The sequence below is a fragment of the Phalangium opilio genome, unplaced genomic scaffold (genome assembly GCF_054372755.1).
Source record: "Phalangium opilio isolate 3A_F unplaced genomic scaffold, DU_Popi_V2 ptg000352l_1, whole genome shotgun sequence".
NCBI lineage: Eukaryota > Metazoa > Arthropoda > Arachnida > Opiliones > Phalangiidae > Phalangium > Phalangium opilio.
The window spans coordinates 6,382,370-6,496,296 of NW_028324228.1; the positions used below are offsets into that span (position 1 = coordinate 6,382,370).

The 113,927-nt window shown below is 41.1% G+C and overlaps 135 non-coding genes across 135 annotated transcripts; all 135 read right to left on the minus strand.

The window, feature by feature from the left end:
- Nucleotides 1-20,489: 20,489 nt before the first annotated feature.
- TRNAW-CCA (transfer RNA tryptophan (anticodon CCA)) lies at nt 20,490-20,561 on the minus strand. The gene has a single exon. It is a non-coding gene; the product is annotated as a tRNA-Trp (tRNA).
- A 63-nt stretch (nt 20,562-20,624) lies between these two features.
- On the minus strand, nt 20,625-20,696 carry TRNAW-CCA (transfer RNA tryptophan (anticodon CCA)). Its single transcript has one exon. It is a non-coding gene; the product is annotated as a tRNA-Trp (tRNA).
- A 483-nt stretch (nt 20,697-21,179) lies between these two features.
- TRNAW-CCA (transfer RNA tryptophan (anticodon CCA)) lies at nt 21,180-21,251 on the minus strand. Its single transcript has one exon. It is a non-coding gene; the product is annotated as a tRNA-Trp (tRNA).
- Nucleotides 21,252-21,594: 343 nt separating this feature from the next.
- On the minus strand, nt 21,595-21,666 carry TRNAW-CCA (transfer RNA tryptophan (anticodon CCA)). The gene has a single exon. It is a non-coding gene; the product is annotated as a tRNA-Trp (tRNA).
- Nucleotides 21,667-21,729: 63 nt separating this feature from the next.
- On the minus strand, nt 21,730-21,801 carry TRNAW-CCA (transfer RNA tryptophan (anticodon CCA)). Its single transcript has one exon. It is a non-coding gene; the product is annotated as a tRNA-Trp (tRNA).
- Nucleotides 21,802-22,007: 206 nt separating this feature from the next.
- Nucleotides 22,008-22,079, minus strand: TRNAW-CCA (transfer RNA tryptophan (anticodon CCA)). Its single transcript has one exon. It is a non-coding gene; the product is annotated as a tRNA-Trp (tRNA).
- A 489-nt stretch (nt 22,080-22,568) lies between these two features.
- On the minus strand, nt 22,569-22,640 carry TRNAW-CCA (transfer RNA tryptophan (anticodon CCA)). The gene has a single exon. It is a non-coding gene; the product is annotated as a tRNA-Trp (tRNA).
- A 482-nt stretch (nt 22,641-23,122) lies between these two features.
- TRNAW-CCA (transfer RNA tryptophan (anticodon CCA)) lies at nt 23,123-23,194 on the minus strand. The gene has a single exon. It is a non-coding gene; the product is annotated as a tRNA-Trp (tRNA).
- A 477-nt stretch (nt 23,195-23,671) lies between these two features.
- TRNAW-CCA (transfer RNA tryptophan (anticodon CCA)) lies at nt 23,672-23,743 on the minus strand. The gene has a single exon. It is a non-coding gene; the product is annotated as a tRNA-Trp (tRNA).
- Nucleotides 23,744-23,810: 67 nt separating this feature from the next.
- Nucleotides 23,811-23,882, minus strand: TRNAW-CCA (transfer RNA tryptophan (anticodon CCA)). Its single transcript has one exon. It is a non-coding gene; the product is annotated as a tRNA-Trp (tRNA).
- A 67-nt stretch (nt 23,883-23,949) lies between these two features.
- Nucleotides 23,950-24,021, minus strand: TRNAW-CCA (transfer RNA tryptophan (anticodon CCA)). The gene has a single exon. It is a non-coding gene; the product is annotated as a tRNA-Trp (tRNA).
- Nucleotides 24,022-24,364: 343 nt separating this feature from the next.
- Nucleotides 24,365-24,436, minus strand: TRNAW-CCA (transfer RNA tryptophan (anticodon CCA)). Its single transcript has one exon. It is a non-coding gene; the product is annotated as a tRNA-Trp (tRNA).
- Nucleotides 24,437-24,778: 342 nt separating this feature from the next.
- Nucleotides 24,779-24,850, minus strand: TRNAW-CCA (transfer RNA tryptophan (anticodon CCA)). Its single transcript has one exon. It is a non-coding gene; the product is annotated as a tRNA-Trp (tRNA).
- Nucleotides 24,851-24,913: 63 nt separating this feature from the next.
- TRNAW-CCA (transfer RNA tryptophan (anticodon CCA)) lies at nt 24,914-24,985 on the minus strand. The gene has a single exon. It is a non-coding gene; the product is annotated as a tRNA-Trp (tRNA).
- Nucleotides 24,986-25,051: 66 nt separating this feature from the next.
- TRNAW-CCA (transfer RNA tryptophan (anticodon CCA)) lies at nt 25,052-25,123 on the minus strand. The gene has a single exon. It is a non-coding gene; the product is annotated as a tRNA-Trp (tRNA).
- A 343-nt stretch (nt 25,124-25,466) lies between these two features.
- TRNAL-CAA (transfer RNA leucine (anticodon CAA)) lies at nt 25,467-25,538 on the minus strand. The gene has a single exon. It is a non-coding gene; the product is annotated as a tRNA-Leu (tRNA).
- A 67-nt stretch (nt 25,539-25,605) lies between these two features.
- On the minus strand, nt 25,606-25,677 carry TRNAW-CCA (transfer RNA tryptophan (anticodon CCA)). The gene has a single exon. It is a non-coding gene; the product is annotated as a tRNA-Trp (tRNA).
- A 67-nt stretch (nt 25,678-25,744) lies between these two features.
- Nucleotides 25,745-25,816, minus strand: TRNAW-CCA (transfer RNA tryptophan (anticodon CCA)). Its single transcript has one exon. It is a non-coding gene; the product is annotated as a tRNA-Trp (tRNA).
- Nucleotides 25,817-26,159: 343 nt separating this feature from the next.
- Nucleotides 26,160-26,231, minus strand: TRNAW-CCA (transfer RNA tryptophan (anticodon CCA)). The gene has a single exon. It is a non-coding gene; the product is annotated as a tRNA-Trp (tRNA).
- A 67-nt stretch (nt 26,232-26,298) lies between these two features.
- Nucleotides 26,299-26,370, minus strand: TRNAW-CCA (transfer RNA tryptophan (anticodon CCA)). Its single transcript has one exon. It is a non-coding gene; the product is annotated as a tRNA-Trp (tRNA).
- Nucleotides 26,371-26,847: 477 nt separating this feature from the next.
- Nucleotides 26,848-26,919, minus strand: TRNAW-CCA (transfer RNA tryptophan (anticodon CCA)). Its single transcript has one exon. It is a non-coding gene; the product is annotated as a tRNA-Trp (tRNA).
- A 67-nt stretch (nt 26,920-26,986) lies between these two features.
- Nucleotides 26,987-27,058, minus strand: TRNAW-CCA (transfer RNA tryptophan (anticodon CCA)). The gene has a single exon. It is a non-coding gene; the product is annotated as a tRNA-Trp (tRNA).
- Nucleotides 27,059-27,125: 67 nt separating this feature from the next.
- On the minus strand, nt 27,126-27,197 carry TRNAW-CCA (transfer RNA tryptophan (anticodon CCA)). Its single transcript has one exon. It is a non-coding gene; the product is annotated as a tRNA-Trp (tRNA).
- Nucleotides 27,198-27,540: 343 nt separating this feature from the next.
- On the minus strand, nt 27,541-27,612 carry TRNAW-CCA (transfer RNA tryptophan (anticodon CCA)). The gene has a single exon. It is a non-coding gene; the product is annotated as a tRNA-Trp (tRNA).
- A 342-nt stretch (nt 27,613-27,954) lies between these two features.
- Nucleotides 27,955-28,026, minus strand: TRNAW-CCA (transfer RNA tryptophan (anticodon CCA)). The gene has a single exon. It is a non-coding gene; the product is annotated as a tRNA-Trp (tRNA).
- A 63-nt stretch (nt 28,027-28,089) lies between these two features.
- Nucleotides 28,090-28,161, minus strand: TRNAW-CCA (transfer RNA tryptophan (anticodon CCA)). Its single transcript has one exon. It is a non-coding gene; the product is annotated as a tRNA-Trp (tRNA).
- A 66-nt stretch (nt 28,162-28,227) lies between these two features.
- Nucleotides 28,228-28,299, minus strand: TRNAW-CCA (transfer RNA tryptophan (anticodon CCA)). Its single transcript has one exon. It is a non-coding gene; the product is annotated as a tRNA-Trp (tRNA).
- A 204-nt stretch (nt 28,300-28,503) lies between these two features.
- On the minus strand, nt 28,504-28,575 carry TRNAW-CCA (transfer RNA tryptophan (anticodon CCA)). Its single transcript has one exon. It is a non-coding gene; the product is annotated as a tRNA-Trp (tRNA).
- Nucleotides 28,576-28,780: 205 nt separating this feature from the next.
- Nucleotides 28,781-28,852, minus strand: TRNAW-CCA (transfer RNA tryptophan (anticodon CCA)). The gene has a single exon. It is a non-coding gene; the product is annotated as a tRNA-Trp (tRNA).
- Nucleotides 28,853-29,329: 477 nt separating this feature from the next.
- Nucleotides 29,330-29,401, minus strand: TRNAW-CCA (transfer RNA tryptophan (anticodon CCA)). The gene has a single exon. It is a non-coding gene; the product is annotated as a tRNA-Trp (tRNA).
- A 67-nt stretch (nt 29,402-29,468) lies between these two features.
- On the minus strand, nt 29,469-29,540 carry TRNAW-CCA (transfer RNA tryptophan (anticodon CCA)). The gene has a single exon. It is a non-coding gene; the product is annotated as a tRNA-Trp (tRNA).
- Nucleotides 29,541-29,607: 67 nt separating this feature from the next.
- Nucleotides 29,608-29,679, minus strand: TRNAW-CCA (transfer RNA tryptophan (anticodon CCA)). Its single transcript has one exon. It is a non-coding gene; the product is annotated as a tRNA-Trp (tRNA).
- Nucleotides 29,680-30,022: 343 nt separating this feature from the next.
- On the minus strand, nt 30,023-30,094 carry TRNAW-CCA (transfer RNA tryptophan (anticodon CCA)). The gene has a single exon. It is a non-coding gene; the product is annotated as a tRNA-Trp (tRNA).
- A 342-nt stretch (nt 30,095-30,436) lies between these two features.
- On the minus strand, nt 30,437-30,508 carry TRNAW-CCA (transfer RNA tryptophan (anticodon CCA)). The gene has a single exon. It is a non-coding gene; the product is annotated as a tRNA-Trp (tRNA).
- Nucleotides 30,509-30,575: 67 nt separating this feature from the next.
- TRNAW-CCA (transfer RNA tryptophan (anticodon CCA)) lies at nt 30,576-30,647 on the minus strand. The gene has a single exon. It is a non-coding gene; the product is annotated as a tRNA-Trp (tRNA).
- A 67-nt stretch (nt 30,648-30,714) lies between these two features.
- On the minus strand, nt 30,715-30,786 carry TRNAW-CCA (transfer RNA tryptophan (anticodon CCA)). The gene has a single exon. It is a non-coding gene; the product is annotated as a tRNA-Trp (tRNA).
- Nucleotides 30,787-31,129: 343 nt separating this feature from the next.
- On the minus strand, nt 31,130-31,201 carry TRNAL-CAA (transfer RNA leucine (anticodon CAA)). The gene has a single exon. It is a non-coding gene; the product is annotated as a tRNA-Leu (tRNA).
- Nucleotides 31,202-31,268: 67 nt separating this feature from the next.
- TRNAW-CCA (transfer RNA tryptophan (anticodon CCA)) lies at nt 31,269-31,340 on the minus strand. The gene has a single exon. It is a non-coding gene; the product is annotated as a tRNA-Trp (tRNA).
- A 67-nt stretch (nt 31,341-31,407) lies between these two features.
- Nucleotides 31,408-31,479, minus strand: TRNAW-CCA (transfer RNA tryptophan (anticodon CCA)). Its single transcript has one exon. It is a non-coding gene; the product is annotated as a tRNA-Trp (tRNA).
- Nucleotides 31,480-31,822: 343 nt separating this feature from the next.
- On the minus strand, nt 31,823-31,894 carry TRNAW-CCA (transfer RNA tryptophan (anticodon CCA)). The gene has a single exon. It is a non-coding gene; the product is annotated as a tRNA-Trp (tRNA).
- Nucleotides 31,895-31,961: 67 nt separating this feature from the next.
- Nucleotides 31,962-32,033, minus strand: TRNAW-CCA (transfer RNA tryptophan (anticodon CCA)). The gene has a single exon. It is a non-coding gene; the product is annotated as a tRNA-Trp (tRNA).
- Nucleotides 32,034-32,375: 342 nt separating this feature from the next.
- TRNAW-CCA (transfer RNA tryptophan (anticodon CCA)) lies at nt 32,376-32,447 on the minus strand. Its single transcript has one exon. It is a non-coding gene; the product is annotated as a tRNA-Trp (tRNA).
- A 63-nt stretch (nt 32,448-32,510) lies between these two features.
- TRNAW-CCA (transfer RNA tryptophan (anticodon CCA)) lies at nt 32,511-32,582 on the minus strand. The gene has a single exon. It is a non-coding gene; the product is annotated as a tRNA-Trp (tRNA).
- Nucleotides 32,583-32,649: 67 nt separating this feature from the next.
- On the minus strand, nt 32,650-32,721 carry TRNAW-CCA (transfer RNA tryptophan (anticodon CCA)). The gene has a single exon. It is a non-coding gene; the product is annotated as a tRNA-Trp (tRNA).
- Nucleotides 32,722-33,064: 343 nt separating this feature from the next.
- Nucleotides 33,065-33,136, minus strand: TRNAL-CAA (transfer RNA leucine (anticodon CAA)). The gene has a single exon. It is a non-coding gene; the product is annotated as a tRNA-Leu (tRNA).
- A 477-nt stretch (nt 33,137-33,613) lies between these two features.
- TRNAW-CCA (transfer RNA tryptophan (anticodon CCA)) lies at nt 33,614-33,685 on the minus strand. The gene has a single exon. It is a non-coding gene; the product is annotated as a tRNA-Trp (tRNA).
- Nucleotides 33,686-33,748: 63 nt separating this feature from the next.
- On the minus strand, nt 33,749-33,820 carry TRNAW-CCA (transfer RNA tryptophan (anticodon CCA)). Its single transcript has one exon. It is a non-coding gene; the product is annotated as a tRNA-Trp (tRNA).
- A 67-nt stretch (nt 33,821-33,887) lies between these two features.
- TRNAW-CCA (transfer RNA tryptophan (anticodon CCA)) lies at nt 33,888-33,959 on the minus strand. Its single transcript has one exon. It is a non-coding gene; the product is annotated as a tRNA-Trp (tRNA).
- A 67-nt stretch (nt 33,960-34,026) lies between these two features.
- TRNAW-CCA (transfer RNA tryptophan (anticodon CCA)) lies at nt 34,027-34,098 on the minus strand. The gene has a single exon. It is a non-coding gene; the product is annotated as a tRNA-Trp (tRNA).
- A 343-nt stretch (nt 34,099-34,441) lies between these two features.
- On the minus strand, nt 34,442-34,513 carry TRNAL-CAA (transfer RNA leucine (anticodon CAA)). Its single transcript has one exon. It is a non-coding gene; the product is annotated as a tRNA-Leu (tRNA).
- A 477-nt stretch (nt 34,514-34,990) lies between these two features.
- TRNAW-CCA (transfer RNA tryptophan (anticodon CCA)) lies at nt 34,991-35,062 on the minus strand. The gene has a single exon. It is a non-coding gene; the product is annotated as a tRNA-Trp (tRNA).
- A 63-nt stretch (nt 35,063-35,125) lies between these two features.
- Nucleotides 35,126-35,197, minus strand: TRNAW-CCA (transfer RNA tryptophan (anticodon CCA)). The gene has a single exon. It is a non-coding gene; the product is annotated as a tRNA-Trp (tRNA).
- A 67-nt stretch (nt 35,198-35,264) lies between these two features.
- On the minus strand, nt 35,265-35,336 carry TRNAW-CCA (transfer RNA tryptophan (anticodon CCA)). The gene has a single exon. It is a non-coding gene; the product is annotated as a tRNA-Trp (tRNA).
- A 67-nt stretch (nt 35,337-35,403) lies between these two features.
- On the minus strand, nt 35,404-35,475 carry TRNAW-CCA (transfer RNA tryptophan (anticodon CCA)). Its single transcript has one exon. It is a non-coding gene; the product is annotated as a tRNA-Trp (tRNA).
- Nucleotides 35,476-35,818: 343 nt separating this feature from the next.
- Nucleotides 35,819-35,890, minus strand: TRNAL-CAA (transfer RNA leucine (anticodon CAA)). Its single transcript has one exon. It is a non-coding gene; the product is annotated as a tRNA-Leu (tRNA).
- Nucleotides 35,891-36,511: 621 nt separating this feature from the next.
- TRNAW-CCA (transfer RNA tryptophan (anticodon CCA)) lies at nt 36,512-36,583 on the minus strand. The gene has a single exon. It is a non-coding gene; the product is annotated as a tRNA-Trp (tRNA).
- A 343-nt stretch (nt 36,584-36,926) lies between these two features.
- On the minus strand, nt 36,927-36,998 carry TRNAC-ACA (transfer RNA cysteine (anticodon ACA)). Its single transcript has one exon. It is a non-coding gene; the product is annotated as a tRNA-Cys (tRNA).
- A 67-nt stretch (nt 36,999-37,065) lies between these two features.
- On the minus strand, nt 37,066-37,137 carry TRNAW-CCA (transfer RNA tryptophan (anticodon CCA)). The gene has a single exon. It is a non-coding gene; the product is annotated as a tRNA-Trp (tRNA).
- A 343-nt stretch (nt 37,138-37,480) lies between these two features.
- On the minus strand, nt 37,481-37,552 carry TRNAL-CAA (transfer RNA leucine (anticodon CAA)). Its single transcript has one exon. It is a non-coding gene; the product is annotated as a tRNA-Leu (tRNA).
- A 63-nt stretch (nt 37,553-37,615) lies between these two features.
- Nucleotides 37,616-37,687, minus strand: TRNAW-CCA (transfer RNA tryptophan (anticodon CCA)). The gene has a single exon. It is a non-coding gene; the product is annotated as a tRNA-Trp (tRNA).
- A 1,031-nt stretch (nt 37,688-38,718) lies between these two features.
- On the minus strand, nt 38,719-38,790 carry TRNAW-CCA (transfer RNA tryptophan (anticodon CCA)). Its single transcript has one exon. It is a non-coding gene; the product is annotated as a tRNA-Trp (tRNA).
- Nucleotides 38,791-39,133: 343 nt separating this feature from the next.
- TRNAC-ACA (transfer RNA cysteine (anticodon ACA)) lies at nt 39,134-39,205 on the minus strand. The gene has a single exon. It is a non-coding gene; the product is annotated as a tRNA-Cys (tRNA).
- A 67-nt stretch (nt 39,206-39,272) lies between these two features.
- TRNAW-CCA (transfer RNA tryptophan (anticodon CCA)) lies at nt 39,273-39,344 on the minus strand. Its single transcript has one exon. It is a non-coding gene; the product is annotated as a tRNA-Trp (tRNA).
- Nucleotides 39,345-39,410: 66 nt separating this feature from the next.
- TRNAR-CCU (transfer RNA arginine (anticodon CCU)) lies at nt 39,411-39,482 on the minus strand. The gene has a single exon. It is a non-coding gene; the product is annotated as a tRNA-Arg (tRNA).
- Nucleotides 39,483-39,687: 205 nt separating this feature from the next.
- On the minus strand, nt 39,688-39,759 carry TRNAL-CAA (transfer RNA leucine (anticodon CAA)). Its single transcript has one exon. It is a non-coding gene; the product is annotated as a tRNA-Leu (tRNA).
- A 63-nt stretch (nt 39,760-39,822) lies between these two features.
- On the minus strand, nt 39,823-39,894 carry TRNAW-CCA (transfer RNA tryptophan (anticodon CCA)). The gene has a single exon. It is a non-coding gene; the product is annotated as a tRNA-Trp (tRNA).
- Nucleotides 39,895-40,236: 342 nt separating this feature from the next.
- On the minus strand, nt 40,237-40,308 carry TRNAW-CCA (transfer RNA tryptophan (anticodon CCA)). Its single transcript has one exon. It is a non-coding gene; the product is annotated as a tRNA-Trp (tRNA).
- A 1,718-nt stretch (nt 40,309-42,026) lies between these two features.
- On the minus strand, nt 42,027-42,098 carry TRNAL-CAA (transfer RNA leucine (anticodon CAA)). The gene has a single exon. It is a non-coding gene; the product is annotated as a tRNA-Leu (tRNA).
- Nucleotides 42,099-42,156: 58 nt separating this feature from the next.
- Nucleotides 42,157-42,228, minus strand: TRNAW-CCA (transfer RNA tryptophan (anticodon CCA)). The gene has a single exon. It is a non-coding gene; the product is annotated as a tRNA-Trp (tRNA).
- A 205-nt stretch (nt 42,229-42,433) lies between these two features.
- On the minus strand, nt 42,434-42,505 carry TRNAW-CCA (transfer RNA tryptophan (anticodon CCA)). The gene has a single exon. It is a non-coding gene; the product is annotated as a tRNA-Trp (tRNA).
- A 342-nt stretch (nt 42,506-42,847) lies between these two features.
- On the minus strand, nt 42,848-42,919 carry TRNAW-CCA (transfer RNA tryptophan (anticodon CCA)). Its single transcript has one exon. It is a non-coding gene; the product is annotated as a tRNA-Trp (tRNA).
- A 342-nt stretch (nt 42,920-43,261) lies between these two features.
- On the minus strand, nt 43,262-43,333 carry TRNAW-CCA (transfer RNA tryptophan (anticodon CCA)). Its single transcript has one exon. It is a non-coding gene; the product is annotated as a tRNA-Trp (tRNA).
- A 67-nt stretch (nt 43,334-43,400) lies between these two features.
- TRNAW-CCA (transfer RNA tryptophan (anticodon CCA)) lies at nt 43,401-43,472 on the minus strand. The gene has a single exon. It is a non-coding gene; the product is annotated as a tRNA-Trp (tRNA).
- A 63-nt stretch (nt 43,473-43,535) lies between these two features.
- On the minus strand, nt 43,536-43,607 carry TRNAW-CCA (transfer RNA tryptophan (anticodon CCA)). Its single transcript has one exon. It is a non-coding gene; the product is annotated as a tRNA-Trp (tRNA).
- Nucleotides 43,608-43,811: 204 nt separating this feature from the next.
- Nucleotides 43,812-43,883, minus strand: TRNAW-CCA (transfer RNA tryptophan (anticodon CCA)). The gene has a single exon. It is a non-coding gene; the product is annotated as a tRNA-Trp (tRNA).
- A 63-nt stretch (nt 43,884-43,946) lies between these two features.
- Nucleotides 43,947-44,018, minus strand: TRNAW-CCA (transfer RNA tryptophan (anticodon CCA)). The gene has a single exon. It is a non-coding gene; the product is annotated as a tRNA-Trp (tRNA).
- Nucleotides 44,019-44,224: 206 nt separating this feature from the next.
- TRNAW-CCA (transfer RNA tryptophan (anticodon CCA)) lies at nt 44,225-44,296 on the minus strand. The gene has a single exon. It is a non-coding gene; the product is annotated as a tRNA-Trp (tRNA).
- Nucleotides 44,297-44,635: 339 nt separating this feature from the next.
- Nucleotides 44,636-44,707, minus strand: TRNAW-CCA (transfer RNA tryptophan (anticodon CCA)). Its single transcript has one exon. It is a non-coding gene; the product is annotated as a tRNA-Trp (tRNA).
- Nucleotides 44,708-44,770: 63 nt separating this feature from the next.
- TRNAW-CCA (transfer RNA tryptophan (anticodon CCA)) lies at nt 44,771-44,842 on the minus strand. The gene has a single exon. It is a non-coding gene; the product is annotated as a tRNA-Trp (tRNA).
- Nucleotides 44,843-44,909: 67 nt separating this feature from the next.
- TRNAW-CCA (transfer RNA tryptophan (anticodon CCA)) lies at nt 44,910-44,981 on the minus strand. Its single transcript has one exon. It is a non-coding gene; the product is annotated as a tRNA-Trp (tRNA).
- A 480-nt stretch (nt 44,982-45,461) lies between these two features.
- TRNAW-CCA (transfer RNA tryptophan (anticodon CCA)) lies at nt 45,462-45,533 on the minus strand. Its single transcript has one exon. It is a non-coding gene; the product is annotated as a tRNA-Trp (tRNA).
- A 204-nt stretch (nt 45,534-45,737) lies between these two features.
- TRNAW-CCA (transfer RNA tryptophan (anticodon CCA)) lies at nt 45,738-45,809 on the minus strand. The gene has a single exon. It is a non-coding gene; the product is annotated as a tRNA-Trp (tRNA).
- A 203-nt stretch (nt 45,810-46,012) lies between these two features.
- Nucleotides 46,013-46,084, minus strand: TRNAW-CCA (transfer RNA tryptophan (anticodon CCA)). The gene has a single exon. It is a non-coding gene; the product is annotated as a tRNA-Trp (tRNA).
- A 63-nt stretch (nt 46,085-46,147) lies between these two features.
- TRNAW-CCA (transfer RNA tryptophan (anticodon CCA)) lies at nt 46,148-46,220 on the minus strand. Its single transcript has one exon. It is a non-coding gene; the product is annotated as a tRNA-Trp (tRNA).
- Nucleotides 46,221-46,425: 205 nt separating this feature from the next.
- TRNAW-CCA (transfer RNA tryptophan (anticodon CCA)) lies at nt 46,426-46,497 on the minus strand. Its single transcript has one exon. It is a non-coding gene; the product is annotated as a tRNA-Trp (tRNA).
- A 63-nt stretch (nt 46,498-46,560) lies between these two features.
- Nucleotides 46,561-46,632, minus strand: TRNAW-CCA (transfer RNA tryptophan (anticodon CCA)). The gene has a single exon. It is a non-coding gene; the product is annotated as a tRNA-Trp (tRNA).
- Nucleotides 46,633-46,836: 204 nt separating this feature from the next.
- On the minus strand, nt 46,837-46,908 carry TRNAW-CCA (transfer RNA tryptophan (anticodon CCA)). The gene has a single exon. It is a non-coding gene; the product is annotated as a tRNA-Trp (tRNA).
- Nucleotides 46,909-46,971: 63 nt separating this feature from the next.
- Nucleotides 46,972-47,043, minus strand: TRNAW-CCA (transfer RNA tryptophan (anticodon CCA)). Its single transcript has one exon. It is a non-coding gene; the product is annotated as a tRNA-Trp (tRNA).
- A 67-nt stretch (nt 47,044-47,110) lies between these two features.
- TRNAW-CCA (transfer RNA tryptophan (anticodon CCA)) lies at nt 47,111-47,182 on the minus strand. The gene has a single exon. It is a non-coding gene; the product is annotated as a tRNA-Trp (tRNA).
- Nucleotides 47,183-47,249: 67 nt separating this feature from the next.
- On the minus strand, nt 47,250-47,321 carry TRNAW-CCA (transfer RNA tryptophan (anticodon CCA)). Its single transcript has one exon. It is a non-coding gene; the product is annotated as a tRNA-Trp (tRNA).
- Nucleotides 47,322-47,384: 63 nt separating this feature from the next.
- On the minus strand, nt 47,385-47,456 carry TRNAW-CCA (transfer RNA tryptophan (anticodon CCA)). The gene has a single exon. It is a non-coding gene; the product is annotated as a tRNA-Trp (tRNA).
- Nucleotides 47,457-47,659: 203 nt separating this feature from the next.
- TRNAW-CCA (transfer RNA tryptophan (anticodon CCA)) lies at nt 47,660-47,731 on the minus strand. The gene has a single exon. It is a non-coding gene; the product is annotated as a tRNA-Trp (tRNA).
- Nucleotides 47,732-47,794: 63 nt separating this feature from the next.
- On the minus strand, nt 47,795-47,866 carry TRNAW-CCA (transfer RNA tryptophan (anticodon CCA)). Its single transcript has one exon. It is a non-coding gene; the product is annotated as a tRNA-Trp (tRNA).
- Nucleotides 47,867-47,933: 67 nt separating this feature from the next.
- On the minus strand, nt 47,934-48,005 carry TRNAW-CCA (transfer RNA tryptophan (anticodon CCA)). The gene has a single exon. It is a non-coding gene; the product is annotated as a tRNA-Trp (tRNA).
- A 67-nt stretch (nt 48,006-48,072) lies between these two features.
- On the minus strand, nt 48,073-48,144 carry TRNAW-CCA (transfer RNA tryptophan (anticodon CCA)). The gene has a single exon. It is a non-coding gene; the product is annotated as a tRNA-Trp (tRNA).
- Nucleotides 48,145-48,207: 63 nt separating this feature from the next.
- TRNAW-CCA (transfer RNA tryptophan (anticodon CCA)) lies at nt 48,208-48,279 on the minus strand. The gene has a single exon. It is a non-coding gene; the product is annotated as a tRNA-Trp (tRNA).
- Nucleotides 48,280-48,483: 204 nt separating this feature from the next.
- Nucleotides 48,484-48,555, minus strand: TRNAW-CCA (transfer RNA tryptophan (anticodon CCA)). Its single transcript has one exon. It is a non-coding gene; the product is annotated as a tRNA-Trp (tRNA).
- Nucleotides 48,556-48,618: 63 nt separating this feature from the next.
- On the minus strand, nt 48,619-48,690 carry TRNAC-GCA (transfer RNA cysteine (anticodon GCA)). The gene has a single exon. It is a non-coding gene; the product is annotated as a tRNA-Cys (tRNA).
- A 67-nt stretch (nt 48,691-48,757) lies between these two features.
- TRNAW-CCA (transfer RNA tryptophan (anticodon CCA)) lies at nt 48,758-48,829 on the minus strand. Its single transcript has one exon. It is a non-coding gene; the product is annotated as a tRNA-Trp (tRNA).
- Nucleotides 48,830-49,172: 343 nt separating this feature from the next.
- TRNAW-CCA (transfer RNA tryptophan (anticodon CCA)) lies at nt 49,173-49,244 on the minus strand. The gene has a single exon. It is a non-coding gene; the product is annotated as a tRNA-Trp (tRNA).
- Nucleotides 49,245-49,721: 477 nt separating this feature from the next.
- Nucleotides 49,722-49,793, minus strand: TRNAW-CCA (transfer RNA tryptophan (anticodon CCA)). Its single transcript has one exon. It is a non-coding gene; the product is annotated as a tRNA-Trp (tRNA).
- Nucleotides 49,794-49,999: 206 nt separating this feature from the next.
- TRNAW-CCA (transfer RNA tryptophan (anticodon CCA)) lies at nt 50,000-50,071 on the minus strand. The gene has a single exon. It is a non-coding gene; the product is annotated as a tRNA-Trp (tRNA).
- Nucleotides 50,072-50,134: 63 nt separating this feature from the next.
- On the minus strand, nt 50,135-50,206 carry TRNAW-CCA (transfer RNA tryptophan (anticodon CCA)). The gene has a single exon. It is a non-coding gene; the product is annotated as a tRNA-Trp (tRNA).
- A 67-nt stretch (nt 50,207-50,273) lies between these two features.
- On the minus strand, nt 50,274-50,345 carry TRNAW-CCA (transfer RNA tryptophan (anticodon CCA)). The gene has a single exon. It is a non-coding gene; the product is annotated as a tRNA-Trp (tRNA).
- A 204-nt stretch (nt 50,346-50,549) lies between these two features.
- Nucleotides 50,550-50,621, minus strand: TRNAW-CCA (transfer RNA tryptophan (anticodon CCA)). Its single transcript has one exon. It is a non-coding gene; the product is annotated as a tRNA-Trp (tRNA).
- A 63-nt stretch (nt 50,622-50,684) lies between these two features.
- TRNAW-CCA (transfer RNA tryptophan (anticodon CCA)) lies at nt 50,685-50,756 on the minus strand. Its single transcript has one exon. It is a non-coding gene; the product is annotated as a tRNA-Trp (tRNA).
- Nucleotides 50,757-50,823: 67 nt separating this feature from the next.
- Nucleotides 50,824-50,895, minus strand: TRNAW-CCA (transfer RNA tryptophan (anticodon CCA)). The gene has a single exon. It is a non-coding gene; the product is annotated as a tRNA-Trp (tRNA).
- Nucleotides 50,896-51,238: 343 nt separating this feature from the next.
- TRNAW-CCA (transfer RNA tryptophan (anticodon CCA)) lies at nt 51,239-51,310 on the minus strand. The gene has a single exon. It is a non-coding gene; the product is annotated as a tRNA-Trp (tRNA).
- A 342-nt stretch (nt 51,311-51,652) lies between these two features.
- Nucleotides 51,653-51,724, minus strand: TRNAW-CCA (transfer RNA tryptophan (anticodon CCA)). The gene has a single exon. It is a non-coding gene; the product is annotated as a tRNA-Trp (tRNA).
- A 63-nt stretch (nt 51,725-51,787) lies between these two features.
- Nucleotides 51,788-51,859, minus strand: TRNAW-CCA (transfer RNA tryptophan (anticodon CCA)). Its single transcript has one exon. It is a non-coding gene; the product is annotated as a tRNA-Trp (tRNA).
- Nucleotides 51,860-52,062: 203 nt separating this feature from the next.
- TRNAW-CCA (transfer RNA tryptophan (anticodon CCA)) lies at nt 52,063-52,134 on the minus strand. Its single transcript has one exon. It is a non-coding gene; the product is annotated as a tRNA-Trp (tRNA).
- Nucleotides 52,135-52,197: 63 nt separating this feature from the next.
- TRNAW-CCA (transfer RNA tryptophan (anticodon CCA)) lies at nt 52,198-52,269 on the minus strand. The gene has a single exon. It is a non-coding gene; the product is annotated as a tRNA-Trp (tRNA).
- Nucleotides 52,270-52,475: 206 nt separating this feature from the next.
- Nucleotides 52,476-52,547, minus strand: TRNAW-CCA (transfer RNA tryptophan (anticodon CCA)). Its single transcript has one exon. It is a non-coding gene; the product is annotated as a tRNA-Trp (tRNA).
- Nucleotides 52,548-52,610: 63 nt separating this feature from the next.
- On the minus strand, nt 52,611-52,682 carry TRNAW-CCA (transfer RNA tryptophan (anticodon CCA)). Its single transcript has one exon. It is a non-coding gene; the product is annotated as a tRNA-Trp (tRNA).
- Nucleotides 52,683-52,749: 67 nt separating this feature from the next.
- TRNAW-CCA (transfer RNA tryptophan (anticodon CCA)) lies at nt 52,750-52,821 on the minus strand. The gene has a single exon. It is a non-coding gene; the product is annotated as a tRNA-Trp (tRNA).
- Nucleotides 52,822-53,160: 339 nt separating this feature from the next.
- On the minus strand, nt 53,161-53,232 carry TRNAW-CCA (transfer RNA tryptophan (anticodon CCA)). The gene has a single exon. It is a non-coding gene; the product is annotated as a tRNA-Trp (tRNA).
- Nucleotides 53,233-53,298: 66 nt separating this feature from the next.
- TRNAW-CCA (transfer RNA tryptophan (anticodon CCA)) lies at nt 53,299-53,370 on the minus strand. Its single transcript has one exon. It is a non-coding gene; the product is annotated as a tRNA-Trp (tRNA).
- A 63-nt stretch (nt 53,371-53,433) lies between these two features.
- TRNAW-CCA (transfer RNA tryptophan (anticodon CCA)) lies at nt 53,434-53,505 on the minus strand. The gene has a single exon. It is a non-coding gene; the product is annotated as a tRNA-Trp (tRNA).
- Nucleotides 53,506-53,844: 339 nt separating this feature from the next.
- Nucleotides 53,845-53,916, minus strand: TRNAW-CCA (transfer RNA tryptophan (anticodon CCA)). The gene has a single exon. It is a non-coding gene; the product is annotated as a tRNA-Trp (tRNA).
- Nucleotides 53,917-54,120: 204 nt separating this feature from the next.
- On the minus strand, nt 54,121-54,192 carry TRNAW-CCA (transfer RNA tryptophan (anticodon CCA)). Its single transcript has one exon. It is a non-coding gene; the product is annotated as a tRNA-Trp (tRNA).
- Nucleotides 54,193-54,255: 63 nt separating this feature from the next.
- On the minus strand, nt 54,256-54,327 carry TRNAW-CCA (transfer RNA tryptophan (anticodon CCA)). The gene has a single exon. It is a non-coding gene; the product is annotated as a tRNA-Trp (tRNA).
- Nucleotides 54,328-55,217: 890 nt separating this feature from the next.
- TRNAW-CCA (transfer RNA tryptophan (anticodon CCA)) lies at nt 55,218-55,289 on the minus strand. Its single transcript has one exon. It is a non-coding gene; the product is annotated as a tRNA-Trp (tRNA).
- Nucleotides 55,290-55,482: 193 nt separating this feature from the next.
- TRNAW-CCA (transfer RNA tryptophan (anticodon CCA)) lies at nt 55,483-55,554 on the minus strand. The gene has a single exon. It is a non-coding gene; the product is annotated as a tRNA-Trp (tRNA).
- A 202-nt stretch (nt 55,555-55,756) lies between these two features.
- On the minus strand, nt 55,757-55,828 carry TRNAW-CCA (transfer RNA tryptophan (anticodon CCA)). Its single transcript has one exon. It is a non-coding gene; the product is annotated as a tRNA-Trp (tRNA).
- A 344-nt stretch (nt 55,829-56,172) lies between these two features.
- TRNAW-CCA (transfer RNA tryptophan (anticodon CCA)) lies at nt 56,173-56,244 on the minus strand. The gene has a single exon. It is a non-coding gene; the product is annotated as a tRNA-Trp (tRNA).
- A 66-nt stretch (nt 56,245-56,310) lies between these two features.
- TRNAW-CCA (transfer RNA tryptophan (anticodon CCA)) lies at nt 56,311-56,382 on the minus strand. Its single transcript has one exon. It is a non-coding gene; the product is annotated as a tRNA-Trp (tRNA).
- Nucleotides 56,383-86,720: 30,338 nt separating this feature from the next.
- TRNAN-GUU (transfer RNA asparagine (anticodon GUU)) lies at nt 86,721-86,793 on the minus strand. Its single transcript has one exon. It is a non-coding gene; the product is annotated as a tRNA-Asn (tRNA).
- Nucleotides 86,794-87,160: 367 nt separating this feature from the next.
- Nucleotides 87,161-87,233, minus strand: TRNAN-GUU (transfer RNA asparagine (anticodon GUU)). The gene has a single exon. It is a non-coding gene; the product is annotated as a tRNA-Asn (tRNA).
- Nucleotides 87,234-88,922: 1,689 nt separating this feature from the next.
- On the minus strand, nt 88,923-88,995 carry TRNAN-GUU (transfer RNA asparagine (anticodon GUU)). The gene has a single exon. It is a non-coding gene; the product is annotated as a tRNA-Asn (tRNA).
- A 74-nt stretch (nt 88,996-89,069) lies between these two features.
- Nucleotides 89,070-89,142, minus strand: TRNAN-GUU (transfer RNA asparagine (anticodon GUU)). The gene has a single exon. It is a non-coding gene; the product is annotated as a tRNA-Asn (tRNA).
- A 953-nt stretch (nt 89,143-90,095) lies between these two features.
- TRNAN-GUU (transfer RNA asparagine (anticodon GUU)) lies at nt 90,096-90,168 on the minus strand. The gene has a single exon. It is a non-coding gene; the product is annotated as a tRNA-Asn (tRNA).
- An 811-nt stretch (nt 90,169-90,979) lies between these two features.
- Nucleotides 90,980-91,052, minus strand: TRNAN-GUU (transfer RNA asparagine (anticodon GUU)). Its single transcript has one exon. It is a non-coding gene; the product is annotated as a tRNA-Asn (tRNA).
- Nucleotides 91,053-91,869: 817 nt separating this feature from the next.
- On the minus strand, nt 91,870-91,942 carry TRNAN-GUU (transfer RNA asparagine (anticodon GUU)). Its single transcript has one exon. It is a non-coding gene; the product is annotated as a tRNA-Asn (tRNA).
- A 5,240-nt stretch (nt 91,943-97,182) lies between these two features.
- Nucleotides 97,183-97,255, minus strand: TRNAN-GUU (transfer RNA asparagine (anticodon GUU)). The gene has a single exon. It is a non-coding gene; the product is annotated as a tRNA-Asn (tRNA).
- Nucleotides 97,256-98,072: 817 nt separating this feature from the next.
- On the minus strand, nt 98,073-98,145 carry TRNAN-GUU (transfer RNA asparagine (anticodon GUU)). The gene has a single exon. It is a non-coding gene; the product is annotated as a tRNA-Asn (tRNA).
- Nucleotides 98,146-113,927: the final 15,782 nt, after the last annotated feature.

Below are 113,927 nucleotides of genomic sequence, written 5' to 3' on the forward strand. Positions count from 1 at the left end.
GTATCCTGAAGAAAAAAAACATGAGATTTTTTCGGTACACTTTTTAATGCATTATTTTCTGGACATATTTATGACCCAATTCAGCTTATTTACCTATAAAATACTCATTAAAAGTGATTTCATCTCGATTGATCAATAAATAAAAATGTACCTCGATTTTTAATAACATTTTCAAAATCGACGTTTCTCGACCAGAAAAGCACATTTTGAGAATTTTTTTCACTATTTTCAAATATAACCAATGAAACCATTATTTTTGTACTTTTTGCTTTAATTCAAGCAAATGTAACGATATTCATTCAAAAAACTGTTCAAATTCAATTTTCAATAAGAAATCGTTGTCACGGATTTTGTATCCTGAAGAAAAAAAACATGCGATTTTTTCGGTACACTTTTTAATGCATTTTTTTCTGGACAAAGTTTTGACCGAATTCAGCTTAATTACCTTTAAAATACTCATTAAAAGTGATTTCATCTCTATTGATCACTAAATAAAAATGTACCTCGATTTTTAATAACATTTTCAAAATCGACGTTTCTCGACCAGAGAAGCACATTTTGAGAATTTTTTCACTATTTTCAAATATAATCACTGAAACCATTATTTTTGTACTTTTTGCTTTAATCCAAGCAAATATAACGACATTCATTCAAAAAACTGTTCAAATTCAATTTTCAATAAGAAATCGTTGTCACGGATTTTGTATCCTGAAGAAAAAAAACATGCGATTTTTTCGGTACACTTTTTAATGCATTATTTTCTGGACATATTTATGACCCAATTCAGCTTATTTACCTATAAAATACTCATTAAAAGTGATTTCATCTCGATTGATCAATAAATAAAAATGTACCTCGATTTTTAATAACATTTTCAAAATCGACGTTTCTCGACCAGAAAAGCACATTTTGAGAATTTTTTTCACTATTTTCAAATATAACCAATGAAACCATTATTTTTGTACTTTTTGCTTTAATTCAAGCAAATGTAACGATATTCATTCAAAAAACTGTTCAAATTCAATTTTCAATAAGAAATCGTTGTCACGGATTTTGTATCCTGAAGAAAAAAAACATGCGATTTTTTCGGTACACTTTTTAATGCATTATTTTCTGGACATATTTATGACCCAATTCTGCTTAATTACCTATAAAATACTCATTAAAAGTGATTTCATCTCGATTGATCAATAAATAAAAATGTACCTCGATTTTTAATAACATTTTCAAAATCGACGTTTCTCGACCAGAGAAGCACATTTTGAGAATTTTTTCACTATTTTCAAATATAATCACTGAAACCATTATTTTTGTACTTTTTGCTTTAATCCAAGCAAATATAACGACATTCATTCAAAAAACTGTTCAAATTCAATTTTCAATAAGAAATCGATGTCACGGATTTTGTATCCTGAAGAAAAAAAACATGCGATTTTTTCGGTACACTTTTTAATGCATTTTTTTCTGGACAAAGTTTTTCCCGAATTCAACTTAATTACGTATAAAATACTCATTAAAAGTGATTTCATCTCGATTGATCAATAAATAAAAATGTACCTCGATTTTTAATAACATTTTCAAAATCGACGTTTCTCGACCAGAAAAGCACATTTTGAGAATTTTTTTCACTATTTTCAAATATAACCAATGAAACCATTATTTTTGTACTTTTTGCTTTAATTCAAGCAAATGTAACGATATTCATTCAAAAAACTGTTCAAATTCAATTTTCAATAAGAAATCGTTGTCACGGATTTTGTATCCTGAAGAAAAAAAAACATGCGATTTTTTCGGTACACTTTTTAATGCATTATTTTCTGGACATATTTATGACCCAATTCTGCTTAATTACCTATAAAATACTCATTAAAAGTGATTTCATCTCGATTGATCAATAAATAAAAATGTACCTCGATTTTTAATAACATTTTCAAAATCGACGTTTCTCGACCAGAGAAGCACATTTTGAGAATTTTTTCACTATTTTCAAATATAATCACTGAAACCATTATTTTTGTACTTTTTGCTTTAATCCAAGCAAATATAACGACATTCATTCAAAAAACTGTTCAAATTCAATTTTCAATAAGAAATCGATGTCACGGATTTTGTATCCTGAAGAAAAAAAACATGCGATTTTTTCGGTACACTTTTTAATGCATTTTTTTCTGGACAAAGTTTTTCCCGAATTCAACTTAATTACGTATAAAATACTCATTAAAAGTGATTTCATCTCTATTGATCACTAAATAAAAATTTACCTCGATTTTTAATAACATTTTCAAAATCGACGTTTCTTGACCAGAGAAGCACATTTTGAGAATTTTTTCACTATTTTCAAATATAATCACTGAAACCATTATTTTTGTACTTTTTGCTTTAATCCAAGCAAATATAACGACATTCATTCAAAAAACTGTTCAAATTCAATTTTCAATAAGAAATCGTTGTCACGGATTTTGTATCTTGAAGAAAAAAAACATGCGATTTTTTAAGTACACTTTTTAATGCATTTTCTTCTGGACAAATTTTTGACCGAATTCAGCTTAATTTCCTATAAAATACTCATTAAAAGTGATTTCATCTCGATTGAACACTAAATAAAAATGTACCTCGATTTTTAATAACATTTTCAAAATCGACGTTTCTCGACCAGAGAAGCACATTTTGAGAATGTTTTCACTATTTTCAAATATAACCAATGAAACCATTATTTTTGTACTTTTTGCTTTAATTCAAGCAAATGTAACGATATTCATTCAAAAAACTGTTAAAATTCAATTTTCACTTAGAAATCGTGTTCACGGATTTTGTATCTTGAAGAAAAAAAACATGCGATTTTTTCGATACACTTTTGAATGCATTTTTTTCTGGACAAATTTTTGACCGAATTTAGCTTAAATACTTATAAAATACTCATTAAAAGTGATTTCATCTCGATTGATCAATAAATAAAAATGTACCTCGATTTTTAATAACATTTTCAAAATCGACGTTTCTCGACCAGAGAAGCACATTTTGAGAATTTTTTCACTATTTTCAAATATAACCAATGAAACCATTATTTTTGTACTTTTTGCTTTAATTCAAGCAAATGTAACGATATTCATTCAAAAAACTGTTCAAATTCAATTTTCAATAAGAAATCGTTGTCACGGATTTTGTATCCTGAAGAAAAAAAACATGCGATTTTTTCGGTACACTTTTTAATGCATTATTTTCTGGACATCTTTATGACCGAATTCGGCTTAATTACCTATAAAATACTCATTAAAAGTGATTTCATCTCGATTGATCAATAAATAAAAATTTACCTCGATTTTTAATAACATTTTCAAAATCGACGTTTCTCGACCAGAGAAGCACATTTTGAGAATTTTTTCACTATTTTCAAATATAATCACTGAAACCATTATTTTTGTACTTTTTGCTTTAATTCAAGCAAATGTAACGATATTCATTCAAAAAACTGTTCAAATTCAATTTTCAATAAGAAATCGTTGTCACGGATTTTGTATCCTGAAGAAAAAAAACATGCGATTTTTTCGGTACACTTTTTAATGCATTATGTTCTGGACATATTTATGACCCAATTCTGCTTAATTACCTATAAAATACTCATTAAAAGTGATTTCATCTCGATTGATCAATAAATAAAAATGTACCTCGATTTTTAATAACATTTTCAAAATCGACGTTTCTCGACCAGAGAAGCACATTTTGAGAATTTTTTCACTATTTTCAAATATAATCACTGAAACCATTATTTTTGTACTTTTTGCTTTAATCCAAGCAAATATAACGACATTCATTCAAAAAACTGTTCAAATTCAATTTTCAATAAGAAATCGATGTCACGGATTTTGTATCTTGAAGAAAAAAAACATGCGATTTTTTAAGTACACTTTTTAATGCATTTTCTTCTGGACAAATTTTTGACCGAATTCAGCTTAATTTCCTATAAAATACTCATTAAAAGTGATTTCATCTCGATTGAACACTAAATAAAAATGTACCTCGATTTTTAATAACATTTTCAAAATCGACGTTTCTCGACCAGAGAAGCACATTTTGAGAATGTTTTCACTATTTTCAAACATAACCAATGAAACCATTATTTTTGTACTTTTTGCTTTAATTCAAGCAAATGTAACGATATTCATTCAAAAAACTGTTCAAATTCAATTTTCAATAAGAAATCGTTGTCACGGATTTTGTATCCTGAAGAAAAAAAACATGCGATTTTTTCGGTACACTTTTTAATGCATTATTTTCTGGACATATTTATGACCCAATTCTGCTTAATTACCTATAAAATACTCATTAAAAGTGATTTCATCTCGATTGATCAATAAATAAAAATGTACCTCGATTTTTAATAACATTTTCAAAATCGACGTTTCTCGACCAGAGAAGCACATTTTGAGAATTTTTTCACTATTTTCAAATATAATCACTGAAACCATTATTTTTGTACTTTTTGCTTTAATCCAAGCAAATATAACGACATTCATTCAAAAAACTGTTCAAATTCAATTTTCAATAAGAAATCGATGTCACGGATTTTGTATCCTGAAGAAAAAAAACATGCGATTTTTTCGGTACACTTTTTAATGCATTTTTTTCTGGACAAAGTTTTGACCGAATTCAGCTTAGTTACGTATAAAATACTCATTAAAAGTGATTTCATCTCTATTGATCACTAAATAAAAATTTACCTCGATTTTTAATAACATTTTCAAAATCGACGTTTCTTGACCAGAGAAGCACATTTTGAGAATTTTTTCACTATTTTCAAATATAATCACTGAAACCATTATTTTTGTACTTTTTGCTTTAATCCAAGCAAATATAACGACATTCATTCAAAAAACTGTTCAAATTCAATTTTCAATAAGAAATCGTTGTCACGGATTTTGTATCTTGAAGAAAAAAAACATGCGATTTTTTAAGTACACTTTTTAATGCATTTTTTTCTGGACAAAGTTTTGACCGAATTCAGCTTAATTACGTATAAAATACTCATTAAAAGTGATTTCATCTCTATTGATCACTAAATAAAAATTTACCTCGATTTTTAATAACATTTTCAAAATCGACGTTTCTCGACCAGAGAAGCACATTTTGAGAATTTTTCACTATTTTCAAATATAATCACTGAAACCATTATTTTTGTACTTTTTGCTTTAATCCAAGCAAATATAACGACATTCATTCAAAAAACTGTTCAAATTCAATTTTCAATAAGAAATCGATGTCACGGATTTTGTATCCTGAAGAAAAAAAACAAGCGATTTTTTCGGTACACTTTTTAATGCATTTTTTTCTGGACAAAGTTTTTCCCGAATTCAGCTTAATTACGTATAAAATACTCATTAAAAGTGATTTCATCTCTATTGATCACTAAATAAAAATTTACCTCGATTTTTAATAACATTTTCAAAATCGACGTTTCTTGACCAGAGAAGCACATTTTGAGAATTTTTTCACTATTTTCAAATATAATCACTGAAACCATTATTTTTGTACTTTTTGCTTTAATCCAAGCAAATATAACGACATTCATTCAAAAAACTGTTCAAATTCAATTTTCAATAAGAAATCGTTGTCACGGATTTTGTATCTTGAAGAAAAAAAAACATGCGATTTTTTAAGTACACTTTTTAATGCATTTTCTTCTGGACAAATTTTTGACCGAATTCAGCTTAATTTCCTATAAAATACTCATTAAAAGTGATTTCATGTCGATTGAACACTAAATAAAAATGTACCTCGATTTTTAATAACATTTTCAAAATCGACGTTTCTCGACCAGAGAAGCACATTTTGAGAATGTTTTCACTATTTTCAAATATAAGCAATGAAACCATTATTTTTGTACTTTTTGCTTTAATTCAAGCAAATGTAACGATATTCATTCAAAAAACTGTTAAAATTCAATTTTCACTTAGAAATCGTGTTCACGGATTTTGTATCTTGAAGAAAAAAAACATGCGATTTTTTCGATACACTTTTGAATGCATTTTTTTCTGGACAAATTTTTGACCGAATTTAGCTTAAATACTTATAAAATACTCATTAAAAGTGATTTCATCTCGATTGATCAATAAATAAAAATGTACCTCGATTTTTAATAACATTTTCAAAATCGACGTTTCTCGACCAGAGAAGCACATTTTGAGAATGTTTTCACTATTTTCAAATATAACCAATGAAACCATTATTTTTGTACTTTTTGCTTTAATTCAAGCAAATGTAACGATATTCATTCAAAAAACTGTGGAAATTCAATTTTCAATAAGAAATCGTTGTCACGGATTTTGTATCCTGAAGAAAAAAAACATGCGATTTTTTCGGTACACTTTTTAATGCATTATTTTCTGGACATCTTTATGACCGAATTCAGCTTAATTACCTATAAAATACTCATTAAAAGTGATTTCATCTCGATTGATCAATAAATAAAAATGTACCTCGATTTTTAATAACATTTTCAAAATCGACGTTTCTCGACCAGAGAAGCACATTTTGAGAATTTTTTCACTATTTTTCAAATATAATTACTGAAACCATAGTTTTTGTGTTTTTTGCTTTAATTCAAGCAAATGTAACGATATTCATTCAAAAAACTGTTAAAATTCAATTTTCACTTAGAAATCGTGTTCACGGATTTTGTATCTTGAAGAAAAAAAACATGCGATTATTTCGATACACTTTTGAATGCATTTTTTTCTGGACAAATTTTTGACCGAATTTAGCTTAAATACTTATAAAATACTCATTAAAAGTGATTTCATCTCGATTGATCAATAAATAAAAATGTACCTCGATTTTTAATAACATTTTCAAAATCGACGTTTCTCGACCAGAGAAGCACATTTTGAGAATTTTTTCACTATTTTCAAATATAACCAATGAAACCATTATTTTTGTACTTTTTGCTTTAATTCAAGCAAATGTAACGATATTCATTCAAAAAACTGTTCAAATTCAATTTTCAATAAGAAATCGTTGTCACGGATTTTGTATCCTGAAGAAAAAAAACATGCGATTTTTTCGGTACACTTTTTAATGCATTATTTTCTGGACATCTTTATGACCGAATTCAGCTTAATTACCTATAAAATACTCATTAAAAGTGATTTCATCTCGATTGATCAATAAATAAAAATGTACCTCGATTTTTAATAACATTTTCAAAATCGACGTTTCTCGACCAGGGAAGCACATTTTGAGAATTTTTTCACTATTTTCAAATATAACCAATGAAACCATTATTTTTGTACTTTTTGCTTTAATTCAAGCAAATGTAACGATATTCATTCAAAAAACTGTTCAAATTCAATTTTCAATAAGAAATCGTTGTCACGGATTTTGTATCCTGAAGAAAAAAAACATGCGATTTTTTCGGTACACTTTTTAATGCATTATTTTCTGGACATATTTATGACCCAATTCTGCTTAATTACCTATAAAATACTCATTAAAAGTGATTTCATCTCGATTGATCAATAAATAAAAATGTACCTCGATTTTTAATAACATTTTCAAAATCGACGTTTCTCGACCAGAGAAGCACATTTTGAGAATTTTTTCACTATTTTCAAATATAATCACTGAAACCATTATTTTTGTACTTTTTGCTTTAATCCAAGCAAATATAACGACATTCATTCAAAAAACTGTTCAAATTCAATTTTCAATAAGAAATCGTTGTCACGGATTTTGTATCTTGAAGAAAAAAAACATGCGATTTTTTAAGTACACTTTTTAATGCATTTTTTTCTGGACAAAGTTTTGACCGAATTCAGCTTAATTACGTATAAAATACTCATTAAAAGTGATTTCATCTCTATTGATCACTAAATAAAAATTTACCTCGATTTTTAATAACATTTTCAAAATCGACGTTTCTCGACCAGAGAAGCACATTTTGAGAATTTTTTCACTATTTTCAAATATAATCACTGAAACCATTATTTTTGTACTTTTTGCTTTAATTCAAGCAAATGTAACGATATTCATTCAAAAAACTGTTCAAATTCAATTTTCAATAAGAAATCGTTGTCACGGATTTTGTATCTTGAAGAAAAAAAACATGCGATTTTTTAAGTACACTTTTTAATGCATTTTCTTCTGGACAAATTTTTGACCGAATTCAGCTTAATTTCCTATAAAATACTCATTAAAAGTGATTTCATCTCGATTGATCACTAAATAAAAATGTACCTCGATTTTTAATAACATTTTCAAAATCGACGTTTCTCGACCAGAGAAGCACATTTTGAGAATGTTTTCACTATTTTCAAATATAACCAATGAAACCATTATTTTTGTACTTTTTGCTTTAATTCAAGCAAATATAACGATATTCATTCAAAAAACTGTTCAAATTCAATTTTCAATAAGAAATCGTTGTCACGGATTTTGTATCCTGAAGAAAAAAAACATGCGATTTTTTCGGTACACTTTTTAATGCATTATTTTCTGGACATCTTTATGACCCAATTCAGCTTAATTACCTATAAAATACTCATTAAAAGTGATTTCATCTCGATTGATCAATAAATAAAAATGTACCTCGATTTTTAATAACATTTTCAAAATCGACGTTTCTCGACCAGAGAAGCACATTTTGAGAAGTTTTTCACTATTTTCAAATATAATTACTGAAACCATAGTTTTTGTACTTTTTGCTTTAATTCAAGCAAATGTAACGATATTCATTCAAAAAACTGTTCAAATTCAATTTTATATAAGAAATCGTTGTCACGGATTTTGTATCTTGAAGAAAAAAAACATGCGATTTTTTCGGTACACTTTTTAATGCATTTTTTTCTTTACAAAGTTTTGACCGAATTCAGCTTAATTACGTATAAAATACTCATTAAAAGTGATTTCATCTCTATTGATCACTAAATAAAAATTTACCTCGATTTTTAATAACATTTTCAAAATTGACGTTTCTCGACCAGAGAAGCACATTTTGAGAATTTTTTCACTATTTTCAAATATAATCACTGAAACCATTATTTTTGTACTTTTTGCTTTAATTCAAGCAAATGTAACGATATTCATTCAAAAAACTGTTCAAATTCAATTTTCAATAAGATATCGTTGTCACGGATTTTGTATCTTGAAGAAAAAAAACATGCGATTTTTTAAGTACACTTTTTAATGCATTTTCTTCTGGACAAATTTTTGACCGAATTCAGCTTAATTTCCTATAAAATACTCATTAAAAGTGATTTCATCTCGATTGATCAATAAATAAAAATGTACCTCGATTTTTAATAACATTTTCAAAATCGACGTTTCTCGACCAGAGAAGCACATTTTGAGAATGTTTTCACTATTTTCAAATATAACCAAAGAAACCATTATTTTTGTACTTTTTGCTTTAATTCAAGCAAATGTAACGATATTCATTCAAAAAACTGTTCAAATTCAATTTTCAATAAGATATCGTTGTCACGGATTTTGTATCTTGAAGGAAAAAAAACATGCGATTTTTTAAGTACACTTTTTAATGCATTATTTTCTGGACATATTTATGACCCAATTCAGCTTAATTACCTATAAAATACTCATTATAAGTGATTTCATCTCGATTGATCAATAAATAAAAATGTACCTCGATTTTTAATAACATTTTCAAAATCGACGTTTCTCGACCAGAGAAGCACATTTTGAGAATTTTTTCACTATTTTCAAATACAATTACTGAAACCATAGTTTTTGTACTTTTTGCTTTAATTCAAGCAAATGTAACGATATTCATTCAAAAAACTGTTCAAATTCAATTTTCAATAAGAAATCGTTGTCACGGATTTTGTATTTTGAAGAAAAAAAACATGCGATTTTTTCGGTACACTTTTGAATGCATTTTTTTCTGGACAAATTTTTGACCGAATTTAGCTTAAATACTTATAAAATACTCATTAAAAGTGATTTCATCTCGATTGATCAATAAATAAAAATGTACCTCGATTTTTAATAACATTTTCAAAATCGACGTTTCTCGACCAGAGAAGCACATTTTGAGAATGTTTTCACTATTTTCAAATATAACCAATGAAACCATTATTTTTGTACTTTTTGCTTTAATTCAAGCAAATGTAACGATATTCATTCAAAAAACTGTGGAAATTCAATTTTCAATAAGAAATTGTTGTCACGGATTTTGTATCCTGAAGAAAAAAAACATGCGATTTTTTCGGTACACTTTTTAATGCATTATTTTCTGGACATCTTTATGACCGAATTCAGCTTAATTACCTATAAAATACTCATTAAAAGTGATTTCATCTCGATTGATCAATAAATAAAAATGTACCTCGATTTTTAATAACATTTTCAAAATCGACGTTTCTCGACCAGAGAAGCACATTTTGAGAATTTTTTCACTATTTTTCAAATATAATTACTGAAACCATAGTTTTTGTGTTTTTTGCTTTAATTCAAGCAAATGTAACGATATTCATTCAAAAAACTGTTCAAATTCAATTTTCAATAAGAAATCGTTGTCACGGATTTTGTATCTTGAAGAAAAAAAACATGCGATTTTTTAAGTACACTTTTTAATGCATTTTCTTCTGGACAAATTTTTGACCGAATTCAGCTTAATTTCCTATAAAATACTCATTAAAAGTGATTTCATCTCGATTGATCACTAAATAAAAATGTACCTCGATTTTTAATAACATTTTCAAAATCGACGTTTCTCGACCAGAGAAGCACATTTTGAGAATGTTTTCACTATTTTCAAATATAACCAATGAAACCATTATTTTTGTACTTTTTGCTTTAATTCAAGCAAATATAACGATATTCATTCAAAAAACTGTTCAAATTCAATTTTCAATAAGAAATCGTTGTCACGGATTTTGTATCCTGAAGAAAAAAAACATGCGATTTTTTCGGTACACTTTTTAATGCATTATTTTCTGGACATCTTTATGACCCAATTCAGCTTAATTACCTATAAAATACTCATTAAAAGTGATTTCATCTCGATTGATCAATAAATAAAAATGTACCTCGATTTTTAATAACATTTTCAAAATCGACGTTTCTCGACCAGAGAAGCACATTTTGAGAAGTTTTTCACTATTTTCAAATATAATTACTGAAACCATAGTTTTTGTACTTTTTGCTTTAATTCAAGCAAATGTAACGATATTCATTCAAAAAACTGTTCAAATTCAATTTTATATAAGAAATCGTTGTCACGGATTTTGTATCTTGAAGAAAAAAAACATGCGATTTTTTCGGTACACTTTTTAATGCATTTTTTTCTTTACAAAGTTTTGACCGAATTCAGCTTAATTACGTATAAAATACTCATTAAAAGTGATTTCATCTCTATTGATCACTAAATAAAAATTTACCTCGATTTTTAATAACATTTTCAAAATTGACGTTTCTCGACCAGAGAAGCACATTTTGAGAATTTTTTCACTATTTTCAAATATAATCACTGAAACCATTATTTTTGTACTTTTTGCTTTAATTCAAGCAAATGTAACGATATTCATTCAAAAAACTGTTCAAATTCAATTTTCAATAAGATATCGTTGTCACGGATTTTGTATCTTGAAGAAAAAAAACATGCGATTTTTTAAGTACACTTTTTAATGCATTTTCTTCTGGACAAATTTTTGACCGAATTCAGCTTAATTTCCTATAAAATACTCATTAAAAGTGATTTCATCTCGATTGATCAATAAATAAAAATGTACCTCGATTTTTAATAACATTTTCAAAATCGACGTTTCTCGACCAGAGAAGCACATTTTGAGAATGTTTTCACTATTTTCAAATATAACCAAAGAAACCATTATTTTTGTACTTTTTGCTTTAATTCAAGCAAATGTAACGATATTCATTCAAAAAACTGTTCAAATTCAATTTTCAATAAGATATCGTTGTCACGGATTTTGTATCTTGAAGGAAAAAAAACATGCGATTTTTTAAGTACACTTTTTAATGCATTATTTTCTGGACATATTTATGACCCAATTCAGCTTAATTACCTATAAAATACTCATTAAAAGTGATTTCATCTCGATTGATCAATAAATAAAAATGTACCTCGATTTTTAATAACATTTTCAAAATCGACGTTTCTCGACCAGAGAAGCACATTTTGAGAATTTTTTCACTATTTTCAAATACAATTACTGAAACCATAGTTTTTGTACTTTTTGCTTTAATTCAAGCAAATGTAACGATATTCATTCAAAAAACTGTTCAAATTCAATTTTCAATAAGAAATCGTTGTCACGGATTTTGTATTTTGAAGAAAAAAAACATGCGATTTTTTCGGTACACTTTTGAATGCATTTTTTTCTGGACAAATTTTTGACCGAATTTAGCTTAAATACTTATAAAATACTCATTAAAAGTGATTTCATCTCGATTGATCAATAAATAAAAATGTACCTCGATTTTTAATAACATTTTCAAAATCGACGTTTCTCGACCAGAGAAGCACATTTTGAGAATGTTTTCACTATTTTCAAATATAACCAATGAAACCATTATTTTTGTACTTTTTGCTTTAATTCAAGCAAATGTAACGATATTCATTCAAAAAACTGTGGAAATTCAATTTTCAATAAGAAATTGTTGTCACGGATTTTGTATCCTGAAGAAAAAAAACATGCGATTTTTTCGGTACACTTTTTAATGCATTATTTTCTGGACATCTTTATGACCGAATTCAGCTTAATTACCTATAAAATACTCATTAAAAGTGATTTCATCTCGATTGATCAATAAATAAAAATGTACCTCGATTTTTAATAACATTTTCAAAATCGACGTTTCTCGACCAGAGAAGCACATTTTGAGAATTTTTTCACTATTTTTCAAATATAATTACTGAAACCATAGTTTTTGTGTTTTTTGCTTTAATTCAAGCAAATGTAACGATATTCATTCAAAAAACTGTTAAAATTCAATTTTCACTTAGAAATCGTGTTCACGGATTTTGTATCTTGAAGAAAAAAAACATGCGATTATTTCGATACACTTTTGAATGCATTTTTTTCTGGACAAATTTTTGACCGAATTTAGCTTAAATACTTATAAAATACTCATTAAAAGTGATTTCATCTCGATTGATCAATAAATAAAAATGTACCTCGATTTTTAATAACATTTTCAAAATCGACGTTTCTCGACCAGAGAAGCACATTTTGAGAATTTTTTCACTATTTTCAAATATAACCAAAGAAACCATTATTTTTGTACTTTTTGCTTTAATTCAAGCAAATGTAACGATATTCATTCAAAAAACTGTTCAAATTCAATTTTCAATAAGATATCGTTGTCACGGATTTTGTATCTTGAAGGAAAAAAAACATGCGATTTTTTAAGTACACTTTTTAATGCATTATTTTCTGGACATATTTATGACCCAATTCAGCTTAATTACCTATAAAATACTCATTAAAAGTGATTTCATCTCGATTGATCAATAAATAAAAATGTACCTCGATTTTTAATAACATTTTCAAAATCGACGTTTCTCGACCAGAGAAGCACATTTTGAGAATTTTTTCACTATTTTCAAATACAATTACTGAAACCATAGTTTTTGTACTTTTTGCTTTAATTCAAGCAAATGTAACGATATTCATTCAAAAAACTGTTCAAATTCAATTTTCAATAAGAAATCGTTGTCACGGATTTTGTATTTTGAAGAAAAAAACATGCGATTTTTTCGGTACACTTTTGAATGCATTTTTTTCTGGACAAATTTTTGACCGAATTTAGCTTAAATACTTATAAAATACTCATTAAAAGTGATTTCATCTCGATTGATCAATAAATAAAAATGTACCTCGATTTTTAATAACATTTTCAAAATCGACGTTTCTCGACCAGAGAAGCACATTTTGAGAATGTTTTCACTATTTTCAAATATAACCAATGAAACCATTATTTTTGTACTTTTTGCTTTAATTCAAGCAAATGTAACGATATTCATTCAAAAAACTGTGGAAATTCAATTTTCAATAAGAAATTGTTGTCACGGATTTTGTATCCTGAAGAAAAAAAACATGCGATTTTTTCGGTACACTTTTTAATGCATTATTTTCTGGACATCTTTATGACCGAATTCAGCTTAATTACCTATAAAATACTCATTAAAAGTGATTTCATCTCGATTGATCAATAAATAAAAATGTACCTCGATTTTTAATAACATTTTCAAAATCGACGTTTCTCGACCAGAGAAGCACATTTTGAGAATTTTTTCACTATTTTTCAAATATAATTACTGAAACCATAGTTTTTGTGTTTTTTGCTTTAATTCAAGCAAATGTAACGATATTCATTCAAAAAACTGTTCAAATTCAATTTTCAATAAGAAATCGTTGTCACGGATTTTGTATCTTGAAGAAAAAAAACATGCGATTTTTTAAGTACACTTTTTAATGCATTTTCTTCTGGACAAATTTTTGACCGAATTCAGCTTAATTTCCTATAAAATACTCATTAAAAGTGATTTCATCTCGATTGATCACTAAATAAAAATGTACCTCGATTTTTAATAACATTTTCAAAATCGACGTTTCTCGACCAGAGAAGCACATTTTGAGAATGTTTTCACTATTTTCAAATATAACCAATGAAACCATTATTTTTGTACTTTTTGCTTTAATTCAAGCAAATATAACGATATTCATTCAAAAAACTGTTCAAATTCAATTTTCAATAAGAAATCGTTGTCACGGATTTTGTATCCTGAAGAAAAAAAACATGCGATTTTTTCGGTACACTTTTTAATGCATTATTTTCTGGACATCTTTATGACCCAATTCAGCTTAATTACCTATAAAATACTCATTAAAAGTGATTTCATCTCGATTGATCAATAAATAAAAATGTACCTCGATTTTTAATAACATTTTCAAAATCGACGTTTCTCGACCAGAGAAGCACATTTTGAGAAGTTTTTCACTATTTTCAAATATAATTACTGAAACCATAGTTTTTGTACTTTTTGCTTTAATTCAAGCAAATGTAACGATATTCATTCAAAAAACTGTTCAAATTCAATTTTATATAAGAAATCGTTGTCACGGATTTTGTATCTTGAAGAAAAAAAACATGCGATTTTTTCGGTACACTTTTTAATGCATTTTTTTCTTTACAAAGTTTTGACCGAATTCAGCTTAATTACGTATAAAATACTCATTAAAAGTGATTTCATCTCTATTGATCACTAAATAAAAATTTACCTCGATTTTTAATAACATTTTCAAAATTGACGTTTCTCGACCAGAGAAGCACATTTTGAGAATTTTTTCACTATTTTCAAATATAATCACTGAAACCATTATTTTTGTACTTTTTGCTTTAATTCAAGCAAATGTAACGATATTCATTCAAAAAACTGTTCAAATTCAATTTTCAATAAGATATCGTTGTCACGGATTTTGTATCTTGAAGAAAAAAAACATGCGATTTTTTAAGTACACTTTTTAATGCATTTTCTTCTGGACAAATTTTTGACCGAATTCAGCTTAATTTCCTATAAAATACTCATTAAAAGTGATTTCATCTCGATTGATCAATAAATAAAAATGTACCTCGATTTTTAATAACATTTTCAAAATCGACGTTTCTCGACCAGAGAAGCACATTTTGAGAATGTTTTCACTATTTTCAAATATAACCAAAGAAACCATTATTTTTGTACTTTTTGCTTTAATTCAAGCAAATGTAACGATATTCATTCAAAAAACTGTTCAAATTCAATTTTCAATAAGATATCGTTGTCACGGATTTTGTATCTTGAAGGAAAAAAAACATGCGATTTTTTAAGTACACTTTTTAATGCATTATTTTCTGGACATATTTATGACCCAATTCAGCTTAATTACCTATAAAATACTCATTAAAAGTGATTTCATCTCGATTGATCAATAAATAAAAATGTACCTCGATTTTTAATAACATTTTCAAAATCGACGTTTCTCGACCAGAGAAGCACATTTTGAGAATTTTTTCACTATTTTCAAATACAATTACTGAAACCATAGTTTTTGTACTTTTTGCTTTAATTCAAGCAAATGTAACGATATTCATTCAAAAAACTGTTCAAATTCAATTTTCAATAAGAAATCGTTGTCACGGATTTTGTATTTTGAAGAAAAAAAACATGCGATTTTTTCGGTACACTTTTGAATGCATTTTTTTCTGGACAAATTTTTGACCGAATTTAGCTTAAATACTTATAAAATACTCATTAAAAGTGATTTCATCTCGATTGATCAATAAATAAAAATGTACCTCGATTTTTAATAACATTTTCAAAATCGACGTTTCTCGACCAGAGAAGCACATTTTGAGAATGTTTTCACTATTTTCAAATATAACCAATGAAACCATTATTTTTGTACTTTTTGCTTTAATTCAAGCAAATGTAACGATATTCATTCAAAAAACTGTGGAAATTCAATTTTCAATAAGAAATTGTTGTCACGGATTTTGTATCCTGAAGAAAAAAAACATGCGATTTTTTCGGTACACTTTTTAATGCATTATTTTCTGGACATCTTTATGACCGAATTCAGCTTAATTACCTATAAAATACTCATTAAAAGTGATTTCATCTCGATTGATCAATAAATAAAAATGTACCTCGATTTTTAATAACATTTTCAAAATCGACGTTTCTCGACCAGAGAAGCACATTTTGAGAATTTTTTCACTATTTTTCAAATATAATTACTGAAACCATAGTTTTTGTGTTTTTTGCTTTAATTCAAGCAAATGTAACGATATTCATTCAAAAAACTGTTAAAATTCAATTTTCACTTAGAAATCGTGTTCACGGATTTTGTATCTTGAAGAAAAAAAACATGCGATTATTTCGATACACTTTTGAATGCATTTTTTTCTGGACAAATTTTTGACCGAATTTAGCTTAAATACTTATAAAATACTCATTAAAAGTGATTTCATCTCGATTGATCAATAAATAAAAATGTACCTCGATTTTTAATAACATTTTCAAAATCGACGTTTCTCGACCAGAGAAGCACATTTTGAGAATTTTTTCACTATTTTCAAATATAACCAATGAAACCATTATTTTTGTACTTTTTGCTTTAATTCAAGCAAATGTAACGATATTCATTCAGAAAACTGTTCAAATTCAATTTTCAATAAGAAATCGTTGTCACGGATTTTGTATCCTGAAGAAAAAAAACATGCGATTTTTTCGGTACACTTTTTAATGCATTATTTTCTGGACATCTTTATGACCGAATTCAGCTTAATTACCTATAAAATACTCATTTAAAGTGATTTCATCTCGATTGATCAATAAATAAAAATGTACCTCGATTTTTAATAACATTTTCAAAATCGACGTTTCTCGACCAGGGAAGCACATTTTGAGAATTTTTTCACTATTTTCAAATATAACCAATGAAACCATTATTTTTGTACTTTTTGCTTTAATTCAAGCAAATGTAACGATATTCATTCAAAAAACTGTTCAAATTCAATTTTCAATAAGAAATCGTTGTCACGGATTTTGTATCCTGAAGAAAAAAAACATGCGATTTTTTCGGTACACTTTTTAATGCATTTTTTCTGGACAAAGTTTTGACCCAATTCAGCTTAATTACCTATAAAATACTCATTAAAAGTGATTTCATCTCGATTGATCAATAAATAAAAATGTACCTCGATTTTTAATAACATTTTGAAAATCGACGTTTCTCGACCAGAGAAGCACATTTTGAGAATTTTTTCACTATTTTCAAATATAATCACTGAAACCATTATTTTTGTACTTTTTGCTTTAATCCAAGCAAATATAACGACATTCATTCAAAAAACTGTTAAAATTCAATTTTCAATAAGAAATCGTGTTCACGGATTTTGTATCTTGAAGAAAAAAACATGCGATTTTTTCGGTACAATTTTTAATGCATTATTTTCTGGACATATTTATGACCCAATTCAGCTTAATTACGTATAAAATACTCAATAAAAGTGATTTCATCTCGATTGATCAATAAATAAAAATGTACCTCGATTTTTAATAGCATTTTCAAAATCGACGTCTCTCGACCAGAAAAGCATATTTTGAGTTTTTTTTTCACTATTTTCAAATATAACCAATGAAACCATTATTTTTGTAATTTTTGCTTTAATTCAAGCAAATGTAACGATATTCATTCAAAAAACTGTTCAAATTCAATTTTCAATAAGAAATCGTTGTCACGGATTTTGTATCCTGAAGAAAAAAAACATGCGATTTTTTCGGTACACTTTTTAATGCATTATTTTCTGGACATATTTATGACCCAATTCAGCTTAATTACCTATAAAATACTCATTAAAAGTGATTTCATCTCGATTGATCAATAAATAAAAATGTACCTCGATTTTTAATAACATTTTCAAAATCGACGTTTCTCGACCAGAGAAGCACATTTTGAGAATTTTTTCACTATTTTCAAATATAATCACTGAAACCATTATTTTTGTACTTTTTGCTTTAATCCAAGCAAATATAACGACATTCATTCAAAAAACTGTTAAAATTCAATTTTCAATAAGAAATCGTGTTCACGGATTTTGTATCTTGATGAAAAAAAACATGCGATTTTTTCGGTACACTTTTGAATGCATTTTTTTCTGGACAAATTTTTGACCGAATTTAGCTTAAATACTTATAAAATACTCATTAAAAGTGATTTCATCTCGATTGATCATAAATAAAAATGTACCTCGATTATTAGTACCATTTTCAAAATCGACGTTTCTCGACCAGAAAAGCACATTTTGAGTTTTTTTTCACTATTTTCAAATATAACCAATGAAACCATTATTTTTGTACTTTTTGCTTTAATTCAAGCAAATGTAACGATATTCATTCAAAAAACTTCAAATTCAATTTTCAATAAGAAATCGTTGTCACGGATTTTGTATCTTGAAGAAAAAAAACATGCGATTTTTTCGGTACACTTTTTAATGCATTTTTTCTGGACAAAGTTTTGACCCAATTCAGCTTAATTACCTATAAAATACTCATTAAAAGTGATTTCATCTCGATTGATCAATAAATAAAAATGTACCTCGATTTATAATAACATTTTGAAAATCGACGTTTCTCGACCAGAGAAGCACATTTTGAGAATTTTTTCACTATTTTCAAATATAACCAATGAAACCATTATTTTTGTACTTTTTGCTTTAATTCAAGCAAATGTAACGATATTCATTCAAAAAACTGTTCAAATTCAATTTTCAATAAGAAATCGTTGTCACGGATTTTGTATCCTGAAGAAAAAAAACATGCGATTTTTTCGGTACACTTTTTAATGCATTATTTTCTGGACATCTTTATGACCCAATTCAGCTTAATTACCTATAAAATACTCATTAAAAGTGATTTCATCTCGATTGATCAATAAATAAAAATGTACCTCGATTTATAATAACATTTTCAAAATCGACGTTTCTCGACCAGAGAAGCACATTTTGAGAATTTTTTCACTATTTTCAAATATAATTACTGAAACCATAGTTTTTGTACTTTTTGCTTTAATCCAAGCAAATGTAACGATATTCATTCAAAAAACTGTTCAAATTCAATTTTATATAAGAAATCGTTGTCACGGATTTTGTATCTTGAAGAAAAAAAACATGCGATTTTTTCGGTACACTTTTTAATGCATTATTTTCTGGACATATTTATGACCCAATTCAGCTTAATTACCTATAAAATACTCATTAAAAGTGATTTCATCTCGATTGATCAATAAATAAAAATGTACCTCGATTTTTAATAACATTTTCAAAATCGACGTTTCTCGACCAGAGAAGCACATTTTGAGAATTTTTTCACTATTTTCAAATATAATCACTGAAACCATTATTTTTGTACTTTTTGCTTTAATTCAAGCAAATGTAACGATATTCATTCAAAAAACTGTTCAAATTCAATTTTCAATAAGAAATCGTTGTCACGGATTTTGTATTGGTTTAATTGGTAGAATTTTAAAAACAACTTAAAAACTGATTTTTATTATTTCTTTGACCCGGACATGATTCGAACACGCAGCCTTCTGATCTAAAGTCAGACGCGCTACTATTGCGCCACCGAGTCCCCTTTACGAAGGTTTAATTGGTAGAATTTCTATAAACAACGTAAAAACTAAATTTTATTATTTGTTTGACCCGGACGTGATTGGAACACGCAGCCTTCTGTTCTGGAGTCAGACGTGCTACCATTGCGCCACCAAGCCCCCTTTACGAAGGTTTAATTGGTAGAATTTTAAAAACAACTTAAAAACTGATTTTTATTATGTCTTTGACCCGGACATGATTCGAACACGCAGCCTTCTGATCTGGAGTCAGACGCGCTACTATTGCGCCACCGAGCTCCCTTTACGAAGTTTAATTGGTAGAATTCTATAAACAACTTAAAAACTAAGTTTTAATTATTTCTTTGACCCAGACGTGATTCGAACACGCAGCCTTCTGATCTGGTGTCAGACGCGCTACCATTGCGCCACCGAGCCCCCTGACGGTTTAATTGGTAGAATTTCTATAAACAACGTAAAAACTAACCTTTATTATTTGTTTGACCCGGACGTGATTCGAACACGCAGCCTTCTGATCTGGAGTCAGACGCGCTACCATTGCGCCACCGAGTCCCCTTTACGAAGGTTTAATTGGTCGAATTTCTATAAACAACGTAAAAACTAAATTTTATTATTTGTTTGACCCGGACGTGATTCGAACACGCAGCCTTCTGTTCTGGAGTCAGACGTGCTACCATTGCGCCACCAAGCCCCCTTTACGAAGGTTTAATTGGTAGAATTTTAAAAAACACTTAAAAACTGATTTTCATTATTGCTTTGACCCAGACGTGATTCCAACACGCAGCCTTCTGATCTGGAGTCAGACGCGCTACTATTGCGCCACCGAGTCCCCTTTACGAAGGTTTAATTGGTAGAATTCTAAAAACAACTTAAAAAACTGACTTTTATTCTCTCTTTGACCCGGACGTGATTCGAACACGCAGCCTTCTGATCTGGTTTCAGAAGCGCTACCATTGCGCCACCGAGCCCCCTGAACGAAGGTTAAATTGGTAGAATTTCTATAAACAACGGAAAAACTAAATTTTATTATTTGTTTGACCCGGACGTGATTCGAACACGCGGCCTTCTGATCTGGAGTCAGACGTGCTACCATTGCACCACCGAGCCCCCCTTACGAAGGTTTAATTGGTAGAATTTTAAAAACAACTTAAAAACTGACTTTTATTCTTTCTTTGACCCGGACGTGATTCCAACACGCAGCCTTCTGATCTGGAGTCAGAAGCGCTACTATTGCGCCACCGAGCTCCCGTTACGAAGTTTAATTGGTAGAATTCTATAAACAACATAAAAACTAAGTTTTAATTATTTCTTTGACCCAGACCTGATTCGAACACGCAGCCTTCTGAACTGGTGTCAGACGCACTACCATTGCGCCACCGAGCCCCCTTTACGAAGGTTTAATTGGTAGAATTCTAAAAACAACTTAAAAACTAAGTTTTAATTATTTCTTTGACCCAGACGTGATTCGAACACGCAGCCTTCTGATCTGGTGTCAGACGCGCTACCATTGCGCCACCGAGCCCCCTGACGGTTTAATTGGTAGAATTTCTATAAACAACGTAAAAACTAACCTTTATTATTTGTTTGACCCGGACGTGATTCGAACACGCAGCCTTCTGATCTGGAGTCAGACGCGCTACCATTGCGCCACCGAGTCCCCTTTACGAAGGTTTAATTGGTAGAATTTCTATAAACAACGTAAAAACTGATTTTTATTATTTCTTTGACTCGGACGTGATTCCAACACGCAGCCTTCTGATCTGGAGTCAGACGCGCTACTATTGCGCCACCGAGTCCCCTTTACGAAGGTTTAATTGGTAGAATTTCTATAAACAACGTAAAAACTAAATTTTATTATTTGTTTGACCCGGACGTGATTCGAACACGCAGCCTTCTGTTCTGGAGTCAGACGCGCTACCATTGCGCCACCGAGCCCCCATTACGAAGGTTTCATTGGTAGAATTTTAAAAACAACTTAAAAACTGATTTTTATTATTTCTTTGACCCGGACGTGATTCCAACACAAAGCCTTCTGATCTGGAGTCAGACGCGCTACCATTGCGCCACCGAGCCCCCCTTACGAAGGTTTAATTGGTAGAATTTTAAAAACAACTTAAAAACTGATTTTTATTATTTCTTTGACCCGGACGTGATTCCAACACGCAGCCTTCTGATCTGGAGTCAGACGCGCTACTATTGCGCCACCGAGCCCCCTTTACGAAGGTTTAATTGGTAGAATTCTATAAACAACTTAAAAACTAAGTTAAAACTAAGTTTTAATTATTTCTTTGACCCAGACGTGATTCGAACACGCACCCTTCTGATCTGGTGTCAGACGCGCTATCATTGCGCCACCGAGCCCCCTGACGGTTTAAATGGTAGAATTTCTATACACAACGTAAAAACTAACCTTTATTATTTGTTTGACCCGGACGTGACTCGAACACGCAGCCTTCTGATCTGGAGTCAGACGCGCTACCATTGCGCCACCGAGTCCACTTTACGAAGGTTTAATTGTTAGAATTTCTATAAACAACGTAAAAACTAAATTTTATTATTTGTTTGGCCCGGACGTGATTCGAACACGCAGCCTTCTGTTCTGGAGTCAGACGCGCTTTCATTGCGCCACCGAGCCCCCGTTACGAAGGTTTAATTGGTAGAATTTTAAAAACAACTTAAAAACTGATTTTTATTATTTCTTTGACCAGAACGTGATGCCAACACGCAGCCTTCTGATCTGGAGTCAGACGCGCTACTATTGCGCCACCGAGCCCCCTTTACGAAGGTTTAATTGGTAGAATTCTAAAAACAACTTAAAAACTGACTTTTATTCTTTCTTTGACCCGGACGTGATTCGAACACGCAGCCTTCTGATCTGGTTTCAGAAGCACTACCATTGCGCCACCGAGCCCCCTGAACGAAGGTTAAATTGGTAGAATTTCTATAAACAACGGAAAAACTAAATTTTATTATTTGTTTGACCCGGACGTGATTCGAACACGCAGCCTTCTGATCTGGAGTCAGACGCGCTACCATTGCGCCACCGAGCCCCCTTTACGAAGGTTTAATTGGTAGAATTTTAAAAACAACTTAAAAACTGATTTTTATTATTTCTTTGACCCGGACGTGATTCCAACACGCAGCCTACTGATCTGGAGTCAGACGCGCTACCATTGCGCCACCGAGTCCCCTTTACGAAGGTTTAATTGGTAGAATTCTAAAAACAACTTAAAAACTGACTTTTATTCTTTCTTTGACCCGGACGTGATTCCAACACGCAGCCTTCTGATCTGGAGTCAGAAGCGCTACTATTGCGCCACCGAGCTCCCGTTACGAAGTTTTATTGGTAGAATTCTATAAACAACATAAAAACTAAGTTTTAATTATTTCTTTGACCCAGACCTGATTCGAACACGCAGCCTTCTGATCTGGTGTCAGACGCACTACCATTGCGCCACCGAGCCCCCTGACGGTTTAATTGGTAGAATTTCTATAAACAACTTAAAAACTAACCTTTATTATTTGTTTGACCCGGACGTGATTCGAACACGCAGCCTTCTGATCTGGAGTCAGACGCGCTACCATTGCGCCACCGAGTCCCCTTTACGAAGGTTTAATTGGTAGAATTTCTATAAACAACGTAAAAACTAAATTTTATTATTTGTTTGACCCGGACGTGATTCGAACACGCAGCCTTCTGATCTGGAGTCAGACGCGCTACCATTGCGCCACCGAGTCCCCTTTACGAAGGTTTAATTGGTAGAATTTCTATAAACAACGTAAAAACTAAATTTTATTATTTGTTTGACCCGGACGTGATTCGAACACGCAGCCTTCTGTTCTGGAGTCAGACGCGCTACCATTGCGCCACCGAGCCCCCATTACGAAGGTTTCATTGGTAGAATTTTAAAAACAACTTAAAAACTGATTTTTATTATTTCTTTGACCCGGACGTGATTCCAACACAAAGCCTTCTGATCTGGAGTCAGACGCGCTACCATTGCACCACCGAGCCCCCCTTACGAAGGTTTAATTGGTAGAATTTTAAAAACAACTTAAAAACTGATTTTTATTATTTCTTTGACCCGGACGTGATTCCAACACGCAGCCTTCTGATCTGGTTTCAGAAGCGCTACCATTGCGCCACCGAGCCCCCTTAACGAAGGTTAAATTGGTAGAATTTCTATAAACAACGGAAAAACTAAATTTTATTATTTGTTTGACCCGGACGTGATTCGAACACGCAGCCTTCTGATCTGGAGTCAGACGCGCTACCATTGCGCCACCGAGCCCCCTTTACGAAGGTTTAATTGGTAGAATTTTAAAAACAACTTAAAAACTGATTTTTATTATTTCTTTGACCCGGACGTGATTCCAACACGCAGCCTTCTGATCTGGAGTCAGACGCGCTACTATTGCGCCACCGAGCCCCCATTACGAAGGTTTAATTGGTAGAATTCTAAAAACAACTTAAAAACTGACTTTTATTCTTTCTTTGACCCGGACGTGATTCCAACACGCAGCCTTCTGATCTGGAGTCAGAAGCGCTACTATTGCGCCACCGAGCTCTCTTTACGAAGTTTAATTGGTAGAATTCTATAAACAACTTAAAAACTAAGTTTTAATTATTTCTTTGACCCAGACGTGATTCGAACACGCAGCCTTCTGATCTGGTGTCAGACGCGCTACCATTGCGCCACCGAGCCCCCTGACGGTTTAATTGGTAGAATTTCTATAAACAACGTAAAAACTAACCTTTATTATTTGTTTGACCCGGACGTGATTCGAACACGCAGCCTTCTGATCTGGAGTCAGACGCGCTACCATTGCGCCACCGAGTCCCCTTTACGAAGGTTTAATTGGTAGAATTCTAAAAACAACTTAAAAACTGACTTTTATTCTTTCTTTGACCCGGACGTGATTCCAACACGCAGCCTTCTGATCTGGAGTCAGACGCGCTACCATTGCGCCACCGAGCCCCCATTACGAAGGTTTCATTGGTAGAATTTTAAAAACAACTTAAAAACTGATTTTTATTATTTCTTTGACCCGGACGTGATTCCAACACAAAGCCTTCTGATCTGGAGTCAGACGCGCTACCATTGCGCCACCGAGCCCCCCTTACGAAGGTTTAATTGGTAGAATTTTAAAAACAACTTAAAAACTGATTTTTATTATTTCTTTGACCCGGACGTGATTCCAACACGCACCCTTCTGATCTGGAGTCAGACGCGCTACTATTGCGCCACCGAGCCCCCTTTACGAAGATTTAATTGGTAGAATTCTATAAACAACTTAAAAACTAAGTTTTAATTATTTCTTTGACTCAGACGTGATTCGAACACGCAGCCTTCTGATCTTGTGTCAGACGCGCTACCATTGCGCCACCGAGCCCCCTGAACGAAAATTAAATTGGTAGAATTTCTATAAACAACGTAAAAACTAAATTTTATTATTTGTTTGACCCGGACGTGATTCGAACACGCAGCCTTCTGATCTGGAGTCAGACGCGCTGACATTGCGCCACCGAGCCCCCTGAACGAACGTTAAATTGGTAGAATTTCTATAAACAACGTAAAAACTTAATTTTATTATTTGTTTGACCCGGACGTGATTCGAACACGCAGCCTTCTGATCTGGAGTCAGACGCGCTACCATTGCGCCACCGAGCCCCCTGTACGAAAGTTTAATTGGTAGAATTCTAAAAACAACTTAAAAACTGATTTTTATTATTTCTTTGACCCGGAAGTGATTCGAACACGCAGCCTTCTGTTCTGGAGTCAGACGCGCTACCATTGCGCCACCGAGCCCCCCTTACGAAGGTTTAATTGGTAGAATTTTAAAAACAACTTAAAAACTGATTTTTATTATTTCTTTGACCCGGACGTGATTCCAACACGCAGCCTTCTGATCTGGAGTCAGACGCGCTACTATTGCGCCACCGAGCCCCCTTTACGAAGGTTTAATTGGTAGAATTCTATAAACAACTTAAAAACTAAGTTTTAATTATTTCTTTGACCCAGACGTGATTCGAACACGCAGCCTTCTGATCTGGAGTCAGACGCGCTACCATTGCGCCACCGAGTCCCCTTTACGAAGGTTTAATTGGTAGAATTTCTATAAACAACGTAAAAACTAAATTTTATTATTTGTTTGACCCGGACGTGATTCGAACACGCAGCCTTCTGTTCTGGAGTCAGACGCGCTACCATTGCGCCACCGAGCCCCCATTACGAAGGTTTCATTGGTAGAATTTTAAAAACAACTTAAAAACTGATTTTTATTATTTCTTTGACGCGGACGTGATTCCAACACAAAGCCTTCTGATCTGGAGTCAGACGCGCTACCATTGCGCCGCCGAGCCCCCCTTACGAAGGTTTAATTGGTAGAATTTTAAAAACAACTTAAAAACTGATTTTTATTATTTCTTTGACCCGGACGTGATTCCAACACGCAGCCTTCTGATCTGGAGTCAGAAGCGCTACTATTGCGCCACCGAGCTCCCGTTACGAAGTTTTATTGGTAGAATTCTATAAACAACATAAAAACTAAGTTTTAATTATTTCTTTGACCCAGACCTGATTCGAACACGCAGCCTTCTGATCTGGTGTCAGACGCACTACCATTGCGCCACCGAGCCCCCTGACGGTTTAATTGGTAGAATTTCTATAAACAACTTAAAAACTAACCTTTATTATTTGTTTGACCCGGACGTGATTCGAACACGCAGCCTTCTGATCTGGAGTCAGACGCGCTACCATTGCGCCACCGAGTCCCCTTTACGAAGGTTTAATTGGTAGAATTTCTATAAACAACGTAAAAACTAAATTTTATTATTTGTTTGACCCGGACGTGATTCGAACACGCAGCCTTCTGATCTGGAGTCAGACGCGCTACCATTGCGCCACCGAGTCCCCTTTACGAAGGTTTAATTGGTAGAATTTCTATAAACAACGTAAAAACTAAATTTTTTTATTTGTTTGACCCGGACGTGATTCGAACACGCAGCCTTCTGTTCTGGAGTCAGACGCGCTACCATTGCGCCACCGAGCCCCCATTACGAAGGTTTCATTGGTAGAATTTTAAAAACAACTTAAAAACTGATTTTTATTATTTCTTTGACCCGGACGTGATTCCAACACAAAGCCTTCTGATCTGGAGTCAGACGCGCTACCATTGCACCACCGAGCCCCCCTTACGAAGGTTTAATTGGTAGAATTTTAAAAACAACTTAAAAACTGATTTTTATTATTTCTTTGACCCGGACGTGATTCCAACACGCAGCCTTCTGATCTGGTTTCAGAAGCGCTACCATTGCGCCACCGAGCCCCCTTAACGAAGGTTAAATTGGTAGAATTTCTATAAACAACGGAAAAACTAAATTTTATTATTTGTTTGACCCGGACGTGATTCGAACACGCAGCCTTCTGATCTGGAGTCAGACGCGCTACCATTGCGCCACCGAGCCCCCTTTACGAAGGTTTAATTGGTAGAATTTTAAAAACAACTTAAAAACTGATTTTTATTATTTCTTTGACCCGGACGTGATTCCAACACGCAGCCTTCTGATCTGGAGTCAGACGCGCTACTATTGCGCCACCGAGCCCCCATTACGAAGGTTTAATTGGTAGAATTCTAAAAACAACTTAAAAACTGACTTTTATTCTTTCTTTGACCCGGACGTGATTCCAACACGCAGCCTTCTGATCTGGAGTCAGAAGCGCTACTATTGCGCCACCGAGCTCTCTTTACGAAGTTTAATTGGTAGAATTCTATAAACAACTTAAAAACTAAGTTTTAATTATTTCTTTGACCCAGACGTGATTCGAACACGCAGCCTTCTGATCTGGTGTCAGACGCGCTACCATTGCGCCACCGAGCCCCCTGACGGTTTAATTGGTAGAATTTCTATAAACAACGTAAAAACTAACCTTTATTATTTGTTTGACCCGGACGTGATTCGAACACGCAGCCTTCTGATCTGGAGTCAGACGCGCTACCATTGCGCCACCGAGTCCCCTTTACGAAGGTTTAATTGGTAGAATTCTAAAAACAACTTAAAAACTGACTTTTATTCTTTCTTTGACCCGGACGTGATTCCAACACGCAGCCTTCTGATCTGGAGTCAGACGCGCTACCATTGCGCCACCGAGCCCCCATTACGAAGGTTTCATTGGTAGAATTTTAAAAACAACTTAAAAACTGATTTTTATTATTTCTTTGACCCGGACGTGATTCCAACACAAAGCCTTCTGATCTGGAGTCAGACGCGCTACCATTGCGCCACCGAGCCCCCCTTACGAAGGTTTAATTGGTAGAATTTTAAAAACAACTTAAAAACTGATTTTTATTATTTCTTTGACCCAGACGTGATTCGAACACGCAGCCTTCTGATCTGGAGTCAGACGCGCTACTATTGCGCCACCGAGCCCCCTTTACGAAGGTTTAATTGGTAGAATTCTAAAAACAACTTAAAAACTGACTTTTATTCTTTCTTTGACCCGGACGTGATTCGAACACGCAGCCTTCTGATCTGGTTTCAGAAGCACTACCATTGCGCCACCGAGCCCCCTGAACGAAGGTTAAATTGGTAGAATTTCTATAAACAACGGAAAAACTAAATTTTATTATTTGTTTGACCCGGACGTGATTCGAACACGCAGCCTTCTGATCTGGAGTCAGACGCGCTACCATTGCGCCACCGAGCCCCCTTTACGAAGGTTTAATTGGTAGAATTTTAAAAACAACTTAAAAACTGATTTTTATTATTTCTTTGACCCGGACGTGATTCCAACACGCAGCCTACTGATCTGGAGTCAGACGCGCTACCATTGCGCCACCGAGTCCCCTTTACGAAGGTTTAATTGGTAGAATTCTAAAAACAACTTAAAAACTGACTTTTATTCTTTCTTTGACCCGGACGTGATTCCAACACGCAGCCTTCTGATCTGGAGTCAGAAGCGCTACTATTGCGCCACCGAGCTCCCGTTACGAAGTTTTATTGGTAGAATTCTATAAACAACATAAAAACTAAGTTTTAATTATTTCTTTGACCCAGACCTGATTCGAACACGCAGCCTTCTGATCTGGTGTCAGACGCACTACCATTGCGCCACCGAGCCCCCTGACGGTTTAATTGGTAGAATTTCTATAAACAACTTAAAAACTAACCTTTATTATTTGTTTGACCCGGACGTGATTCGAACACGCAGCCTTCTGATCTGGAGTCAGACGCGCTACCATTGCGCCACCGAGTCCCCTTTACGAAGGTTTAATTGGTAGAATTTCTATAAACAACGTAAAAACTAAATTTTATTATTTGTTTGACCCGGACGTGATTCGAACACGCAGCCTTCTGATCTGGAGTCAGACGCGCTACCATTGCGCCACCGAGTCCCCTTTACGAAGGTTTAATTGGTAGAATTTCTATAAACAACGTAAAAACTAAATTTTATTATTTGTTTGACCCGGACGTGATTCGAACACGCAGCCTTCTGTTCTGGAGTCAGACGCGCTACCATTGCGCCACCGAGCCCCCATTACGAAGGTTTCATTGGTAGAATTTTAAAAACAACTTAAAAACTGATTTTTATTATTTCTTTGACCCGGACGTGATTCCAACACAAAGCCTTCTGATCTGGAGTCAGACGCGCTACCATTGCACCACCGAGCCCCCCTTACGAAGGTTTAATTGGTAGAATTTTAAAAACAACTTAAAAACTGATTTTTATTATTTCTTTGACCCGGACGTGATTCCAACACGCAGCCTTCTGATCTGGTTTCAGAAGCGCTACCATTGCGCCACCGAGCCCCCTTAACGAAGGTTAAATTGGTAGAATTTCTATAAACAACGGAAAAACTAAATTTTATTATTTGTTTGACCCGGACGTGATTCGAACACGCAGCCTTCTGATCTGGAGTCAGACGCGCTACCATTGCGCCACCGAGCCCCCTTTACGAAGGTTTAATTGGTAGAATTTTAAAAACAACTTAAAAACTGATTTTTATTATTTCTTTGACCCGGACGTGATTCCAACACGCAGCCTTCTGATCTGGAGTCAGACGCGCTACTATTGCGCCACCGAGCCCCCATTACGAAGGTTTAATTGGTAGAATTCTAAAAACAACTTAAAAACTGACTTTTATTCTTTCTTTGACCCGGACGTGATTCCAACACGCAGCCTTCTGATCTGGAGTCAGAAGCGCTACTATTGCGCCACCGAGCTCTCTTTACGAAGTTTAATTGGTAGAATTCTATAAACAACTTAAAAACTAAGTTTTAATTATTTCTTTGACCCAGACGTGATTCGAACACGCAGCCTTCTGATCTGGTGTCAGACGCGCTACCATTGCGCCACCGAGCCCCCTTTACGAAGGTTTAATTGGTAGAATTCTATAAACAACTTAAAAACTAAGTTTTAATTATTTCTTTGACCCAGACGTGATTCGAACACGCAGCCTTCTGATCTGGAGTCAGACGCGCTACCATTGCGCCACCGAGTCCCCTTTACGAAGGTTTAATTGGTAGAATTTCTATAAACAACGTAAAAACTAAATTTTATTCTTTCTTTGACCCGGACGTGATTCCAACACGCAGCCTTCTGATCTGGAGTCAGACGCGCTACCATTGCGCCACCGAGCCCCCATTACGAAGGTTTCATTGGTAGAATTTTAAAAACAACTTAAAAACTGATTTTTATTATTTCTTTGACCCGGACGTGATTCCAACACAAAGCCTTCTGATCTGGAGTCAGACGCGCTACCATTGCGCCACCGAGCCCCCCTTACGAAGGTTTAATTGGTAGAATTTTAAAAACAACTTAAAAACTGATTTTTATTATTTCTTTGACCCGGACGTGATTCCAACACGCACCCTTCTGATCTGGAGTCAGACGCGCTACTATTGCGCCACCGAGCCCCCTTTACGAAGATTTAATTGGTAGAATTCTATAAACAACTTAAAAACTAAGTTTTAATTATTTCTTTGACTCAGACGTGATTCGAACACGCAGCCTTCTGATCTTGTGTCAGACGCGCTACCATTGCGCCACCGAGCCCCCTGAACGAAAATTAAATTGGTAGAATTTCTATAAACAACGTAAAAACTAAATTTTATTATTTGTTTGACCCGGACGTGATTCGAACACGCAGCCTTCTGATCTGGAGTCAGACGCGCTGACATTGCGCCACCGAGCCCCCTGAACGAACGTTAAATTGGTAGAATTTCTATAAACAACGTAAAAACTTAATTTTATTATTTGTTTGACCCGGACGTGATTCGAACACGCAGCCTTCTGATCTGGAGTCAGACGCGCTACCATTGCGCCACCGAGCCCCCTGTACGAAAGTTTAATTGGTAGAATTCTAAAAACAACTTAAAAACTGATTTTTATTATTTCTTTGACCCGGAAGTGATTCGAACACGCAGCCTTCTGTTCTGGAGTCAGACGCGCTACCATTGCGCCACCGAGCCCCCCTTACGAAGGTTTAATTGGTAGAATTTTAAAAACAACTTAAAAACTGATTTTTATTATTTCTTTGACCCGGACGTGATTCCAACACGCAGCCTTCTGATCTGGAGTCAGACGCGCTACTATTGCGCCACCGAGCCCCCTTTACGAAGGTTTAATTGGTAGAATTCTATAAACAACTTAAAAACTAAGTTTTAATTATTTCTTTGACCCAGACGTGATTCGAACACGCAGCCTTCTGATCTGGAGTCAGACGCGCTACCATTGCGCCACCGAGTCCCCTTTACGAAGGTTTAATTGGTAGAATTTCTATAAACAACGTAAAAACTAAATTTTATTATTTGTTTGACCCGGACGTGATTCGAACACGCAGCCTTCTGTTCTGGAGTCAGACGCGCTACCATTGCGCCACCGAGCCCCCATTACGAAGGTTTCATTGGTAGAATTTTAAAAACAACTTAAAAACTGATTTTTATTATTTCTTTGACGCGGACGTGATTCCAACACAAAGCCTTCTGATCTGGAGTCAGACGCGCTACCATTGCGCCGCCGAGCCCCCCTTACGAAGGTTTAATTGGTAGAATTTTAAAAACAACTTAAAAACTGATTTTTATTATTTCTTTGACCCGGACGTGATTCCAACACGCAGCCTTCTGATCTGGAGTCAGACGCGCTTTTATTGCGCCACCGAGCCCCCTTTACGAAGTTTAATTGGTAGAATTCTATAAACAACTTAAAAACTTAGTTTTAATTATTTCTTTGACCCAGACGTGATTCGAACACGCAGCCTTCTGATCTGGTGTCAGACGCGCTACCATTGCGCCACCGAGCCCCCTGACGGTTTAAATGGTAGAATTTCTATACACAACGTAAAAACTAACCTTTATTATTTGTTTGACCCGGACGTGACTCGAACACGCAGCCTTCTGATCTGGAGTCAGACGCGCTACCATTGCGCCACCGAGTCCCCTTTACGAAGGTTTAATTGGTAGAATTTCTATAAACAACGTAAAAACTAAATTTTATTATTTGTTTGACCCGGACGTGATTCGAACACGCAGCCTTCTGTTCTGGAGTCAGACGCGCTACCATTGCGCCACCGAGCCCCCATTACGAAGGTTTCATTGGTAGAATTTTAAAACCAACTTAAAAACTGATTTTTATTATTTCTTTGACCCGGACGTGATTCCAACACAAAGCCTTCTGATCTGGAGTCAGACGCGCTACCATTGCGCCACCGAGCCCCCCTTACGAATGTTTAATTGGTAGAATTTTAAAAACAACTTAAAAACTGATTTTTATTATTTCTTTGACACGGACGTGATTCCAACACGCAGCCTTCTGATCTGGAGTCAGACGCGCTACTATTGCGCCACCGAGCCCCCTTTACGAAGGTTTAATTGGTAGAATTCTATAAACAACTTAAAAACTAACTTTTAATTATTTCTTTGACCCAGACGTGATTCGAACACGCAGCCTTCTGATCTTGTGTCAGACGCGCTACCATTGCGCCACCGAGCCCCCTGACGGTTTAATTGGTAGAACTTCTATAAACAACGTAAAAACTAAATTTTATTCTTTGTTTGACCCGGACGTGATTCGAACACGCAGCCTTCTTTTCTGGAGTCAGACGCGCTACCATTGCGCCACCGAGCCCCCATTACGAAGGTTTCATTGGTAGAATTTTAAAAACAACTTAAAAACTGATTTTTATTATTCCTTTGACGCGGACGTGATTCCAACACAAAGCCTTCTGATCTGGAGTCAGACGCGCTACCATTGCGCCGCCGAGCCCCCCTTACGAAGGTTTAATTGGTAGAATTTTAAAAACAACTTAAAAACTGATTTTTATTATTTCTTTGACCCGGACGTGATTCCAACACGCAGCCTTCTGATCTGGAGTCAGACGCGCTACTATTGCGCCACCGAGCCCCCTTTACGAAGTTTAATTGGTAGAATTCTATAAACAACTTAAAAACTTAGTTTTAATTATTTCTTTGACCCAGACGTGATTCGAACACGCAGCCTTCTGATCTGGTGTCAGACGCGCTACCATTGCGCCACCGAGCCCCCTGACGGTTTAAATGGTAGAATTTCTATACACAACGTAAAAACTAACCTTTATTATTTGTTTGACCCGGACGTGACTCGAACACGCAGCCTTCTGATCTGGAGTCAGACGCGCTACCATTGCGCCACCGAGTCCCCTTTACGAAGGTTTAATTGGTAGAATTTCTATAAACAACGTAAAAACTAAATTTTATTATTTGTTTGACCCGGACGTGATTCGAACACGCAGCCTTCTGATCTGGAGTCAGACGCGCTACCATTGCGCCACCGAGTCCCCTTTACGAAGGTTTAATTGGTAGAATTTCTATAAACAACGTAAAAACTAAATTTTATTATTTGTTTGACCCGGACGTGATTCGAACACGCAGCCTTCTGTTCTGGAGTCAGACGCGCTACCATTGCGCCACCGAGCCCCCATTACGAAGGTTTCATTGGTATAATTTTAAAACCAACTTAAAAACTGATTTTTATTATTTCTTTGACCCGGACGTGATTCCAACACAAAGCCTTCTGATCTGGAGTCAGACGCGCTACCATTGCGCCACCGAGCCCCCCTTACGAATGTTTAATTGGTAGAATTTTAAAAACAACTTAAAAACTGATTTTTATTATTTCTTTGACACGGACGTGATTCCAACACGCAGCCTTCTGATCTGGAGTCAGACGCGCTACTATTGCGCCACCGAGCCCCCTTTACGAAGGTTTAATTGGTAGAATTCTATAAACAACTTAAAAACTAAGTTTTAATTATTTCTTTGACCCAGACGTGATTCGAACACGCAGCCTTCTGATCTTGTGTCAGACGCGCTACCATTGCGCCACCGAGCCCCCTGACGGTTTAATTGGTAGAACTTCTATAAACAACGTAAAAACTAAATTTTATTCTTTGTTTGACCCGGACGTGATTCGAACACGCAGCCTTCTTTTCTGGAGTCAGACGCGCTACCATTGCGCCACCGAGCCCCCATTACGAAGGTTTCATTGGTAGAATTTTAAAAACAACTTAAAAACTGATTTTTATTATTTCTTTGACGCGGACGTGATTCCAACACAAAGCCTTCTGATCTGGAGTCAGACGCGCTACCATTGCGCCGCCGAACCCCCCTTACGAAGGTTTAATTGGTAGAATTTTAAAAACAACTTAAAAACTGATTTTTATTATTTCTTTGACCCGGACGTGATTCCAACACGCAGCCTTCTGATCTGGAGTCAGACGCGCTACTATTGCGCCACCGAGCCCCCTTTACGAAGTTTAATTGGTAGAATTCTATAAACAACTTAAAAACTTAGTTTTAATTATTTCTTTGACCCAGACGTGATTCGAACACGCAGCCTTCTGATCTGGTGTCAGACGCGCTACCATTGCGCCACCGAGCCCCCTGACGGTTTAAATGGTAGAATTTCTATACACAACGTAAAAACTAACCTTTATTATTTGTTTGACCCGGACGTGACTCGAACACGCAGCCTTCTGATCTGGAGTCAGACGCGCTACCATTGCGCCACCGAGTCCCCTTTACGAAGGTTTAATTGGTTGAATTTCTATAAACAACGTAAAAACTAAATTTTATTATTTGTTTGACCCGGACGTGATTCGAACACGCAGCCTTCTGATCTGGAGTCAGACGCGCTACCATTGCGCCACCGAGTCCCCTTTACGAAGGTTTAATTGGTAGAATTTCTATAAACAACGTAAAAACTAAATTTTATTATTTGTTTGACCCGGACGTGATTCGAACACGCAGCCTTCTGTTCTGGAGTCAGACGCGCTACCATTGCGCCACCGAGCCCCCATTACGAAGGTTTCATTGGTAGAATTTTAAAAACAACTTAAAAACTGATTTTTATTATTTCTTTGACCCGGACGTGATTCCAACACAAAGCCTTCTGATCTGGAGTCAGACGCGCTACCATTGCGCCACCGAGCCCCCCTTACGAAGGTTTAATTGGTAGAATTTTAAAAAAAACTTAAAAACTGATTTTTATTATTTTTTTGACCCGGACGTGATTCCAACACGCACCCTTCTGATCTGGAGTCAGACGCGCTACTATTGCGCCACCGAGCCCCCTTTACGAAGGTTTAATTGGTAGAATTCTATAAACAACTTAAAAACTAAGTTTTAATTATTTCTTTGACCCAGACGTGATTCGAACACGCAGCCTTCTGATCTTGTGTCAGACGCGCTACCATTGCGCCACCGAGCCCCCTGAACGAAAATTAAATTGGTAGAATTTCTATAAACAACGTAAAAACTAAATTTTATTATTTGTTTGACCCGGACGTGATTCGAACACGCAGCCTTCTGTTCTGGAGTCAGACGCGCTACCTTTGCGCCACCGAGCCCCCATTACGAAGGTTTCATTGGTAGAATTTTAAAAACAACTTAAAAACTGATTTTTATTATTTCTTTGACCCGGACGTGATTCCAACACAAAGCCTTCTGATCTGGAGTCAGACGCGCTACCATTGCGCCACCGAGCCCCCCTTACGAAGGTTTAATTGGTAGAATTTTAAAAACAACTTAAAAACTGATATTTATTATTTCTTTGACCCGGACGTGATTCCAACACGCAGCCTTCTGATCTGGAGTCAGACGCGCTACTATTGCGCCACCGAGCCCCCTTTACGAAGGTTTAATTGGTAGAATTCTATAAACAACTTAAAAACTAAGTTTTAATTATTTCTTTGACCGGGACGTGATTCGAACACGCAGCCTTCTGATCTGGAGTCAGACGCGCTGACATTGCGCCACCGAGCCCCCTGAACGAACGTTAAATTGGTAGAATTTCTATAAACAACGTAAAAACTTAATTTTATTATTTGTTTGACCCGGACGTGATTCGAACACGCAGCCTTCTGATCTGGAGTCAGACGCGCTACCATTGCGCCACCGAGCCCCCTGTACGAAAGTTTAATTGGTAGAATTCTAAAAACAACTTAAAAACTGATTTTTATTATTTCTTTGACCCGGAAGTGATTCGAACACGCAGCCTTCTGTTCTGGAGTCAGACGCGCTACCATTGCGCCACCGAGCCCCCCTTACGAAGGTTTAATTGGTAGAATTTTAAAAACAACTTAAAAACTGATTTTTATTATTTCTTTGACCCGGACGTGATTCCAACACGCAGCCTTCTGATCTGGAGTCAGACGCGCTACTATTGCGCCACCGAGCCCCCTTTACGAAGGTTTAATTGGTAGAATTCTATAAACAACTTAAAAACTAAGTTTTAATTATTTCTTTGACCCAGACGTGATTCGAACACGCAGCCTTCTGATCTGTAGTCAGACGCGCTACCATTGCGCCACCGAGTCCCCTTTACGAAGGTTTAATTGGTAGAATTTCTATAAACAACGTAAAAACTAAATTTTATTATTTGTTTGACCCGGACGTGATTCGAACACGCAGCCTTCTGTTCTGGAGTCAGACGCGCTACCATTGCGCCACCGAGCCCCCATTACGAAGGTTTCATTGGTAGAATTTTATAAACAACTTAAAAACTGATTTTTATTATTTCTTTGACACGGACGTGATTCCAACACAAAGCCTTCTGATCTGGAGTGAGACGCGCTACCATTGCGCCACCGAGCCCCCCTTACGAATGTTTAATTGGTAGAATTTTAAAAACAACTTAAAAACTGATTTTTATTATTTCTTTGACCCGGATGTGATTCCAACACGCAGCCTTCTGATCTGGAGTCAGACGCGCTACTATTGCGCCACCGAGCCCCCTTTACGAAGGTTTAATTGGTAGAATTCTATAAACAACTTAAAAACTAAGTTTTAATTATTTCTTTGACCCAGACGTGATTCGAACACGCAGCCTTCTGATCTTGTGTCAGACGCGCTACCATTGCGCCACCGAGCCCCCTGACGGTTTAATTGGTAGAATTTCTATAAACAACTTAAAAACTAAATTTTATTCTTTGTTTGACCCGGACGTGATTCGAACACGCAGCCTTCTGTTCTGGAGTCAGACGCGCTACCATTGCGCCACCGAGCCCCCATTACGAAGGTTTCATTGGTAGAATTTTAAAAACAACTTAAAAACTGATTTTTATTATTTCTTTGACGCGGACGTGATTCCAACACAAAGCCTTCTGATCTGGTTTCAGACGCGCTACCATTGCGCCGCCGAGCCCCCCTTACGAAGGTTTAATTGGTAGAATTTTAAAAACAACTTAAAACCTGATTTTTATTATTTCTTTGACCCGGACGTGATTCCAACACGCAGCCTTCTGATCTGGACTCAGACGCGCTACTATTGCGCCACCGAGCCCCCTTTACGAAGGTTTAATTGGTAGAATTCTATAAACAACTTAAAAACTTAGTTTTAATTATTTCTTTGACCCAGACGTGATTCGAACACGCAGCCTTCTGACCTGGTGTCAGACGCGCTACCATTGCGCCACCGAGCCCCCTGACGGTTTAATTGGTAGAATTTCTATAAACAACGGAAAAACTAAATTTTATTATTTGTTTGACCCGGACGTGATTCCAACACGCAGCCTTCTGATCTGGAGTCAGACGCGCTACTATTGCGCCACCGAGTCCCCTTTACGAAGGTTTAATTGGTAGAATTCTAAAAACAACTTAAAAACTGACTTTTATTCTTTCTTTGACCCGGACGTGATTCGAACACGCAGCCTTCTGTTCTGGAGTCAGACGCGCTATCATTGCGACACCGAGCCCCCGTTACGAAGGTTTAATTGGTAGAATTTATAAACAACTTAAAAACTGATTTTTATTATTCCTTTGACCCGAACGTGATGCCAACACGCAGCCTTCTGATCTGGAGTCAGACGCGCTACTATTGCGCCACCGAGTCCCCTTTACGAAGGTTTAATTGGTAGAATTCTAAAAACAACTTAAAAACTAAGTTTTAATTATTTCTTTGACCCGGACGTGATTCGAACACGCAGCCTTCTGATCTGGAGTCAGACGCGCTGACATTGCGCCACCGAGCCCCCTGAACGAACGTTAAATTGGTAGAATTTCTATAAACAACGTAAAAACTTAATTTTATTATTTGTTTGACCCGGACGTGATTCGAACACGCAGCCTTCTGATCTGGAGTCAGACGCGCTACCATTGCGCCACCGAGCCCCCTGTACGAAAGTTTAATTGGTAGAATTCTAAAAACAACTTAAAAACTGATTTTTATTATTTCTTTGACCCGGAAGTGATTCGAACACGCAGCCTTCTGTTCTGGAGTCAGACGCGCTACCATTGCGCCACCGAGCCCCCCTTACGAAGGTTTAATTGGTAGAATTTTAAAAACAACTTAAAAACTGATTTTTATTATTTCTTTGACCCGGACGTGATTCCAACACGCAGCCTTCTGATCTGGAGTCAGACGCGCTGCTATTGCGCCACCGAGCCCCCTTTACGAAGGTTTAATTGGTAGAATTCTATAAACAACTTAAAAACTAAGTTTTAATTATTTCTTTGACCCAGACGTGATTCGAACACGCAGCCTTCTGATCTGTAGTCAGACGCGCTACCATTGCGCCACCGAGTCCCCTTTACGAAGGTTTAATTGGTAGAATTTCTATAAACAACGTAAAAACTAAATTTTATTATTTGTTTGACCCGGACGTGATTCGAACACGCAGCCTTCTGTTCTGGAGTCAGACGCGCTACCATTGCGCCACCGAGCCCCCATTACGAAGGTTTCATTGGTAGAATTTTAAAAACAACTTAAAAACTGATTTTTATTATTTCTTTGACCCGGACGTGATTCCAACACAAAGCCTTCTGATCAGGAGTCAGACGCGCTACCATTGCGCCACCGAGCCCCCCTTACGAATGTTTAATTGGTAGAATTTTAAAAACAACTTAAAAACTGATTTTTATTATTTCTTTGACCCGGATGTGATTCCAACACGCAGCCTTCTGATCTGGAGTCAGACGCGCTACTATTGCGCCACCGAGCCCCCTTTACGAAGGTTTAATTGGTAGAATTCTATAAACAACTTAAAAACTAAGTTTTAATTATTTCTTTGACCCAGACGTGATTCGAACACGCAGCCTTCTGATCTTGTGTCAGACGCGCTACCATTGCGCCACCGAGCCCCCTGACGGTTTAATTGGTAGAATTTCTATAAACAACGTAAAAACTAAATTTTATTCTTTGTTTGACCCGGACGTGATTCGAACACGCAGCCTTCTGTTCTGGAGTCAGACGCGCTACCATTGCGCCACCGAGCCCCCATTACGAAGGTTTCATTGGTAGAATTTTAAAAACAACTTAAAAACTGATTTTTATTATTTCTTTGACGCGGACGTGATTCCAACACAAAGCCTTCTGATCTGGAGTCAGACGCGCTACCATTGCGCCGCCGAGCCCCCCTTACGAAGGTTTAATTGGTAGAATTTTAAAAACAACTTAAAAACTGATTTTTATTATTTCTTTGACCCGGACGTGATTCCAACACGCAGCCTTCTGATCTGGAGTCAGACGCACTTTTATTGCGCCACCGAGCCCCCTTTACGAAGTTTAATTGGTAGAATTCTATAAACAACTTAAAAACTTAGTTTTAATTATTTCTTTGACCCAGACGTGATTCGAACACGCAGCCTTCTGATCTGGTGTCAGACGCGCTACCATTGCGCCACCGAGCCCCCTGACGGTTTAATTGGTAGAATTTCTATAAACAACGTAAAAACTAAATTTTATTATTTGTTTGACCCGGACGTGATTCGAACACGCAGCCTTCTGTTCTGGAGTCAGACGCGCTACCATTGCGCCACTGAGCCCCCATTACGAAGGTTTCATTGGTAGAATTTTAAAAACAACTTAAAAACTGATTCAAAAAAAAAAATTCAAAATTCAAAAATGTTTATTTTTTACTTTTCATTACATTACAGTTTGCTACGGGGCTAAGTCACATTGTGACTTGTAAGCCCCGTGCCTATCTGCTTAATTTAATTTAACAATTTAATTTAATCAAATAAAAAATAGATTTAACAATGGTGTCTTATAATAATTCGTGTTAAAGATTCATGAAAAAAGATTTAATGAATATATGTTATATCCACTTAAAATTGAACAGTGGCATGGTATATTATAAAATATTTAACAATTGGTTATTGGCTTTATAAAAACAAATTAAATAAAAAAGTAAAGGTTTTATTATTTTTTTCTAATATTAGTGATTTTATAGTCTTTTTAAATCTAGTTAAAGTCGGTTTTGCTTGAATTTCAGGTGATATTGTGTTATATAATTTTATTCCCGTATAAAAGATAGACGTGAATTTTTTTGAGGTGTTACATTTAGGTAAATCTAATAGCTCTAGTGATCTAGTATGTCTATTTTTCTGCTTCTGTTTTAGTAGGCTATTTTCCCGCCTAATGTTTGTGTATATGAAACATAAGCTATTATACTGTATACTCTCTTGTATGTTTAAAATTTTTGCCCTAGTAAAATACTCTTGGGTATGGTCTCTAAATGACAAATTATAAATTGATCTAATTGCCCTTTTTTGTAGGATATGTATCCTATTTTTATTAGCTTTTGTTGTGTTGCCCCAGAATTGTATTCCATAAGAGAACACCGAATTAAATAATGCGTGGTATATTTCAATTAGGATATTTCTGGGTACCATTTTTCTACAATGGTAAAGCAATCCATTCACTCGGGCTAATTTTGAGCTGGTTATATTGACATGACTGTCCCAGGTTAGGTGTTTATCAAAGTATAGGCCTAGATATTTGTATTTATCTACTATTTTAATTTTTTCCTTATTAAGTTCGATACCATTTAGTACCCTACTGACATCTCTACCCCTATTATGGAATATAATGCCTTCCGTCTTTTTTATATTAAGGAGAAGCCCATTATCTGTGATCCACTTAAATATCTTATCTAGGTAGTGGTTTGATTGATCTATTGCATTTATTGGGTTTGCGGATTTATATAAAAGGAGCGCGTCATCTGCGTACATGAACATGTTACCAGACGGTGCCTGTTTAATGAGGTCATTTATGAATAGATTAAATAAGAGTGGTGATATTATAGAGCCCTGCGGGACTCCCGATATTAATTGATTTTTATTATTTCTTTGACCCGGACGTGATTCCAACACAAAGCCTTCTGATCTGGAGTCAGACGCGCTACCATTGCGCCACCGAGCCCCCCTTACGAAGGTTTAATTGGTAGAATTTTAAAAACAACTTAAAAACTGATTTTTATTATTTCTTTGACCCGGACGTGATTCCAACACGCAGCCTTCTGATCTGGAGTCAGACGCGCTACTATTGCGCCACCGAGCCCCCTTTACGAAGGTTTAATTGGTAGAATTCTATAAACAACTTAAAAACTAAGTTTTAATTATTTCTTTGACCCAGACGTGATTCGAACACGCAGCCTTCTGATCTTGTGTCAGACGCGCTACCATTGCGCCACCGAGCCCCCTGACGGTTGGTAGAAATTCTATAAACAACGTAAAAACTAAATTTTATTCTTTGTTTGACCCGGACGTGATTCGAACACGCAGCCTTCTGTTCTGGAGTCAGACGCGCTACCATTGCGCCACCGAGCCCCCTTTACGAAGGTTTAATTGGTAGAATTCTAAAAACAACTTAAAAACTGACTTTTATTCTTTCTTTGACCCGGACGTGATTCGAACACGCAGCCTTCTGATCTGGTTTCAGAAGCGCTACCATTGCGCCACCGAGCCCCCTGAACGAAGGTTAAATTGGTAGAATTTCTATACACAACGTAAAAACTAACCTTTATTATTTGTTTGACCCGGACGTGACTCGAACACGCAGCCTTCTGATCTGGAGTCAGACGCGCTACCAATGCGCCACCGAGTCCCCTTTACGAAGGTTTAATTGGTAGAATTTCTATAAACAACGTAAAAACTAAATTTTATTATTTGTTTGACCCGGACGTGATTCGAACACGCAGCCTTCTGTTCTGGAGTCAGACGCGCTACCATAGCGCCACCGAGCCCCCGTTACGAAGGTTTAATTGGTAGAATTTATAAACAACTTAAAAACTGATTTTTATTATTCCTTTGACCCGAACGTGATGCCAACACGCAGCCTTCTGATCTGGAGTCAGACGCGCTACTATTGCGCCACCGAGACCCCTTTACGAAGGTTTAATTGGTAGAATTCTAAAAACAACTTAAAAACTGATTTTTATTATTTCTTAGACCCGGACGTGATTCGAACACGCAGCCTTCTGATCTGGAGTCGGACGCGCTACCATTGCGCCACCGAGTCCCCTTTACGAAGGTTTAATTGGTAGAATTTCTATAAACAACGTAAAAACTAAATTTTATTATTTGTTTGACCCGGACGTGATTCGAACACGCAGCCTTCTGTTCTGGAGTCAGACGCGCTACCATAGCGCCACCGAGCCCCCGTTACGAAGGTTTAATTGGTAGAATTTATAAACAACTTAAAAACTGATTTTTATTATTCCTTTGACCCGAACGTGATGCCAACACGCAGCCTTCTGATCTGGAGTCAGACGCGCTACTATTGCGCCACCGAGACCCCTTTACGAAGGTTTAATTGGTAGAATTCTAAAAACAACTTAAAAACTGATTTTTATTATTTCTTAGACCCGGACGTGATTCGAACACGCAGCCTTCTGATCTGGAGTCGGACGCGCTACCATTGCGCCACCGAGCCCCCATTACGAAGGTTTTATTGGTAGAATTTTAAAAACAACTTAAAAACTAAGTTTTAATTATTTCTTTGACCCAGACGTGATTCGAACACGCAGCCATCTGATCTGGTGTCAGACGCGCTACCATTGCGCCACCGAGCCCCCTGACGGTTTAATTGGTAGAATTTCTATACACAACGTAAAAACTAACCTTTATTATTTGTTTGACCCGGACGTGATTCGAACACGCAGCCTTCTGTTCTGGAGTCAGACGCGCTACCATTGCGCCACCGAGCCCCCATTACGAAGGTTTTATTAGTAGAATTTTAAAAACAACTTAAAAACTGATTTTTATTATTTCTTTGACCCGGACGTGATTCCAACACGCAGCCTTCTGATCTGGAGTCAGACGCACTACTATTGCGCCACCGAGCCCCCTTTACGAAGTTTAATTGGTAGAATTCTATAAACAACTTAAAAACTAAGTTTTAATTATTTCTTTGACCCAGACGTGATTCGAACACGCAGCCTTCTGATCTGGTGTCAGACGCGCTACCATTGCGCCACCGAGCCCCCTGACGGTTTAATTGGTAGAATTTCTATAAACAACGTAAAAACTAACCTTTATTATTTGTTTGACCCGGACGTGATTCGAACACGCAGCCTTCTGATCTGGAGTCAGACGCGCTACCATTGCGCCACCGAGTCCCCTTTACGAAGGTTTAATTGGTAGAATTTCTATAAACAACGTAAAAACTAAATTTTATTATTTGTTTGACCCGGACGTGATTCGAACACTCAGCCTTCTGTTCTGGAGTCAGACGCGCTACCATTGCGCCACCGAGCCCCCATTACGAAGGTTTTATTGGTAGAATTTTAAAAACAACTTAAAAACTAAGTTTTAATTATTTCTTTGACCCAGACGTGATTCGAACACGCAGCCTTCTGATCTGGTGTCAGACGCGCTACCATTGCGCCACCGAGCCCCCTGACGGTTTAATTGGTAGAATTTCTATACACAACGTAAAAACTAACCTTTATTATTTGTTTGACCCGGACGTGATTCGAACACGCAGTCTTCTGTTCTGGAGTCAGACGCGCTACCATTGCGCCACCGAGCCCCCATTACGAAGGTTTTATTAGTAGAATTTTAAAAACAACTTAAAAACTGATTTTTATTATTTCTTTGACACGGACGTGATTCCAACACGCAGCCTTCTGATCTGGAGTCAGACGCACTACTATTGCGCCACCGAGCCCCCTTTACGAAGTTTAATTGGTAGAATTCTATAAACAACTTAAAAACTAAGTTTTAATTATTTCTTTGACCCAGACGTGATTCGAACACGCAGCCTTCTGATCTGGTGTCAGACGCGCTACCATTGCGCCACCGAGCCCCCTGACGGTTTAATTGGTAGAATTTTTATAAACAACGTAAAAACTAACCTTTATTATTTGTTTGACCCGGACGTGATTCGAACACGCAGCCTTCTGATCTGGAGTCAGACGCGCTACCATTGCGCCACCGAGTCCCCTTTTCGAAGGTTTAATTGGTAGAATTTCTATAAACAACGGAAAAACCAAATTTTATTATTTGTTTGACCCGGACGTGATTCGAACACGCAGCCTTCTGATCTGGAGTCAGACGTGCTACCATTGCGCCACCAAGCCCTCTTTACGAAGGTTTAATTGGTAGAATTTTAAAAACAACTTAAAAACTGATTTTTATTATTTCTTTGACCCGAACGTGATTCCAACACGCAGCCTTCGGTTCTGGAGTCAGACGCGCTACCATTGCGCCACCGAGCCCCCATTACGAAGGTTTTATTGGTAGAATTTTAAAAACAACTTAAAAACTGATTTTCATTATTTCTTTGACCCGGAGGTGATTCCAACACAAAGCCTTCTGATCTGGGGTCAGACGCGCTACCATTGCGCCGCCGAGCCCCCCTTACGAAGGTTTAATTAGTAGAATTTTAAAAACAAATTAAAAACTGATTTTTATTATTTCTTGGACCCGGACGTGATTTTAACACACAGCCTTCTGATCTGGAGTCAGACGCGCTACTATTGTGCCACCGAGCCCCCTTTACGAAGTTTAATTGGTAGAATTCTATAAACAACTTAAAAACTAAGTTTTAATTATTTCTTTGACCCAGACGTGGTTCGAACACGCAGCCTTCTGTTCTGGAGTCAGACGCGCTACCATTGCGCCACCGAGCCCCCATTACGAAGGTTTTATTGGTAGAATTTTAAAAACAACTTAAAAACTGATTTTTATTATTTCTTTGACCCGGACGTGATTCCAACACGCAGCCTTCTGATCTGGAGTCAGACGCGCTACTATTGCGCCACCGAGCCCCCTTTACGAAGTTTAATTGGTAGAATTCTATAAACAACTTAAAAACTAAGTTTTAATTATTTCTTTGACCCAGACGTGGTTCGAACACGCAGCCTTCTGTTCTGGAGTCAGACGCGCTACCATTGCGCCACCGAGCCCCCTTTACGAAGTTTAATTGGTAGAATTTTAAAAACAACTTAAAAACTGATTTTTATTATTTCTTTGACCCGGACGTGATTCCAACACGCAGCCTTCTGATCTGGAGTCAGACGCGCTACTATTGCGCCACCGAGCCCCCTTTACGAAGTTTAATTGGTAGAATTCTATAAACAACTTAAAAACCAAGTTTTAATTATTTCTTTGACCCAGACGTGATTCGAACACGCAGCCTTCTGATCTGGTGTCAGACGCGCTACCATTGCGCCACCGAGCCCCCTGACGGTTTACTTGGTAGAATTTCTATAAACAACGTAAAAACTAACCTTTATTATTTGTTTGAACCGGACGTGATTCGAACACGCAGCCTTCTGATCTGGAGTCAGACGCGCTACCATTGCGCCACCGAGTCCCCTTTACGAAGGTTTAATTGGTAGAATTTCTATAAACAACGTAAAAACTAAATTTTATTATTTGTTTGACCCGGACGTGATTCGAACACGCAGACTTCTGTTCTGGAGTCAGACGCGCTACCATTGCGCCACCGAGCCCCCATTACGAAGGTTTTATTGGTAGAATTTTAAAAACAACTTAAAAACTAAGTTTTAATTATTTCTTTGACCCAGACGTGATTCGAACACGCAGCCTTCTGATCTGGTGTCAGACGCGCTACCATTGCGCCACCGAGCCCCCTGACGGTCTAATTGGTAGAATTTCTATACACAACGTAAAAACTAACCTTTATTATTTGTTTGACCCGGACGTGATTCGAACACGCAGCCTTCTGTTCTGGAGTCAGACGCGCTACCATTGCGCCACCGAGCCCCCATTACGAAGGTTTTATTGGTAGAATTTTAAAAACAACTTAAAAACTGATTTTTATTATTTCTTTGACCCGGACGTGATTCCAACACGCAGCCTTCTGATCTGGAGTCAGACGCACTACTATTGCGCCACCGAGCCCCCTTTACGAAGTTTAATTGGTAGAATTCTATAAACAACTTAAAAACTAAGTTTTAATTATTTCTTTGACCCAGACGTGATTCGAACACGCAGCCTTCTGATCTGGTGTCAGACGCGCTACCATTGCGCCACCGAGCCCCCTGACGGTTTAATTGGTAGAATTTTTATAAACAACGTAAAAACTAACCTTTATTATTTGTTTGACCCGGACGTGATTCGAACACGCAGCCTTCTGATCTGGAGTCAGACGCGCTACCATTGCGCCACCGAGTCCCCTTTTCGAAGGTTTAATTGGTAGAATTTCTATAAACAAAGTAAAAACTAAATTTTATTATTTGTTTGACCCGGACGTGATTCGAACACGCAGCCTTCTGTTCTGGAGTCAGACGCGCTACCATTGCGCCACCGAGCCCCCATTACGAAGGTTTTATTGGTAGAATTTTAAAAACAACTTAAAAACTAAGTTTTAATTATTTCTTTGACCCAGACGTGATTCGAACACGCAGCCTTCTGATCTGGTGTCAGACGCGCTACCATTGCGCCACCGAGCCCCCTGACGGTTTAATTGGTAGAATTTCTATACACAACGTAAAAACTAACCTTTATTATTTGTTTGACCCGGACGTGATTCGAACACGCAGCCTTCTGTTCTGGAGTCAGACGCGCTACCATTGCGCCACCGAGCCCCCATTACGAAGGTTTTATTGGTAGAATTTTAAAAACAACTTAAAAACTGATTTTTATTATTTCTTTGACCCGGACGTGATTCCAACACGCAGCCTTCTGATCTGGAGTCAGACGCACTACTATTGCGCCACCGAGCCCCCTTTACGAAGTTTAATTGGTAGAATTCTAAAAACAACTTAAAAACTAAGTTTAATTATTTCTTTGACCCAGACGTGATTCGAACACGCAGCCTTCTGATCTGGTGTCAGACGCGCTACCATTGCGCCACCGAGCCCCCTGACGGTTTAATTGGTAGAATTTTTATAAACAACGTAAAAACTAACCTTTATTATTTGTTTGACCCGGACGTGATTCGAACACGCAGCCTTCTGATCTGGAGTCAGACGCGCTACCATTGCGCCACCGAGTCCCCTTTTCGAAGGTTTAATTGGTAGAATTTCTATAAACAACGTAAAAACTAAATTTTATTATTTGTTTGACCCGGACGTGATTCGAACACGCAGCCTTCTGTTCTGGAGTCAGACGCGCTACCATTGCGCCACCGAGCCCCCATTACGAAGGTTTTATTGGTAGAATTTTAAAAACAACTTAAAAACTAAGTTTTAATTATTTCTTTGACCCAGACGTGATTCGAACACGCAGCCTTCTGATCTGGTGTCAGACGCGCTACCATTGCGCCACCGAGCCCCCTGACGGTTTAATTGGTAGAATTTCTATACACAACGTAAAAACTAACCTTTATTATTTGTTTGACCCGGACGTGATTCGAACACGCAGCCTTCTGTTCTGGAGTCAGACGCGCTACCATTGCGCCACCGAGCCCCCATTACGAAGGTTTTATTGGTAGAATTTTAAAAACAACTTAAAAACTGATTTTTATTATTTCTTTGACCCGGACGTGATTCCAACACGCAGCCTTCTGATCTGGAGTCAGACGCACTACTATTGCGCCACCGAGCCCCCTTTTCGAAGTTTAATTGGTAGAATTCTATAAACAACTTAAAAACTAAGTTTTAATTATTTCTTTGACCCAGACGTGATTCGAACACGCAGCCTTCTGATCTGGTGTCAGACGCGCTACCATTGCGCCACCGAGCCCCCTGACGGTTTAATTGGTAGAATTTTTATAAACAACGTAAAAACTAACCTTTATTATTTGTTTGACCCGGACGTGATTCGAACACGCAGCCTTCTGATCTGCAGTCAGACGCGCTACCATTGCGCCACCGAGTCCCCTTTTCGAAGGTTTAATTGGTAGAATTTCTATAAACAACGGAAAAACCAAATTTTATTATTTGTTTGACCCGGACGTGATTCGAACACGCAGCCTTCTGATCTGGAGTCAGACGTGCTACCATTGCGCCACCAAGCCCTCTTTACGAAGGTTTAATTGGTAGAATTTTAAAAACAACTTAAAAACTGATTTTTATTATTTCTTTGACCCGAACGTGATTCCAACACGCAGCCTTCTGATCTGGAGTCAGACGCGCTACTATTGCGCCACCGAGTCCCCTTTACGAAGGTTTAATTGGTAGAATTCTAAAAACAACTTAAAAACTGACTTTTATTCTTTCTTTGACCCGGACGTGATTCGAACACGCAGCCTTCTGATCTGGTTTCAGAAGCGCTGCCATTGCGCCACCGAGCCTCCTGAACGAAGGTTAAATTGGTAGAATTTCTATAAACAACGGAAAAACTAAATTTTATTATTTGTTTGACCCGGACGTGATTCGAACACGCAGCCTTCTGTTCTGGAGTCAGACGCGCTACCATTGCGCCACCGAGCCCCCATTACGAAGGTTTTATTGGTAGAATTTTAAAAACAACTTAAAAACTGATTTTCATTATTTCTTTGACCCGGAGGTGATTCCAACACAAAGCCTTCTGATCTGGAGTCAGACGCGCTACCATTGCGCCGCCGAGCCCCCCTTACGAAGGTTTAATTAGTAGAATTTTAAAAACAAATTAAAAACTGATTTTTATTATTTCTTGGACCCGGACGTGATTTTAACACGCAGCCTTCTGATCTGGAGTCAGACGCGCTACTATTGCGCCACCGAGCCCCCTTTACGAAGTTTAATTGGTAGAATTCTATAAACAACTTAAAAACTAAGTTTTAATTATTTCTTTGACCCAGACGTGATTCGAACACGCAGCCTTCTGATCTGGTGTCAGACGCGCTACCATTGCGCCAACGAGCCCCCTGACGGTTTAATTTGTAGAATTTCTATAAACAACGTAAAAACTAACCTTTATTATTTGTTTGACCCGGACGTGATTCGAACACGCAGCCTTCTGATCTGGAGTCAGACGCGCTACCATTGCGCCACCGAGTCCCCTTTACGAAGGTTTAATTGGTAGAATTTCTATAAACAACGTAAAAACTAAATTTTATTATTTGTTTGACCCGGACGTGATTCGAACACGCAGCCTTCCGTTCTGGAGTCAGACGCGCTACCATTAAGCCACCGAGCCCCCATTACGAAGGTTTTATTGGTAGAATTTTAAAAACAACTTAAAAACTAAGTTTTAATTATTTCTTTGACCCAGACGTGATTCGAACACGCAGCCTTCTGATCTGGTGTCAGACGCGCTACCATTGCGCCACCGAGCCCCCTGACGGTTTAATTGGTAGAATTTCTATACACAACGTAAAAACTAACCTTTATTATTTGTTTGACCCGGACGTGATTCGAACACGCAGCCTTCTGTTCTGGAGTCAGACGCGCTACCATTGCGCCACCGAGTCCCCTTTTCGAAGCTTTAATTGGTAGAATTTCTATAAACAACGTAAAAACTAAATTTTATTATTTGTTTGACCCGGACGTGATTCGAACACGCAGCCTTCTGTTCTGGAGTCAGACGCGCTACCATTGCGCCACCGAGCCCCCATCACGAAGGTTTTATTGGTAGAATTTTAAAAACAACTTAAAAACTGATTTTTATTATTTCTTTGACCCGGACGTGATTCCAACACGCAGCCTTCTGATCTGGAGTCAGACGCACTACTATTGCGCCACCGAGCCCCCTTTTCGAAGTTTAATTGGTAGAATTCTATAAACAACTTAAAAACTAAGTTTTAATTATTTCTTTGACCCAGACGTGATTCGAACACGCAGCCTTCTGATCTGGTGTCAGACGCGCTACCATTGCGCCACCGAGCCCCCTGACGGTTTAATTGGTAGAATTTTTATAAACAACGTAAAAACTAACCTTTATTATTTGTTTGACCCGGACGTGATTCGAACACGCAGCCTTCTGATCTGGAGTCAGGCGCGCTACCATTGCGCCACCGAGTCCCCTTTTCGAAGGTTTAATTGGTAGAATTTCTATAAACAACGGAAAAACCAAATTTTATTATTTGTTTGACCCGGACGTGATTCGAACACGCAGCCTTCTGATCTGGAGTCAGACGTGCTACCATTGCGCCACCAAGCCCTCTTTACGAAGGTTTAATTGGTAGAATTTTAAAAACAACTTAAAAACTGATTTTTATTATTTCTTTGACCCGAACGTGATTCCAACACGCAGCCTTCTGATCTGGAGTCAGACGCGCTACTATTGCGCCACCGAGTCCCCTTTACGAAGGTTTAATTGGTAGAATTCTAAAAACAACTTAAAAACTGACTTTTATTCTTTCTTTGACCCGGACGTGATTTGAACACGCAGCCTTCTGATCTGGTTTCAGAAGCGCTGCCATCGCGCCACCGAGCCTCCTGAACGAAGGTTAAATTGGTAGAATTTCTATAAACAACGGAAAAACTAAATTTTATTATTTGTTTGACCCGGACGTGATTCGAACACGCAGCCTTCTGTTCTGGAGTCAGACGCGCTACCATTGCGCCACCGAGCCCCCATTACGAAGGTTTTATTGGTAGAATTTTAAAAACAACTTAAAAACTGATTTTCATTATTTCTTTGACCCGGAGGTGATTCCAACACAAAGCCTTCTGATCTGGAGTCAGACGCGCTACCATTGCGCCGCCGAGCCCCCCTTACGAAGGTTTAATTAGTAGAATTTTAAAAACAAATTAAAAACTGATTTTTATTATTTCTTGGACCCGGACGTGATTTTAACACGCAGCCTTCTGATCTGGAGTCAGACGCGCTACTATTGCGCCACCGAGCCCCCTTTACGAAGTTTAATTGGTAGAATTCTATAAACAACTTAAAAACTAAGTTTTAATTATTTCTTTGACCCAGACGTGATTCGAACACGCAGCCTTCTGATCTGGTGTCAGACGCGCTACCATTGCGCCACCGAGCCCCCTGACGGTTTAATTCGTAGAATTTCTATACACAACGTAAAAACTAACTTTTATTATTTGTTTGACCCGGACGTGATTCGAACACGCAGCCTTCTGTTCTGGAGTCAGACGCGCTACCATTGCGCCACCGAGCCCCCTTTACGAAGTTTAATTGGTAGAATTTTAAAAACAACTTAAAAACGGATTTTTATTATTTCTTTGACCCGGACGTGATTCCAACACGCAGCCTTCTGATCTGGAGTCAGACGCGCTACTATTGCGCCACCGAGCCCCCTTTACGAAGTTTAATTGGTAGAATTCTATAAACAACTTAAAAACTAAGTTTTAATTATTTCTTTGACCCAGACGTGATTCGAACACGCAGCCTTCTGATCTGGTGTCAGACGCGCTACCATTGCGCCACCGAGCCCCCTGACGGTTTAATTTGTAGAATTTCTATAAACAACGTAAAAACTAACCTTTATTATTTGTTTGACCCGGACGTGATTCGAACACGCAGCCTTCTGATCTGGAGTCAGACGCGCTACCATTGCGCCACCGAGTCCCCTTTACGAAGGTTTAATTGGTAGAATTTCTATAAACAACGTAAAAACTAAATTTTATTATTTGTTTGACCCGGACGTGATTCGAACACGCAGCCTTCCGTTCTGGAGTCAGACGCGCTACCATTAAGCCACCGAGCCCTCATTACGAAGGTTTTATTGGTAGAATTTTAAAAACAACTTAAAAACTAAGTTTTAATTATTTCTTTGACCCAGACGTGATTCGAACACGCAGCCTTCTGATCTGGTGTCAGACGCGCTACCATTGCGCCACCGAGCCCCCTGACGGTTTAATTGGTAGAATTTCTATACACAACGTAAAAACTAACCTTTATTATTTGTTTGACCCGGACGTGATTCGAACACGCAGCCTTCTGTTCTGGAGTCAGACGCGCTACCATTGCGCCACCGAGTCCCCTTTTCGAGGCTTTAATTGGTAGAATTTCTATAAACAACGTAAAAACTAAATTTTATTATTTGTTTGACCCGGACGTGATTCGAACACGCAGCCTTCTGTTTTGGAGTCAGACGCGCTACCATTGCGCCACCGAGCCCCCATTACGAAGGTTTTATTGGTAGAATTTTAAAAACAACTTAAAAACTGATTTTTATTATTTCTTTGACCCGGACGTGATTCCAACACAAAGCCTACTGATCTGGAGTCAGACGCGCTACCATTGCGCCGCCGAGCCCCCCTTACGAAGGTTTAACTGGTAGAATTCTATAAACAACTTAAAAACTAAGTTTTAATTATTTCTTTGACCCAGACGTGATTCGAACACGCAGCCTTCTGATCTGATGTCAGACGCGCTACCATTGCGCCACCGACCCCCTGACGGTTTAATTGGTAGAATTTCTATACACAACGTAAAAACTAACCTTTATTATTTGTTTGACCCGGACGTGATTCGAACACGCAGCCTTCTGTTCTGGAGTCAGACGCGCTACCATTGCGCCACCGAGCCCCCATTACGAAGGTTTTATTGGTAGAATTTTAAAAACTACTTAAAAACTGATTTTTATTATTTCTTTGACCCGGACGTGATTCGAACACGCAGCCTTCTGATCTGGTGTCAGACGCGCTACCATTGCGCCACCGAGCCCCCTGACGGTTTAATTGGTAGAATTTCTATACACAACGTAAAAACTAACCTTTATTATTTGTTTGACCCAGACGTGATTCGAACACGCAGCCTTCTGTTCTGGAGTCAGACGCGCTACCATTGCGCCACCGAGCCCCCATTACGAAGGTTTTATTGGTAGAATTTTAAAAACAACTTAAAAACTGATTTTCATTATTTCTTTGACCCGGAGGTGATTCCAACACAAAGCCTTCTGATCTGGAGTCAGACGCGCTACCATTGCGTCGCCGAGCCCCCCTTACGAAGGTTTAACTGGTAGAATTCTATAAACAACTTAAAAACTAAGTTTTAATTATTTCTTTGACCCAGACGTGATTCGAACACGCAGCCTTCTGATCTGGTGTCAGACGCGCTACCATTGCGCCACCGACCCCCTGACGGTTTAATTGGTAGAATTTCTATACACAACGTAAAAACTAACCTTTATTATTTGTTTGACCCGGACGTGATTCGAACACGCAGCCTTCTGTTCTGGAGTCAGACGCGCTACCATTGCGCCACCGAGCCCCCATTACGAAGGTTTTATTGGTAGAATTTTAAAAACAACTTAAAAACTGATTTTTATTATTTCTTTGACCCGGACGTGATTCCAACACGCAGCCTTCTGATCTGGAGTCAGACGCGCTACTATTGCGCCACCGAGCCCCCTTTACGAAGTTTAATTGGTAGAATTCTATAAACAACTTAAAAACTAAGTTTTAATTATTTCTATGACCCAGACGTGATTCGAACACGCAGCCTTCTGATCTGGTGTCAGACGCGCTACCATTGCGCCACCGAGCCCCCTGACGGTTTAATTGGTAGAATTTCTATAAACAACGTAAAAACTAACCTTTATTATTTGTTTGACCCGGACGTGATTCGAACACGCAGCCTTCTGATCTGGAGTCAGACGCGCTACCATTGCGCCACCGAGTCCCCTTTACGAAGGTTTAATTGGTAGAATTTCTATAAACAACGTAAAAACTAAATTTTATTATTTGTTTGACCCGGACGTGATTCGAACACGCTGCCTTCTGTTCTGGAGTCAGACGCGCTACCATTGCGCCACCGAGCCCCCATTACGAAGGTTTTATTGGTAGAATTTTAAAAACAACTTAAAAACTGATTTTTATTATTTCTTTGACCCGGACGTGATTTCAACGCAAAGCCTACTGATCTGGAGTCAGACGCGCTACCATTGCGCCGCCGAGCCCCCCTTACGAAGGTTTAATTGGTAGAATTCTATAAACAACTTAAAAACTAAGTTTTAATTATTTCTTTGACCCAGACGTGATTCGAACACGCAGCCTTCTGATCTGGTGTCAGACGCGCTACCATAGCGCCACCGAGCCCCCTGACTGTTTAATTGGTAGAATTTCTATACACAACGTAAAAACTAACCTTTATTATTTGTTTGACCCGGACGTGATTCGAACACGCAGCCTTCTGTTCTAGAGTCAGACGCGCTACCTTTGCGCCACCGAGCCCCAATTACGAAGGTTTTATTGGTAGAATTTTAAAAACAACTTAAAAACTGATCTTTATTATTTCTTTGACCCGGACGTGATTCCAACACGCAGCCTTCTGATCTGGAGTCAGACGCGCTACTATTGCGCCACCGAGCCCCCTTTACGAAGTTTAATTGGTAGAATTCTATAAACAACTTAAAAACTAAGTTTTAATTATTTCTTTGACCCAGACGTGATTCGAACACGCAGCCTTCTGATATGGTGTCAGACGTGCTACCATTGCGCCACCGAGCCCCCTGACGGTTTAATTGGTAGAATTTCTATACACAACGTAAAAACTAACCTTTATTATTTGTTTGACCCGGACGTGATTCGAACACGCAGTCTTCTGATCTGGAGTCAGACGCGCTACCATTGCGCCACCGAGCCCCCATTACGAAGGTTTTATTGGTAGAATTTTAAAAACTGATTTTTATTATTTCTTTGACCCGGACGTGATTCCAACACGCAGCCTTCTGATCTGGAGTCAGACGCGCTACTATTGCGCCACCGAGCCCCCTTTACGAAGTTTAATTGGTAGAATTCTATAAACAACTTAAAAACTAAGTTTTAACTATTTCTTTGACCCAGACGTGATTCGAACACGCAGCCTTCTGATCTGGTGTCAGACGCGCTACCATTGCGCCACCGAGCCCCCTGACGGTTTAATTGGTAGAATTTCTATAAACAACGTAAAAACTAACCTTTATTATTTGTTTGACCCGGACGTGATTCGAACACGCAGCCTTCTGATCTGGAGTGAGACGGGCTACCATTGCGCCACCGAGTCCCCTTTACGAAGGTTTAATTGGTAGAATTTCTATAAACAACGTAAAAACTAAATTTTATTATTTGTTTGACCCGGACGTGATTCGAACACGCAGCCTTCTGATCTGGAGTCAGACGCGCTACTATTGCGCCACCGAGCCCCCTTTACGAAGTTTAATTGGTAGAATTCTATAAACAACTTAAAAACTAAGTTTTAATTATTTCTTTGACCCAGACGTGATTCGAACACGCAGCCTTCTGATATGGTGTCCGACGCGCTACAATTGAGCCACCGAGTCCCCTTTACGAAGGTTTAATTGGTAGAATTTCTATAAACAACGTAAAAACTAACCTTTATTATTTGTTCGACCCGGACGTGATTCGAACACGCAGCCTTCTGATCTGGAGTCAGACGCGCTACCATTCCGCCACCGATTCCCCTTTACGAAGGTTTAATTGGTAGAATTTCTATAAACAACGTAAAAACCAAATTTAATTATTTGTTTGACCCGAACGTTATTCGAACACGCAGCCTTCTGATCTGGAGTCAGACGCGCTACCATTGCGCCACCGAGTCCCCTTTACGAAGCTTTAATTGGTAGAATTCCAAAAACAACTTAAAAACTTATTTTTATTATTTGTTTGACCCGGACGTGATTCGAACACGCAGCCTTCTGTTCTGGAGTCAGACGCGCTACCATTGCGCCACCGAGCCCCCTTTACGAAGGTTTAATTGGTAGAATTCTAAAAACAACTTAAAAACTGACTTTTATTCTCTCTTTGACCCGGACGTGATTCGAACACGCAGCCTTCTGATTTGGTTTCAGAAGCGCTACCATTGCGCCACCGAGCCCCCTGAACGAAGGTTAAATTGGTAGAATTTTAAAAAACACTTAAAAACTGATTTTTACCTCTCCGAGTGACGTATGTCACGGAGAGGTATTACACCGGCCGTGTCTGTGTGTCTGTGTGTCTGTCTGTCTTTCTGTCTGTCAGACCCCACGTGACCGCGTTCGCAGTTTGCGTATCGGAGCAAACGTGTTCCCAATTTCCGGACTGCATTGACAGTTCACGGAAATTTGGGTTTGTCTCCCCTGGCTATTCTACTTGAGTTCCAACACCACCAGCTTTGGTTTTCGTCCACTCCACATGGACACTAGTCTGTACTTGCTAGCTTCCTAGCACAAACATCTTCTGATCTTCGTCAATTTCACCTTGCACCAGCTTCTATGCACCACCATCTTCTGTTCTTCGTCAATTCCACATTGACACCAGCTTCTATGAACCACCATCTTCAGGTCTTTGTCCATTCCACATGGACGCCAGTCAGTCCATTCCGGCTTCTTTTCCTTCGTCACCGTTTGGTTTCAAGATATACGCCTCGATCGGCTAGGGTTACGAGAAACGTCTAGCCTCCCAATGGCAGGGCTTCCACCATCGTTTCACGCGAATGCGTTTTTATCTATTATTGGTTTCAAGATATACGCGGCGATCGGCTAGGGTTACGAGAAACGTCTAGCCTCCCAATGGCAGGGCTTCCACCATCGGTTCACGCGAATGCGTTTTTATCTATTATTATAATGGAAACGAATCGTATATATATCCCAAAATTTGAAAAAAGCGGGCAAGAGGGGTACCCTTCACTTTAAACGTCAATATTAGCAAAGTTTCGAAAGATAATAGGAACAACTTTATTTTAAACGATTTAACTATTTTTAAAGTTATTTACTGGCGATTAAAATAATTAAAAATAATTATATTTATTTAAATATTAAAGATAAACCTCTCAAGTACCGAAGTCGATAAATCATTGCCTCCTGTATCCATCAAGGCCTGTGCTTTGCGATATATTTTTGAAAACAACAACCAAAATAGGAAGCTCCTCACAGAACCATAATAATTTATTTTCTTTGTAATATGAAATGAAAATATGGATAATATTTTCGGCAATTCGATTTGAATGGCTCTTTCTGATGTATCATTCTCTCAGCACTGTTCATAACGGACAGGAACGTAGAGATTCGAGACACTATGAATTACGATAGTGTTTCAAATCCTCTGTAATGAGGGCTTAACGGCTTGGAGTGAGTCGAAAGATAAATACACATCCTATTTTTTAGTTGTACCATGCGTACCACAATGTTGCCAGACGTTTATTGAAGGATGCTTGGGTACTTGGTACTTGTTACGTCTACCAAGTTTCCTAGCATCCAAGAATAAATAGGATTCATAGAAGCCAGTGTTAAGGGCATGTCATGGGTCAAGTCGTTAAATATATCGACGCAGTTAAATAGCTGATGGCATTATTTTATCCACTTTCTCATTGCGTTTCGAGTGGAAGTTCAACTTTGGCACCCCCAAAATTCGCTGTTGTCTGCTCGTTTTCCCCTTCCGCGTTTTTTCGTTATAAACTTATGATTTAACGAACTGTTAAGATAAAATTTCATATTTCCTAAGACCGATAAGCTTCTACTCCTTTCATCTTATTCCCAGTTAGATTTAACCTTGTTAAAACATAATCAGATGAATTTGAGTTACAATGTCGTAAAATCCTGCGCATACAGTTACCGAGGAGTGATAGAGACATTTTTCCCGATTCCTAGAGATGTTAAGCTTAAGCGAAATTGTTTTACGTTTGAATAAAAATACCGCTTCCAGTAGTGGGTTTATAGTACTCCTTGTTTGTGTAAGATTAGTGTAGCTGTAGAGCGTAATGATAAACGCTTAAAAATATATATTTTCAATAAAAACACCGCTTCCACTTGTGGATTTATACTCCTTGTTAGATAAGTGTAGGTGTAGAGAGTAATCATAAAAAACGCTTAAAAATATATTTTCAAAAATGAAGAATATAGAACATTTATTTTGTATCAAAAAATATTTTGGTGCTAAGATTGCTAGGTATTGTTATTGAGATAATTGTTTTACATGTTTTAAATGAGACTAAAACTTCCACTATTGTGTCTAAAAAGTGTTATTGGCAATGTATATTTTTTAAATATAAACAAATGCTGTTTAGTTTATACGCCCCCTATTTGTGAAAGACCTTTTTTACGCACTTTTATCATTCTTTATTTGAATTTCAAAGGTAGTACTTTATAATTCAATCTTCTGTAATAACTTTCTTCGGAAAATAATATTTCAAACGTTACAGAGTCTTGCAAGGGGATTGCTTTTGCGGATCTTTGTGAGTATTTAACTGAATAATAAAATGGAGGAAGATAATAATTTAAGTAAAGAGGAAATCAGGAAACGTAAAGCGAGGGAAAGAATGAGGGCAAAAAGGTCAGATCCTGAAATTAGGAAACGAGAAAATGAAAGGAGAAGAGTGTTAGCAGCTGAAAAAAGGCTGTTTCGGGAACAGGTTCTAGCAAACCCAATTTTGGTCCTACCGCGAGGCCGTTGGCCATGATTCTGCGAAAGATGATGCATTAAATAAAAGCTCTATTGAAAGTACTGTAAGCGTAGGCATATCTATTAATGAGGAACCCAATAATGTACAAAATGATAATGCTAATATTAGTGAAATAATCGAGGGCGATGAACAAGTACCTTATACGTCCCATGGTAATGTCTATCCCTTAGAAAGATTAAGAATCTTGAGACAAAATGAAGAACTCAATAAGAGAGAGTCGCTAGGTAAGGGGAAAAAGCAAGAGAATGAGTCACATTGTGAAATTGAAAATCAGGGTGGTATATTTACCAAGAAATTAATAAGGGTTGATGAAAGGTATAAAGCAAGCGAACGTGTAAGAAATCAGATAAGTAAGGCTACTGAACGCCAAGATCCAAATTATAGGGAAAGAGAACGTGTCAGAAACCAATTGTATAAGTCGGCTAAACGTCAAGATCCCGAGTATAGAGATGTTGAACGTGATAGAAACCAGGCTTGTAAGGCTGCTAAACGCCAAGATCCCGAGTTTAGAGATGTTGAACGTGCTAGAAACCAGACTTGTAAGGCGGCTAAACGCCAAGATCCCGAGTATAGAGATGTTGAACGTGGTAGAAACCAGACTTGTAAGGCGGCTAAACGCCAAGATCTCGAGTATAGAGATGTTGAACGTGGTAGAAACCAGACGGGTAAGGCGGCTAAACGCCAAGATCCCGAGTATAGAGATGTTGAACGTGATAGAAACCAGGCTTGTAAGGCTGCTAAACGCCAAGATCCCGAGTTTAGAGATGTTGAACGTGCTAGAAACCAGACAGGTATGGCGGCTAAACGCCAAGGTCCCGAGTATAGAGATGTTGAACGTGATAGAAACCAGGCTTGTAAGGCTGCTAAACGCCAAGATCCCGAGTTTAGAGATGTTGAACGTGCTAGAAACCAGACAGGTATGGCGGCTAAACGCCAAGATCCCGAGTATAGGGATGTTGAACGTGCTAGACAAAGATCTTCAGCCGCAGATAGGCGAGCAAACCCCTCGCTTATAGAGCAGACCTATTTTGATAGCATAAAAGATGGCCCAACGTGACCGTGTGAAGGATGTTCAAATCTTTTTTTTAAGTTATCTGGCACCATTGTAAAGTCCATAGATTTTTTGTCAGTCCCTGGTATTGAGCAAAGAGAGTTGAATGATGAAATATTTTTGTGTAGTACTTGTTCTAAAAGCGTTAAGAGAAAGCAAATTCCAAAATTTTCAAGGGAAAATGGATTTGTGTTTCCTGAAATACCTGCGCAATTAAGTAACATAAGTAATTTAGAAGAAAGAATGATATCACCACGAATACCATTCATGCAAATACGAAGGTTAGGGTGTGACCAACAACGTGGTATTAAAGGAAATGTGGTTAACGTCCCTATAAATGTCGAGTCCACCGCCTCGGTTTTACCCAGGTTACCTCGAGACACGGATACTATTCAAATTGAGTTTATGAGAAGAATGCAGTATAACACACCCTATTTGTACGAAACTTAGAGACCCAAAGTCATTTTAGAGGCCCTGAACGTTCTGGTAAGAACGCCTTTGTATGTTAAACATGGAATTACCGTTAAGAGTGAAATATTAGACCCCATTCCTGAAGAACTTGAATTTATTGTTGACGAAAATGACCGTCAGGTAAATCAAGTTGATGTATCAGGAGATAATCCAGTAGCGCCAATAAACGCAGAGAATGATAGCGATGATATGTGGAATGAACCCAACGAAAGTAGTTCGTTAACAGTTGGGAATCAAGACACATTATTAGTTTCCTAACGAGCCAGCCATTACGCCACGGAAGCCTAAAAATTAAATGGTCGTCAGGTATTGTGGAAATGCTTTTATATTTTGCGTTACATTGACACCTCATAACACCGCTCCCGGGTGGGCTCGAACCACCAACCTTTCGGTTAACAGCCGAACGCGCTAACCAATGCGCCACCGAAGCCCAAATGGTCGTCAGGTATTGTGGAAAAACTTTGTCATTTTACGTCACATCCGAGACCTCACAACACCGCTCCCGGATGGGCTCGAACCACCAACCTTTCGGTTAACGGCCGAACGCACTAAGCATTGCGCCACGGAAGCTTAGAATTTAAAATGTTGTCAAGTATGGTGGAAAAACTTTGACTTTTTATGTTACTTAAAACATTTCACACTAACGCTCCAGCGTGGGATCTAACCACCAACCTTTCGGTTAACAGCCGAACGCCCTAACCTAACCATCGCGCCACGGAAGCCTAAAAATTAAATGGCCGTCAGGTATTGTGGAAAAACATTGACTTTTTACTTAACTTATAAAACATTAGAACAACCGTTCCCGGGTGGGCTTGAACCACCAACCTTTCGGTTAACAGCCGAACGCGCTAACCATTGCGCCACCGAAGCCCAAAAATTAAATGGTCGTCAGGTATTGTGGAAAAACTTTGGCTTTTTATGTTACATCTGAGACCTCACTACACCGCTCCCGGATGGGCTCGAACAACCAACCTTTCGGTTAACAGCCGAACGCACTAAGCATTGCGACACAGAAGCTTAGAATTTAAAATGTTGTCAGGTATTGTGGAAAAACTTTGACTTTTTACGTTACTTATAAAACTACACACCTACGCTCCCGGGTGGGCTCGAACCACAAACCTTTTGGTTAACAGCCGAACGCGCTAACCATGGCGCCACAGATGCCCGGAAGTTATTTGGTCGTCAGGTATTGTGGAAAAACTTTGACTTATTACGTCACATCTGAGACCTCACAACACCGCTCCCGGATGGGCTTGAACCACCAACCTTTCGGTTAACGGCCGAACGCACTAAGCATTGCGCCACGGAAGCTTAGAATTTAAAATGTTGTCAAGTATGGTGGAAAAACTTTGACTTTTTATGTTACTTAAAACATTTCACACTAACGCTCCAGCGTGGGATCTAACCACCAACCTTTAGGTTAACAGCCGAACGCCCTAACCTAACCATCGCGCCACGGAAGCCTAAAAATTAAATGGCCGTCAGGTATTGTGGAAAAACATTGACTTTTTACGTTACTTATAAAACATTAGAACAACCGTTCCCGGGTAGGCTTGAACCACCAACCTTTCGGTTAACAGCCGAACGCGCTAACCATTGCGCCACCGAAGCTCAAAAATTAAATGGTCGTCAGGTATTGTGGAAAAACTTTGGCTTTTTACGTTACATCTAAGACCTCACTACACCGCTCCCGGATGGGCTCGAACCACCAACCTTTCGGATTACAGCCTAACGAGCCAGCCATTACGCCACGGAAGCCTAAAAATTAAATGGTCGTCAGGTATTGTGGAAATGCTTTTATATTTTGCGTTACATTGACACCTCATAACACCGCTCCCGGGTGGGCTCGAACCACCAACCTTTCGGTTAACAGCCGAACGCGCTAACCAATGCGCCACCGAAGCCCAAATGGTCGTCAGGTATTGTGGAAAAACTTTGTCATTTTACGTCACATCCGAGACCTCACAACACCGCTCCCGGATGGGCTCGAACCACCAACTTTTCGGTTAACGGCCGAACGCACTAAGCATTGCGCCACGGAAGCTTAGAATTTAAAATGTTGTCAAGTATGGTGGAAAAACTTTGACTTTTTATGTTACTTAAAACATTTCACACTAACGCTCCAGCGTGGGATCTAACCACCAACCTTTCGGTTAACAGCCGAACGCCCTAACCTAACCATCGCGCCACGGAAGCCTAAAAATTAAATGGCCGTCAGGTATTGTGGAAAAACATTGACTTTTTACTTAACTTATAAAACATTAGAACAACCGTTCCCGGGTGGGCTTGAACCACCAACCTTTCGGTTAACAGCCGAACGCGCTAACCATTGCGCCACCGAAGCCCAAAAATTAAATGGTCGTCAGGTATTGTGGAAAAACTTTGGCTTTTTATGTTACATCTGAGACCTCACTACACCGCTCCCGGATGGGCTCGAACAACCAACCTTTCGGTTAACAGCCGAACGCACTAAGCATTGCGACACAGAAGCTTAGAATTTAAAATGTTGTCAGGTATTGTGGAAAAACTTTGACTTTTTACGTTACTTATAAAACTACACACCTACGCTCCCGGGTGGGCTCGAACCACAAACCTTTTGGTTAACAGCCGAACGCGCTAACCATGGCGCCACAGATGCCCGGAAATTATTTGGTCGTCAGGTATTGTGGAAAAACTTTGACTTATTACGTCACATCTGAGACCTCACAACACCGCTCCCGGATGGGCTTGAACCACCAACCTTTCGGTTAACGGCCGAACGCACTAAGCATTGCGCCACGGAAGCTTAGAATTTAAAATGTTGTCAAGTATGGTGGAAAAACTTTGACTTTTTATGTTACTTAAAACATTTCACACTAACGCTCCAGCGTGGGATCTAACCACCAACCTTTTGGTTAACAGCCGAACGCCCTAACCTAACCATCGCGCCACGGAAGCCTAAAAATTAAATGGCCGTCAGGTATTGTGGAAAAACATTGACTTTTTACGTTACTTATAAAACATTAGAACAACCGTTCCCGGGTAGGCTTGAACCACCAACCTTTCGGTTAACAGCCGAACGCGCTAACCATTGCGCCACCGAAGCTCAAAAATTAAATGGTCGTCAGGTATTGTGGAAAAACTTTGGCTTTTTACGTTACATCTAAGACCTCACTACACCGCTCCCGGATGGGCTCGAACCACCAACCTTTCGGATTAAAGCCTAACGAGCCAGCCATTACGCCACGGAAGCCTAAAAATTAAATGGTCGTCAGGTATTGTGGAAATGCTTTTATATTTTGCGTTACATTGACACCTCATAACACCGCTCCCGGGTGGGCTCGAACCACCAACCTTTCGGTTAACAGCCGAACGCGCTAACCAATGCGCCACCGAAGCCCAAATGGTCGTCAGGTATTGTGGAAAAACTTTGTCATTTTACGTCACATCCGAGACCTCACAACACCGCTCCCGGATGGGCTCGAACCACCAACCTTTCGGTTAACGGCCGAACGCACTAAGCATTGCGCCACGGAAGCTTAGAATTTAAAATGTTGTCAAGTATGGTGGAAAAACTTTGACTTTTTATGTTACTTAAAACATTTCACACTAACGCTCCAGCGTGGGATCTAACCACCAACCTTTCGGTTAACAGCCGAACGCCCTAACCTAACCATCGCGCCACGGAAGCCTAAAAATTAAATGGCCGTCAGGTATTGTGGAAAAACATTGACTTTTTACTTAACTTATAAAACATTAGAACAACCGTTCCCGGGTGGGCTTGAACCACCAACCTTTCGGTTAACAGCCGAACGCGCTAACCATTGCGCCACCGAAGCCCAAAAATTAAATGGTCGTCAGGTATTAAGGAAAAACTTTGGCTTTTTACGTTACATCTGAGACCTCACTACACCGCTCCCGGATGGGCTCGAACAACCAACCTTTCGGTTAACAGCCGAACGCACTAAGCATTGCGACACAGAAGCTTAGAATTTAAAATGTTGTCAGGTATTGTGGAAAAACTTTGACTTTTTACGTTACTTATAAAACTACACACCTACGCTCCCGGGTGGGCTCGAACCACAAACCTTTTGGTTAACAGCCGAACGCGCTAACCATGGCGCCACAGATGCCCGGAAATTATGTGGTCGTCAGGTATTGTGGAAAAACTTTGACTTTTTAAGTTACATCTGACACCTCACAACACCGCTCCCGGGTGGGCTCGAACCACCAACCTTTCGGTTAACAGCCGAACGCGCTAACCATTGCGCCACCGAAGCCCAAAAATTAAATGGTCGTCAGGTATTGTGGAAAAACTTTGGCTTTTTACGTTACATCTGAGACCTCACTACACCGCTCCCGGATGGGCTCGAACAACCAACCTTTCGGTTAACAGCCGAACGCACTAAGCATTGCGACACAGAAGCTTAGAATTTAAAATGTTGTCAGGTATTGTGGAAAAACTTTGACTTTTTACGTTACTTATAAAACTACACACCTACGCTCCCGGGTGGGCTCGAACCACAAACCTTTTGGTTAACAGCCGAACGCGCTAACCATGGCGCCACAGATTCCCGGAAATTATTTGGTCGTCAGGTTTTGTGGAAAAACTTTGACTTTTTACGTCACATCTGAGACCTCACAACACCGCTCCTGGATGGGCTCGAACCACCAACCTTTCGGTTAACGGCCGAACGCACTAAGCATTGCGCCACGGAAGCTTAGAATTTAAAATGTTGTCAAGTATGGTGGAAAAACTTTGACTTTTTATGTTACTTAAAACATTTCACACTAACGCTCCAGCGTGGGATCTAACCACCAACCTTTAGGTTAACAGCCGAACGCCCTAACCTAACCATCGCGCCACGGAAGCCTAAAAATTAAATGGCCGTCAGGTATTGCGGAAAAACATTGACTTTTTACGTTACTTATAAAACATTAGAACAACCGTTCCCGGGTAGGCTTGAACCACCAACCTTTCGGTTAACAGCCGAACGCGCTAACCATTGCGCCACCGAAGCTCAAAAATTAAATGGTCGTCAGGTATTGTGGAAAAACTTTGGCTTTTTACGTTACATCTGAGACCTCACTACACCGCTCCCGGATGGGCTCGAACCACCAACCTTTCGGATTACAGCCTAACGAGCCAGCCATTACGCCACGGAAGCCTAAAAATTAAATGGTCGTCAGGTATTGTGGAAATACTTTTATATTTTGCGTTACATTGACACCTCAAAACACCGCTCCCGGGTGGGCTCGAACCACCAACCTTTCTGTTAACAGCCGAACGCGCTAATCATTGCGCCACCGAAGCCCAAAAATTAAATGGTCGTCAGGTATTGTGGAAAAGCTTTGGCTTTTTACGTTACATCTGAGACCTCACTACACCGCTCCCGGATGGGCTCGAACAACCAACCTTTCGGTTAACAGCCGAAAGCACTAAGCATTGCGACACAGAAGCTTAGAATTTAAAATGTTGTCAGGTATTGTGGAAAAACTTTGACTTTTTACGTTACTTATAAAACTACACACCTACGCTCCCGGGTGGGCTCGAACCACAAACCTTTTGGTTAACAGCCGAACGCGCTAACCATGGCGCCACAGATGCCCGGAAATTATTTGGTCGTCAGGTATTGTGGAAAAACTTTGACTTTTTACGTCACATCTGAGACCTCACAACACCGCTCCCGGATGGGCTTGAAACACCAACCTTTCGGTTAACGGCCGAACGCACTAAGCATTGCGCCACGGAAGCTTAGAATTTAAAATGTTGTCAAGTATGGTGGAAAAACTTTGACTTTTTATGTTACTTAAAACATTTCACACTAACGCTCCAGCGTGGGATCTAACCACCAACCTTTCGGTTAACAGCCGAACGCCCTAACCTAACCATCGCGCCACGGAAGCCTAAAAATTAAATGGCCGTGAGGTATTGTGGAAAAACATTGACTTTTTACGTTACTTATAAAACATTAGAACAACCGTTCCCGGGTAGGCTTGAACCACCAACCTTTCGGTTAACAGCCGAACGCGCTAACCATTGCGCCACCGAAGCTCAAAAATTAAATGGTCGTCAGGTATTGTGGAAAAACTTTGGCTTTTTACGTTACATCTGAGACCTCACTACACCGCTCCCGGATGGGCTCGAACCACCAACCTTTCGGATTACAGCCTAACGAGCCAGCCATTACGCCACGGAAGCCTAAAAATTAAATGGTCGTCAGGTATTGTGGAAATACTTTTATATTTTGCGTTACATTGACACCTCATAACACCGCTCCCGGGTGGGCTCGAACCACCAACCTTTCGGTTAACAGCCGAACGCGCTAACCATTGCGCCACCGAAGCCCAAATGGTCGTCAGGTATTGTGGAAAAACTTTGTCATTTTACGTCACATCTGAGACCTCACAACACCGCTCCCGGATGGGCTCGAACCACCAACCTTTCGGTTAACGGCCGAACGCACTAAGCATTGCGCCACGGAAGCTTAGAATTTAAAATGTTGTCAAGTATGGTGGAAAAACTTTGACTTTTTATGTTACTTAAAACATTTCACACTAACGCTCCAGCGTGGGATCTAACCACCAACCTTTCGGTTAACAGCCGAACGCCCTAACCTAACCATCGCGCCACGGAAGCCTAAAAATTAAATGGCCGTCAGGTATTGTGGAAAAATATTGACTTTTTACTTAACTTATAAAACATTAGAACAACTGTTCCCGGGTGGGCTTGAACCACCAACCTTTCGGTTAACAGCCGAACGCGCTAACCATTGCGCCACCGAAGCTCAAAAATTAAATGGTCGTCAGGTATTGTGGAAAAACTTTGGCTTTTTACGTTACATCTGAGACCTCACTACACCGCTCCCGGATGGGCTCGAACCACCAACCTTTCGGATTACAGCCTAACGAGCCAGCCATTACGCCACGGAAGCCTAAAAATTAAATGGTCGTCTGGTATTGTGGAAATACTTTTATATTTTGCGTTACATTGACACCTCATAACACCGCTCCCGGGTGGGCTCGAACCACCAACCTTTCTGTTAACAGCCGAACGCACTAAGCATTGCGACACAGAAGCTTAGAATTTAAAATGTTGTCAGGTATTGTGGAAAAACTTTGACTTTTTACGTTACTTATAAAACTACACACCTACGCTCCCGGGTGGGCTCGAACCACAAACCTTTTGGTTAACAGCCGAACGCGCTAACCATGGCGCCACAGATGCCCGGAAATTATGTGGTCGTCAGGTATTGTGGAAAAACTTTGACTTTTTAAGTTACATCTGACACCTCACAACACCGCTCCCGGGTGGGCTCGAACCACCAACCTTTCGGTTAACAGCCGAACGCGCTAACAATTGCGCCACCGAAGCCCAAAAATTAAATGGTCGTCAGGTATTGTGGAAAAACTTTGGCTTTTTACGTTACATCTGAGACCTCACTACACCGCTCCCGGATGGGCTCGAACAACCAACCTTTCGGTTAACAGCCGAACGCACTAAGCATTGCGACACAGAAGCTTAGAATTTAAAATGTTGTCAGGTATTGTGGAAAAACTTTGACTTTTTACGTTACTTATAAAACTACACACCTACGCTCCCGGGTGGGCTCGAACCACAAACCTTTTGGTTAACAGCCGAACGCGCTAACCATGGCGCCACAGATGCCCGGAAATTATTTGGTCGTCAGGTATTGTGGAAAAACTTTGACTTTTTACGTCACATCTGAGACCTCACAACACCGCTCCCGGATGGGCTCGAACCACCAACCTTTCGGTTAACGGCCGAACGCACTAAGCATTGCGCCACGGAAGCTTAGAATTTAAAATGTTGTCAAGTATGGTGGAAAAACTTTGACTTTTTATGTTACTTAAAACATTTCACACTAACGCTCCAGCGTGGGATCTAACCACCAACCTTTAGGTTAACAGCCGAACGCCCTAACCTAACCATCGCGCCACGGAAGCCTAAAAATTAAATGGCCGTCAGGTATTGTGGAAAAACATTGACTTTTTACGTTACTTATAAAACATTAGAACAACCGTTCCCGGGTAGGCTTGAACCACCAACCTTTCGGTTAACAGCCGAACGCGCTAACCATTGCGCCACCGAAGCTCAAAAATTAAATGGTCGTCAGGTATTGTGGAAAAACTTTGGCTTTTTACGTTACATCTGAGACCTCACTACACCGCTCCCGGATGGGCTCGAACCACCAACCTTTCGGATTACAGCCTAACGAGCCAGCCATTACGCCACGGAAGCCTAAAAATTAAATGGTCGTCAGGTATTGTGGAAATACTTTTATATTTTGCGTTACATTGACACCTCACAACACCGCTCCCGGGTGGGCTCGAACCACAAACCTTTTGGTTAACAGCCGAACGCGCTAACCATGGCGCCACAGATGCCCGGAAATTATTTGGTCGTCAGGTATTGTGGAAAAACTTTGACTTTTTACGTCACATCTGAGACCTCACAACACCGCTCCCGGATGGGCTCGAACCACCAACCTTTCGGTTAACGGCCGAACGCACTAAGCATTGCGCCACGGAAGCTTAGAATTTAAAATGTTGTCAAGTATGGTGGAAAAACTTTGACTTTTTATGTTACTTAAAACATTTCACACTAACGCTCCAGCGTGGGATCTAACCACCAACCTTTAGGTTAACAGCCGAACGCCCTAACCTAACCATCGCGCCACGGAAGCCTAAAAATTAAATGGCCGTCAGGTATTGTGGAAAAACATTGACTTTTTACGTTACTTATAAAACATTAGAACAACCGTTCCCGGGTAGGCTTGAACCACCAACCTTTCGGTTAACAGCCGAACGCGCTAACCATTGCGCCACCGAAGCTCAAAAATTAAATGGTCGTCAGGTATTGTGGAAAAACTTTGGCTTTTTACGTTACATCTGAGACCTCACTACACCGCTCCCGGATGGGCTCGAACCACCAACCTTTCGGATTACAGCCTAACGAGCCAGCCATTACGCCACGGAAGCCTAAAAATTAAATGGTCGTCAGGTATTGTGGAAATACTTTTATATTTTGCGTTACATTGATACCTCACAACACCGCTCCCGGGTGGGCTCGAACCACAAACCTTTTGGTTAACAGCCGAACGCGCTAACCATGGCGCCACAGATGCCCGGAAATTATTTGGTCGTCAGGTATTGTGGAAAAACTTTGACTTTTTACGTCACATCTGAGACCTCACAACACCGCTCCCGGATGGGCTCGAACCACCAACCTTTCGGTTAACGGCCGAACGCACTAAGCATTGCGCCACGGAAGCTTAGAATTTAAAATGTTGTCAAGTATGGTGGAAAAACTTTGACTTTTTATGTTACTTAAAACATTTCACACTAACGCTCCAGCGTGGGATCTAACCACCAACCTTTAGGTTAACAGCCGAACGCCCTAACCTAACCATCGCGCCACGGAAGCCTAAAAATTAAATGGCCGTCAGGTATTGTGGAAAAACATTGACTTTTTACGTTACTTATAAAACATTAGAACAACCGTTCCCGGGTAGGCTTGAACCACCAACCTTTCGGTTAACAGCCGAACGCGCTAACCATTGCGCCACCGAAGCTCAAAAATTAAATGGTCGTCAGGTATTGTGGAAAAACTTTGGCTTTTTACGTTACATCTGAGACCTCACTACACCGCTCCCGGATGGGCTCGAACCACCAACCTTTCGGATTACAGCCTAACGAGCCAGCCATTACGCCACGGAAGCCTAAAAATTAAATGGTCGTCAGGTATTGTGGAAATACTTTTATATTTTGCGTTACATTGACACCTCATAACACCGCTCCCGGGTGGGCTCGAACCACCAACCTTTCGGTTAACAGCCGAACGCGCTAACCATTGCGCCACCGAAGCCCAAATGGTCGTCAGGTATTGTGGAAAAACTTTGGCTTTTTACGTTACATCTGAGACCTCACTACACCGCTCCCGGATGGGCTCGAACAACCAACCTTTCGGTTAACAGCCGAACGCACTAAGCATTGCGACACAGAAGCTTAGAATTTAAAATGTTGTCAGGTATTGTGGAAAAACTTTGACTTTTTACGTTACTTATAAAACTACACACCCACGCTCCCGGGTGGGCTCGAACCACAAACCTTTTGGTTAACAGCCGAACGCGCTAACCATGGCGCCACAGATGCCCGGAAATTATGTGGTCGTCAGGTATTGTGGAAAAACTTTGACTTTTTAAGTTACATCTGACACCTCACAACACCGCTCCCGGGTGGGCTCGAACCACCAACCTTTCGGTTAACAGCCGAACGCGCTAACCATTGCGCCACCGAAGCCCAAAAATTAAATGGTCGTCAGGTATTGTGGAAAAACTTTGGCTTTTTACGTTACATCTGAGACCTCACTACACCGCTCCCGGATGGGCTCGAACAACCAACCTTTCGGTTAACAGCCGAACGCACTAAGCATTGCGACACAGAAGCTTAGAATTTAAAATGTTGTCAGGTATTGTGGAAAAACTTTGACTTTTTACGTTACTTATAAAACTACACACCTACGCTCCCGGGTGGGCTCGAACCACAAACCTTTTGGTTAACAGCCGAACGCGCTAACCATGGCGCCACAGATGCCCGGAAATTATTTGGTCGTCAGGTATTGTGGAAAAACTTTGACTTTTTACGTCACATCTGAGACCTCACAACACCGCTCCCGGATGGGCTCGAACCACCAACCTTTCGGTTAACGGCCGAACGCACTAAGCATTGCGCCACGGAAGCTTAGAATTTAAAATGTTGTCAAGTATGGTGGAAAAACTTTGACTTTTTATGTTACTTAAAACATTTCACACTAACGCTCCAGCGTGGGATCTAACCACCAACCTTTAGGTTAACAGCCGAACGCCCTAACCTAACCATCGCGCCACGGAAGCCTAAAAATTAAATGGCCGTCAGGTATTGTGGAAAAACATTGACTTTTTACGTTACTTATAAAACATTAGAACAACCGTTCCCGGGTAGGCTTGAACCACCAACCTTTCGGTTAACAGCCGAACGCGCTAACCATTGCGCCACCGAAGCTCAAAAATTAAATGGTCGTCAGGTATTGTGGAAAAACTTTGGCTTTTTACGTTACATCTGAGACCTCACTACACCGCTCCCGGATGGGCTCGAACCACCAACCTTTCGGATTACAGCCTAACGAGCCAGCCATTACGCCACGGAAGCCTAAAAATTAAATGGTCGTCAGGTATTGTGGAAATACTTTTATATTTTGCGTTACATTGACACCTCATAACACCGCTCCCGGGTGGGCTCGAACCACCAACCTTTCGGTTAACAGCCGAACGCGCTAACCATTGCGCCACCGAAGCCCAAATGGTCGTCAGGTATTGTGGAAAAACTTTGGCTTTTTACGTTACATCTGAGACCTCACTACACCGCTCCCGGATGGGCTCGAACCACCAACCTTTCGGATTACAGCCTAACGAGCCAGCCATTACGCCACGGAAGCCTAAAAATTAAATGGTCGTCAGGTATTGTGGAAATACTTTTATATTTTGCGTTACATTGACACCTCATAACACCGCTCCCGGGTGGGCTCGAACCACCAACCTTTCTGTTAACAGCCGAACGCGCTAACCATTGCGCCACGGAAGCCCAAGAATTAAATGGTCGTCAGGTATTGTGGAAAAACTTTGGTTTTTACGTTACATCTGAGACCTCACTACACCGCTCCCGGATGGGCTCGAACAACCAACCTTTCGGTTAACAGCCGAACGCACTAAGCATTGCGACACAGAAGCTTAGAATTTAAAATGTTGTCAGGTATTGTGGAAAAACTTTGACTTTTTACGTTACTTATAAAACTACACACCTACGCTCCCGGGTGGGCTCGAACCACCAACCTTTCGGTTAACAGCCGAACGCGCTAACCATTGCGCCACCGAAGCCCAAAAATTAAATGGTCGTCAGGTATTGTGGAAAAACTTTGGCTTTTTACGTTACATCTGAGACCTCACTACACCGCTCCCGGATGGGCTCGAACAACCAACCTTTCGGTTAACAGCCGAACGCACTAAGCATTGCGACACAGAAGCTTAGAATTTAAAATGTTGTCAGGTATTGTGGAAAAACTTTGACTTTTTACGTTACTTATAAAACTACACACCTACGCTCCCGGGTGGGCTCGAACCACAAACCTTTTGGTTAACAGCCGAACGCGCTAACCATGGCGCCACAGATGCCCGGAAATTATTTGGTCGTCAGGTATTGTGGAAAAACTTTGACTTTTTACGTCACATCTGAGACCTCACAACACCGCTCCCGGATGGACTCGAACCACCAACCTTTCGGTTAACGGCCGAACGCACTAAGCATTGCGCCACGGAAGCTTAGAATTTAAAATGTTGTCAAGTATGGTGGAAAAACTTTGACTTTTTATGTTACTTAAAACATTTCACACTAACGCTCCAGCGTGGGATCTAACCACCAACCTTTAGGTTAACAGCCGAACGCCCTAACCTAACCATCGCGCCACGGAAGCCTAAAAATTAAATGGCCGTCAGGTATTGTGGAAAAACATTGACTTTTTACGTTACTTATAAAACATTAGAACAACCGTTCCCGGGTAGGCTTGAACCACCAACCTTTCGGTTAACAGCCGAACGCGCTAACCATTGCGCCACCGAAGCTCAAAAATTAAATGGTCGTCAGGTATTGTGGAAAAACTTTGGCTTTTTACGTTACATCTGAGACCTCACTACACCGCTCCCGGATGGGCTCGAACAACCAACCTTTCGGTTAACAGCCGAACGCACTAAGCATTGCGACACAGAAGCTTAGAATTTAAAATGTTGTCAGGTATTGTGGAAAAACTTTGACTTTTTACGTTACTTATAAAACTACACACCTACGCTCCCGGGTGGGCTCGAACCACAAACCTTTTGGTTAACAGCCGAACGCGCTAACCATGGCGCCACAGATGCCCGGAAATTATTTGGTCGTCAGGTATTGTGGAAAAACTTTGACTTTTTACGTCACATCTGAGACCTCACAACACCGCTCCCGGATGGACTCGAACCACCAACCTTTCGGTTAACGGCCGAACGCACTAAGCATTGCGCCACGGAAGCTTAGAATTTAAAATGTTGTCAAGTATGGTGGAAAAACTTTGACTTTTTATGTTACTTAAAACATTTCACACTAACGCTCCAGCGTGGGATCTAACCACCAACCTTTAGGTTAACAGCCGAACGCCCAAACCTAACCATCGCGCCACGGAAGCCTAAAAATTAAATGGCCGTCAGGTATTGTGGAAAAACATTGACTTTTTACGTTACTTATAAAACATTAGAACAACCGTTCCCGGGTAGGCTTGAACCACCAACCTTTCGGTTAACAGCCGAACGCGCTAACCATTGCGCCACCGAAGCTCAAAAATTAAATGGTCGTCAGGTATTGTGGAAAAACTTTGGCTTTTTACGTTACATCTGAGACCTCACTACACCGCTCCCGGATGGGCTCGAACCACCAACCTTTCGGATTACAGCCTAACGAGCCAGCCATTACGCCACGGAAGCCTAAAAATTAAATGGTCGTCAGGTATTGTGGAAATACTTTTATATTTTGCGTTACATTGACACCTCATAACACCGCTCCCGGGTGGGCTCGAACCACCAACCTTTCGGTTAACAGCCGAACGCGCTAACCATTGCGCCACCGAAGCCCAAATGGTCGTCAGGTATTGTGGAAAAACTTTGGCTTTTTACGTTACATCTGAGACCTCACTACACCGCTCCCGGATGGGCTCGAACAACCAACCTTTCGGTTAACAGCCGAACGCACTAAGCATTGCGACACAGAAGCTTAGAATTTAAAATGTTGTCAGGTATTGTGGAAAAACTTTGACTTTTTACGTTACTTATAAAACTACACACCTACGCTCCCGGGTGGGCTCGAACCACAAACCTTTTGGTTAACAGCCGAACGCGCTAACCATGGCGCCACAGATGCCCGGGAATTATGTGGTCGTCAGGTATTGTGGAAAAACTTTGACTTTTTAAGTTACATCTGACACCTCACAACACCGCTCCCGGGTGGGCTCGAACCACCAACCTTTCGGTTAACAGCCGAACGCGCTAACCATTGCGCCACCGAAGCCCAAAAATTAAATGGTCGTCAGGTATTGTGGAAAAACTTTGGCTTTTTACGTTACATCTGAGACCTCACTACACCGCTCCCGGATGGGCTCGAACAACCAATCTTTCGGTTAACAGCCGAACGCACTAAGCATTGCGACACAGAAGCTTAGAATTTAAAATGTTGTCAGGTATTGTGGAAAAACTTTGACTTTTTACGTTACTTATAAAACTACACACCTACGCTCCCGGGTGGGCTCGAACCACAAACCTTTTGGTTAACAGCCGAACGCGCTAACCATGGCGCCACAGATGCCCGGAAATTATTTGGTCGTCAGGTATTGTGGAAAAACTTTGACTTTTTACGTCACATCTGAGACCTCACAACACCGCTCCCGGATGGGCTCGAACCACCAACCTTTCGGTTAACGGCCGAACGCACTAAGCATTGCGCCACGGAAGCTTAGAATTTAAAATGTTGTCAAGTATGGTGGAAAAACTTTGACTTTTTATGTTACTTAAAACATTTCACACTAACGCTCCAGCGTGGGATATAACCACCAACCTTTAGGTTAACAGCCGAACGCCCTAACCTAACCATCGCGCCACGGAAGCCTAAAAATTAAATGGCCGTCAGGTATTGTGGAAAAACATTGACTTTTTACGTTACTTATAAAACATTAGAACAACCGTTCCCGGGTAGGCTTGAACCACCAACCTTTCGGTTAACAGCCGAACGCGCTAACCATTGCGCCACCGAAGCTCAAAAATTAAATGGTCGTCAGGTATTGTGGAAAAACTTTGGCTTTTTACGTTACATCTGAGACCTCACTACACCGCTCCCGGATGGGCTCGAACCACCAACCTTTCGGATTACAGCCTAACGAGCCAGCCATTACGCCACGGAAGCCTAAAAATTAAATGGTCGTCAGGTATTGTGGAAATACTTTAATATTTTGCGTTACATTGACACCTCATAACACCGCTCCCGGGTGGGCTCGAACCACCAACCTTTCGGTTAACAGCCGAACGCGCTAACCATTGCGCCACCGAAGCCCAAATGGTCGTCAGGTATTGTGGAAAAACTCTGTCATTTTACGTCACATCTGAGACCTCACAACACCGCTCCCGGATGGGCTCGAACCACCAACCTTTCGGTTAACGGCCGAACGCACTAAGCATTGCGCCACGGAAGCTTAGAATTTAAAATGTTGTCAAGTATGGTGGAAAAACTTTGACTTTTTATGTTACTTAAAACATTTCACACTAACGCTCCAGCGTGGGATCTAACCACCAACCTTTCGGTTAACAGCCGAACGCCCTAACCTAACCATCGCGCCACGGAAGCCTAAAAATTAAATGGCCGTCAGGTATTGTGGAAAAACATTGACTTTTTACTTAACTTATAAAACATTAGAACAACCGTTCCCGGGTGGGCTTGAACCACCAACCTTTCGGTTAACAGCCGAACGCGCTAACCATTGCGCCACCGAAGCTCAAAAATTAAATGGTCGTCAGGTATTGTGGAAAAACTTTGGCTTTTTACGTTACATCTGAGACCTCACTACACCGCTCCCGGATGGGCTCGAACAACCAACCTTTCGGTTAACAGCCGAACGCACTAAGCATTGCGACACAGAAGCTTAGAATTTAAAATGTTGTCAGGTATTGTGGAAAAACTTTGACTTATTACGTCACATCTGAGACCTCACAACACCGCTCCCGGATGGGCTCGAACCACCAACCTATCGGTTAACGGCCGAACGCACTAAGCATTGCGCCACGGAAGCTTAGAATTTAAAATGTTGTCAAGTATGATGGAAAAACTTTGACTTTTTACGTTACATCTGAGACCTCACTATACCGCTCCCGGATGGGCTCGAACAACCAACCTTTCGGTTAACAGCCGAACGCACTAAGCATTGCGACACAGAAGCTTAGAATTTAAAATGTTGTCAGGTATTGTGGAAAAACTTTGACTTTTTACGTTACTTATAAAACTACACACATACTCTCCCGGGTGGGCTCGAACCACAAACCTTTCGGTTAACAGCCGAACGCGCTAACCATGGCGCCACAGATGACCGGAAATTATGTGGTCGTCAGGTATAGTGGAAAAACTTTGACTTTTTAAGTTACATCTGACACCTCACTACACCGCTCCCGGGTGGGCTCGAACCACCAACCTTTCGGTTAACAGCCGAACGCGCTAACCATTGCGCTACCGAAGGCCAAAAATTAAATGGTCGTCAGGTATTGTGGAAAAACTTTGTCCTTTTACGTCACATCTGAGACCTCACAACACCGCTCCCGGATGGGCTCGAACCACCAACCTTTCGGTTAACGGCCGAACTTACTAAGCATTGCGCCACGGAAGCTTAGAATTTAAAATGTTGTCAAGTATGGTGGAAAAACTTTGACTTTTTATGTTACTTAAAACATTTCACACTAACGCTCCAGCGTGGGATCTAACCACCAACCTTTCGGTTAACAGCCGAACGCCCTAACCTAACCATCGCGCCACGGAAGCCTAAAAATTAAATGGCCGTCAGGTATTGTGGAAAAACATTGACTTTTTACTTAACTTATAAAACATTAGAACAACCGTTCCCGGGTGGGCTTGAACCACCAACCTTTCGGTTAACAGCCGAACGCGCTAACCATTGCGCCACCGAAGCTCAAAAATTAAATGGTCGTCAGGTATTGTGGAAAAACTTTGGCTTTTTACGTTACATCTGAGACCTCACTACACCGCTCCCGGATGGGCTCGAACCACCAACCTTTCGGATTACAGCCTAACGAGCCAGCCATTACGCCACGGAAGCCTAAAAATTAAATGGTCGTCAGGTATTGTGGAAATACTTTTATATTTTGCGTTACATTGACACCTCATAACGCCGCTCCCGGGTGGGCTTGAACCACCAACCTTTCGGTTAACAGCCGAACGCGCTAACCATTGCGCCACCGAAGCTCAAAAATTAAATGGTCGTCAGGTATTGTGGAAAAACTTTGGCTTTTTACGTTACATCTGAGACCTCACTACACCGCTCCCGGATGGGCTCGAACAACCAACCTTTCGGTTAACAGCCGAACGCACTAAGCATTGCGACACAGAAGCTTAGAATTTAAAATGTTGTCAGGTATTCTGGAAAAACTTTGACTTTTTACGTTACTTATAAAACTACACACCTACGCTCCCGGGTGGGCTCGAACCACAAACCTTTTGGTTAACAGCCGAACGCGCTAACCATGGCGCCACAGATGCCCGGAAATTATGTGGTCGTCAGGTATTGTGGAAAAACTTTGACTTTTTAAGTTACATCTGACACCTCACAACACCGCTCCCGGGTGGGCTCGAACCACCAACCTTTCGGTTAACAGCCGAACGCGCTAACCATTGCGCCACCGAAGCCCGAAAATTAAATGGTCGTCAGGTATTGTGGAAAAACTTTGGCTTTTTACGTTAAATCTGAGACCTCACTACACCGCTCCCGGATGGGCTCGAACAACCAACCTTTCGGTTAACAGCCGAACGCACTAAGCATTGCGACACAGAAGCTTAGAATTTAAAATGTTGTCAGGTATTGTGGAAAAACTTTGACTTTTTACGTTACTTAAAACATTTCACACTAACGCTCCAGCGTGGGATCTAACCACCAACCTTTAGGTTAACAGCCGAACGCCCTAACCTAACCATCGCGCCACGGAAGCCTAAAAATTAAATGGCCGTCAGGTATTGTGGAAAAACATTGACTTTTTACGTTACTTATAAAACATTAGAACAACCGTTCCCGGGTAGGCTTGAACCACCAACCTTTCAGTTAACAGCCGAACGCGCTAACCATTGCGCCACCGAAGCTCAAAAATTAAATGGTCGTCAGGTATTGTGGTAAAATTTTGGCTTTTTACGTTACATCTGAGACCTCACTACACCGCTCCCGGATGGGCTCGAACCACCAACCTTTCGGATTACAGCCTAACGAGCCAGCCATTACGCCACGGAAGCCTAAAAATTAAATGGTCGTCAGGTATTGTGGAAATACTTTTATATTTTGCGTTACATTGACACCTCATAACACCGCTCCCGGGTGGGCTCGAACCACCAACCTTTCGGTTAACAGCCGAACGCGCTAACCATTGCGCCACCGAAGCCCAAATGGTCGTCAGGTATTGTGGAAAAACTTTGTCATTTTACGTCACATCTTAGACCTCACAACACCGCTCCCGGATGGGCTCGAACCACCAACCTTTCGGTTAACGGCCGAACGCACTAAGCATTGCGCCACGGAAGCTTAGAATTTAAAATGTTGTCAAGTATGGTGGAAAAACTTTGACTTTTTATGTTACTTAAAACATTTCACACTAACGCTCCAGCGTGGGATCTAACCACCAACCTTTCGGCTAACAGCCGAACGCCCTATCCTAACCATCGCGCCACGGAAGCCTAAAAATTAAATGGCCGTCAGGTATTGTGGAAAAACATTCACTTTTTACTTAACTTATAAAACATTAGAACAACCGTTCCCGGGTGGGCTTGAACCACCAACCTTTCGGTTAACAGCCGAACGCGCTAACCATTGCGCCACCGAAGCTCAAAAATTAAATGGTCGTCAGGTATTGTGGAAAAACTTTGGCTTTTTACGTTACATCTGAGACCTCACTACACCGCTCCCGGATGGACTCGAACCACCAACCTTTCGGATTACAGCCTAACGAGCCAGCCATTACGCCATGGAAGCCTAAAAATTAAATGGTCGTCAGGTATTGTGGAAATACTTTTATATTTTGCGTTACATTGACACCTCATAACACCGCTCCCGGGTGGGCTCGAACCACCAACCTTTCTGTTAACAGCCGAACGCGCTAACCATTGCGCCACCGAAACCCAAAAATTAAATGGTCGTCAGGTATCGTGGAAAAACTTTGGCTTCTTACGTTACATCTGAGACCTCACTACACCGCTCCCGGATGGGCTCGAACAACCAACCTTTCGGTTAACAGCCGAACGCACTAAGCATTGCGACACAGAAGCTTAGAATTTAAAATGTTGTCAGGTATTGTGTAAAAACTTTGACTTTTTACGTTACTTATAAAACTACACACCTACGCTCCCGGGTGGGCTCGAACCACAAACCTTTTGGTTAACAGCCGAACGCGCTAACCATGGCGCCACAGATGCCCGGAAATTATTTGGTCGTCAGGTATTGTGGAAAAACTTTGACTTTTTACGTCACATCTGAGACCTCACAACACCGCTCCCGGATGGGCTCGAACCACCAACCTTTCGGTTAACGGCCGAACGCACTAAGCATTGCGCCACGGAAGCTTAGAATTTAAAATGTTGTCAAGTATGGTGGAAAAACTTTGACTTTTTATGTTACTTAAAACATTTCACACTAACGCTCCAGCGTGGGATCTAACCACCAACCTTTAGGTTAACAGCCGAACGCCTTAACCTAACCATCGCGCCACGGAAGCCTAAAAATTAAATGGCCGTCAGTCATTGTGGAAAAACATTGAATTTTACGTTACTTATAAAACATTAGAACAACCGTTCCCGGGTAGGCTTGAACCACCAACCTTTCGGTTAACAGCCGAACGCGCTAACCATTGCGCCACCGAAGCTCAAAAATTAAATGGTCGTCAGGTATTGTGGAAAAACTTTGGCTTTTTACGTTACATCTGAGACCTCACTACACCGCTCCCGGATGGGCTCGAACCACCAACCTTTCGGATTACAGCCTAACGAGCCAGCCATTACGCCACGGAAGCCTAAAAATTAAATGGTCGTCATGTATTGTGGAAATACTTTTATATTTTGCGTTACATTGACACCTCATAACACCGCTCCCGGGTGGGCTCGAACCACCAACCTTTCGGTTAACAGCCGAACGCGCTAACCATTGCGCCACCGAAGCCCAAATGGTCGTCAGGTATTGTGGAAAAACTTTGGCTTTTTACGTTACATCTGAGACCTCACTACACCGCTCCCGGATGGGCTCGAACAACCAACCTTTCGGTTAACAGCCGAACGCACTAAGCATTGCGACACAGAAGCTTAGAATTTAAAATGTTGTCAGGTATTGTGGAAAAACTTTGACTTTTTACGTTACTTATAAAACTACACACCTACGCTCCCGGGTGGGCTCGAACCACAAATCTTTCGGTTAACAGCCGAACGCGCTAACCATGGCGCCACAGATGCCCGGAAATTATGTGGTCGTCAGGTATTGTGGAAAAACTTTGACTTTTTAAGTTACATCTGACACCTCACAACGCCGCTCCCGGGTGGGCTCGAACCACCAACCTTTCGGTTAACAGCCGAACGCGCTAACCATTGCGCTACCGAAGGCCAAAAATTAAATGGTCGTCAGGTATTGTGGAAAAACTTTGGCTTTTTACGTTACATCTGAGACCTCACTACACCGCTCCCGGATGGACTCGAACCACCAACCTTTCGGATTACAGCCGAACGAGCCAGCCATTACGCCACGGAAGCCTAAAAATTAAATGGTCGTCAGGTATTGTGGAAAAACTTTGGCTTTTTACGTTACATCTGAGACCTCACAACACCGCTCCCGGATGGGCTCGAACCACCAACCTTTCGGTTAACGGCCGAACGCACTAAGCATTGCGCCACGGAAGCTTAGAATTTAAAATGTTGTCAAGTATGGTGGAAAAACATTGACTTTTTACGTTACTTATAAAACATTACCCAACCGTTCCCGGGTGGGCTTGAACCACCAACCTTTCGGTTAACAGTCGAACGCGCTAACCATTGCGCCACCGAAGCCCAAAAATTAAATGGTCGTCAGTATTGTGGAAAAACTTTGGCTTTTTACGTTACATCTGAGACCTCACTACACCGCTCCCGGATGGGCTCGAACCACCAACCTTTCGGATTACAGCCTAACGAGCCAGCCATTACGCCACGGAAGCCTAAAAATTAAATGGTCGTCATGTATTGTGGAAATACTTTTATATTTTGCGTTACATTGACACCTCATAACACCGCTCCCGGGTGGGCTCGAACCACCAACCTTTCGGTTAACAGCCGAACGCGCTAACCATTGCGCCACCGAAGCCCAAATGGTCGTCAGGTATTGTGGAAAAACTTTGGCTTTTTACGTTACATCTGAGACCTCACTACACCGCTCCCGGATGGGCTCGAACAACCAACCTTTCGGTTAACAGCCGAACGCACTAAGCATTGCGACACAGAAGCTTAGAATTTAAAATGTTGTCAGGTATTGTGGAAAAACTTTGACTTTTTACGTTACTTATAAAACTACACACCTACGCTCCCGGGTGGGCTCGAACCACAAATCTTTCGGTTAACAGCCGAACGCGCTAACCATGGCGCCACAGATGCCCGGAAATTATGTGGTCGTCAGGTATTGTGGAAAAACTTTGACTTTTTAAGTTACATCTGACACCTCACAACGCCGCTCCCGGGTGGGCTCGAACCACCAACCTTTCGGTTAACAGCCGAACGCGCTAACCATTGCGCTACCGAAGGCCAAAAATTAAATGGTCGTCAGGTATTGTGGAAAAACTTTGGCTTTTTACGTTACATCTGAGACCTCACTACACCGCTCCCGGATGGGCTCGAACCACCAACCTTTCGGATTACAGCCGAACGAGCCAGCCATTACGCCACGGAAGCCTAAAAATTAAATGGTCGTCAGGTATTGTGGAAAAACTTTGGCTTTTTACGTTACATCTGAGACCTCACTACACCGCTCCCGGATGGGCTCGAACAACCAACCTTTCGGTTAACAGCCGAACGCACTAAGCATTGCGACACAGAAGCTTAGAATTTAAAATGTTGTCAGGTATTGTGGAAAAACTTTGACTTTTTACGTTACTTATAAAACTACACACCTACGCTCCCGGGTGGGCTCGAACCACAAATCTTTCGGTTAACAGCCGAACGCGCTAACCATGGCGCCACAGATGCCCGGAAATTATGTGGTCGTCAGGTATTGTGGAAAAACTTTGACTTTTTAAGTTACATCTGACACCTCACAACGCCGCTCCCGGGTGGGCTCGAACCACCAACCTTTCGGTTAACAGCCGAACGCGCTAACCATTGCGCTACCGAAGGCCAAAAATTAAATGGTCGTCAGGTATTGTGGAAAAACTTTGGCTTTTTACGTTACATCTGAGACCTCACTACACCGCTCCCGGATGGGCTCGAACCACCAACCTTTCGGATTACAGCCGAACGAGCCAGCCATTACGCCACGGAAGCCTAAAAATTAAATGGTCGTCAGGTATTGTGGAAAAACTTTGGCTTTTTACGTTACATCTGAGACCTCACAACACCGCTCCCGGATGGGCTCGAACCACCAACCTTTCGGTTAACGGCCGAACGCACTAAGCATTGCGCCACGGAAGCTTAGAATTTAAAATGTTGTCAAGTATGGTGGAAAAACATTGACTTTTTACGTTACTTATAAAACATTACCCAACCGTTCCCGGGTGGGCTTGAACCACCAACCTTTCGGTTAACAGTCGAACGCGCTAACCATTGCGCCACCGAAGCCCAAAAATTAAATGGTCGTCAGTATTGTGGAAAAACTTTGGCTTTTTACGTTACATCTGAGACCTCACTACACCGCTCCCGGATGGGCTCGAACCACCAACCTTTCGGATTACAGCCGAACGAGCCAGCCATTACGCCACGGAAGCCTAAAAATTAAATGGTCGTCAGGTATTGTGGAAATACTTTTATATTTTGCGTTACATTGACACCTCATAACACCGCTCCCGGGTGGGCTCGAACCACCAACCTTTCGGTTAACAGCCGAACGCGCTAACCATTGCGCCACCGAAGCCCAAAAATTTAATGGTCGTCAGGTATTGTGGAAAAACTTTGGCTTTTTACATTACATCTGAGACCTCACTACACCGCTCCCGGATGGGCTCGAACAACCAACCTTTCGGTTAACAGCCGAACGCACTAAGCATTGCGACACAGAAGCATAGAATTTAAAATGTTGTCAGGTATTGTGGAAAAACTTTGGCTTTTTACGTTACATCTGAGACCTCACAACACCGCTCCCGGATGGGCTCGAACCACCAACCTTTCGGTTAACAGCCGAACGCACTAAGCATTGCGACACAGAAGCCTAAAAATTAAATGGTCGTCAGGTATTGTGGAAATACTTTTATATTTTGCGTTACATTGCCACCTCATAACACCGCTCTCGGGTGGGCTCGAACCACCAACCTTTCGGTTAACAGCCGAACGCGCTAACCATTGCGCCACCGAAGCCCAAAAATTAAATGGTCGTCAGGTATTGTGGAAAAACTTTGGCTTTTTACGTCACATCTGAGACCTCACTACACCGCTCCCGGATGGGCTCGAACAACCAACCTTTCGGTTAACAGCCGAACGCGCTAACCATTGCGCCACCGAAGGCCAAAAATTAAATGGTCGTCAGGTATTGTGGAAAAACTTTGGCTTTTTACGTTACATCTGAGACCTTACAACACCGCTCCCGGATGGGCTCGAACCACCAACCTTTCGGTTAACAGCCGAACGCGCTAACCATTACGCCACCGAAGGCCAAAAATTAAATGGTCGTCAGGTATTGTGGAAAAACTTTGGCTTTTTACGTTACATCTGAGACCTCACAACACCGCTCCCGGATGGGCTCGAACCACCAACTTTTCGGTTAACAGCCGAACGCACTATGCATTGCGACACAGAAGCTTAGAATTTAAAATGTTGTCAGGTATTGTGGAAAAACTTTGACATTTTACCTTACTTATAAAACTACACACCTACGCTCCCGGGTGGGCTCGAACCACCAACCTTTCGGTTAACGGCCGAACGCACTAAGCATTGCGCCACGGAAGCTTAGAATTTAAAATGTTGTCAAGTATGGTGGAAAAACTTTGACTTTTTATGTTACTTAAAACATTTCACACTAACGCTCCAGCGTGGGATCTAACCACCAACCTTTCGGTAAACAGCCGAACGCCCTAACCTAACCATCGCGCCACGGAAGCCTATAAATTAAATGGTCGTCAGGTATTGTGGAAAAACTTTGGCTTTTTACGTTACATCTGAGACCTCACTACACCGCTCCCGGATGGGCTCGAACCACCAACCTTTCGGATTACAGCCGAACGAGCCAGCCATTGCACCACCGAAGCCCAAAAATTAAATGGTCGTCAGGTATTGTGAAAAAACTTTGGCTTTTTACGTTACATCTGAGACCTCACAACACCTCTCCCGGATGGGCTCGAACCACCAACCTTTCGTTTAACGGCCGAACGCACTAAGCATTGCGCCACGGAAGCTTAGAATTTAAAATGTTGTCAAGTATGGTGGAAAAACTTTGACTTTTTATGTTACTTAAAACATTACACAACCGTTCCCGGGTGGGCTTGAACCACCAACTTTTCGGTTAACAGCCGAACGCGCAAGCCATTACGCCACGGAAGCTAGGAATTTAATTTGATGTCAGGTATTCTAGAAAAACTCTGACTTTTTACGTTACATCTGAGACCTTACTACACCGCTCCCGGATGGGCTCGAACCACCAACCTTTCGGTTAACAGCCGAACGCGCTAGCCATTGCGCAACGGAAGCCCAAAAATTAAATGGTCTTCAGGTATTGTGGAAAAACTTTGATTTTAACGTCACATCTGAGACCTCACAACACCGCTCCCGGATGGGCTCGAACCACCAACCTATCGGTTAACGGCCGAACGCACTAAGCATTGCGCCATGGAAGCATATAATTTAAAATGTTGTCAAGTATGGTGGAAAAACTTTGACTTTTTATGTTACTTAAAACATTTCACACTAACTCTCCGGCGTGGGATCTAACCACCAACCTTTCGGTTAACAGCCGAACGCCCAAACCTAACCATCGCGCCACAGAAGCCTAAAAATTAAATGGCCGTCAGGTATTGTGGAAAAACATTGGCTTTTTACGTTACATCTGAGACCTCACTACACCGTTCCCGGATGGGCTCGAACCACCAACCTTTCGGATTACAGCCGAACGAGCCAGCCATTAAGCCACGGAAGCCTAAAAATTAAATGGTCGTCAGGTATTGTGGAAATACTTTTATATTTTGCGTTACATCTGACACCTCATAACACCGCTCCCGGGTGGGCTCGAACCACCAACCTTTCGGTTAACAGCCGAACGCGCTAGCCATTGCGCCACCGAAGCTTATAATTTAAAACGTTGTCAAGTATGGTGGAAAAACTTTGACTTTTTATGTTACTTAGAACACTTCACACTAAGGCTCCAGCGTGGGTTCTAACCACCAACCTTTCGGTTAACAGCCGAACGCGCTAACCTAACCATCGCGCCACAGAAGAATAAAAATTAAATGGACGTCAGGTATTGTGGAAAAACTTTGACTTTTTAAGTTACATCTGACACCTCACAACACCGCTCCCGGGTGGGCTCGAACCACCAACCTTTCGGTTAACAGCCGAACGCGCTAACCATTGCGCCACCGAAGCTTATAATTTAAAATGTTGTCAAGTATGGTGGAAAAACTTTGACTTTTTATGTTACTAAAACATTTCACACTAACTCTCGAGCGTGGGATCTAACCACCAACCTTTCGGTTAACAGCCAAACGCCCTAACCTAACCATCGCGCCACAGAAGCCTAAAAATTAAATGGCCGTCAGGTATTGTGGGAAAACTTTGGCTTTTTACGTTACATCTGAGACCTCACTACACCGTTCCCGGATGGGCTCGAACCACCAACCTTTCGGATTACAGCCGAACGAGCCAGCCATAACGCCACGGAAGCCTAAAAATTAAATGGTCGTCAGGTATTGTGGAAATACTTTTATATTTTGCGTTACATCTGACAACTCAAACACCGCTCCCGGGTGGGGTCGAACCACCAACCTTTCGGTTAACAGCCGAACGCGCTAACCATTGCGCCACCGAACCCCAAAAATTAAATGGTCGTCAGGTATTGTGGAAATACTTTTATATTTTGCGTTACATCTGCACCTCATAACACCGCTCCCGGGTGGGCTCGAACCACCAACCTTTCGGTTAACAGCCGAACGCGCTAACCATTGCGCCACGGAAGCCCAAAAATTAAATGTTCGTCAGGTATTGTGGAAAAACTTTGACTTTTTGCGTCACATCTGAGACTTCACAACACCACTCCCGGATGGTCTCGAACCACAAACCTTTTGAACAACAGCTGAACGCTCTAACCATTGCGCCACGGAAGACCAAAAATTAAATGTTAGTCAGTTATTTTTAAAAAACTCTGAATTTTACGTTACATCTAAGACCTCACAACACCGCTCCCGGATGGGCTCGAACCACCAACCTTTCGGTTAAAAGCCGACGGCGTTAACCATTGTGCAACGGAAGCCCAAAGATTAAATGTTCGTCAGGTATTGTGGAAAAACTTTGGATTTTTACGTTACATGTGAGATCTCACAACACCGCTCCCGGGTGGGCTCGAACCACCAACCTTTCGGTTAACAGCCGAACGCGCTAACCATTGCGCCACGGAAGCCCAAAGATTAAATGTTCGTCAGGTATTGTGGAAAAACTTTGACTTTTTACGTCACATCTGAGACTTCACAACACCGCTTCCGGATGGGCTCGAACCACAAACCTTTTGAATAACATCTGAACGCTCTAACCATTGCGCCACGGAAGACCAAAAATTAAATGTTCGTCAGTTATTTTTAAAAAACTCTGAATTTTACCTTACATCTAAGACCTCACAACACAGCTCCCGGATGGGCTCGAACCACCAACCTTTCGATTAACAGCCGACGGCGTTAACAATTGCGCAACGGAAGCCCAAAGATTAAATGTTCGTCAGGTATTGTGGAAAAACTTTGGATTTTTAGGTTACATGTGAGATTTCACAACACCGCTCCCGGGTGGGCTCGAACCACCAACCTTTCGGTTAACAGCCGAACGCGCTAACCATTGCTTCATGGAAGCCCAAAAATTAAATGTTCGTCAGGTATTGTAGAAAAACTTTGACTTTTTACGTCACATCTGAGACCTCACAACACCGCTCACGGATGGGCTCGAACCACCAACCTTTCGGTTAACAGCCGAACGCGCTAACCATTGCGCCACGGAAGCCCAAAAATTAAATGTTCGTCAGGTATTGTGGAAAAACTTTGACTTTTTAAGTTACATCTGACACCTCACAACACCGCTCCCGGGTGGGCTCGAACCACCAACCTTTCGGTTAACAGCCGAACGCGCTAACCATTGCGCCACCGAAGCTTATAATTTAAAATGTTGTCAAGTATGGTGGAAAAACTTTGACTTTTTATGTTACTTATAACACTTCACACTAACGCTCCAGCGTGGGCTCTAACCACCAACCTTTCGGTTAACAGCCGAACGCGCTAACCATTGCGCAACGGAAGCCCAAAAATTAAATGGTCTTCAGGTATTGTGGAAAAACTCTGAATTTTTCGTTACATCTAACACCTCACAACACAGCTCCCGGATGGGCTCGAACCACCAACCTTTCGGTTAACAGCCGACGGCGTTAACCATTGTGCAACGGAAGCCCAAAGATTAAATGTTCGTCAGGTATTGTGGAAAAACTTTGGATTTTTACGTTACATGTGAGATTTCACAACACCGCTCCCGGGTGGGCTCGAATTACCAACCTTTCGGTTAACAGCCGAACGCGCTAACCATTGCGCCACAGAAGCCCAAAGATTAAATGTTCGTCAGGTATTTTTAAAAAACTCTGGATTTTTACGTTACATGTGAGATCTCACAACACCGCTCCCGGGTGGGCTCGAACCACCAACCTTTCGGTTAACAGCCGACGGCGTTAACCATTGTGCAACGGAAGCCCAAAGATTAAATGTTCGTCAGGTATTGTGGAAAAACTTTGGATTTTTACGTTACATGTGAGATCTCACAACACCGCTCCCGGGTGGGCTCGAACCACCAACCTTTCGGTTAACAGCCGAACGCGCTAACCATTGCTTCACGGAAGCCCAAAAATTAAATGTTCGTCAGGTATTGTAGAAAAACTTTGACTTTTTACGTCACATCTGAGACCTCACAACACCGCTCACGGATGGGCTCGAACCACCAACCTTTCGGTTAACAGCCGAACGCGCTAACCATTGCGCCACGGAAGCCCAAAAATTAAATGGTCGTCGGGTATTGTGGAAACACTTTGGCTTTTTACATTACATGTGAGAGCTCACAACAACGCTCCCGGGTGGGCTCGAACCACCAACCTTTCGGTTAACAGCCGAACGCGCTAACCATTGCGCCACGGAAGCCCTAAGATTAAATGTTCGTCAGGTATTTTTAAAAAACTCTGGATTTTTACGTTACATGTGAGATCTCACAACACCGCTCCCGGGTGGGCTCGAACCACCAACCTTTCGGTTAACAGCCGAACGCGCTAACCATTGCGCCACGGAAGCCCAAAGATTAAATGTTCGTCAGGTATTGTGGAAAAACTTTGACTTTTTACGTCACATCTGAGACTTCACAACACCGCTCCCGGATGGGCTCGAACCACAAACCTTTTGAATAACATCTGAACGCTCTAACCATTGCGCCACGGAAGACCAAAAATTAAATGTTCGTCAGTTATTTTTAAAAAACTCTGAATTTAACCTTACATCTAAGACCTCACAACACAGCTCCCGGATGGGCTCGAACCACCAACCTTTCGGTTAACAGCCGACGGCGTTAACCATTGCGCAACGGAAGCCCAAAGATTAAATGTTCGTCGGGTATTGTGGAAAAACTTTGGATTTTTAGGTTACATGTGAGATTTCACAACACCGCTCCCGGGTGGGCTCGAACCACCAACCTTTCGGTTAACAGCCGAACGCGCTAACCATTGCTTCACGGAAGCCCAAAAATTAAATGTTCGTCAGGTATTGTAGAAAAACTTTGACTTTTTACGTCACATCTGAGACCTCACAACACCGCTCACGGATGGGCTCGAACCACCAACCTTTCGGTTAACAGCCGAACGCGCTAACCATTGCGCCACGGAAGCCCAAAGATAAAATGTTCGTCAGGTATTTTTAAAAAACTCTGAATTTTACGTTACATCTAAGACCTCACAACACCGCTCCCGGATGGGCTCGAACCACCAACCTTTCGGTTAACAGCCGAACGCGCTAACCATTGCGCCACGGAAGCCCTAAGATTAAATGTTCGTCAGGTATTTTTAAAAAACTCTGAATTTTACGTTACATCTAAGATCTCACATCACCGCTCCCGGATGGGCTCGAACCACCAACCTTTCGGTTAACAGCCGAACGCGCTAACCATTGCGCCACGGAAGCCCAAAAATTAAATGGTCGTCGGGTATTGTGGAAACACTTTGGCTTTTTACATTACATGTGAGAGCTCACAACAACGCTCCCGGGTGGGCTCGAACCACCAACCTTTCGGTTAACAGCCGAACGCGCTAACCATTGCGCCACGGAAGCCCTAAGATTAAATGTTCGTCAGGTATTTTTAAAAAACTCTGAATTTTACGTTACATCTAAGACCTCACTTTACCGCTCCCGGATGGGCTCGAACCACCAACCTTTTGGTTAACAGCCGAACGCGCTAACCATTGCGCCACGGAAGTCCAAAAATTAAATGTTCGTCAGTTATTTTTAAAAAACTCTGAATTTTACGTTACATCTAAGACCTCACAACACAGCTCCCGGATTTGCTCGAACCACCAACCTTTCGGTTAACAGCCAAACGCCCTAACCTAACCATCGCGCCACAGAAGCCTAAAAATTAAATGGCCGTCAGATATTGTGGAAAAACTATGACTTCTTAAGTTACATCTGACACCTCTCAACACCGCTCCCGGGTGGGCTCGAACCACCAACCTTTCGGTTAACAGCCGAACGCGCTAACCATTGCGCCAACGAAGCCCAAAAATTAAATGGTCGTCAGGTATTGTGGGAAAACTTTGGCTTTTTACGTTACATCTGAGACCTCACTACACCGTTCCCGGATGGGCTCGAACCACCAACCTTTCGGATTACAGCCGAACGAGCCAGCCATAACGCCACGGAAGCCTAAAAATTAAATGGTCGTCAGATATTGTGGAAATACTTTTATATTTTGCGTTACATCTGACACCTCATAACACCGCTCCCGGGTGGGTTCGAACCACCAACCTTTCGGTTAACAGCCGAAGGCGCTAACCATTGCGCCACCGAACCCCAAAAATTAAATGGTCGTCAGGTATTGTGGAAATACTTATATATTTTGCGTTACATCTGCACCTCATAACACCGCTCCCGGGTGGGCTCGAACCACCAACCTTTCGGTTAACAGCCGAACGCGCTAACCATTGCGCCACGGAAGCCCAAAGATTAAATGTTCGTCAGGTATTGTGGAAAAACTTTGACTTTTTACGTTACATCTGAGCTGAGACCTCACAACACCGCTCCCGGATGGGCTCGAACCACCAACCTTTCGTTTAACGGCCGAACGCACTAAGCATTGCGCCACGGACGCTTATAATTTAAAATGTTGTCAAGTATGGTGGAAAAACTTTGACTTTTTATGTTACTTAAAACATGTCACACTAACGCTCCAGCGTGGGATCTAACCACCAACCTTTCTTTTAACAGCCGAACGCCCTAACCTAACCATCGCGCCACAGAAGCCTAAAAATTAAATGGCCGTCAGGTATTGTGGAAAAACTTTGACTTTTTAAGTTACATCTGACACCTCACAACACCGCTCCCGGGTGGGCTCGAACCACCAACCTTTCGGTTAACAGCCGAACGCGTTAACCATTGCGCCACCGAAGCTTATAATTTAAAATGTTGTCAAGTATGGTGGAAAAACTTTGACTTTTTATGTTACTTATCACACTTCACACTAACGCTCCAGCGTGGGCTCTAACCACCAACCTTTCGGTTAACAGCCGAACGCGCTAACCATTGCGCAACGGAAGCCCAAAAATTAAATGGTCTTCAGGTATTGTGGAAAAACTCTGAATTTTACGTTACATCTAACACCTCACAACACCGCTCCCGGGTGGGTTCGAACCACCAACCTTTCGGTTAACAGCCGAAGGCGCTAACCATTGCGCCACCGAACCCCAAAAATTAAATGGTCGTCAGGTATTGTGGAAATACTTTTATATTTTGCGTTACATCTGCACCTCATAACACCGCTCCCGGGTGGGCTCGAACCACCAACCTTTCGGTTAACAGCCGAACGCGCTAACCATTGCGCCACGGAAGCCCAAAGATTAAATGTTCGTCAGGTATTGTGGAAAAACTTTGACTTTTTACGTTACATCTGAGACCTCACAACACCGCTCCCGGATGGGCTCGAACCACCAACCTTTCGTTTAACGGCCGAACGCACTAAGCATTGCGCCACGGAAGCTTATAATTTAAAATGTTGTCAAGTATGGTGGAAAAACTTTGACTTTTTATGTTACTTAAAACATGTAACACTAACGCTCCAGCGTGGGATCTAACCACCAACCTTTCGGTTAACAGCCGAACGCCCTAACCTAACCATCGCGCCACAGAAGCCTAAAAATTAAATGGCCGTAAGGTATTGTGGAAAAACTTTGACTTTTTAAGTTACATCTGACACCTCACAACACCGCTCCCGGGTGGGCTCGAACCACCAACCTTTCGGTTAACAGCCGGACGCGCTAACCATTGCGCCACCGAAGCTTATAATTTAAAATGTTGTCAAGTATGGTGGAAAAACTTTGACTTTTTATGTTACTTATAACACTTCACACTAACGCTCCAGCGTGGGCTCTAACCACCAACCTTTCGGTTAACAGCCGAACGCGCTAACCATTGCGCAACGGAAGCCCAAAAATTAAATGGTCTTCAGGTATTGTGGAAAAACTCTGAATTTTACGTTACATCTAACACCTCACAACACCGCTCCCGGGTGGGCTCGAACCACCAACCTTTCTGTTAACAGCTGAACGCGCTAACCATTGCGCCACCGAAGCCCAAAAATTAAATGGTCGTCAGGTATTGTGGAAAAACTTTGGCTTTTTACGTTACATCTGAGACCTCACTACACCGCTCCCGGATGGGCTCGAACAACCAACCTTTCGGTTAACAGCCGAACGCACTAAGCATTGCGACACAGAAGCTTAGAATTTAAAATGTTGTCAGGTATTGTGGAAAAACTTTGACTTTTTACGTTACTTATAAAACTACACACCTACGCTCCCGGGTGGGCTCGAACCACAAACCTTTTGGTTAACAGCCGAACGCGCTAACCTAACCATCGCGCCACGGAAGCCTAAAAATTAAATGGCCGTCAGGTATTGTGGAAAAACATTGACTTTTTACGTTACTTATAAAACATTAGAACAACCGTTCCCGGGTAGGCTTGAACCACCAACCTTTCGGTTAACAGCCGAACGCGCTAACCATTGCGCCACCGAAGCTCAAAAATTAAATGGTCGTCGGGTATTGTGGAAAAACTTTGGCTTTTTACGTTACATCTGAGACCTCACTACACCGCTCCCGGATGGGCTCGAACCACCAACCTTTCGGATTACAGCCTAACGAGCCAGCCATTACGCCACGGAAGCCTAAAAATTAAATGGTCGTCAGGTATTGTGGAAATACTTTTATATTTTGCGTTACATTGACACCTCATAACACCGCTCCCGGGTGGGCTCGAACCACCAACCTTTCGGTTAACAGCCGAACGCGCTAACCATTGCGCCACCTATGCCCAAAAATTAAATGGTCGTCAGGTATTGTGGAAAAACTTTGGCTTTTTACGTTACAGCTGAGACCTCACAACACCGCTCCCGGATGGGCTCGAACCACCAACCTATCGGTTAACGGCCGAACGCACTAAGCATTGCGCCACGGAAGCTTAGAATTTAAAATGTTGTCAAGTATGATGGAAAAACTTTGACTTTTTACGTTACATCTGAGACCTCACTATACCGCTCCCGGATGGGCTCGAACAACCAACCTTTCGGTTAACAGCCGAACGCACTAAGCATTGCGACACAGAAGCTTAGAATTTAAAATGTTGTCAGGTATTGTGGAAAAACTTTGACTTTTTACGTTACTTATAAAACTACACACATACTCTCCCGGGTGGGCTCGAACCACAAACCTTTCGGTTAACAGCCGAACGCGCTAACCATGGCGCCACAGATGCCCGGAAATTATGTGGTCGTCAGGTATAGTGGAAAAACTTTGACTTTTTAAGTTACATCTGACACCTCACTACACCGCTCCCGGGTGGGCTCGAACCACCAACCTTTCGGTTAACAGCCGAACGCGCTAACCATTGCGCTACCGAAGGCCAAAAATTAAATGGTCGTCAGGTATTGTGGAAAAACTTTGTCATTTTACGTCACATCTGAGACCTCACAACACCGCTCCCGGATGGGCTCGAACCACCAACCTTTCGGTTAACAGCCGAACGCCCTAACCTAACCATCGCGCCACAGAAGCCTAAAAATTAAATGGCCGTAAGGTATTGTGGAAAAACTTTGACTTTTTAAGTTACATCTGACACCTCACAACACCGCTCCCGGGTGGGCTCGAACCACCAACCTTTCGGTTAACAGCCGGACGCGCTAACCATTGCGCCACCGAAGCTTATAATTTAAAATGTTGTCAAGTATGGTGGAAAAACTTTGACTTTTTATGTTACTTATAACACTTCACACTAACGCTCCAGCGTGGGCTCTAACCACCAACCTTTCGGTTAACAGCCGAACGCGCTAACCATTGCGCAACGGAAGCCCAAAAATTAAATGGTCTTCAGGTATTGTGGAAAAACTCTGAATTTTACGTTACATCTAACACCTCACAACACCGCTCCCGGGTGGGCTCGAACCACCAACCTTTCTGTTAACAGCTGAACGCGCTAACCATTGCGCCACCGAAGCCCAAAAATTAAATGGTCGTCAGGTATTGTGGAAAAACTTTGGCTTTTTACGTTACATCTGAGACCTCACTACACCGCTCCCGGATGGGCTCGAACAACCAACCTTTCGGTTAACAGCCGAACGCACTAAGCATTGCGACACAGAAGCTTAGAATTTAAAATGTTGTCAGGTATTGTGGAAAAACTTTGACTTTTTACGTTACTTATAAAACTACACACCTACGCTCCCGGGTGGGCTCGAACCACAAACCTTTTGGTTAACAGCCGAACGCGCTAACCTAACCATCGCGCCACGGAAGCCTAAAAATTAAATGGCCGTCAGGTATTGTGGAAAAACATTGACTTTTTACGTTACTTATAAAACATTAGAACAACCGTTCCCGGGTAGGCTTGAACCACCAACCTTTCGGTTAACAGCCGAACGCGCTAACCATTGCGCCACCGAAGCTCAAAAATTAAATGGTCGTCAGGTATTGTGGAAAAACTTTGGCTTTTTACGTTACATCTGAGACCTCACTACACCGCTCCCGGATGGGCTCGAACCACCAACCTTTCGGATTACAGCCTAACGAGCCAGCCATTACGCCACGGAAGCCTAAAATTTAAATGGTCGTCAGGTATTGTGGAAATACTTTTATATTTTGCGTTACATTGACACCTCATAACACCGCTCCCGGGTGGGCTCGAACCACCAACCTTTCGGTTAACAGCCGAACGCGCTAACCATTGCGCCACCTATGCCCAAAAATTAAATGGTCGTCAGGTATTGTGGAAAAACTTTGGCTTTTTACGTTACAGCTGAGACCTCACAACACCGCTCCCGGATGGGCTCGAACAACCAACCTTTCGGTTAACAGCCGAACGCACTAAGCATTGCGACACAGAAGCTTAGAATTTAAAATGTTGTCAGGTATTGTGGAAAAACTTTGACTTATTACGTCACATCTGAGACCTCACAACACCGCTCCCGGATGGGCTCGAACCACCAACCTATCGGTTAACGGCCGAACGCACTAAGCATTGCGCCACGGAAGCTTAGAATTTAAAATGTTGTCAAGTATGATGGAAAAACTTTGACTTTTTACGTTACATCTGAGACCTCACTATACCGCTCCCGGATGGGCTCGAACAACCAACCTTTCGGTTAACAGCCGAACGCACTAAGCATTGCGACACAGAAGCTTAGAATTTAAAATGTTGTCAGGTATTGTGGAAAAACTTTGACTTTTTACGTTACTTATAAAACTACACACATACTCTCCCGGGTGGGCTCGAACCACAAACCTTTCGGTTAACAGCCGAACGCGCTAACCATGGCGCCACAGATGCCCGGAAATTATGTGGTCGTCAGGTATAGTGGAAAAACTTTGACTTTTTAAGTTACATCTGACACCTCACTACACCGCTCCCGGGTGGGCTCGAACCACCAACCTTTCGGTTAACAGCCGAACGCGCTAACCATTGCGCTACCGAAGGCCAAAAATTAAATGGTCGTCAGGTATTGTGGAAAAACTTTGTCATTTTACGTCACATCTGAGACCTCACAACACCGCTCCCGGATGGGCTCGAACCACCAACCTTTCGGTTAACGGCCGAACTTACTAAGAATTGCGCCACGGAAGCTTAGAATTTAAAATGTTGTCAAGTATGGTGGAAAAACTTTGACTTTTTATGTTACTTAAAACATTTCACACTAACGCTCCAGCGTGGGATCTAACCACCAACCTTTCGGTTAACAGCCGAACGCCCTAACCTAACCATCGCGCCACGGAAGCCTAAAAATTAAATGGCCGTCAGGTATTGTGGAAAAACATTGACTTTTTACTTAACTTATAAAACATTAGAACCACCGTTCCCGGGTGGGCTTGAACCACCAACCTTTCGGTTAACAGCCGAACGCGCTAACCATTGCGCCACCGAAGCTCAAAAATTAAATGGTCGTCAGGTATTGTGGAAAAACTTTGGCTTATTACGTTACATCTGAGACCTCACTACACCGCTCCCGGATGGGCTCGAACCACCAACCTTTCGGATTACAGCCTAACGAGCCAGCCATTACGCCACGGAAGCCTAAAAATTAAATGGTCGTCAGGTATTGTGGAAATACTTTTATATTTTGCGTTACATTGACACCTCATAACGCCGCTCCCGGGTGGGCTCGAACCAACAACCTTTCTGTTAACAGCCGAACGCGCTAACCATTGCGCCACGGAAGCCCAAAAATTAAATGGTCGTCGGGTATTGTGGAAACACTTTGGCTTTTTACGTCACATCCGAGACTTCAAAACACCCCTCCCGGATGGGTTCGAACCACAAACCTTTTGAATAACAGCTGAACGCGCTAACCATTGCGCCACGGAAGCACAAAAATTAAATGTTCGTCAGATATTTTTAAAAAACTCTGAATTTTACGTTACATCTAAGACCTCACAACACCGCTCCCGGATGGGCTCGAACCACCAACCTTTCGGTTAACAGCCGAAGGCGCTAACCATTGCGCCACCGAACCCCAAAAATTAAATGGTCGTCAGGTATTGTGGAAATACTTATATATTTTGCGTTACATCTGCACCTCATAACACCGCTCCCGGGTGGGCTCGAACCACCAACCTTTCGGTTAACAGCCGAACGCGCTAACCATTGCGCCACGGAAGCCCAAAGATTAAATGTTCGTCAGGTATTGTGGAAAAACTTTGACTTTTTACGTTACATCTGAGCTGAGACCTCACAACACCGCTCCCGGATGGGCTCGAACCACCAACCTTTCGTTTAACGGCCGAACGCACTAAGCATTGCGCCACGGACGCTTATAATTTAAAATGTTGTCAAGTATGGTGGAAAAACTTTGACTTTTTATGTTACTTAAAACATGTCACACTAACGCTCCAGCGTGGGATCTAACCACCAACCTTTCTTTTAACAGCCGAACGCCCTAACCTAACCATCGCGCCACAGAAGCCTAAAAATTAAATGGCCGTCAGGTATTGTGGAAAAACTTTGACTTTTTAAGTTACATCTGACACCTCACAACACCGCTCCCGGGTGGGCTCGAACCACCAACCTTTCGGTTAACAGCCGAACGCGTTAACCATTGCGCCACCGAAGCTTATAATTTAAAATGTTGTCAAGTATGGTGGAAAAACTTTGACTTTTTATGTTACTTATCACACTTCACACTAACGCTCCAGCGTGGGCTCTAACCACCAACCTTTCGGTTAACAGCCGAACGCGCTAACCATTGCGCAACGGAAGCCCAAAAATTAAATGGTCTTCAGGTATTGTGGAAAAACTCTGAATTTTACGTTACATCTAACACCTCACAACACCGCTCCCGGGTGGGTTCGAACCACCAACCTTTCGGTTAACAGCCGAAGGCGCTAACCATTGCGCCACCGAACCCCAAAAATTAAATGGTCGTCAGGTATTGTGGAAATACTTTTATATTTTGCGTTACATCTGCACCTCATAACACCGCTCCCGGGTGGGCTCGAACCACCAACCTTTCGGTTAACAGCCGAACGCGCTAACCATTGCGCCACGGAAGCCCAAAGATTAAATGTTCGTCAGGTATTGTGGAAAAACTTTGACTTTTTACGTTACATCTGAGACCTCACAACACCGCTCCCGGATGGGCTCGAACCACCAACCTTTCGTTTAACGGCCGAACGCACTAAGCATTGCGCCACGGAAGCTTATAATTTAAAATGTTGTCAAGTATGGTGGAAAAACTTTGACTTTTTATGTTACTTAAAACATGTAACACTAACGCTCCAGCGTGGGATCTAACCACCAACCTTTCGGTTAACAGCCGAACGCCCTAACCTAACCATCGCGCCACAGAAGCCTAAAAATTAAATGGCCGTAAGGTATTGTGGAAAAACTTTGACTTTTTAAGTTACATCTGACACCTCACAACACCGCTCCCGGGTGGGCTCGAACCACCAACCTTTCGGTTAACAGCCGGACGCGCTAACCATTGCGCCACCGAAGCTTATAATTTAAAATGTTGTCAAGTATGGTGGAAAAACTTTGACTTTTTATGTTACTTATAACACTTCACACTAACGCTCCAGCGTGGGCTCTAACCACCAACCTTTCGGTTAACAGCCGAACGCGCTAACCATTGCGCAACGGAAGCCCAAAAATTAAATGGTCTTCAGGTATTGTGGAAAAACTCTGAATTTTACGTTACATCTAACACCTCACAACACCGCTCCCGGGTGGGCTCGAACCACCAACCTTTCTGTTAACAGCTGAACGCGCTAACCATTGCGCCACCGAAGCCCAAAAATTAAATGGTCGTCAGGTATTGTGGAAAAACTTTGGCTTTTTACGTTACATCTGAGACCTCACTACACCGCTCCCGGATGGGCTCGAACAACCAACCTTTCGGTTAACAGCCGAACGCACTAAGCATTGCGACACAGAAGCTTAGAATTTAAAATGTTGTCAGGTATTGTGGAAAAACTTTGACTTTTTACGTTACTTATAAAACTACACACCTACGCTCCCGGGTGGGCTCGAACCACAAACCTTTTGGTTAACAGCCGAACGCGCTAACCTAACCATCGCGCCACGGAAGCCTAAAAATTAAATGGCCGTCAGGTATTGTGGAAAAACATTGACTTTTTACGTTACTTATAAAACATTAGAACAACCGTTCCCGGGTAGGCTTGAACCACCAACCTTTCGGTTAACAGCCGAACGCGCTAACCATTGCGCCACCGAAGCTCAAAAATTAAATGGTCGTCGGGTATTGTGGAAAAACTTTGGCTTTTTACGTTACATCTGAGACCTCACTACACCGCTCCCGGATGGGCTCGAATAACCAACCTTTCGGATTACAGCCTAACGAGCCAGCCATTACGCCACGGAAGCCTAAAAATTAAATGGTCGTCAGGTATTGTGGAAATACTTTTATATTTTGCGTTACATTGACACCTCATAACACCGCTCCCGGGTGGGCTCGAACCACCAACCTTTCGGTTAACAGCCGAACGCGCTAACCATTGCGCCACCTATGCCCAAAAATTAAATGGTCGTCAGGTATTGTGGAAAAACTTTGGCTTTTTACGTTACAGCTGAGACCTCACAACACCGCTCCCGGATGGGCTCGAACCACCAACCTATCGGTTAACGGCCGAACGCACTAAGCATTGCGCCACGGAAGCTTAGAATTTAAAATGTTGTCAAGTATGATGGAAAAACTTTGACTTTTTACGTTACATCTGAGACCTCACTATACCGCTCCCGGATGGGCTCGAACAACCAACCTTTCGGTTAACAGCCGAACGCACTAAGCATTGCGACACAGAAGCTTAGAATTTAAAATGTTGTCAGGTATTGTGGAAAAACTTTGACTTTTTACGTTACTTATAAAACTACACACATACTCTCCCGGGTGGGCTCGAACCACAAACCTTTCGGTTAACAGCCGAACGCGCTAACCATGGCGCCACAGATGCCCGGAAATTATGTGGTCGTCAGGTATAGTGGAAAAACTTTGACTTTTTAAGTTACATCTGACACCTCACTACACCGCTCCCGGGTGGGCTCGAACCACCAACCTTTCGGTTAACAGCCGAACGCGCTAACCATTGCGCTACCGAAGGCCAAAAATTAAATGGTCGTCAGGTATTGTGGAAAAACTTTGTCATTTTACGTCACATCTGAGACCTCACAACACCGCTCCCGGATGGGCTCGAACCACCAACCTTTCGGTTAACAGCCGAACGCCCTAACCTAACCATCGCGCCACAGAAGCCTAAAAATTAAATGGCCGTAAGGTATTGTGGAAAAACTTTGACTTTTTAAGTTACATCTGACACCTCACAACACCGCTCCCGGGTGGGCTCGAACCACCAACCTTTCGGTTAACAGCCGGACGCGCTAACCATTGCGCCACCGAAGCTTATAATTTAAAATGTTGTCAAGTATGGTGGAAAAACTTTGACTTTTTATGTTACTTATAACACTTCACACTAACGCTCCAGCGTGGGCTCTAACCACCAACCTTTCGGTTAACAGCCGAACGCGCTAACCATTGCGCAACGGAAGCCCAAAAATTAAATGGTCTTCAGGTATTGTGGAAAAACTCTGAATTTTACGTTACATCTAACACCTCACAACACCGCTCCCGGGTGGGCTCGAACCACCAACCTTTCTGTTAACAGCTGAACGCGCTAACCATTGCGCCACCGAAGCCCAAAAATTAAATGGTCGTCAGGTATTGTGGAAAAACTTTGGCTTTTTACGTTACATCTGAGACCTCACTACACCGCTCCCGGATGGGCTCGAACAACCAACCTTTCGGTTAACAGCCGAACGCACTAAGCATTGCGACACAGAAGCTTAGAATTTAAAATGTTGTCAGGTATTGTGGAAAAACTTTGACTTTTTACGTTACTTATAAAACTACACACCTACGCTCCCGGGTGGGCTCGAACCACAAACCTTTTGGTTAACAGCCGAACGCGCTAACCTAACCATCGCGCCACGGAAGCCTAAAAATTAAATGGCCGTCAGGTATTGTGGAAAAACATTGACTTTTTACGTTACTTATAAAACATTAGAACAACCGTTCCCGGGTAGGCTTGAACCACCAACCTTTCGGTTAACAGCCGAACGCGCTAACCATTGCGCCACCGAAGCTCAAAAATTAAATGGTCGTCAGGTATTGTGGAAAAACTTTGGCTTTTTACGTTACATCTGAGACCTCACTACACCGCTCCCGGATGGGCTCGAACCACCAACCTTTCGGATTACAGCCTAACGAGCCAGCCATTACGCCACGGAAGCCTAAAAATTAAATGGTCGTCAGGTATTGTGGAAATACTTTTATATTTTGCGTTACATTGACACCTCATAACACCGCTCCCGGGTGGGCTCGAACCACCAACCTTTCGGTTAACAGCCGAACGCGCTAACCATTGCGCCACCTATGCCCAAAAATTAAATGGTCGTCAGGTATTGTGGAAAAACTTTGGCTTTTTACGTTACAGCTGAGACCTCACAACACCGCTCCCGGATGGGCTCGAACAACCAACCTTTCGGTTAACAGCCGAACGCACTAAGCATTGCGACACAGAAGCTTAGAATTTAAAATGTTGTCAGGTATTGTGGAAAAACTTTGACTTATTACGTCACATCTGAGACCTCACAACACCGCTCCCGGATGGGCTCGAACCACCAACCTATCGGTTAACGGCCGAACGCACTAAGCATTGCGCCACGGAAGCTTAGAATTTAAAATGTTGTCAAGTATGATGGAAAAACTTTGACTTTTTACGTTACATCTGAGACCTCACTATACCGCTCCCGGATGGGCTCGAACAACCAACCTTTCGGTTAACAGCCGAACGCGCTAACCATTGCGCCACGGAAGCCCAAAGATTAAATGTTCGTCAGGTATTGTGGAAAAACTTTGACTTTTTACGTTACATCTGAGACCTCACAACACCGCTCCCGGATGGGCTCGAACCACCAACCTTTCGTTTAACGGCCGAACGCACTAAGCATTGCGCCACGGAAGCTTATAATTTAAAATGTTGTCAAGTATGGTGGAAAAACTTTGACTTTTTATGTTACTTAAAACATGTAACACTAACGCTCCAGCGTGGGATCTAACCACCAACCTTTCGGTTAACAGCCGAACGCCCTAACCTAACCATCGCGCCACAGAAGCCTAAAAATTAAATGGCCGTAAGGTATTGTGGAAAAACTTTGACTTTTTAAGTTACATCTGACACCTCACAACACCGCTCCCGGGTGGGCTCGAACCACCAACCTTTCGGTTAACAGCCGGACGCGCTAACCATTGCGCCACCGAAGCTTATAATTTAAAATGTTGTCAAGTATGGTGGAAAAACTTTGACTTTTTATGTTACTTATAACACTTCACACTAACGCTCCAGCGTGGGCTCTAACCACCAACCTTTCGGTTAACAGCCGAACGCGCTAACCATTGCGCAACGGAAGCCCAAAAATTAAATGGTCTTCAGGTATTGTGGAAAAACTCTGAATTTTACGTTACATCTAACACCTCACAACACCGCTCCCGGGTGGGCTCGAACCACCAACCTTTCTGTTAACAGCTGAACGCGCTAACCATTGCGCCACCGAAGCCCAAAAATTAAATGGTCGTCAGGTATTGTGGAAAAACTTTGGCTTTTTACGTTACATCTGAGACCTCACTACACCGCTCCCGGATGGGCTCGAACAACCAACCTTTCGGTTAACAGCCGAACGCACTAAGCATTGCGACACAGAAGCTTAGAATTTAAAATGTTGTCAGGTATTGTGGAAAAACTTTGACTTTTTACGTTACTTATAAAACTACACACCTACGCTCCCGGGTGGGCTCGAACCACAAACCTTTTGGTTAACAGCCGAACGCGCTAACCTAACCATCGCGCCACGGAAGCCTAAAAATTAAATGGCCGTCAGGTATTGTGGAAAAACATTGACTTTTTACGTTACTTATAAAACATTAGAACAACCGTTCCCGGGTAGGCTTGAACCACCAACCTTTCGGTTAACAGCCGAACGCGCTAACCATTGCGCCACCGAAGCTCAAAAATTAAATGGTCGTCGGGTATTGTGGAAAAACTTTGGCTTTTTACGTTACATCTGAGACCTCACTACACCGCTCCCGGATGGGCTCGAACCACCAACCTTTCGGATTACAGCCTAACGAGCCAGCCATTACGCCACGGAAGCCTAAAAATTAAATGGTCGTCAGGTATTGTGGAAATACTTTTATATTTTGCGTTACATTGACACCTCATAACACCGCTCCCGGGTGGGCTCGAACCACCAACCTTTCGGTTAACAGCCGAACGCGCTAACCATTGCGCCACCTATGCCCAAAAATTAAATGGTCGTCAGGTATTGTGGAAAAACTTTGGCTTTTTACGTTACAGCTGAGACCTCACAACACCGCTCCCGGATGGGCTCGAACCACCAACCTATCGGTTAACGGCCGAACGCACTAAGCATTGCGCCACGGAAGCTTAGAATTTAAAATGTTGTCAAGTATGATGGAAAAACTTTGACTTTTTACGTTACATCTGAGACCTCACTATACCGCTCCCGGATGGGCTCGAACAACCAACCTTTCGGTTAACAGCCGAACGCACTAAGCATTGCGACACAGAAGCTTAGAATTTAAAATGTTGTCAGGTATTGTGGAAAAACTTTGACTTTTTACGTTACTTATAAAACTACACACATACTCTCCCGGGTGGGCTCGAACCACAAACCTTTCGGTTAACAGCCGAACGCGCTAACCATGGCGCCACAGATGCCCGGAAATTATGTGGTCGTCAGGTATAGTGGAAAAACTTTGACTTTTTAAGTTACATCTGACACCTCACTACACCGCTCCCGGGTGGGCTCGAACCACCAACCTTTCGGTTAACAGCCGAACGCGCTAACCATTGCGCTACCGAAGGCCAAAAATTAAATGGTCGTCAGGTATTGTGGAAAAACTTTGTCATTTTACGTCACATCTGAGACCTCACAACACCGCTCCCGGATGGGCTCGAACCACCAACCTTTCGGTTAACAGCCGAACGCCCTAACCTAACCATCGCGCCACAGAAGCCTAAAAATTAAATGGCCGTAAGGTATTGTGGAAAAACTTTGACTTTTTAAGTTACATCTGACACCTCACAACACCGCTCCCGGGTGGGCTCGAACCACCAACCTTTCGGTTAACAGCCGGACGCGCTAACCATTGCGCCACCGAAGCTTATAATTTAAAATGTTGTCAAGTATGGTGGAAAAACTTTGACTTTTTATGTTACTTATAACACTTCACACTAACGCTCCAGCGTGGGCTCTAACCACCAACCTTTCGGTTAACAGCCGAACGCGCTAACCATTGCGCAACGGAAGCCCAAAAATTAAATGGTCTTCAGGTATTGTGGAAAAACTCTGAATTTTACGTTACATCTAACACCTCACAACACCGCTCCCGGGTGGGCTCGAACCACCAACCTTTCTGTTAACAGCTGAACGCGCTAACCATTGCGCCACCGAAGCCCAAAAATTAAATGGTCGTCAGGTATTGTGGAAAAACTTTGGCTTTTTACGTTACATCTGAGACCTCACTACACCGCTCCCGGATGGGCTCGAACAACCAACCTTTCGGTTAACAGCCGAACGCACTAAGCATTGCGACACAGAAGCTTAGAATTTAAAATGTTGTCAGGTATTGTGGAAAAACTTTGACTTTTTACGTTACTTATAAAACTACACACCTACGCTCCCGGGTGGGCTCGAACCACAAACCTTTTGGTTAACAGCCGAACGCGCTAACCTAACCATCGCGCCACGGAAGCCTAAAAATTAAATGGCCGTCAGGTATTGTGGAAAAACATTGACTTTTTACGTTACTTATAAAACATTAGAACAACCGTTCCCGGGTAGGCTTGAACCACCAACCTTTCGGTTAACAGCCGAACGCGCTAACCATTGCGCCACCGAAGCTCAAAAATTAAATGGTCGTCAGGTATTGTGGAAAAACTTTGGCTTTTTACGTTACATCTGAGACCTCACTACACCGCTCCCGGATGGGCTCGAACCACCAACCTTTCGGATTACAGCCTAACGAGCCAGCCATTACGCCACGGAAGCCTAAAAATTAAATGGTCGTCAGGTATTGTGGAAATACTTTTATATTTTGCGTTACATTGACACCTCATAACACCGCTCCCGGGTGGGCTCGAACCACCAACCTTTCGGTTAACAGCCGAACGCGCTAACCATTGCGCCACCTATGCCCAAAAATTAAATGGTCGTCAGGTATTGTGGAAAAACTTTGGCTTTTTACGTTACAGCTGAGACCTCACAACACCGCTCCCGGATGGGCTCGAACAACCAACCTTTCGGTTAACAGCCGAACGCACTAAGCATTGCGACACAGAAGCTTAGAATTTAAAATGTTGTCAGGTATTGTGGAAAAACTTTGACTTATTACGTCACATCTGAGACCTCACAACACCGCTCCCGGATGGGCTCGAACCACCAACCTATCGGTTAACGGCCGAACGCACTAAGCATTGCGCCACGGAAGCTTAGAATTTAAAATGTTGTCAAGTATGATGGAAAAACTTTGACTTTTTACGTTACATCTGAGACCTCACTATACCGCTCCCGGATGGGCTCGAACAACCAACCTTTCGGTTAACAGCCGAACGCACTAAGCATTGCGACACAGAAGCTTAGAATTTAAAATGTTGTCAGGTATTGTGGAAAAACTTTGACTTTTTACGTTACTTATAAAACTACACACATACTCTCCCGGGTGGGCTCGAACCACAAACCTTTCGGTTAACAGCCGAACGCGCTAACCATGGCGCCACAGATGCCCGGAAATTATGTGGTCGTCAGGTATAGTGGAAAAACTTTGACTTTTTAAGTTACATCTGACACCTCACTACACCGCTCCCGGGTGGGCTCGAACCACCAACCTTTCGGTTAACAGCCGAACGCGCTAACCATTGCGCTACCGAAGGCCAAAAATTAAATGGTCGTCAGGTATTGTGGAAAAACTTTGTCATTTTACGTCACATCTGAGACCTCACAACACCGCTCCCGGATGGGCTCGAACCACCAACCTTTCGGTTAACGGCCGAACTTACTAAGAATTGCGCCACGGAAGCTTAGAATTTAAAATGTTGTCAAGTATGGTGGAAAAACTTTGACTTTTTATGTTACTTAAAACATTTCACACTAACGCTCCAGCGTGGGATCTAACCACCAACCTTTCGGTTAACAGCCGAACGCCCTAACCTAACCATCGCGCCACGGAAGCCTAAAAATTAAATGGCCGTCAGGTATTGTGGAAAAACATTGACTTTTTACTTAACTTATAAAACATTAGAACCACCGTTCCCGGGTGGGCTTGAACCACCAACCTTTCGGTTAACAGCCGAACGCGCTAACCATTGCGCCACCGAAGCTCAAAAATTAAATGGTCGTCAGGTATTGTGGAAAAACTTTGGCTTATTACGTTACATCTGAGACCTCACTACACCGCTCCCGGATGGGCTCGAACCACCAACCTTTCGGATTACAGCCTAACGAGCCAGCCATTACGCCACGGAAGCCTAAAAATTAAATGGTCGTCAGGTATTGTGGAAATACTTTTATATTTTGCGTTACATTGACACCTCATAACGCCGCTCCCGGGTGGGCTCGAACCAACAACCTTTCTGTTAACAGCCGAACGCGCTAACCATTGCGCCACCGAAGCCCAAAAATTAAATGGTCGTCAGGTATTGTGGAAAAACTTTGGCTTTTTACGTTACATCTGAGACCTCACTACACCGCTCCCGGATGGGCTCGAACAACCAACCTTTCGGTTAACAGCCGAACGCACTAAGCATTGCGACACAGAAGCTTAGAATTTAAAATGTTGTCAGGTATTCTGGAAAAACTTTGACTTTTTACGTTACTTATAAAACTACACACCTACGCTCCCGGGTGGGCTCGAACCACAAACCTTTTGGTTAACAGCCGAACGCGCTAACCATGGCGCCACAGATGCCCGGAAATTATGTGGTCGTCAGGTATTGTGGAAAAACTTTGACTTTTTAAGTTACATCTGACACCTCACAACACCCTCCCGGGTGGGCTCGAACCACCAACCTTTCGGTTAACAGCCGAACGCGCTAACCATTGCGCCACCGAAGCCCAAAAATTAAATGGTCGTCAGGTATTGTGGAAAAACTTTGGCTTTTTACGTTAAATCTGAGACCTCACTACACCGCTCCCGGATGGGCTCGAACAACCAACCTTTCGGTTAACAGCCGAACGCACTAAGCATTGCGACACAGAAGCTTAGAATTTAAAATGTTGTCAGGTATTGTGGAAAAACTTTGACTTATTACGGCACATCTGAGACCTCACAACACCGCTCCCGGATGGGCTCGAACCACCAACCTATCGGTTAACGGCCGAACGCACTAAGCATTGCGCCACGGAAGCTTAGAATTTAAAATGTTGTCAAGTATGATGGAAAAACTTTGACTTTTTACGTTACATCTGAGACCTCACTATACCGCTCCCTGATGGGCTCGAACAACCAACCTTTCGGTTAACAGCCGAACGCACTAAGCATTGCGACACAGAAGCTTAGAATTTAAAATGTTGTCAGGTATTGTGGAAAAACTTTGACTTTTTACGTTACTTATAAAACTACACACATACTCTCCCGGGTGGGCTCGAACCACAAACCTTTCGGTTAACAGCCGAACGCGTTAACCATGGCGCCACAGATGCCCGGAAATTATGTGGTCGTCAGGTATAGTGGAAAAACTTTGACTTTTTACCTCTCCGAGTGACGTATGTCACGGAGAGGTTCTAATTTCGACGTGTCTGTGTGTGTGTCTGTCTGTCTGTCTGTCTGTCTGTCTGTCTGTTGTTATTGACTTACACCCCAGGGGACCGTGTTCGCAGTTTCCGAATTGAAGCAAATGTGTTCGCTATTTCCGGACCGTATTCACAGTTCCCGGAAATTTCAAAACTTGAATCTATCCACAAATCAACTGGCCACTATTACTTCATCTGACTAGTCAATTGTCTATTCTACATGAATACCAATCTGTACTTATTGGCTTCAAACACCACCATTTTGTGGTCTTTGTCCATTCCACATAGACACCAGTCTGCACTTACTGGCTTCTATCACCATCATTTTCCGGTCTTTGTTTTTGTCCATCCCACATGGACACCAGTTTGAACACCTGGCATCTAACACCACCATCTTCTGGTCTTTGTTTTTGTCCATCCCACATGGACACCAGTCTGTACACCTGGCTTCTAACACTACCATCTTCTGGTCTTTGTTTTTGTCCATCCCACATGGACACCAGTCTGTACACCTGGCTTCTACTCCTTAAGGTTAAGACATACGCGGCGATCGGCCAGGGTTACGAGAAACGTCCGGCCTCCCAATGGTGGGGCTTCCACCAAAGGTTCACGCAATTGCGCTGTTCTTATCCATAGCTGCGATTCGACACCCTTATATACTACCTATTTGATGAAGGCGAAGCAACCGGCGTATGCTTCATTTCAAACGCCAATATTAGTCAAGTCTCTCAAGAATGTTTAATTGTTCTTTTTCAAAACGATGTAACGTTCAATAAGGCGAATAACTAACGAAGAAAATATTAAATATTGATTATATTTTTTTTAATATTTAAGATAATCTTGTTTCTCAATTCAAAATTAATACGGAAAGAGTTAAAAGCAGTCTATGTTTTTGTCTGTATGTGTCCGTCCGTTGTTACAGTAGTGCGCTGCGTTAGAAGTTCGTTTTGTTTTGATGTGTAAAGAAACCATAATATTCCCTTTATCCTTAATATAAAGTGAATATGTGGAAATATTTTTCGTAATTATGATGCATTTAGTACTTTTGTAGCTTTAAAGCTCTATTTCATTTTGATATTCCAAAGATTTTTTTAATATTATTATTTAAAATGGATGTTTATATATTACTTAAGCTATACTACATCTGTTTATAGCATAATCCTTTCTAAAACACAGTGAATACAAGCACAATGCTGCTATGTTGGTCAAATGACCTCTTATTTGTCAATAGGCCTAGTGAACCAAAAAGTAAACGTTTGGGTTTGGTTTTCGTTTCTGTATGCAGAGACATTAACGGTTCAGATTGAGCCGAAAGTTAAATACACTTTTAAATAATTAGGCTTAAATTTTATTATCATGGTGGAAATCTGGGCCGCGTTCAGCAGAGCCCAGCGTTGCTGAACGCGGCCCAGGGATTTTGTTTTTGAATTTTGACATTACGGTGCTTAGCGCTGAGCTAGCGCGGTCTTCAAAGAAAATAGTCGGCTTTTTGGATAACGTGACGTAAAACGCGTAGTTCTCAGCTTGGCGAAAAAACTATGGAGGAATTAATACAAATTGCTCTATGGGACTATAGCTATTTAATTGGCGTGAAACCAGTTGATCACGCGAGAATTTTAAGAGATATGTTAGTTTCTAATTTTAATTATAAAAGTTGTTATCTATCTCTATAAATATGTTATCCTACAATTTTTGTTAAGCCTTGGTATCTTGCACGCTTTATTAGGCTAGCGTCATTTATAAAACGCCGATGACCCGTTTTTCCCCCATCGGATGATTTTAATGTGTACAAGTATATCATTATTGGATGTAAAATGTCGTCTGATTTACAGTAAATTTGCTATGCTTTGTATACTGCTTTAATATTTCATAAATTTTAACTTAAGAAACATTTCCATATCTGGGTAAATAAGTTTGTAAGTAGTCGTCTTGACTCGGAGAGGTAATATTTTGGTTTTCCCAACTTGTTAAGTTACATCTGACACCTCACTACACCGCTCCCGGGTGGGCTCGAACCACCAACCTTTCGGTTAACAGCCGAACGCGCTAACCATTGCGCTACCGAAGGCCAAAAATTAAATGGTCGTCAGGTATTGTGGAAAAACTTTGTCATTTTACGTCACATCTGAGACCTCACAACACCGCTCCCGGATGGGCTCGAACCACCAACCTTTCGGTTAACGGCCGAACGCACTAAGCATTGCGCCACGGAAGCTTAGAATTTAAAATGTTGTCAAGTATGGTGGAAAAACTTTGACTTTTTATGTTACTTAAAACATTTCACACTAACGCTCCAGCGTGGGATCTAACCACCAACCTTTCGGTTAACAGCCGAACGCCCTAACCTAACCATCGCGCCACGGAAGCCTAAAAATTAAATGGCCGTCAGGTATTGTGGAAAAACATTGACTTTTTACTTAACTTATAAAACATTAGAACAACCGTTCCCGGGTGGGCTTGAACCACCAACCTTTCGGTTAACAGCCGAACGCGCTAACCATTGCGCCACCGAAGCTCAAAAATTAAATGGTCGTCAGGTATTGTGGAAAAACTTTGGCTTTTTACGTTACATCTGAGACCTCACTACACCGCTCCCGGATGGGCTCGAACCACCAACCTTTCGGATTACAGCCTAACGAGCCAGCCATTACGCCACGGAAGCCTAAAAATTGAATGGTCGTCAGGTATTGTGGAAATCTATATCTATATAAATCAAAGTCCTGACTGACTGACTGACTGACTGACTGACAGACTGACTGATAATCATCGCCCAGCCCAAACCGCTTGCCCTAGAAGGCTGAAAATTTGCAGGAACGTTACTCATAAGTAGTAGGCGCGTACTAAGAAAGATTTTTCCAATCCGCCGCCATCTTAAAAAATGGCGCCCAGAAATGTAAAACATATTCTCTATGCAATTAAGTACGCGCGTTTCAACCGATTTCACAAATATTTAGTACACTGGTTTGCTTTAGCCTTAAGACGGGCTGAATGGTCTTTCGGGTTTGATTTTCCGCCATCTTTTAAAATGGCGCCCAGAAATGTAAGAAAATATTCTCTATGCAATAAAGTACGCGCGTTTAAACCGATTTCACAAATATTTTGTACAATGGTTTCCTTTAACCTATAGACGGGCTGAATGGTATTTTGGGTTCGATTTGTTGCCATCTTTTTAAATGGCGGCCAAAAACTTAAAAACCCTTCTTTATGGAATAATGTCCGCATGAAAAGTAATAAAAAATATCCCGACGGGCTGACGGACTGTGCCGAGTGCCTTCACTCCTAGGGTGCTACAAAAATATTAGTCATCAGTAAAATCTGCACATTCTTTATATCATTTTAGATGGAAGTTCTTATTACACGCGAGCGACGCCGCGGGTAACGGCTAGTACTTTTATATTTTGCGTTACATTGACACCTCATAAAACCGCTCCCGGGTGGGCTCGAACCACCAACCTTTCTGTTAACAGCCGAACGCGCTAACCATTGCGCCACCGAAGCCCAAAAATTAAATGGTCGTCAGGTATTGTGGAAAAACTTTGACTTTTTACGTTACATATAAAACTACACACCTACGCTCCCGGGTGGGCTCGAACCACAAACCTTTTGGTTAACAGCCGAACGCGCTAACCATGGCGCCACAGATGCCCGGAAATTATGTGGTCGTCAGGTATTGTGGAAAAACTTTGACTTTTTAAGTTACATCTGACACCTCACAACACCGCTCCCGGGTGTGCTCGAACCACCAACCTTTCGGTTAACAGCCGAACGCGCTAACCATTGCGCCACCGAAGCCCAAAAATTAAATGGTCGTCAGGTATTGTGGAAAAACTTTGGCTTTTTACGTTACATCTGAGACCTCACTACACCGCTCCCGGATGGGCTCGAACAACCAACCTTTCGGTTAACAGCCGAACGCACTAAGCATTGCGACACAGAAGCTTAGAATTTAAAATGTTGTCAGGTATTGTGTAAAAACTTTGACTTTTTACGTTACTTATAAAACTACACACCTACGCTCCCGGGTGGGCTCGAACCACAAACCTTTTGGTTAACAGCCGAACGCGCTAACCATGGCGCCACAGATGCCCGGAAATTATTTGGTCGTCAGGTATTGTGGAAAAACTTTGACTTTTTACGTCACATCTGAGACCTCACAACACCGCTCCCGGATGGGCTCGAACCACCAACCTTTCGGTTAACGGCCGAACGCACTAAGCATTGCGCCACGGAAGCTTAGAATTTAAAATGTTGTCAAGTATGGTGGAAAAACTTTGACTTTTTATGTTACTTAAAACATTTCACACTAACGCTCCAGCGTGGGATCTAACCACCAACCTTTAGGTTAACAGCCGAACGCCCTAACCTAACCATCGCGCCACGGAAGCCTAAAAATTAAATGGCCGTCAGGTATTGTGGAAAAACATTGAATTTTACGTTACTTATAAAACATTAGAACAACCGTTCCCGGGTAGGCTTGAACCACCAACCTTTCGGTTAACAGCCGAACGCGCTAACCATTGCGCCACCGAAGCTCAAAAATTAAATGGTCGTCAGGTATTGTGGAAAAACTTTGGCTTTTTACGTTACATCTGAGACCTCACTACACCGCTCCCGGATGGGCTCGAACCACCAACCTTTCGGATTACAGCCTAACGAGCCAGCCATTACGCAACGGAAGCCTAAAAATTAAATGGTCGTCAGGTATTGTGGAAATACTTTTATATTTTGCGTTACATTGACACCTCATAACACCGCTCCCGGGTGGGCTCGAACCACCAACCTTTCAGTTAACAGCCGAACGCGCTAACCATTGCGCCACCGAAGCCCAAAAATTAAATGGTCGTCAGGTATTGTGGAAAAACTTTGGCTTTTTACGTTACATCTGAGACCTCACTACACCGCTCCCGGATGGGCTCGAACAACCAACCTTTCGGTTAACAGCCGAACGCACTAAGCATTGCGACACAGAAGCTTAGAATTTAAAATGTTGTCAGGTATTGTGGAAAAACTTTGACTTTTTACGTTACTTATAAAACTACACACCTACGCTCCCGGGTGGGCTCGAACCACAAACCTTTTGGTTAACAGCCGAACGCGCTAACCATGGCGCCACAGATGCCCGGAAATTATTTGGTCGTCAGGTATTGTGGAAAAACTTTGACTTTTTACGTCACATCTGAGACCTCACAACACCGCTCCCGGATGGGCTCGAACCACCAACCTTTCGGTTAACGGCCGAACGCACTAAGCATTGCGCCACGGAAGCTTAGAATTTACAATGTTGTCAAGTATGGTGGAAAAACTTTGACTTTTTATGTTACTTAAAACATTTCACACTAACGCTCCAGCGTGGGATCTAACCACCAACCTTTAGGTTAACAGCCGAACGCCCTAACCTAACCATCGCGCCACGGAAGCCTAAAAATTAAATGGCCGTCAGGTATTGTGGAAAAACATTGAATTTTACGTTACTTATAAAACATTAGAACAACGGTTCCCGGGTAGGCTTGAACCACCAACCTTTCGGTTAACAGCCGAACGCGCTAACCATTGCGCCACCGAAGCTCAAAAATTAAATGGTCGTCAGGTATTGTGGAAAAACTTTGGCTTTTTACGTTACATCTGAGACCTCACTACACCGCTCCCGGATGGTCTCGAACCACCAACCTTTCGGATTACAGCCTAACGAGCCAGCCATTACGCCACGGAAGCCTAAAAATTAAATGGTCGTCAAGTATTGTGGAAATACTTTTATATTTTGCGTTACATTGACACCTCATAACACCGCTCCCGGGTGGGCTCGAACCACCAACCTTTCGGTTAACAGCCGAACGCGCTAACCATTGCGCCACCGAAGCCCAAATGGTCGTCAGGTATTGTGGAAAAACTTTGGCTTTTTACGTTACATCTGAGACCTCACTACACCGCTCCCGGATGGGCTCGAACAACC